This window comes from Trachurus trachurus (genome assembly GCF_905171665.1).
Source record: "Trachurus trachurus genome assembly, chromosome: 4".
NCBI classification, from domain to species: domain Eukaryota; kingdom Metazoa; phylum Chordata; class Actinopteri; order Carangiformes; family Carangidae; genus Trachurus; species Trachurus trachurus.
In genome coordinates this window covers 18,913,704-19,057,882 of record NC_139898.1, presented here as the reverse complement: position 1 = coordinate 19,057,882, position 144,179 = coordinate 18,913,704, and the positions used below count along the sequence as shown (strand labels likewise).

The 144,179-nt window shown below is 41.2% G+C and overlaps 1 protein-coding gene across 3 annotated transcripts; it reads right to left on the bottom strand.

Moving 5' to 3' along the window:
• Positions 1–45,377: 45,377 nt before the first annotated feature.
• Positions 45,378–141,351, bottom strand: adgrl2a (adhesion G protein-coupled receptor L2a). 3 transcript variants are annotated; one of them, XM_083970747.1, is made up of 23 exons: positions 140,574–141,351; positions 117,642–117,827; positions 99,390–99,603; positions 87,855–87,964; positions 80,369–81,169; positions 69,174–69,470; positions 68,274–68,377; positions 67,365–67,550; positions 66,625–66,663; positions 64,595–64,778; positions 63,742–63,864; positions 63,214–63,419; positions 62,388–62,561; positions 61,945–62,154; positions 60,936–61,156; positions 60,270–60,336; positions 56,112–56,203; positions 53,582–53,750; positions 53,228–53,356; positions 52,349–52,445; positions 50,560–50,688; positions 49,749–49,766; positions 45,378–47,796 (listed from the first exon to the last, which is right to left on the bottom strand). In XM_083970747.1, exons 2-23 carry the CDS (start codon positions 117,715–117,717, stop codon positions 46,949–46,951), a joined length of 4,494 nt encoding a protein of 1,497 aa, XP_083826873.1. In that variant the 5' UTR covers positions 117,718–117,827; positions 140,574–141,351; the 3' UTR covers positions 45,378–46,948. The 3 variants fall into 3 exon arrangements, with proteins under 3 accessions (XP_083826873.1, XP_083826871.1, XP_083826872.1); XM_083970745.1 differs by lacking the exons at positions 49,749–49,766; positions 50,560–50,688; XM_083970746.1 differs by lacking the exons at positions 49,749–49,766; positions 50,560–50,688; positions 66,625–66,663.
• Positions 141,352–144,179: the final 2,828 nt, after the last annotated feature.

Genomic DNA, 144,179 nt, shown 5'->3' with positions numbered 1-144,179 from the left:
ACGGCTGAGAAGCTTTTAAACTGGTGAGCAAGAGACTCATCAACGGACTCAAGGAGCTGATTGTCAGGAGACACTAAACACTAAATTACCATAATCAACACTTGACTGATCATTAACAATTGACTCATTTCTTAATTTGCTTACTGGGTGATAGAAGAAGGACTCAAATAATATCCCTTATGTCCAATGACTGTAGCACAATGTAAAGATGCAAATAAAAACAAAGACATCTCATAAAATCCTCTCAAAGAAAATGACTTGCTTAAAATTTTGTTTTGTCTTTTAGAATATAGAATGTATGTAGATCTTTCTTAAATAATATTTGACAATGAATTGTTATTTAAGAGACAGCACATGAAGAAAACTGATTAAGTAGAATGAATCTCATTCAGTTACAGCATTTTTTACTTCTTCAAAAATTAGTCAGATTGGACTTGGAGGTTGGTTTGCTTCCTGGATGTTCAGTTCAATCAAAGCTGCAGCGAAACTTTCAAAGATGTGCAGAGTGGCAGACAGAGAGAAAATAGGCAGACAGCCATGGTGCTTTCAGCCATGGCTTTATTTATCCTGGAGTGCTGCTCTCTTTTTATTCTTTTCTTCCTCATTTCTCATTCCTCTTGCCCTACTGGCATTGGGCTCATCCCCCAGACTTATTAGAATGGCTTTGACCTCATTATTCTGCATAGACCCAGCTGCTTTCTCCTTTTTAATATCAGCAAAAGCTACAAAGAATGAGTGTGTGCGTGCGTGTGTGTGCATGTGTGTGTGGGAGGTGGGTATTGGTCATCAAAATGTGTCCGAGTCCCACAAGCTGTGAGTCAGATAGAAATGAGAAAAAAGGGAAGATGGGGAGGTGCACTGGCCATCAGGGAGGTGTGGGCAGACCTGGGGAGACAGGAAGATGCAGGTGTTTGGCTGGTTTCTGTGGAGCAGGTGTGTATAGCACATGAATGTGTGTGTGTGCGTGCGTGCGTGCGTGCCTCTGCATGCGCTTACACTCTGGTGTAAGGGTAATGCTAGCCAGCAAAATATTGAAATAAGTACTGACACCACTTGGATTGAGAAGAATAATTTTGACAGGGGACTGCAAGTGATTACTGCATTAGAGTCCCCCCCTTCAAAAACACAACACCTGCACACCTCCGGGTTTTGGAGACACATTACACACAGAGAAAATAGATGTGGACGCTCATGCTCTCTCTCTTCGTCTCTCGCTTCCTCTCATCACGCGCACAAATGCACAAAGACACATCCTAGAAACACACACGCATTTCTGTGCAGGTGGTCTAGAGGATGAAGAAGGGAAAAAAGGCAAATTGCTAATAGATCAAAAGGATCCTCATTGTAACTTGTGCTTTTTGTTGCCCTCTTTGGAGCGTATAAATTAGAGCTCATTTGTCCCATTGTGGAAATGAAAAATGTATCTTGAATGTAAATGAACAAAACCATTAAGGCATCTAGGAACACAGAATGCACGGAAAAAAAATGTGTAAACACAAACAGACGTGTAGACACAGGTGGGAAATGGTGGAGGAATTTTGTTTTACTATTTACATTATCTGTTTGGTTGTAATTCGTTTTCACTGCTCTGCACCGGTTAATTTAATTATTTATTACCATCATTTCATAGGAGCAGGATAATAATTAATATTATAATGGAGGATCCATGCTAATACCACAGTTAAAGCCAGTATAATTTGCTGTGAGTCGCTGCATAGGTGCAAAATATGTAATGTGCAAATATAGATAGTAAATCACTAATATTTTTGTCACATTTTGTGGGGCAAAATCTGTTGCCTTGAGCTTAAGTTCTCAGACATTTATCCACAGTAAAATACAGGTAGATAATAAAAGCCGACAAATTCACAACAGCCATTATCGCTCACTGACAGCAAGAAAAATAACTGATAAATGTGCTGTTAAATATAGTTAGCTGCCCTGAGGAAATACGGTTTAATATTCCTCAATAAAGATAGAAGCTGCCCAGGTCTGTCCCCCTGCTAAGCAAAACAGTGAACACCTTTCCCTGACAGCGGCGAGCTGCTGTGAACATTAATAACAGCCCTAAGACTACGGTGCAACTTCAAACAGGATCAAGAGTCAATAACTCTTGAGGTCAAAATTAAAATCAAAAATTCACAGCCACAAGTTAAGAGATTCCAAAATAGGGGAATAATACCAGATGAATAATTTATCGGTTTCAAATGAGAACACACTGATTCAAGGATGAACATGCAATCCTGTCAGCGTTTGCCCTATAAATAGGCACTTTCCCTTGCTGTAGCAGCTGAGCCCATTCAAACATCACGGATATAAGGCAGTCCCAGGAGAGAGAGAGACGTGTCACTGGATCACAACAGTAGAAATAGACAGCGGTTACCATGTAGCCTTCGCCGCCGTACCCAGCAGTAAACATCTGTGCCATTACGGGTGTGAGCTCCAGAGGATGAGGCCTGGAAAGAATCCGAACAGGCAATTAGACTACCTCAGGCCAGCTGCTCTCCATCCCTGCAGCAGCGGGGCCTTCTTCTCTTGGAGCTAATTACATAACAAAGACAGTCTTTAATCAGGCCTTGCCTGTCCCCTCCCCTACACCCACCCCCCAGCAGCTTCCTTCTTCCTCCTCCTCTGTCTCCCTGTTTCATCCTCTTGCAGATTGCAGTTACATACAATCTGTGAGAAAAGGGAACACGGAAGGAAAAAAGAAAGGCCTATGGTGGCTCTTCCTCATGTTTATCCACTCTGACTGGGTAGCTGTTGACAGTTTGCCTTTTGACCTTTCATGTTCATGAAGATATGAATTAAAAGAAAAGGAAACATAAAATCAATTGTTTTAGCCGATACAGGCAGAACAGAGATCTGAACATGTGACGGCTGCTTCTATGTGCTTTCATGAGAAAAGATGCACTTATTTTCCACTCTTGTTATTCCTGCTTTCAAATATTTAATGCCTGACAAGTATTATTATTAGTATTGTTGTTATTATTATTATTTTGTTAATCTTTACCTTTCCACTGTTGTGATCATGGTGGTGCTGTATCACAGCATCTCTCACAACCAAGAAAACACAATTAATTTGTTCTGTCACCTTGATGAGAACTGCTTACTTGCAAAAAAAGAGAATAAAAGAAAAAAGAGACATCCACTACATAAACGTAGGTTTTCCTTCCATTATTGTTGATTCTTCAGTGTTCTAATTGAGATCCAGTGACTGTTTTTTGACAGTTCAGCAAATAAACAGAATATACAGTATATGTTCAAAGAATATACAGTATATGTTCAAATGATATAGTTATATACTATTTAAAGCAGATATCAGCTTCACGGCCGTTTCGGCTAATGCTGCGTTCAAGGCAGGCTTTTGAAACCGTAAGTTACAGCTTCAAGTCACAACTACGACTTGGTAGCGTTCCAGGTAACCCGTAGCTCGTGTTTTTACCATCCTGTTGTCTGTGAAAGTTCCCTATAACAGCCACTCGTAACTTCCGACCCGTGAACTCGTACCAGATCGAACTGGTATGACTTCAGGAAGGAAAAACACAAAGTACGAGTTTCTTTGAACGCACCATGAGTTAGCAGCCCCCGCCCTTGTCAGGCATCAATTGGTCCTCGTGCTACGTCACCACATTCACGCGCATCCCTTGGCTGCACACACAGCCCTTCATGCCGTTCTCTCTCCTCATTGGATAACACTTGTATCCCACAAGGAAAATTTTCTCCTCGGGTTACAGCAGAGCAGAGTGACGGAGAGACTCGTGTTTAGGCTGAAATACTTCATGTAAGTGATTGCTGACGGAAAATAGGACTATTTAGGACTTATATTAACAAAAACATTCCACTGATATCTGCTTTAACTTTAAACATGTAATATATTTAGTTTGTTATTGGGTAACGTTAACTCTTTATGTTCATCTCTGTATTAAATCAATTTCATCAAATGTTCACTCTCCTGCAACTTCTTGGTTTTAATAAAATTATTATTGTTGTTATTATTGCTGTTGTTGTAAAGCATTTGGCAAGAAAACACAAGGGTTAAAGTGTATGTCCAATACGAGTGAGTGATTTGGTTTAGAAAACTCTTGTGTTTACATCTTCAGCTGCCTCTCAGAGTTTTTGTTTAGTCTTACAAAAAAAAGTAAAACTGTTGTCTCAAGAGAAAAGGTGGGTTTAATAATGATGTCTGGTGTCCACGCAACATTTCTCATCCATCCCACTTAATGGCAAAGGCTCTTTGTCTCCCCACACCTACAGATAAATGAGTGAAAATAGAGTTTTGTATTGGTGAAGTTTCTGAAGAAAAGATAAATAAAGCTAAAAAATTGACTTTTTCCACTTTTCTCCCTTTTGCTGATCGAATTCCCCAGAGAAATGTCAACAATCCAAGAAAACAATAAGCCCTCCATCCATCAATTCATGCATCCATTCACTGATTTTCCAGACCTTCATCCAGTTCAGGGCTTCAAACATAATAGAAACCTTTTTTCTGAGATTTTTGAAAAATAATTTTGGTAACAAGCTACAATAAAAAAAAAAAAATACAAGTCTTTTACAACATGGGGCAGATGAGATCTAATAACACACAATAACATTTAGCATTTTGTTTTAATTAAATTTACAATTAGAGGGGTTGTTAGGTTGTGGGATTTCTACTGGGCACCAACAGACTTTATTAGTGACTGAAAAATAATCAAAAAGTAATAAGTTACATTCATGAAATAATCACACAATCAACACCTACACTGCTTAGTGCATGTTTAACAGGGTAATAAGTGCCCTGCCTAACACTGATGTACTGTGGCCCTGAGAGCTCCGTGCACTGCAGCTCAAGAAAACACCCGCCACAAATTCAGAAACCATCTCCTTCAATGACACCACAAACAACAACAACAACAACAAACTTACTTTTGTACTTTTAAGCAGAATGTAGCGTAAATGTAGTGTCTCTGCAGTGCTGCTGCTCGAGGATCTAAATACCTTTTCCATCACTGTGTTAAATCTCAACGCTTTGTACCACACAGTACATGTCACTACTGTAGACTTTAAATGAGAGTAATACTGTCCCATATTCTGAATGGTGTCCTATAGGGGGGCATTCCAAACCAATGCACATACATAAATTGTGCACATACATTGTTTAGGATGGTGATCTCCACCAAATGGCATCACTGGGCTGTCTGAGGCCGAGGTTCTTCAACAGATTTTGTCTCGTTTCTCTCTCTTTTTGTCACAACAGGAGCTTTTATCCTCCTGTGCCATTGAGGCACAGCCATTCTAAGTTTGGGATGCAACATCCATCACAGTTAATGTTCTTACGGAAACTCTGGGTTATCCTAATGATCGCAAACTCAGACTAGCACAATTTACTTGTTTAATCAACTCATGTGCTTTTGTTTAATTAGCTGGATATGTGCAGAGAGAGGGAGAGGAGAGAGGGAGTTTTTGGAAGAGAGACTCCGAGAGCCAGGGAAAGAAAAAGTGAGAGAGGTGGCCATGCACGTACAAACACTCTTTGCCTGAGGACAGAGGGAATTAGAAAAGAGAATTACCAAGCCATTGTAGAATTTGCACTCAAAGCACAAAAATTAGAGACATTTCGCAAAAACTCCTGCAAAGACCAATTCAAGGTAAAACGAAATCTGCCCAGCAACAACCAAACTACACTGAACACAAGTGGTTGACATGATGACAACTATCGCACACTTACTTCAAAGTGAATTGTACTGGTGCGATACTGCACATCTGCAGTCGATCCAATAAGTAAATCCAGGACAAGTATCCCGATACCAATACTTTTTTCTTTTAAAAGCAGCTTATGTAGCGGAAGAGCACTGTATCATGATTTTTGAGGTGAATAAAGCGTCAATAGGCTAAATCTGAGTACATTTTCTAAATTATTCATTACTTTTTTTTTGCTGTACACTTAAAGCAGAAGTGAGTGATCCGGTCGTTTTCGCTAATGCTGCGTTCCAGGCAGGCTTTTGAAATCGTAAATTACAGCTTCAAGTCACAACTTACGACTTTGTAGCGTTCCAGGCAACCCACTCGTGTTTTTCCGACCTGTTTTACCGGTGAAAGTCACTATAACGGCCACTCGTAACTTCCGACCGGTGAACTCGTACCAGATCGAACTGGTACCACTTCACGGTCGGAAAAATATGAGTTTCCTTGAACGCACCATAACAGTCCTCGTCGCTACGTCACCACATTCACGGCGTTCCTTGGCTGCACACACAGCCCTGCATGCCGTTCTCTCTCCTCATTGGATAAAAACTGTAGGATACGATAAATGTTTTCTCTTCGGCTCAGAGCAGAGCAGAGGGACTGAGAGACCCGTGTTTCAGTCCAAACACTCTATGTAAGTGATTGCTGTCGGAAGATATAACTATTTAAGACTTATATTAACACAAATATATCACTTACTTCTGCTTTAACCACGCATGTTAAAACACAGTTGCGAACAGCTTTCTTACATATTGCAGTCTGCAGCATTTTCATTGACATTTGTGAAATAATGCTTCATGCTTCTGTTTCTCTCTTCCATGCCTCGGCTAGTGTGGTTCTGTCTGTTTCACGCGGGTCACAACACTGACAGCAGCAGCAGTAGCATGCAGATTTACGACAGCAGCACGTTGTTTACACACACAGTTCTTTTTTGTTTTGTTTTACAACAGATAAAGTGAAACTGAAACTAGCATTGATCATGTAGTGCTGGAATCTGGTTTCGATACCCACATGGTATCGATAGTATTTATATTTAGATCAATCCGCCCACTCCGAATAGATGGTTTATTTTGTTTTACCCAAATTATTTCACAACTTATTTTTAGAGTTAGTTGTTTTTCTTTTGATGTTACTTGCTGGGTTGCCATCTGAACAGGCCCTGTCCTTTTACAAACTTATGTTTGTATAATTTCCATAAAGTTGGGCTTCATGTTGCAGTCAGAGGTTAATTGCATCTCAAATTTTTCATAAGTAATCCACCTTGACTTTCAACTTCTTATTTGCTTTGTTTGACAAATTAAGATCAGGGGATCCAGAGATCGTGCTCTCTTTTGAAGTCAGAGACAATTCTCTGAGAATGCTCCAAATTCACATTAGTCCACCATTCCTCACTATCATAATTACTCTGTCCTTTCAAAATCCAATACTTAACTCCCTGACCTTTGCTAATAAAACCAGTCTTCATTTAGAATGATTAAAACAAAAGGACAGAATCGAGACTACTGCACAACACCATAGATCTTTCGCCATAATTTAGACAAATACTACAAAGAATTCAAATGCGGAAAGTAACTTGAAGTTTAGCCCAACAACGATACGTTAAACCGCAAATTTTAAGTCTAACAATTAATTTAGAATGGAACATGTCCTAATGTGCCGATGAATCCAAAGTAAAAACGACATGTCTGTGGCTTTGCTTTTGAATCATAGGTGGTGAAGAGACTCTTGGAAAACTCAAATGTTCAAATTTCAGGTTCCTTTTTAGTCTGAAATATCAAGCATATTATCATCCTAAATGCCACATGATTATATGCAGTCATGACTTTCATTTTTCCAAACCTTTACAAAATAGCTCAGGTGTCATGAACGGTCTGATTGTGGTAAAATGACATGAATTCATATTGCAGAAAATTAAATCTTTGCGAGAGAAGAATGGAAGAAAAACAGAGGATCAAAGCCTTGAGGCCAAGTGCCTGAGGTCCTTTTACTCAAGTGGAAGATTGTGTTCTTTTCTCCAGGACACAAGTGCACACATGATCCACTCCTCATCCTACACTGCAGTTTCCCCAGCCGGCTGTCTGAATCTAACCTGCTATAGTGTCAAATGAGACCAATTACGTCTTCCACCAATCAATCGTTCCCAGCAACTGAACCAACATCAAACTCATTGATTGAGAACAAGGCTCCAGTCGACGTAAGGTGATCAACCCTTCACAACTGCTCTCAGCCACATTGATTTTTTTTTGGCACTGCACTCTGGACAGATAAATAGATATTGTTAGATAAAATACAGTAGCCAACACCTAGTCTTCACTGTAACTTCAGATGTTTTTGAACCAACTTCTCTCAAGTTACTGTGGAGAGAGTTGGGTTTGTCTCTAAAGCTTTGAGGAAAGAGCTTCAGAATCACTGACTGCACCAATTTTGGTCAGTTGTGGCTTGTGGTTTGTGGTTTGATTTCAGCCTGATCTGATGATCCTTTTAAAGATGAAAGTGACAATATGGCAACTGGAAGGGAAGCTGCAACTTAGAATATCAAGTTTTACTGTAAAAATAATATGTGAAATGACCTGTTTGTTTCTCTATGCTACTGTACAAGGCCAATATTAGCATTAAGCTGTTATCTCACCAGATGGCCTACCTTTTCTTCTCCTGACGTTAGCATGTTAACCAGCACATCCTAGACTAGGTCTATTCAGTTAGGCACTGTGACCTTCTGTGTTGTAAATGCAATGCCTATGTAGCAATAGCAAAGCTCAGAAATGGCTCCTTTAAAGTCCCACTCCCGCGACCCTTTTCGGTCATGTTAAAACCAGCTCATTAGCAATGCACATTAGCAATGCACCTCTGGGGGGTGGGCGGCGACTGCGCTGCTCTGCACCCGCCCAGCCACCTCCTCACACCACACCCCCCACCCCCCGCTTGCTGACAGCTGGACATTGTACAATTACAGATTCAGCGCGTTTAGCGTACCTGTAAAACTCGACACTGGGATTCGATCCCAGACTGGAGCATAGTCCTTGCTCACAGTGTAAGCTGCTCTACCAGGTGAGCTATACCTGTTATACCTTGACAGCTACACCGAGCTGTCAAGGCTTTCACCTCTGAGCCAGATGCAGAGCGGGGCGGGAGCTTGTAGCACTAGTGCCCTCCCCTGGAGCTGTGACACGTCAGCTCCAGTCTCCCTGAAACTGCCAGTTTGCGTCTGCCATTGGTTCACAGCAGTTTGAAGGCAGAAAAACTCAGAAATGCAATTTTGCACTTCTTTCCCTGCTACTATGTCCTCTAACATCAGAAAAATGCCACAGGAACATGTGAAAAGCTCAAAAAACATGATTTTCACGGGAGTGGGTCTTTAAGTACCATGAAGCTGTTGGTTAAGATTAACGACACAATGGCCAGAGTCAAAGACAGAACAGGAAATAAAAGGCGGCAGTTAAAGCAAATATCAAAAGGTAGAAAAAGTAGAGGAAAAAAAAGCTTTCAAAGTTTTTACTTAAAGCCAAGATGAGTCAAGAGGAGAGGGTGGGTGATCTGAAGGGATGTGAGAGACAGAGGTATATGAAAAATGTTCCCTCATTTCCTGAGCTTAATAAGTTTCAAAGATACATGAGCAGTGTTGTTTTGTCATCTTCACCAAGCCCCACTATGTGTTTTTGTTTTGTTGTTGAAGATTAATCCAATTTCTGATTGATAAGTAGATTACAGGTATACCGTAGGCACACTCGCTTCTCCCTAAGCTGCTTACTTAGTGGATTCAGCAAGTCATCAGTTACCATGATAACAGGTCTTGTAGCTGATAGTGAAAGGGTTAACACTGGAATTATTATGTGCACACAAACACAATAAGTGGGCGACAATGCAACACTATTAAATATTATGCATGTGTATTAGAATTTCATATACCCAATAACATTTCATTGCATTGTGTAATGGTGGTATGAATCATTTTTCCTGCTTCCTGGATGGCAGACGATTGTATTAAATATGTCTATTGTTACCTTCATACACTTTCCACCCTCTACTTTAACAAATGCCTCACTCCATTGCTCTTTCACTTCTTTCAAAGCTAATATAATAATGCACTCTGAGAATTGTCAGCCTTGTCATTCAAAACAATCGCAGTGACTTTCTGTTACCAGGGCTTTTTTCTCTTCTTCTTCTCCCCCCGCTTTGTTTCTGTACAGACTTAGGAAACAAATCTCTTGCCCTTGTTAGGGCTCAAGGACACACAATGCAGTGTGACCAGTATTATCAAATTGTTACAAAGACAAACCTTGAGAGCCTCTGGCTACAACAGCCTGGGAAAGTGTTTTGAATTTTTTATGAAGCGTACCTGATGCAGGGAGCTGGACTCTGTAATAGTGTCACAATCACAAATCGGTACAAAGTTTCTGAGTGTTTTTACTGAAGTACTGTGCATTAGAAGAGATAATAGTACTTCATTTGAGATGTCAATGGATCTGGATGGTTTTGGTATTTATGAAAAAAAAAATGCTGTATTTCTATTAGAATACATCAATTTTTATAAAAAACCAGAACCTCAATTTAATTTCATGCAATTTTTGGAAAACAGTCTGGGAAGCAACTGTTATATTCAGAGTTCAGTTTGACAATCAAATGAACCTATGAATTGTCATAACTGTGAAACTTTTCAAGTGCAGGCTTGTGCCACTCTGAGTTCGACAGTTCGAAAAATGTGTCACCCACTCTAAAGTGATATTTGTTGACTATCAAACAATGAACAGTTTGAAGTCTGTCTTGTGTGAAGAAACAAAACTCACTACAAAACTTTCAAAGCTTGTTTTAATAATCTAAAGTCATCATTGAGTGGAGGCACTTGATTTCACCCACCCAAGTTCAGTTTACTTGTCAAGACAAATACGAGTCTGTGAAAACAATTGTATGATAATTCTGATTTAGACAAATTTCATTTTCTATTTATCTGCAGTTTGGGAACTATAATAACCTTCTGTTTTTCAGTCATGCAAGGGAATAATAAAAAAAATAATCTCTGCCTCTGTTGCTTTGATTTTGACTCGTCTTTGCTCATGATTTCCCCATTCCCTTTAAAGGGATAGTTCAACATTTTGGCAAATTGGCCCATTGCCATAATCGCTATAGTCATAGCAGTAGGTTCGTTACCTTTATTTGTCGGTGTAAGCTATTTTTAGAACGGAGGAGCGGAGCGGCAGGCTGTTCAGAGCTACACTATGGAGGCTAATGGAATTTCTTGGTTTCCCTCATCAAACTCATCAAATACAAAATCCCAAAACTCCAAAACGCTTTCGTGGACAAGTTGTGAGCTGCACAACCACCACGCTATGAGATAATAATAGAACGTTACGAGACAGAGTTGTTTTAGAGGTAAATTCATGCAAAACCGCTGATGCGCGTTGCGTTCAGGGACAGTTTTTCAGCAAGCAGACTCTGTATTTACCCTGTATTTACCTCGAAAACGGCTCCGTTTCGTAACGTTCCATTATTATCTCATAGCGTGGTGATTGTGCAGGTCACAACTTGTCCACGAAAGCGTTTTGGAGTTTTGGGATTTTGTATTTGATGAGTTTGATGAGGGAAACCAAGAAATTCCATTAGCCTCCATAGTGTAGCTCTGAACAGCCTGCCGCTCCGCTCCTCCGTTCTAAAAATAGCTTACACCGACAAATAAAGGTAACGAACCTACTGCTATGACTATAGCGATTATGGCAATGGGCCAATTTGCCAAAATGTTGAACTATCCCTTTAAGGTGAGGAGTCACATGCTATACACAAATGTTAACTGCGTCTCCTGAAGCTGATAATGTGAAACTGCAGTTGAAAGATACTCGGGTGGAGTAAAACATAAGATGGAGACCATTCATGTTTAGTGGGAATTCTGTGACTTTTCTCTGGCACTAGCTGAGCTTGATGTAAACACTAAAGACAGACAACATTTCAAAGGTATGTGCGTACAGGATCCCTTGAAACTGAGATGGCTCATCCCAAGAGGTCTATCCGTCCAATATACATGTTCAACTATGGTACAGAAACTTTCATGATATTATTATGGGCCAATGTGTATTTTCAGAAAGCTGATACCCTGCTATTCCCCCACCTCTTGCATTTTTCTTATCTGTTGCAGCATTTGAAAAGCGAGAGGAGACACATGGGACCAAACTGCTGCAAACTGATCCTAGTTTAGTTGAAGATCACATGTTCCTTCAGAGGCGGAGAGTGAAACACTCAAACATCTCTTTCAGTACACAAGATGCCTGATATCACGTCATACAGATGTGAATAATAAAGTGAGCATCTGTAAGAGATATACCTCCAACCTACATTTCCATGCTGCAAACAGACGCTGCTCTGTTAGACCAAAACAAACCGACAGAACTTCCTGGCCTTTTTTTTTTTTTTTTTAAACCATGGACCGTTATCTGTTTTAAATACACTTCCAATTGAGCCTGGAAGCTCTAAAACCTGGCGGCTGGCTGAGTGAATATTCTGGTACAGATCATAGAAACGGCAGTCAAGCTTTCCTTTAAAACTTGTCCCTACTATCTCCATCAAGGTGGCCTGAAACACACAAGTCTCACGCATAGTAATCAGATAAAAAAGGTCTGTCAAAATTATCTTCAATAATGGGGACTGAAATGTGGAACTAACAAGTATCAGATTAATATGTGACATTAATCCTCTGCCTACAGTATAAGAGAAAATTAATTTGTGTTGAAATAAGTATAATCCTCTAAAATAGTACTAAGCTTACTTCGCTGATAGATTATGCCTTCTTACTTAACAAAGTCAAAAGGGCAAGAAGGAACAAAGTGTTTGACAGGATGCTATAATTATGTTGTCTGGGGGATATTTCTTATGATCAGTTATAATAGAGAGATCCTGACAATGTTAGAATTTATGTTTTCAATTATGTTGCTGGCCGCATTGTGTATTCTAATGTTTTTTTTTTTTTATGTAATTTGAATAATTCAACAGTGAGGATATCAAACAGATAATGAAAGGCTGTACCCTGTCTGCCCAAAAAACACTATGCCTCAACAAATGTCTAATGTCATATGTTAGTGTTCAAGTTATAAAGCTCTACCCTCATTGTGTTACGGCTCTTGTGTTCTTGTGGGAGCAAAAGGAGGAAGTAGCGTGATGTTGTTACAAATCCACAAAGTCCACAGAGACAGGTGGTTAGGGTGGTTGGATGGGCCAAGAAAAAGCCAAACTTTGACACAGAGGACCACTCTTTGCTTCAAGTTTCCTACCAGTAGTTAAACGTTGGTTACTTTGATACATACACATACATACACACACATTTTCAGTACAATAGATTGTGGACTGATCTGCTGCACGAAGCTTCCAGGGTGAAAATGCTCCTTCTTTTGATGACCATGGGAATGTGTGACGTATCCCCTAAATTTAAGGATTAAAGGGACAGTTCACCCAAAATTCAAATTTCACTCATTATCTACTCATCCTCATGTCGACTAAGGGCTGGGAGAAGTTTCAGAGTCCTCCGTGCCTTCTCTGAGTTACAGTGGGGCTCCGTGCAGCACTATATGTCCATATGACGGTTGCGAACGGAGCTCACTTTTCTTTGCCCAAAAAGACACACCAAAAATGGCGCAAGATTCCGGCAGAGCAACACTGGGAGCTTCCGCTACAAACAAGCTTAAAATATATACTTATAACAATTTCTCATGTTGGGGCTTCAATACAAGAGGGACATACAGACGAGCACTATGGAGGTACTTGGATGTTTTTTGGTCTTTTTGGACGAAGAAAAGTGAGCACCGTTCGCAACCGTCATTGAAATTTGAATTTTGGGTGAACTATCCCTTTAAGTTAAAGGGATCTTTTCAGTTATTTTATGTGGGGTTTATCTGTCAGTGTCTTATCTGGTGTAGAGTTGGATCAGTTCTCCCATATTGGAAAAGCAGTCAGGAGTGCAGTCACAGAAGATGAGCAAAGAACTACTGTGGGCGGGGCCAGCCACGAAACATACTGTAGTATTATGCTCACTGCTAAAAGCCAATATCATTTGAAGTTTCAAAAACAACTTTCACTGATCTATCTTGTTGTAAAAGAGCTTTTTCCCTTGGCATTTCTTTATCTCAGCTGTTGAACCTCTGAATTACGCACAGGTTCAATGCAGAATGTAACAGCTAATGTAGCCTCAAGCCATGGCTGAAGCAGGAATGTAAAGGAGTGGGCTACAGAGGACTGGTTAACTCACTTCTTGGACATCACCAGATTTTCTTCATGGTCATACATGTAGCCTTCAGACCCATCACTTGAGGCAATTCATTGTTTGCACAGTTCCTTCTTAAGGCACAAAGGGATTCATATGGCTTTGTCCAACTGCACTCTCCAGGAGTTGTTCAACTTTAATGTGTAGAAATCACTTCACCTTTAAGCAGTTCCTGAACTGACAGTTCCTCCATTTGAAATATAGAAACAAACCATGATTTAACATCCAACACTGTTTTCTCCTCTTTAGTATCTGGAAAGTCTTTCATAAAATAATTTCAAATAACTAAGAAGGACAAGCCATCTTTTTTTTTTTTTTTGCTTTTCTGGCATCTCTGTTCTGGACAGTTGATTAATTGGCTGGTGAGGGGCGGTGTATGTTGGAAAACAAGAACCAATTAAATCTGTAGCTCTGTCCCTGAGCAAATAGAGCGCAATGGAGTGAGATCTCCCAGACGTGGTGGGAACAACATGTTGTGCCATGCAGTCACTTTTAGCCAGACATACAAATTTATTCAATTTAATAAGTGTCTCAGGGGTAACAGTCACAATATTGAACTCTGGGTGGCCAACAAAACCGACTGGTTCAAATTTGGTAAACCTGATTAGAGGCTTTTCAGGGGATGTGTCAGTTAAAATGCTCCTAACAGAATAAATTGGAACAATCTGGTAATTATTCAGTCGGGGGCCAAAATGTGTTTGTGACGTGTGATGTTCATCGGACTTAGTGTCCAGCAGGGAGGGTCTTGTAATCAATTTTGTTCCCCATCAGATCTAAAAGGATGGGTTAGGATGGACTGAAGCTCTACATGTAAGTCATTCACTCTCCCTTAGTCTCAGGGAGTCTTGGACAACTCTCTGATGAAAGTGCTTAAATATAGTCTTGACACATATAAAAATAGCTTGCCTTCTTTCTGCGCCCAGAATATGATGAAAAATCGAGGGCCTGTACTTGGCCAAGTCGGTGGGCATCATCGATGTGAAAATGCACAGTGGCTGCTCAGAACAGTGTAATGCCCTCTTTTTTGTAGATAAGAAATTAAATATATCAAAGGCTGAAGAGATAAATGAATTTGGGTGATGGGGACAATTCATCTTCACTGCTTCACTGCACTTATTTACCAAATCTTAGCTTTTAGAAAGGGCTGCAATGCTGGCTTTAACAAAGAAGGACATGACAGTGTGGCTTTTGTGGCAGCTGCGGTCATCATTCATCTCAGCTGGATTTAAATACTCCAGAGAGACCCATACATCTGAAGCAATTCAGGGCCGGGGCTTATGGTGCCTAACAACATATGCTATTCACGTACAACGATGGTAGTGAACTCGTGTGCTGTAACTGCATTTCCATTCACACAACATTTAAACATTTGTGAGAAAGATGCTGGAAAAACATTAAATACAAATTACAGTGAGCAACATGAATGAACCATGGATTAACTTGTCACTGTGTATTTCATAACAGGGCTGGTCTTTTAATTCTCTCCACATTTGACTGTCTAATTTGCTATGACGTATGGGTAGAGTTTAATTCCACTCAATTAATAACATGACCAGAAACAGGCTCCGGAGCTGGCAATGGAAACTACTCTGGCATCCTGGTGTTGAAATACTTCCAGATGAAATAGAAAGAGGAAATGCAGACTGATGCAGGTTGTTTCAGTCATAAAAAACTATTGTTCATACGGCACACTGGATGGAGCAGCCTTCAAATGATAAAGGTTCGGTGATAACAAAAAAAAAAACCTTCTAGCACATTCAAAGTCTCAGTGACCAATGCTTAGGATGAAAACAATCATAAGAAGAAAATAAAAAGCATACTGTATTATTGTACACTGCATGCTATTGAATGTAGGACAAAATAACTGTTTTCAGGACTAAATGACATCTTGAAATTGTTATTGCCTTTTCTGAATTTGCTGAAAACTTGGTTTCATATCTCTATAACCCATTTTTCCTGACCAAATATGTACTTCTCAAAAGATAAAGTTTGTAATAACTGTACACAAAACTTGTTTTTAACACTCTGTTTCATCATAAATGTGTTGGTGTGGTACTGTTTGACTGCTGACTTTTAACCCCCTGTAATTTTTTATTCAAATATTGTAAAATCCTGACAGACGCACAAATGTATGTGATATCACCTTCTGCCAAATGAGCCCCACCAAGTACAAAGCAGTGAGAAACGCATAAAGAAAAGACCTGCTGTTCTAGCTCTGGCAGAGATGCTGACTGAGAGACGAGGTTTTCAAGGCCTTTAAATATTCATTTTCTTTATCGTTTCCAGCGTCTTTACAGCTAATGCCTCAGTTGTCATCACAGTGGGGTCAGCTCTCTGTATCAAAATGAGCTGGTCTGATGCGTAACCTTGATGACATGGGTGTGTGTCCAATGACTTGAAAGAACAACCACATGCAGGGCTGTGTTAGCCTTATCAAAGATCTATTGATCACTTTGTGTGAACATTTTTCAGCCAAGACTGGCAGCTTGCCAGCGCCTCTCCTGCTGACAACACAACTTTAGCCGCGCCACCTCTACATAAATGGATGAAAATCTGTCTTCTTTTTTCCCCCCCCTCTCTTACAGTTGACCAGGCTCCCTGCATTCTCAACCATAAATCCTGCCCGGCTTTTCTGCACCCATTTGTCCAGAGGCCTCCCCGGAGCAGCACTGGCAGGCGCCCCAGTCCTGGGGGTTTCGATCACCCCCGCCAGACAGATGGCCCTCGCGCTGTAATGGCAAAGTTCTTAGCAGAGCCTTAAGCTTTCATCAACAAGGCCTTGACTGATGAAGACACTCATCATTCCAGGTTAGGAGCCATTAGTCTACGATCATGTCGTTCATCTTATCCTGCAAATGCCTGCACATTTTAAAATGTTGTCTCGCCCTGTCATACGCAGACATGTCAGTGGTTTTTGGCAACTGCGAATAATCATGCAAGTGAGATCATCCACCCTGAGAGAATGTAGCCAAATCAGCTACCTATTCATTTTGTAAATGTTTAGCAGAGCTCTGTCCCCCCCCCCCCCCCCTAAAAAAAAGGCAGATGAAAATACTCAACTTTCCAGTTTAAACAGCCTTTGATCTGATTTCACTACATCTTTTTTTGTGTTCTTCAGACACAGAGACGATCAAAACTGAAACACAGCATTCACTCGTCTCTGCCTTTGATGATTAAAGCAAAGAATAGTTTATTTTCTACACACATTCAGATGCATTTGTTCCAATGTTTATTTGAAATTATCACAAGAAGATTTGTCAATTAGCTCTATATGGGCAGCATACACATCTATGACAAGGATTTAACACTAATTGCTATTTGTTGCAACCACTGGCTCCACACTTAATTATTTCCTGTTCAAGAAAATTCTCAGATTGGTCGACATTTGTCATCCAGACCACTTTAACACGCTGAAACTCTTTATGTATGTGTTTTTTTTCCTGCTCAATTGAGTCGACTCTTCTCCATGCAAAGCAGATTAAAGTGAAGATCAGCATTAATCTTGTTGCAGGCGGAATGAGGTTAACAATGTCAAAAGGTCACTTTAGTTGTTGGTTTCTGTGGGAGCAGTGAGGGATTTTTTTTTTTAATCACATTTTAATCAAAGTTCAGGTTGTGGTCGTGTCCAGCTCTAACTTGTTCATCTCCCCTGCACACAAACCTACATTATGATGCAGCTCAGTTTTTTATCTCTCAGACATGCTCGGGTTTTAGCATCCACCCTGAGACAACATCAAGGTGGGTTTGTAGCCAAAAATTACAGCGCAGAATAAACCACTTGCATAAAAAATGTATTCAAAGATTCAAATCAAAGGACTCACAATGCCATAACACGAGCTCTTTCAGGAAACAGAGACTGGAAAATCAGTGAGACTTTGGAGTTGTCACTCCTTGACTACAACATAATTAAGCAAGGATTACAAAGCAAGTCAAGAGTTGATCATCAGGGGGCTACGGGCTAATTTCAGTCATCGACTGATGACTATCTCTCAAGATAGAAAAAGAAAACAACATGCCTCTCTTGATCATTTTGAAAGTTTTGGCAGAAGTTGAAAGTCTCAGTGAAAACTGCGGACTCCTCTTAATCACTGTGTGGTTTGCTTAGGGATGCCAGTGTTTACAGAGAGGAGTCTGATGAAAAACCTTTGATTGCACGATGAGCATCCACATACTCACTCTGTCGATGTTTTGGCGCTTCATACGCTATAATTCTAACTTCATATCATCAAACGAATGTCCAAAAATACACTGGAAATCATGAGGGATGACTCTGTAGCTCAACTGATTAGCGGTTGACAAACCCAAGCGCTTAAACCAAACAGCACCTTTTGTGATATGAAAATCATACCAATCTTTGTTGGCAAGTTGTTTATCTTCCATTTCCTTTTGTGCCATAGAGGAGACACAAACAAATGGTGCCTTTTTTACAGAAGACATTTTTTTTTTTTTAAAGGTTATTATTACAGGACTACGCACTTGTACATCCAGGTGGCATTCATATTTCACAAAGTACATAAATTGCCTGTTCACAAAACTTTCAAGGCAGATATGGAAAAGATGAATGCACATAAAAGCACGAGAGGGTGGCCAGTGGCCACACATGTCTAAAAAAGTTGCTGCACCTCAGGGAATGTGAAAGGAAGAGCTGGCTGCACGGAAGTGCCACTGCAACTCTACCGTGCTGAATCAAGAAAGAAGAACAACAACAACAACAACAAAAACAGAACAACTTTGTCTTCATTGGTGGTTGAAGTCTAGTATGACCTGTACACAGCAACACACTTCGAGTACCAGACAATAAAGACAGAGGAAATAGTGTAATTAGTTTAATTGGTTGGATCTCCCAATGTGTTACAACTGTTTTGTTTTTCACTTGGCTTGACACACAATCTCACAGTCATGCATATACTTACAGTTTTATTTTCATTTTGATTTCATTTTAGTGTTTTTTTTATGCCTTTGTGTTTTGCTGCGTAAATGTGTTCTTTAAATTAAACTCTAATGGGTTTCATAGGTCCACCTCACTTCAGCAGCTTTTATTTTTATTTCTCTTTGTTCTCTTTATTGTGTACATTACATGGTACACACTGTATGTGAGAGTAAACTAATGGCATGCTCAGCTGAAATCACCATTAACAAAAGCTCAACAATAAGCCTCCTCTTGACAATACTCGTGGGGGAAAAGAGACCTTGGGGTTAAACCACCTCATATAATGATAATAAGTCTCGTCTTCCCATGTGAGCTGCTATAGCTGCACAGAAAACCGAGAAAGTACATGAAGTGTTCCTGTGTCAAGAGGAACATTTTTAAAAAGGAATAAAGATACTGTTGTACATTCCTATGAATGGGGTTGTGTAGAACCTTATTTACAGCATTGACAGTATACTTGTTTCTTTTTATCTGTGAGGATGTGTGGGTGAATTGAATTAATTATTCCTTTTTCAGCACTCATTAAGAGATTAATGATATAACTGGAGGCATCACTTGTTGCAGGTTACTGACATACAGTATAGTTTCCTACATACCTAATAAACTAGACTGACTGTTATGGCTCCATTCCCCCGAAACATTTAAACTTGCAATTGCAGTCAGGCACAAGCAGACATCGATGTGTGAGCTTTGCTTTTTTTCTTATGTCTTCTTCAGTGTTTTTTTTTTTTTTTTTGTCATTAGGGGGGAAAGGATAAAAAAGAATCAGACACGAATAAAAAAAAAAAGGAAGCTAATAGGAGTAGGAATACTGTATCAGCAGGTGGAGTTAGGGCAAGTGTTCGTAATGGTCAGTCCAGGTCCAGGCAAGTTTGTCCTCAGAGGAAACTGTCTCCAGAGGTTGTAGCATCTCAATGTGCAAATATTATATTTCTCAACTCCAATGACGCATGACATCCCTTTTTTGTTTCAGAAGACAGAATTCTGTGTGTGTGTAAAAAAAAAAAAAAAAGGATATTAAAAGATTGAAACGTTTAAAAAAAGATTCAAGTCAAAATGCAATATGATCTACGTAAAAGTTTCTTTTTGTGATTTTGGCTGCACAAAAGTCCCAATTACAGTGTCATATAATCTAGTTCATCAGTATGTTTGTGTGTTTCACTATTGTCAAAATGACTAAAATTTATCATTCTAAATATTACATCTATAAATAATTCATGTGACAAAGTAATCATGAAAATGTTTTAAATTGGGTGAAATAGGTTGTGAAATTATTTTTAATTTTCAATTTAGACAGTTGCAACTCTCAGTGGAGACACTTCAATAGCAAGTGTAGCAAGATATTTTTTAATGCATGAGTGGTCCTATTCTCCAAATGGAATATAAAGTGGTCAAATGCCTGAACACACCATTTGCTGTTAGCCAAAGCAGACACTCCTACCAATACCTGGACATTCACGGGTCACCTCCTGATTAGCTTCCATTGTCACTAATGATCCCTTCGTCTGAAATATCATTTCAAGACTTTGACAGACTGTGCACCAATTTTCAACACGTTATTAGGGGACTGTCGAAACAGAAGCGGACGACTTTCACGGTTCCCCAAAGCAAATGGTACTGCAAGTCATGTTAGACTGGCGAGGTCCAAATGACTGGGTGAGTGAAGGAAAGGGAGAGTCTTTATTTTTAAGCCGTTGGCTACAAACCGAGATTTTTTGAATTGATGCCTGAAAGGAGATTAGGACAAAATCTATCAAGGTCTCGTCATTTCACAGAACTTTTTACGAGGCTCTGTACTGTATGGTGAATGATGAGCAACTTTAACAGGAGGCTATAGTCGGACTGGACTGTGTGATGTCTGAGCATGACAAGCACCTGTCTGCATATGATGATCAGTTGGGGCTCTTTGACATAACAGATTACCAAATCTGACAACTGCAAATTCCAAAGTCCTGTCCTGGGCCATAACTCTGACGTGCCATCATTAACTGTACTTCAGAGCATTTAAATTTAAAGCTTTTTAGAAAAGGAGTTTTTTTTTAAGCTCCCTGTTTTTGGGAACATACATCTCACCATATGTTGGGGGCCTTTGTTGGGACCGCCCGAGGGCTAGTAGAGAAATGCGGCTCCAGCCAGAACTCTCCTTTGCAGTCAGGAAAAGAGGGGTCAGATCTGTTAATGACTGGCCCACTTCGCTGGACGAGGTGTGGAAGTGGCCTCAATGCCCCACTGCCGCCGCCACCAACACACACGCACACACACGCACACACACGCACACACACACACACACACACACCCTTGTCTTTATATATGCCGTCCATCTGGCTAAACCACTCAAAGACTTTCCAGCAGGAATGTGGCTTAAACTTCTGTGAGAAACAGAGTGGATCATTGTTCAGGGCTCCGCTTTGCAAACCTCAAAAGGAAATAATTTCTTCTCTATATAGTATGATAGAAAGCAGCAGAAGTTTTTGTTTGGTTAATGTCAAACGCACTATGACATGACTTGAAGCTCAAGGTAAAATATGTTATGAATGTGTGCATCAATTTTAATGCCTGCTTTAATTTAATTCACTGCATTAACTGTAGAATGTCATGACATTCACTCAATGTACTGCACTTGAATGCTGTTCTTGTACTTTACTTCTACTTGTACTTACATATTTCCATTAAATTCTCACAATGCTTTTCACTCCCCTACATTTGATTTACAGTTTCAAGTTATCTTAACTTTGTATAAACGTATTTAAGTGTCAGTATATATACTATATATACACACACACACACATACTATATACATATATATATACATGTCCAAGTAAAGTATTTAATTTTGTCAATACGGTACATGAAAACATTTTTGAATGAAATGGAATCAGCACATAAACTAACTAAGACAATTCAAATTGAATAGAAAAAACATAAAAGACGATAAAAGTCTCTCAAAATCTGTGATCCATGCAGAGTGAAAACTCCAAGCACACTGATGCTGCACAAACACTCCTGACTTTGACGAGGAGAACATAGCTTCCAGTTTGATATGAATTCTAATCCCCATCGTACGCTGTTCCTTTTTTCCAAGACAGATACACCAATATTCACACACATGGATGGATCCAACGCTAAACAAATGAGACCCAAAAACATGATGATTGTGTTGCCCCCACCCTTTCCATCACATTGAATTACATCTTTCATGCCTCCACTTCAGTTCCCAAATGTCTCCGTTCGAAGTTTCTGGCCATCAAAGTCATAGATCCATTGCTCTTCTCATGTATGATGGACAATGTTTACCATGGCCATGATAAACTATTTCCTCATAAACGATTTTGTCACGGCCTTCTGCTGGCTGTCATGTGGGATTCCGCCTGCAGACTAAAACAACCATAATTCACTGGGTGTATTTACCTCCTCAGAGGACAGAGGCTTGACAGATGATAAATGGCCACTGCTGACAATCATCAACACATACTGCTCTGTGTTTGCCTTGAGTATAAGTGGCGCCAGGACATGGAAATAAGACTTTGACATATCACACATGTGGAGAAAGACATGGAGAGAAGAGAAGAAAGAGAGAACAAGAAAAGAGAAGGAATGAGAGACAAAGAGCTGGGGAGTCATGCCTCTATTAGGGACTGGTTGAAAATCTCTGATATGTATATTGAGCATGTTTGTTTCTCTGTTGCTAGGGATGTTGACTGTGTAATATTTTCCCACTGTGAAAGGATTGATGCTATACATGCAAACCCAGCAGGAGGGACACGCAGCTGTAAATTGAAGATGTTTTTTCTTCTCCCCGTCGCTTCTGTGCCGTATAGTCTTACAGCACATGAGCATGCGACTCACAAAATAACACAGTTACAGTAGGGTGATGAATGTGCGTCTCCTTACAGCATATTTTTTTGGTTTAATGACGTTTCCATATGGCTTAATGACATGTAGAGAAGTCACCTGCTGCACAGGCTGTGCAAGCTTTTATGCTTCCTTCTCTGTGTGTGTGCTTGTTGACAATGTGTATTCCTCTCTCTCTCTGCATGTGTGTGTGTGCGAGACAAGGTGGGCTGATGGTTAGAAAGACTCTGTAACTGAAAGCTTGCGTCCATCAACATCCATAAAAGCTCCAGCACATACAAACAGATCTATACCACACAGATACTCCAGCAGAGGTTTGACTATGCAGTGCAGTGTGCTCACACTAGCAAAGTGACAAAGTATATAAAGCAGACAGCGCGCATTTGAGTGCTTTGTCACAGTTGCTGTATTTCATATCACAGTGCTTTCTTACTTCACACCTGTAACTGTAACTTCAGACACTTGAGGAAAAGTAAGCATGTTTCCGCCATTCTTAACTCACGATGACACAATACATTTAAGCAGAGTTCTACTTTTTCTAGCCCCCCTCATGTTTTGAATGTACCTCCACCCCTCCTCATGAAACAAGGATAATTTTTAATCATCACGCCTTTCATCCAGGTTAAGTATACCACTGAACACAATATTAATTAGCGAGAGGTCTTTGATCTTCTTCTAACAAGGAAGTGTGAAGTCTAGAGATTCTTGAATAAAGAGCCGAAAAACAACACTTTTTATGGATTGAGGTCTTTTCTCCAAATTTAGCCATCTCATTGCAGCTCCCCTCTGTGTTACACGTAAAGGTTGCATCTGTGGATGGTATTATTCTTGGTAACTTTGCTGAGGCCGCTCTCCTGCTTGTTGGGAGGGCCCAGTGTGGCCTTGGATGGCATTTAGCCTTTGCTTCAGAAAAAAAGGACAATTATATTTCTCATCTATAAGACTAAAGCTAGAGGAGTGCCTTTATACTCTATCCTCCATCTTCCTCTATGTGCCGCACATTATCTATTTGTCAGAGAATTAGGAGATTAGTCATGTCAGACCTTGTTCCTTTGTGGGCTATCTGCGAATTAGGCTCTGTGAAGGACATTGTGTTGCCAGCCAGCAGTGAAATCCTTCGTGTTTGCATATATTTCCCTAACACATAGTTTGCCTGCTAGTTGGGCACACCAGGAGACTACAGCTGTTCCCTACCCTCAACCCTGCCAACAATCATCACGATGGATCTGAAACTGAACACTCGGTTGCATTAGGCTTACGCAAGAAAATGTATTCCTTGTTTATTTAAGTCTAACAAATACAGAGCCCTTAGCATGGAATGATTTTAGCTCCCAAACTAAAGAAGGGAACACATTTCACCCACAAAATTGAACTTTTCCACCACATGAAACTCTATCCCTTTACACAGTTTCAATGGGGTTAAAGTCAACAGCATGACATGTGGAGGCACTTCTGCAGAAAGTTAGTGATGCATCTTATATCCAAATAGTATGAAAAGGGCTCTGAGGATTTAGATCACTGTCTAGATACAGTGTATTTGATTTGTTCAATTTCACCACTGTGAAATCCAAAGAACAAGCCGTTTTCAGAATGTCAATGTTGTGTGTCATAGTGCATAATGCTCACATATCCTGCTTCAGGACTCTAAGGTCTCTTCAGAATCCTGTGCACACGGTGAAACGGATGATTCCCAGAGATATCCTGGGGATATTGGATTTCCGCGGCAGATGAAACTATTTGTGACCAATATGTCGATTTTTTACAGTCTGTTTGCAAGGGGCAAGGGAAGGCAGGTTCTGACATCTCCCGGCCTAAGCAGACACATGTTCTGCTGACCAGCAAAAGCTTCACATCTAGATATGGAAAGGTTCCTCTGTGGCAGTTTATTAACATCCTGCCCAGGTGACAGGGTCAGCTGAAGACCTGGCTCACCAGTTGGAGCAGATTCAGCCACGGCGCTGCTGCCTGCCTTAGAGAACTCCTCTAAGGTGTTTTAGATAATATGCTAATTGTGATTATTATGACTGAGACACAATTTTAAAAGACTTACTAATGATCCAAAATGCACCCTACTATCTCAGGTCAGTGTTACATTTTCCAAAATTCAATTCAGTGAGGCAAGATATGAAAGATTTCATTAAGGTATTAGAATAATCATTTAAAAAATACAGACAAAAATAGCTGCCTCCAGATAAATCACCCATGCGATAACGTTTCCAGATCGATCAGTGCTGGCAGCAGTGCAGCACTCAGTGAGTGTATCTACTTTTCACGAGGCATTTCTGTTCAGACTGATGTATATAGGAGCAGGCAGGCAGATGCAGTCATTCTTGGCTCCTCCGTGGCACTCTCTGTTCCTCTGACTGACTTGAGAAAAAACAGGACTTATTGGCTGTGCAAATGAAATCAGTTGCTTCTGACACAAGTGTGCCTCCCAGAATTTGTTTATCGTGCCAGGTTCCATTAAATTCACTTGAAAATAAAAAAAAGGGATACTTGCGGTGATACCCTTTTAGTCACGTCACTTAAAATGGCTAAATGCTGAGAGGTGACACCTGCTACTACAGCCGTGACATGTTTGTGCTGATCCATTGTTGTGGTCCAGCTCTCTGTCAGTGTTAATTTTACACAACTCTCTTATTTACTCTAAATCTAGACAGATCATCATCACTTAAAATGAGTTCCTGTGCATGCCACTATTTAGCATAGTAACATAAACATGTTGTATTCAAATGAAGAGCGATAAGAGCACGAGAGGAAGCCATATTCCCCTTAGTGCCAGCAGGCAGGCATGTAGACAGATCTAGTCTTGCTGACTAAATTGTGCTTTTTTTCCTGAAAATTGGCAAGCTCTGGCTCACTAGAGGCACACTATGGTGTTGTCAATAACAATGACTGCCTGTAGCTTATTTATTTTCTTATCAGCTTTAATGAGTCTGTGTTGACAGTGACATCTGTTCTTAGCAATATCCAAATGCTACCAGTTAAGATCCATGTCCATGTTTGTGTTGTCTTCTGTCATATGGCTGGAGTGTATAATTGGGTATTTGTGTTTATTCAACAATTTGACTACCCAGTTTTGGGTATAGCCACATATAGAGCTGTATGGGAGTGTGTATTCAGGGACAACACAAAATATACAAAAAGTTATTTAAACTCCTAAAGCATGAAATTTCTACATGTGCATGTTTATCTATCAAACCCTTTTCGTTTCTACCATTTAAAAGACCATTTAAAAGCATGATATATCAGTGACTGTATAATTTTTCTGTATCATCAATCTTGAAGTGAGAACTAAAAACAAAAATATGTGACTTTTTGCTGAGCAGCAGCCACACAACCCCAAAGCCAACAGCTCATGGTACCATAACAGGGGCCTCTTTTATGTAAATGGTAATGGTAAATGGTCTGTATTTATATAGCGCTTTACTATACCTGCAATGATACCTAAAGAGCTTTACATCATATACATCGCATTCACACACACATTCACACACTGATGGCGGAAGCTGCCATGCAAGGCGCTATCCACAAACCATCAGGAGCAAGGTGGGTAAGGTGTCTTGCCCAAGGACGCTACGGCAGCAACTGGGACAGAGCGAGATTCGAACCACCAACCCTCTGATTATTGGACGACCCGCTCTACCGCCTGAGCCACTGCCGCCCCATCAGTCACTGCCGCCCCATCATTGTGGATACACTATTTTACACACTTATCACGTAAAAAAGTCACAACAAACAGGTTTTGCACAATGGTTTGCACAGATAAGTCTTAAAATGCGTGCAACACCTTCTCCTCACAATCCATGCCATCTATCAGCTGTTATTAAAACCAAACTCATCAATAACAATTGTTTACAATTCACAAAGCAACGTGAGCCTACAGTACGTGCTGCTCACACTAAGGGATTTGGCGTACATTTTTAGACGGGTAAATAGAGTATCTTCAGAGAATTTCTTGATTTAAGTCTATGGGGGAACAAAGTGCACATGCGCAAAGCCACATACACAACGTATGGGCAGAAGAGGCAGAGCAGCCCTCAGATTCAAGATTCAACTTTATTTGTCCCCAATGGGGCAATTCAGAGTGGGGAGCATAAAAACATACAAACACAAAACACTGACGTAAACTGCCTCTCCTCTGAAACACGACGAGACAAGACGAGAATCCCTTTTTGATTGACACCTATTTTGAAACGTACAAAGGCACCAGGATCTTCGAGTTCAGTCCCATTGCGTATTTTGCGAGTGAAGTTGAGATACGAAGCAGCTCATTTCCTGGTATTTACTTAGCGATACAGCCCTTTTATATCATACACTGTAAATAAAACACGATTATAGCATTTCCCTGTCTTGGTTTAACATAATTCTCACATTGCCTTGTTCAAGTTTAATATAGTTCATTAGTTTGTTCATACATTCATAATGTAGGACAGGTCGAGGGGTGGGGGCGTATAAATGGACACATTTTATGATGTAGGCCAAAAATGAGCAACAAACACAAAAATCAACATTTCATTACAAACCAGCCAACACGCTGTACAACTAATGTCAAATCAGTATTTGGCTCATATAGTTTGCTTGCAAATATCTAACCCCACAGCAGTTGTGTACAAATGTAGATACTTCGCTGGGACATGACATTCTACTGAGGATACTGAGCTGGCCTCTTACAGCTACCTGAATACTCACAGCTGGTGCTGTGTGCTGTGATTGTACCTGCATCTCCCCCTTACATGTCAGTGTCCCATGAAAAAGGATTTTGCTAAATGACACTAAAATTACCCAATGTCCTTCTACATACAACTGGGATATTTTTGTACGGTCATTATCTGTAAAACACCGAATGAAAAAAGATTATTCACTTCAGATTTTATACTTGACGAATGAGTGAAAGTCGAATAAAAAGACTGTGGCCTTTTGCCCTCCACTCTCTCGCTGAACAGTTAGCTGCTGGTTTTAGACAGCTGCATGACTGACTGCATCTCCACTGAGGAGCACATTTTTCCACTTTTCTAACCGGCTCAACTGCCGGGTATGCCAAGAGGCGTTTGCCTGTCTGGAGAAGCGACGCTGGACTTGTGGGCAAATGCGCATGTGTCTGTGTGTGTGTACGGGTCTGTGTAGTGTATGTGTACCATCCATGTCTACCTCTCTCACTTGCTGAAACATATCCGTCCAAATTTGACAGCACGGGGGCAGACAGCCATGTTGCTGAATTCTGATCATTTAAATGCTCACAGGCCTGTTTGAATAGCAGAGGTGTTAAAAAAAAAGAGGGGAAAAAAGAAAGGCACGTGGTGAAAAAGAGCAGCCCTTCACATGCCTCCACATCACATAAGGGACTGCCTGCCACTTTCCTGTGAAAAATAATGCTCACTTGTCAATCTTCCAAGAGCCAGTCAGATAGCAGCCAGTCCCATGGAGACCTATTGAGGTATATGCTTTGTTTCATCTGGGGCACGCCTCAGAGGAGATCAGGACTGTTGTATCTACGAATTGCCTCCAAAATATTGGGTTGGAAAAAAACGGGCACTTTGATACAACCCTTGAGCTGATGTGGTTGTTTCAGTGTAAGAAAGCAAAATGTCCATGTATTTGCCATAATGAGACAGTAATGTGACATTCACTTGAAACAGAACTATGCAAATTCTTTCCAATGATGGCAGCACCACACCCGAATGTGTTTTGCACAAAACAGTGTTTGAACTTCTGTTCAATACCACAATTGTCCCTGAACCTTTTTTAAAAATTAGATTTATCACTGCCCTAATTACTTAAGTTGCCGTCTGATGATAAATCGACCAGCACACCGTTATGTACACAAAGGTACTGCAATCCTCCAGAAAAAGCAATTCTCTGTAGTCCTTAGCACAAACCATAAAGGTGTCAAGTGATTTATCTATGCGGCAATGCAAATAAAGAAAAACAAACCCAGGGACAGGGCCTGCATATCTGTCCACACAAAACATTTCCATGTCGTTTTGAAATACACCTCCAATTACAGTCTCATGATACACAGCACCGGTGCCAGCAGAGGACCTCACTTGTGTAACTGTGGGGAAACATAATTTTGCCACAAGAAAGAATTGTGTTTTTTTCTTTTTTCTAAATAAAGCTAACAACAAATGACGATGCTCTAACAGGTCCAGAGCGGCCAACCGTGTCCTCAGCCTACAGCGATCGTGCTGAAAGAGATGCCGTCCTGAACATCCCACGGGTCGTCTTAAATGAGGAGGTTTATACCGTGGCCTATCTCGCACAGAGAGAGAAAGATTGAATGTTTTGCAAATTATTCACAGAGATTATAAATCACAGTGGTGTCAGTGTTTTCAGTGATGAGGGAGAGGATGCTTCCTCATTCCTTAATACAAATGACATGGAAAACAACTATATGCAACAATAAAACCCTTTGCTATATAAAAAAAGGATAGATAAGTGTAGAATAAGGAAAAGCCTGGTCTCATCATTAAGCACGGCTGCGTGTCCTTCAGTGTCGTCTCAAAGACTTCATGCCCATTTTATTCTTGTCATAGATGCCGGTTTCAGCCTTGCGTAGCCAATTGCCTGCTTTATTTATCTCAATCATGTCATCTTTATGTTTGACTTTTTGGATTTGAACTGCTATTGTTTTTCCTGCCTGTAAAGCTCCTTTACCTTGTGGCGATGTACGACCAGAAGTGACTGAAGGATATTTCAGCATTTTGATATTGGTCAGTCAACAAAATACATTACAGTATGTGACAGCTTCATATCCCTCAAACATCCAGGTGTCATAAAGTGACACGCTGTAATAATGATGGTATTTTAATAAACAGTATATTTCCACATACACTCAGAAAGACACGTTGGTTTGATACTTCCCCACAAGCTGCTGCAGATGAAAGAATGCCTTTTAAAACTGAACAACTGAATGCAGGGTTTAAAGAAATGAAACATGTGGTTCTCTGTAGGACTGTCACTCTTTTCCAATTAAGTTCCAACAAGAATACCTACTCTGTTCAAATGAATTTGCTGTCAAATCCTCTTTAATGTTGGATAATGTGCACTATATTAATCTGAGGTGCCTGCACAGCCCCCTTTTTAAATGTCAAACTAACAACAAACAGGTGACTTTAAATTTGTTGTTGTGCTAATATAAAATGCTTTAGTACCCTGTTCAGTACACATTCCCATGTCCTGCATTTTGCATTAAAACAGTAAGTTTACCATCAATTGTTTTACTCACCAAGAAGCAATGCCAGCAATGTTAACTCCTCTTTTGCTTGAATGAGTGCTACTTCTTTCCTTCGCTATCAAAAATGATTTCTTGCATTCTGAACAGCACTACTTACTGATTGCGTCAAGTTGGACAGGATGTTACAGTGTCTGTATCACCTCTGAAGGTGCAACATGGTATTACGAGATGTGACAGGTAATGGCAAGCCGGTTAGGATGCTAAGTTAGAGTGTCAAATTGTTATTTCTTTGTATTTTAGTTATTTCTTTAACATCTTTACTCTAACTAAAACACTTATATATAGGACCTTTAAAGTAACCCTGAAGCGGCTGTTGGAGTGTCATTTATATCCGCACGATTACGTGTTTCCAGTGAAGAAAAGCTAAAAAGGGTCTTCATGGATATTGATTGCTGATTGCGGTAGCCAGTAGCGTTGAATGTAAATGAAAGCTGGACACTAGCTCGTAGGTTAGATATAGAAGTTGTAACAGTGACTGGCAAGATTTATAGTTTGGGGGAGGATGGGTCATCAAACGAAGGGAAAGAACATTGATGTAAAGTTCTCATAACCTTTCACATGAAACAACAAAGCTGGGAAAATACATTTTTCATTACATGAGGCCTTTAAAGTGTTTTGTTTAGTTAGCCTTAGAGAAAACGGGTATGCACCACAAGGAATTTGCATTTTGAGGAAAATAATTGAACATAAGGTGGCAATAAAGTCACAATCATTCTCCTATTCATACATCTTCCCTACCTGCTTATTCTGGGTTCAGGGTGCATGTCCTTTGGAATCCACATTGAGCCCGGCGAGGGATAATACCTTCGACCAGCTGCCAGTCCATCGCAGATTCAACACCTGAGCCAGATAAACACAACCAAAGTCACATTTACAGGCCATTTACTAATTTCATCAGGACTTCATGTTGTTTTGGAGTTTGACTGGACACAGAGGAATCTCACTTTGAAGATGTGGAAACTCACTCACACACAGAAAGCATTCAGACTGTACAGTTTTTCAGGCTGCACTCTGTAACCCTGCCAATCATAACACATTTCATGTCTTGGTCCAAACCAAAGTGCTGAATCGGTTTGGACTATTATTTCATCAAATATTTCAGCAAGTATGCCGTGACCTTAGTCCTTACGTTTGAATCATTATGTGAAACCTCCAAGAACCAAAGTTACTACAGGCTTTTTCTCCCACTCACTGACAGCAGAAATAAAAAAGAAAAGGAAAAAAAAGGATGGAGGTGGGAGGACTACTGAATGACTGATGAGGGATGATATTCTTTAACAGTCACATCTTCCCAAGACAAGTGTCACCCTGTTTCTTTCCATTTACTGCACATTGTCATTATGCAAGGCAGCAGCTGAGCTAGTTAACTACACTAAGTCCGGGTGAGAACGTGTGGTGACTCAAGCTAATGAAGGTGAAACACAATGACACTCTATTTCCACATTAGCCTCCCCCCTTTCCCCTCTTCACTTTTCTCTGTGGGTTCCCGGTGACCTGATCCTCCTCGCTCATCTGTGCTCTGTGATGGCTCCAAACACAGCCTCACAACTGCTTTTATTAATATACTTATGAGGACACTGTCCCTTGCAACAGTGAAATGCAGAAAAAAAGCAACAATACTTCAACAGCAAAGTGACAACACAATCCAGAAATGAGTTACAGTAAATGTTTGCTTGTATGCTTTATTTTATTTTTTTAAATCATCAGCACTTAACCTCATGCTCTAAGCCTAACTGTAACTTAATGATCATTTCATTCTACAGGGATAGCTTCAATTTTGATTTATTTTTCTGCTTACCCAAACTAATAGTCTTATCTGGCTGTTTACTTAATGTTTACATTTTGAAGGTGTGCTCAGTGGTGTGATTCGCCTGGATGTCAGACTAATTATCAGCTCCAGTAATATTATCAACCTTTAAAAGGCTGCTATAAACAGAATACAAGAAATTTAATTATATATAAATAAATAAAAAAAAACCTCTTGCTGCTGCCATTAAGCCCTGCTTTTTCCTTTTCTGGTTTTGCTTCTGTACTTTGTGAGGAGAGTTTACACAATGTTTCTGGGACAAAAAGCTTGCTCGGGGCTGCCAGTATCAAGGTAGCTTTATAGCCACAGGTGTTTGATAAGAAAGACAGCGATTCAAAGATATCATGGAGGATCTGGAGGTTTTGGACACTGAGAGATCTAAGGCGAATGACCCAGAATAGATATCTGGGGCTGTTGAGACAGCTAGGTCCAAAGGGTTGTCTGGAGGTTGTCAACTCCTACAGATAAAATACATTTTTTATTTCATTTCATGTGCACAGTATTTATATGAAATTCATGCCCAGGTCAGTTAGTATTTAGAGTTTGAAACCGAGCTGCACTGTGATGATACAACTGCTGAATGTTTGCAAAAGCTGCACAATTTTGAGAAAAACAAAGAAAAATTGCAAAGCTACGTACCTCCTTCAGTCAGGTGCCAGCAAGCAGACAGACATGATCAGAGAGAGAGAGAGAGCTGAGAACTGTCCATTAACAACTCTGATGTTCTCACTGAGGTTTAGCTTCAACACTTTGAAGTTTCAGCACACTTCACTTTTGTTTGGACAGAAGGCCACAAACAACCTGAGTGACCTACTTGGTGTAGGACAGGTTTGTCACATCAGTGAGCAATCAACAGGAACACAGAATCACAGAAATGGACAGAAACAGGTAGAGGTAGAACAGTTCTACCTCTATGTTGACGTGCGGTGACCTCTAGGACAAGGGAGGCAGGCGATCAACAAACAGGATTTGCACCATGGTTTGCACAGATGAGTCTTAAAAAATGTGCAACACCTTCTCATCACAATCCATGCCATCTCCAACTCATCAATAACAGGATCGCGATATTGGACCACCGCCTATGACCACCGCTCACATTACACAACAAACCGTTAGCAATTCATCCACACTCAAACCGAAGCAACAGTAATGTTAACTGTACTCAACAAGCTATTATTTAAAGGTTTACAACAGATATGACAGACATGGGCTGTGTGTGTGTGTAAGAAAGAGAGGGAGAGAGAGAGAGAAAGTAGGTAAAACCTGCTAGCTGTTAGCTACCGTAGCTCAGGCGGCAGAGGTTGCGCTAGACTTTTTCGTCGCCGGTCATTTTGACTGACGGGGTCATACAAATTCCGTCATAATCTATTTTTACCGGTCACTTTTTAAAATGATAATAATGCCATATAGCATTCAATTTTAATTCATGTTTAATTCATATCAAGTCCAAACAAATTGAACAGAGAATGCTCTGGAGCAGAGTCGGCGTCAGAGCACATCTAACCGTGGGTCATCAGTGAATGCGGGGTCACTTTCTGCCACTCAACATCTAAATACAACGTTAGATGACATCAGTTTTCTGTCAGCAGTCAACATGCTAACCCATGTGTTATACCAAAACATCCAAAGGAGCACGTTTTCACATAGGCACCGCATAGTGGCGTTAGCTCTCTCTCTCTCTCTCTCGCTCTGTGCCTCTCATTTCTCTTTTACGCACGCACGCACGCAGCCATTGCGCATCACTGAAACAACTGAAGCTATAGACCACACAGCCAGATGCAGCACAAATTCAGACAGGACAAGACCCACGCAGCTTTAAGTGTTATAAACAATGCCACGGCGGGCAACATACATTAAAAGAAGGCTTAACGTTACCTTTAGAAGAGTTGTGCGCGGCCAGTGTGTGAAACGGAGATGTCCTACACACCGCTCTACCTGTACCGAGACACACCGCTGTGTAGCTACAGCTACAACTTAACAACAGCTGACTACTGTCGGTCCCTCGGACACTGCAGCTGAATCTCGCCCGTTAAATCATTATCGACCGTCATATTTGCACTGACACGACTCCCAGTCAACATTTAATCCACTTGAAGGAGTTTGAATACTGCGGGGAAGCTTTCTGTCTTCTTCTCTGTTGTTAGTGTTTCTGTGTGGCAGCGCTACAGCGCCACAGCTCCACACAGGCCTAGAGGATGTACTACAGCGTTTTCTACTGAGCGCACCAGCCAGCTGTGAGGTTGTTGTTGTTTTTTATCTAATTCTCACCGTAGTGACTTTGTGACATTGTATATGTTTTATATCGTTATCCACCGCTCCATTTATTGATTATCCGCCGGCTTCATTGTAAACAAATGCACATGGCCAGACAGCCATGGCTGTGAATTGCAATCTGTCAAAATGACGGATGGCCTCAAAATCTTTCCATCACCGTTTTTTGACGGAAAATATCCGGTTAACGCGACCCCTGCTCAGGCGTTGGTCTCCTGTCAGGTAAAAGCTGCCGTTTATTCCTCAAATGAAGCTCATGAAGTTGTTGAGCCTCTCCAGTAGAGTTATCCATCACTGCAGTTGAATTAGCCGCTAAACTGCTGGACGCTAAAACCAAGGGGCAGGGGCCGTCTGTTTGTTTACAATTCACGAAAGCAACGTGAACATACGTGCTGCTCACAATGAGGCAGCGTAGCCTCTGCCTCCCTTGGCGGACATGTAGAGGCTGTCCCATTCCTCCACACTTGGCTCAGTGCACTTGGTTACGCACACACTTTGGTGACGTTTTGCCGGCGGAACGTATATTTACATATAATGTGCAAGCATGGATTAAGTGGCCAAGCGTGTGGGGCGATATTTAAAAGCAATCGGGACACACTTGACAAGTGCAGCCTGTGCCATTGCGCACAGTAGCACAACTACGACACACACACACACACACACACACAGCACAGCAACAGTTTTAATAAACAGTGCTGCTGGATGACAGTCTCATCTACTCCAAAAGTGTCATAAATGTGTAAGCCCAACTCCGTGAGTAAATAAAACAAACAAGAAAAATGAAAAAATAAAAACATGAACAGAGCATGATGAATATAAAATATGACATTAAAAAGTCAGAATTATGAGATAGAAAGTTAATTTCATTTTATTGAGATTAATTCAATCGCATTTCCTAAACGGGCTTGTGGCTGCCGGTGACGGCGGACTTCACCGTGGTGCATTGTGGGATTTATACTTGGCCAAATACCGCTCGGATGCGGTCTTACCTTCAGTGTGGGTAAAGTGCAAATCAAGCGTGCTGCACTTTCGGTCGTTGGAGAAATGGGACACACTTGCGCACTGACACTACGCCCATGAACACGCACGCCAAGTGCCCAAGTAGTGTGATCGAATGTGCATATTGGGACAGGCCCGTAGGCTCTATGGGGGAACAAACTGCGCATGCGCCAGCCACATACACGCCATGGTACTGGCAGAAGAGGCAGAGCAGCTCTGTGCCTCACCTCTGAAATGCAAAGAGACGGCGAGTGGCTTCTACAGCCGCTGCCTGGCCGGAGGTAAAGTCGCGTTTATTATTAAACTATGAAAATCACCAAATGCTGACACATTTAAACCTGTGGTAAAAGTATCTGAAATAAAAAATAATAGGCCTAATTAAACCTTAGATTAACTAGCTAAATAATTTAATTATTCCTGATAGCCTGCACTAGCCTGCACTGCCTGATAGACTGCACGTCCGAACTCGTAGAGAGGGAAGTATAGGCTGGTAGCCTAGTCTATATGAGCATATTAAAAAAAAGAGAAGAAAAACACAAATTGCATGTCTTATAGTACTGTATGTGCGATTGACCAGAACATTTTTCCATAAGTGTCAAACTTATGTGAAATTAAAACAGAAATAGTTTTATCATAATCAATAACAACAACAACAGCGAGTGGGTGTTTAGACTGCAGCGATCACTAGATTCACAATTATGGAAACCAATCTCCTTTGTCTGAAATTAATGTTCATCATTCATTTACATTACACCTACATTATGGAAACTAAATCATGGACAAGAAAGACAGGAAGATGCGCAGAGAAGGTTACATGGCAAGTACACTGAAACACTGAATTAGGCCTGTAATGTGTAGTTTTTCCTTTAATCCGCTCTGCAGTTTAATTTTTCTAGGAATGAATTGTAGGAACACTCTGTCACCTGTTTGCACTGTTACAAGATTAATTTCCTAATCCCTACTAATACTTTCACATGCAAACATTTTAAGAGAGACAAGAGGCTAGCACACGGCATGGCTGTTCTAATATTAATTGACTGCTGTCAACTTTTTCTAAATGATGTAATGGATTCTCCAGATTGACTCCGAGCAGACTCATGAAATTAAGCATGGAGTATGTGACCCCAATTAGTCGCTATCGACATTACTTCGAGCGCTGCAATCCCGTGAGGCGGATTTAAAACGATCATTGTCAGTCGAGGCATCAAAGAACTTTGAGAATGACACTGTCTCAGTCTGTCAACTTTATCTTGAGAGATTTGGCTTACTTGTCAGAAAAAAGTCATTTTTGTATGCAGGGGAATGTGGTGTTACTATGAAAGGATAAGTCAGCAGTTTTATTTTTTCACTGGGTTGTGGCTTAATAACACTGAGTTGCTGCTGAGGGTGTTGATTAGATGCAAAGGTGAAAATCTAAGATGCTGGAAAAACTTACAAACCAATATATATTCATGAGGTTAATTACAGGATGTGTTAAAATGATACCTGTTCATTATCATTCTCATTGTCAAATAGCAACTAGCACTGAAAGGTGTCAGATTACAAATCAGTGCCAATTATATAGATATTATGAATCATTGCTTTTTCGTAGGTTTGCAGGTTTTTGATGTTGTGTTTTACAAGTACAGTAAATAGTTCTGAGGCTGATGTCACAGTGTTTTATTTTGTGCACTGTTTGTTACCTTTCATGTGAATCAGCCAACATCAGGTGTTGAAAGATAAAGTGAGTTGTGATGACAGCTGTTGGGTAAACGGGAATACACAACTGCCAACCTTTAAAAAAGTAGGAAGAGTCACCTTCAATTAATTACAGTATGTCAGACATCTAATCATTTATACAATATGCCTTGGAAAAAAAGCATATTTCTTAAATCCTGCTATCATAGTCACAGTTTGCAGGCTGGTAACGCCCCCCCCCCCCCCCCCCCCCCCCCCCCAACAAAATAAATAAATAAATAATTAAAATAAAATAAATGAATAAATAAATAAAATGTTTCTGAATTTTAAATATCACTGATATCACATTTAAGCTCAAACTAGAAGAAAGAGAGTCATTTGGGGGAGAAAAAAAATCAAAGTTAATGGCATAGCAATTTGGATATTTGTTGATTAAGTTAAAATCCACAGTGAATCAAATACTAACATGTCATTTCTTAGCTTCATTTTCTTTCAGCAGTCTCTGATTTCTCACAGATGTTAAATTAAGCCATTAATCAAATCGTGTTTTCATGGAAAGGTGTAAAATTTAAAGTAAATAAAACACACTGATTACTCACTGATTCACTATTGTGTTTCCCAATTGGTGTTGTTATATCACTTTCAGCCAACAAGTGGCTTGTAAACCAGCTCATGCCCAGAATCATGAACAAGTGCGTCGGTTCAATGCTGTATAATCAGCGCGCTTATTATTCAGAGTAGTCTATCCACTGTTGATTAATGCCTCTGAGCAAATATGTACAGAGGGTCTGGTTAATCTGCAGTGCCGCTTCAATCAAGTGGACCTTTGTTTTGTCCAGCCACCTAGTTTGTCCACCAGCCTTGCACTTTCACATGGTCATTACTGTATGTACTGATCACAGCAGACAGAGAAACTCTGCAGAGCAGAAATTTTGTTAATCTCTACTGTTTCTATACCTCCACCCACTCTCCTCTGCAACATCACCTTTTACCTCCTCCCTCACTCGTCCGTCTGTGTCCTTTCTTCCTCTGGGAGCATGCTGAGGCTGGCTGTAACTCCTCTGAGCATTTTATCATGCCGTGGCGACAGTGGGCACCCCTGTCAGCTGCCCTGACCCCAGTGGACCTCTGCCACTATCGACCAAGTGACCCAGTGTACTGTTAAGGAGAAACAACATTTCCAGCAGCCAAGGCAAGGTCCCCGAGCAGAGGGAGAGAAACCGGCACAGTGACTGACACTGGGTGACAAACACTTTGAACTCAGACAACAGGAAATTAATGCAAGCAGTGCTGCTCAAGGCACAACACATTGCATGTGGCACACTTAAATTGACACGTCTATCCAGATGACACATGTTGATACCTTGGCTGTAGCCACGGTTCCACTTGTTATTCTCTGCATCTGGTTGTCTTCCACTGCTGCTGGCACACTGGCCACATAAAGACAGACCCTGCAGATACAGTATCTGCACCCTGAATACAAATCAAAGTGGCTTACTGTGTCCATCCCACAACAAATCTCAACATGGCATCAGCAACTCCACAAACTTAATGCACAGGGATGATTGGCAGTTGTTCTGTGAAATGAACCCATTTAAAGCACAGTTTGCTCTTTCATACCAAGCCCCTGTTCACTGTGGCCAGTGACGGCATCTGGATTTTGGCCTCAGCGGCCTCTGAAATTAAGGCACATAACCTTGTGTGGCCACCCAATAAGGCCACCCTATGATCCCTCCAGATGATCTCATTTCACTGATCTGCCAGCCACAGCTGTAAGCTATAACATCAAAGTGAGTCGTAATGTGGTTCCTACCTCATATCACCTTCAAGCTGAAAAGTCCCCGATGTACCGAAGACAATAACAACCATTCAACATCTGTCGGGATCCCCCTGGCTCTGCTTTAATGCATTTGAACAGTTCATGTGCAAGGAGGAAATATTGTAAGTCCACACAAGACAGACAGCACAGAGAGCTTTTACCATAATGAACGCACTGCACTGTAGCCTTATGCAAGTCAAGCCACAGTCATTAAAATGCTATCCCAGGCAGGACATCCGCAGCCGTGGCCAGACATGTGCTGTACATAAAGGGTGAAACTAATCAATCAGGCGGCAGTGCCACCATAATCCATTAAACTCAATGTTATTGAAATACATTCAAATTAAAAGTCTATTTCCAGGGCTTCTGCTGGAACATATAATAGGCACCATTCATTGCGCTGAGTGTCAATACCACGATTATCACAAATAAGCTCAAAGCAATTTAGCCCTCTGTATTAACAGAGGGATGGCTTGCAAGGCGGAAGCATGGCTGACATTAAACTATCTGATCATTTAAATCTATTTTGATTGTTGGCGATATGAAACCCCAGCTCAGATATCATTAATTGCACATCCTCTCTTACTCAGTCAACATAATGCTTTTCTCCCTCCGTATCAGCAATGTGATCCATTGAATTTGAGATGTAATTTACATGATTGGCAAGACATCTTATTGTCATTTGTGAGACATCAGACATAAAAAGTTGGAAGGAAGCTTTAAAGGTCATGCCAGTAATTTCATCAGCTAAGAGATTGACTGTGGATAAATTTCAGGAGCGAGAAATGAAACAATGGGGCTGCACTTGTCATTCTCTCCTCTAGCACCTTTACCACTTACACAATTCTGTCTGTTAAATTATTATTTCCATGCAGTTTTAGCAAATGATATACAAACGATGCTGGTAATCATGTTGCGAGACCTTTGGATTCATTTCAGCAGCATCTGCTCGGACATACTGTATGATTCATTTACAGTCTTCTACTATTAACATTCAAAACCTATATGAAGCTGTGTTTTTGTTTTTCCGTCGCGGTTTCCTTCAATCTAATGCGTATTAACAGATACAGTAGCCAGCTGACAAAGCAGTGATGCGTGCTGGTAACTGTCGGCCGTGGGTAAAATAAACTGTTGCTATGAATCAGAAAAGTGCAATTGATTCCTTGAAATGCATTCTCATTTTAATAAAATGAAATCAGATTAGATCTCACAACACTTCACTCAGACTATATTGAAACTGACCTACCGGTTCAGTAGACATTAAATTATACAGCGTACTGTATATTCTTGTTATATTATATTCTGTCTTTTCCTCTTTCTCAGATGGGTTTTTATTTTCCTGTTTCATTGCTTTTGGTCTGGACTCGATGATTATTCATTAAAGAAATAAGACGAGGACTCAAATCACTGCATGAACAAAAGGAGTTTTTTGTACATTTCTAACACGTGTGAACAGTGCTTATTTTCAAAAAAGAATATGTGTTCATGTTTTAAATGAGAAGTGGAGCAAGCTCTGCATTTCAGTGTCTTAACCAGTTATTTGACTAAGACAAACTACTCTATAAATAGGACAATGACAACACAAAGGCAATGGAAGTGGTATGACAAAGATCACAGATAAGAAATGTTCTTCAAGATGTATGCTAGCTCACAGTTGCTTGGACCCTGTGGGACCACTTGGCCAGGATTAGCATGACAAGGTTCCTCTGCAAAGGCCCTTCTGAATCTTAATGAGACGCTACAGTCCGACTGAGACATTCATAATATATTTTATATCTTGTTTTCATAGTCTCCTTGCACCTTCGCCACCAGCAAGGAAACTCTGAGTCAATATTCAGTTGCAATGCACACCTACACTCAAGGTTACAACTGTTTTCCCTCTACTTATCAATTATAAACACAGTACAGGGCCTGCTTTATGGATCCCATTTATTTCCCACTGAGAGTGACTGTGGTTCCCAGGCAAGGTGTTTTGATGAAACACAGCCAAAGTCCAATCAATAGATATTGATGCCTTAATCATTTAAATAGAAAATGTTGTGCATATTTTTACATATAGATTGCATCAACAATCACAATTTACAAGCTGGCATATTCAATTAAAGCGTTCCTTCACTCACTTAATTATACTTGTATGCCGTTACTTGAGAGAAATAAAAATACTTGAAATAATTGATCATATTTTTTTCCTAAGGCATATGATGAGGTTTTTACATAGTTATCAATTCTCTTTCACTTGGCTAAATCAAAGATTAGTTGTTCTGTAGAGACCTGGGAGGGTCTGAAGTGTTTCACTGATGCTTTCAACTCAGAAAGTGATCTTCAAATCGAGACTTTTTCTTCTGTTTCTAAGGACAAACTGAAACTGTTTTTTCTGCCCTTGCGGCTCTTGGTGGTCAATAACTCTGCTGTACATCACTTCATGGTTGCTCTATTTCAACATAACCCCCATATGACTTTGAATCTCATTTGATTTTTGATGAAGACTTTTAAGCATTACCTGCTCGTTTGAAGGCCTTTGGCGCTTGTACTTTGTGCTGAAAGAACTGGCACAGGTTTAGCATTTTGGTCCTAGTTTTTTTTTTTTGAAAATTAAAAAAAAAAAGATGGTGTTTGAGCCGATGTTACAGGATAGTCCTAAAACTCTTATCTATACTACTGGCACAGTAGCACAGGGAATGGTAAATAAAAAGAAAAACTTGGGCAAAGATTCTGGTTGTGTGTTGAGATGGGTTTTATTCGGATACAGATATTTGCTCGCCTGTTCCAATTTGAGAGTTAATCTGTTGTTTCTGGTATCTCTGAACCTGCTTATTACAATAACAACAGTGCTTCGTGTGTACAAATGGAGGTAGTTACCCTTAAGAAGCAAAGTAGTAGGTGAGAGCCCATTAAGTTGTTACATTCTTTCTCTCCTCTCTTCTCACTGAATGATGAATGCAGATGTAGATGCAGCGTGAGTACAGCCGCATAATGGATTAGCTTGCATGAGTCTGGGCATACAGTAGGTAAAGTGTGAGTGGGAGTTATCTATATTGGCCTGCAGAAGCTTGTGCACGGCAGGAGATCCCGTAGTTATTGCTCGAGGCTTCCCTCCGGCGAGTGCCAATGAGTTTATCAGAGGAATGTTAGATTTACTGATGAGATGGGGTCTCTGGTGCAGCGAAGGTACAGAGCACAAGAAAAGAAAGCAGAGTCCCTGTTTACTGAGAAACAACACACCTTCAGAAGAGTGTCTTGTTCTTTCTATTACACATACTGTAGATACAATGGCTTTTTCTGGTGTGCAATGTGCTGTATGTACTGTATCAGTCAGAAACAATTAATATTCCTATACATCAGTGAATAAAGGAAGGGAGGGAGGGAGAAGATAAAAATGTTCATGTTACAGGACAATTTAAATGGTTTATTTCTGTGTTTGGAGAAAACAAAAAAGCTGCATTAATAGTGGAAAAATCTGTGACTTTTGTTTTGTGTGTTGCAGTAGCTTGAGGTTTTAATATTTAGAGAGTATTGAGATGAAAGGCCCAGCACTGAGGGCAAGACACAGCAGCTCTTTGAAAAATATAAAAGTCGAGGGATGAATGGATGACATCCCCATGTGATGTGTGCGGTTTTACAGAGGAATAGCAGTTTATTTTTCCCAGGCTTGAAACTGGAGCTGAAGCAATGTTCATGATTACTTTTAAATGTGTGAACAAATATCAACATACCTGTTTTTAAATGCCATTTAAATGCTTTGAATGCAATACACAGATATTCATTGCTGTACAATACCTCACTGCTGCTCATTGTCTGGGCTGGAAGTCTGGTTTCAACAGGCTGAGGAGTTCAGACAAAACTTAAACATAATGTTTTTCTTTTTTAAATTTCATCTTGACCTGTCAAATAAAAGCATTTAGCTAATCGTCTCCTCAAATCCTCCAGAGGTGAAAGCATCTGTAGAAAACCAACAGAGATTAGTTTAGACTTATTTGGTGTATTTATACTGTCACTTTAAATGTCTAACTGCACAACATGTGAGAGTCTATCCATTTATCTCAATAGCTATTCCAACCATCCTCATATTTTTTGTTAGGATAGTTCTTATTCTGATTACAAGGGCTTTTGCAGGTCTCACCTTCAAACTCAGTCATAAGAATTAGCTGTTCCTCCTTGAGGTAAATTGGAACTCTGTATACTGGCAGGGAATAGTTTATTTCATCTTTTTTTCTGAGCCAGTCGCTCTCATCCTTTTTTCATTTGAAATCCTGCATCTGGTAATTTCATAATTATGGGAGGGGATTATAACGAAGGCAGCTGGAGCTGCAGGTTAATTGGATTTTTCACCTCGACGGGACCGGATCTAAGTCGCCCATGGGCCACAAATCTGCATATTTGAAGTTGGGGACAGGACAAAAGAGGCTGGGGGAAGAAAAGAGTGAGCAGTTAAAGGGTCCCCTTTGACTTCAAGAGTTTGGGAAGTTACTTTTGCACTGCCAGTTACTGTTTGTGGCTTGAGAGGTTTTCCTTTGCTTGTACACAAACGCTTTCATCCACGTTGATGGCATCTATAATTGGCACTGTGTTTTCCGTTTACAGTACTTGCTGCCGCAGAAGCTATTGCAGCCGCTATTGATAACCTCAGAGAAATCCCAGAGGGTTTGAAATAGAACTTCTTAAACTGAACTTTCAACAAACACATGACTTGTAAGAACACGCTTCAGTTTCAAATAAAATACTGAATGATTTGGGTTAAAGGCTCATGAAACGTATAGAAAAAAATCTCACTTTGTTCACAAATGTGAGGATGTTGAACGGAAAAGTTGCAGAAGTGAAGATGATCTTTAATTAAATTAAGCATGAATATTATTTAATATAAGTTGATGATGCTTGTCACAGTTGATCCTAAACAGATGATCAGCAACTTAAATGTTTATCAAGTCTCTGTGGGACGAAATACCAAATGTTTTTAAGAAAAGCTTTATTGTTTTCTGTCTCCCAGAGAGGACGCAGAAACATTTGGGAGACCTTAAGTGCATTTGGGGATTTTGGAGAAAAAAAAGAAAAAAGATGTGAAATATTTCATCAACAGGAAAATCTCTTTCATGCAGTTGCATCATATTCTACTGAAAATCCTTGGACCCTGGAACTTACTTCTAACTTGACAATCACAAATATCCATGTTTGGTTACACATTAGTCTCATACCTCTGTTTTGTCAACAGCACATCCGTCTTTAGCAGTTTCAGCCCGATTCTGCTGACAGTATTCTCTACCTCTGTTTCCTGGGACCAACTCGCTCCTCTGTGGGAGTGTCCGAGCTCTCAGCCCCTCGGCTCCTGGCCTACTTCTGAATCAGTGTTTGACAAAGGGTGAGTCTCTCCATAAGCAAAAGATGGGGAATTATAAAGTCTCTTGCATGGTGAGAGGGCCACACGCAAAGCTAGAGGGTGCCAGGTCCACATTCCCTTTACAGACAAAATATCCAAGATCTGCCCTTAATAATGAAAATAAACCTGCTTACCTGCCGGGTTTATCTGTGTCTAAGGTCACTGTGTTAGGACAAACAAGCAGCATTAGAGAGACAGAGAGAGAGAATGACCACAGACTCTTGCCAGATCTATGCAGTAAGAATCATGCGTTGAGGAGATACAGTATATTTTCTATTTCAGATAAACAGAAAAAAAGTTGGCGAGAGGAGGCTACACGAGTAATTTAAGTGTTTACTGCAGTGAAAATGTTCAAGTTAAACACATCAATTTTATGCACAAAAATGCTTGTGTTTTTCCTGTGCGTGGGATAAATTATTTGTTAACACAGATCAGCTCTTTAAATTTCATTTTGTTAAGGTTTACAGAATATTTATAATAATATAGGTAATTTTTGTTTTTCATAAAAGGATTCTTTGCACAATGTGTATTCACATTCACTTGGGCTCTGGTATAAAACATGTATTACAATGCAGGATGGAAATCAATACCACTTTTTTCCCCCCTCCTCATTATTATGCATGTCATTATGTCTGCCATTTCAATAGTCAACAATCACCTCAACACTTGATTCCTAACTGACATTCAAGGGGTCTGTACAAGAGATCACAAAAAAGAATTGTAATTCTCCTATGACAATTTGTAGCCTCAGATAATTGCACAAAATGTCACATAATTGTTGAAAAAGTCAAAACAACACGCAGCCCACACAGCATTATGTGTACCGGCTCTGACATAAAGTGCATTTTTGCACCGAGTCATTTCCTTCAATGCCAAATGGTAAACAGTGCAATTTCCAGCTACCCTGCTGAGAGCTGTCACTCTGCCTCAACTGGATTTTATATTAAAATGCTTCATAAATTAGCGTTACCGGAGGCGTGAACCGCACAGGAGCTGACTGTGGGCTTCAGCAGCCATAGACCTTATTTAGAGCAAATACGTATCATACTTGGACATATTATATGTAATATATTTCTACAACCGCAACCAAGTGTAACATCGACCCCTTGTTAGGCCCATGGACAAGTTTCCACTCCCACACAGCATTAAAGCCAACATCTTACAAGATTTCTGTCGTGCTGGGCTCCTTAATGGTGCAAGGACTATAGTGCTCGTTCAATGATTTACTAAGTGGACAATGCTGTGAACCAGTGTCATTTTGAACCTTTATTAGTGTTACAACCACACAGAGGAACATTTACAATGCAGTTTTCCTACCTGAGTTTCTCATCTTTGAATCACATGGAAAGATTTGGCTTCTCTAACACATATGGTGAAATGAGCTTCTCTCTACTCTGCAGCGACTGAAGAAAAGCAGAACAAAAAAGCAAACAAATCCCCTAGAAAACAAATTCCACCAATTCGCCTTTCAAGGTGCTCGGGACTTTTTCTTATAACCTGAGTCAAAAGTGTATTTTGTCCATAGCAAAATAATTAAACCTGTTTTTTCTCAAATAGTACCAAAAACAGAAAACATTAAAAAGCAACTGTCATTTGACAAAAAATCTCACATTTATTTTATTTGTTAAACAAGTGTTGAACTTTACATCAGTCTTAAGTGATGAGCCCCTTGGTAACATGTTTACATAAAAAACATGAGCTACAGTACAGCATGTATACCAGTGCTGGAAAATATTCACACATTTCCCACTAATTTTTTGGAAAGATTTTAATATGTAAAATGTTCAAACGCACGCGGAAGAACTACATTTATGATAGAAACTTTATTGTCAAAAGTTGATTTCATTTCAATTGCGCTTGCCCATCACTTAAAAAGATCTATTTCATTCAGAATTACACAAAAAAACTGTGCAATGCATAAATCACTTTAACTGGGTTTTTGCATTCCCATTCTACTAAAGTAATGCCGAATGAACATATTGCGACGGGCGGCATCAAACTCATGGAACTCATTAAGCAAAAAACACTGTTCACAAGTGGAAAAAGTGATAATGCATCTTTGTAATTTGTTGAATCCTCCTTTCTTTTCATAAGCCATTACGTTCAAACATACTACCATGAATGAAGTGTTGGAACCATAAACACACTGTATAACATATGTGCAACTTCTACACAATAGTCTCTCAAACGTAAAATTTTGCAATTAAAAGGTTTCTTCATATTTACGGTTTCCCATGAATTTTTATTTTACACTAGCAATACAACAAAATATATATTTTAGCCATTTTCCTTGACAACAGTTCAATGTACAGTTGAGAAAATATAAGGCCAGGGGCTTGATTGCTAGTGGTTATACAATCCAAACTTCATGGTGATGGAGAGAACGACTCTGGGACCTTGGGTTCCTTCTCTGACAGTCTGATCAGGAACATTTTACAAACTTTGTCCATGTCCTGGTCCAGGGCTGTTGTTTTGTTTGCAATAACAGAAAAAACAACAAAAAAAAACAAAATAAAAAAACAGGCTTCGACGAGGATGTTTGGGAGTGTATGTACAACCTTTAGACCGGGGGAAAGATTGCTGATTCAATGTAGCCGGTAATTATTCTTCCTTTTTTTTTGTCTTTTTAATTTTTTTTTTTTTATTATTTTCGTACCTTAAATTTTTCAATTATTCAACAGCAGCAGCACATTTAAATACATAGTTGGCTTGTCTCTTAAAATTGAAATTTGACTCTGCATTTTATGTACAGTCTCATTAAAACTCTGCACTGCCATCGCTGTGCACCAGTCTGTTGGTCTGCAGGGAAGGTAGGAACAGTGGCATGTCTGGGGTAAGGGGAGATGGTGATGCAGATGGGGGAGGGGGAGGTCTGTAAATGGCTAGTGTGTGTGACGGGGCTTCCAGGCTCACTTCGAACGTAAAACAAACTCTTCCTCGCCCTTCCCTTCCCTTGTGTGTGTCCTCCAAGAGGAAAGGGCTGCAAGAAAGGGCAGGAAGAGTTTTAGGGGCGATTTAAATACATTTATAGGCTTGTCACTAACTGCATCTGTCCTTCCCGTACATCGCCCTCAGGGATGCAGCCCTCTTTAGTAATAGGAATAATGTAGCCATCACTGCCCCCTCGGCCTATCTGGTAATAGGCTTGGAGCTGTTGGCCGCCCCCTAAGTTAGGCATGCTCTTGTAGTAAACGTCCTCATTCTCGCTCCTCTTGGAAGGGGACAGGTCCTCCACCACATCGGGGCTGCTCTCTGGGAATGGCGAGTCTCTAAGATTAGGCATACTAGTGTACAAGGAGTCTCTGTTTGGGGACTGCAGACTATCGTCGGGGTTGGTGGGTGTCAGCTGGCTGACAAAGGTATCGACTCCCCCATCGGTCCTCACCTTCTTCGGGGGGGCGTACAGAAGTGAGTGAGTCCGCTGGGGTATGAGCGGCGCCTCCAGCTCCTGCTGATGGTGCAGCTCCAGGCCCACAGTGTCGCCCATGTGCACCAAAGACGAAGCATCAGCCACGATGGCGTCGTCTTCGCTGCTGCTGCCGCCTATCACCGTCACCTTGGGCGGAGCCCGCTCCACGTGGTGGTGATGGTGGTATTGCGGGGGCTGCTGGTGGTGGGGCGGGTGATGTAAACTGGAGTGCTGCTGCTGTTGCTGTTGGTGGCTTTTGTTACAGGCACGCAGGTTGTTGTGAACTAGCTCGGAGATGATCATTTTCTCGAAGGCAGCATCGTCCAGACTGAGGCCGCAGTCTACTACCTGCACACTGTCGCCAAAGTCCCCATTGCGGAGCGAGTAGCTATTATTAAAGTTACCATTTAGCGGTAGAGTATCCATTGCACTCGTATCCCTCACCGCACTGTTGAGTGAGTGCCCTGGAAAGAGAGGAACATGTGAGGGGATTTCACATTAGTCAACACCAATAACCATCAACGGAGCAAAGGTTTAATGCTGTTTAGGATGCAGTTTCACATAGAGGACTCAAGTCAGATTAAGCCATGCCATAAGTCCATTAGTTAGGCACAATCCTTAACATACAATATACAGGCATGCATTATTTGCAATGGGAAACCATTTTACTTTCTAACATATACATTTTTACTTTCCCTTTTAAGGATTGCTTAAAAATAAGCAAAACTGTGCTTTTTCGTCTGCCACAAAGGTGACAAAGCAATGAAAAAGATCCCAAACAACATTAAGAAAACAAACTGGAACAGTAATCACCATCACAACACACCGGGCAAAAGTAGATGTTCACATGTATGAAGCCACAAACGGGCAAGCTACAACACTCAGGTTTTCTAGCAACTAATAGGTTGAATGTGCGAAGGGGAAAGAAAAGGACAGAGATGGGAAAAGATTACATAGACAGAAAAGGGAAAGTAGTCATGTATCAACATGGGACAGCCATCGTTGTTCTCACTACAAGGGGAGCCCACAAGCAGCACTCCACCATCACCACACACAGCAGGTGAAAAGACTCACTTTAGACAACTCACATCATGTCTGTCTGCTCAGGCTATCTGGTCTAAGAGCAGCTGATGTACAAAAGAAAGTAAAATGATTTATTGTAACATGAAGAAGAATCACTCAAAAGAACAACAAAACACAAAGTAAAAGTCTTAAGTGCAACTTAGCAAGAGCAAGGGTTCAACAAATCAAACAAACAAGCATTAAACCGCTTTTACTTTTAGGAATTAAATGTCAACTGCTTTTTTTCTGTGCATATATATATCGTTTTTATTTTATTTTGCGCGGGTACACTTTCTGTCCGTTAGTTGGCAGCTTGTGTACCCAAAGCTGGCAAAGGTCAAAGCTTGCCCGCAGCCCAGCACTTGGCATCCGTCACAGTGACAGTTCCCAGCGAGACCCCGGTCACTAGCAGAACAGCTCAAGAATAACACAGCCGCTGCAGAGGTCGGACACGGTCATGTTAGGAATTTCTCAAAGCATGGAGGTCATGGAAAACAAGAGGCAAAAGGATAAATATTAGCTACGCTGTGATTGAGAGCGGAGATAAAGGAAAAATGTGCCTCGCTATGGCAGCCATGCCTCCGTGTAGAACAACAGATGTTAAAATTAAGAGGAAGACAAATGTGATATTTCACAGGAACATTTGTCCTTGTCCAAATGAAAACGGGAGGGGGTAGTGATTGTGATTGTAGCAAGGGGTGTTAAAAGTGCAGATTTTTTCAGAGCTTATTGGAAAATGGAGGACAAAGTTATTAAGAAAAGAAGAGAGTAAAGGAAAATTAAACAGCTGCTGCCATGACATCCATGTGTTTACGCCTGCTAGGAGGCAATTTAGCATCCAGACAGGTGTTGTGTGGAAAGGTGTGAGAGGGATCTGGCTGGACACTGAGACTGCCGAATGCCACAGGAGGACAGACAATTTAGGAAAAAGCAAAAGTAAGTAAAACTATAACAAAATAAAGGAAAAAAACAATAAATAAACAAAATGCTCCTTTCTTCCAGGAAAAGGAAAACAACATATTTTTGGTCTATAAAAATGACAAATTATTAAGCAAGAGAGAGAGAGAAGCAGAGTATTGGGCATTTGCGATGAAGCTGTCAGATCTTAAAGATGACTTCCAATCACTTCCAATTTCTTTTTCTTTCTTTCTTTTTTTTTGTTTTTGTTTATTGTCCAATGAGAGCAGAATTTTGGGAGCTAAATAATTTTGTGAACCACTTGCTCACTGAGTGTGTGTTAATGGCCTAAAGTAAACCAGTGATTGTGCCGGGGGGGGGGGGATTTGGTTGTTTTTAATAAGCATGCTGAAAAAAATTTACATTTGATAGGCAAAGTTAAGTTTTACTCCCATACTTGTCTCTCTGTAGGTCACTATAGAGGGAAGCACAGGGGAGAAGCACAAAACATGACAAAAGATGCCATTTCAGTTTCAAAATAGAACAGCACATATAATCACAGCACAGTCTTTACAGCGTGATATATGCTTAAATGCTATATACAACTGAGATATAGTCTTTATGGGTTTCAGCTATTAAGAAACAAATCTATACATAGACAGCTTAATGCAAAAATTGCATTAACTAGATATGCATTAAGCAACATAGAACATGTTTTTAAGAGGAAAGCTCCCTGTGAAAGTAATTAATCTACTGATAATTCAGGAGCATAAATCTTAATAATCATGCAGTCTATACAACGGCTTCAGGTCTGCACCACTGTTTACATTATCTCACTGCAGAATGTGCAGTATCTCTTCCCCATCTTAATCATTATGTCCCGTCCAGAGTTTGGAGAAGAGAAACATGAGAACGCAGCGGCCGGATCGAAACGAACCACAAAAATCTTGCGTCCTACATGAAAACATGTGCGTGTGTTTTTGCGCACAGGCGCACACACACGTAATGTGTATCGTCTATGTGCGGCGCGCACACAATAAATACTGTATCAAGTATTTGGGAGACAATGATTCAGATGGAAAGGCGATATTGCAGAACATCCTGCTTTTCATTTGGCCTGCCATATGTTCAGCTGAAGAGACAAAAGAGGGAGAGGAAGAAAGGAGGCAGAGAAAGACAAGAGAGAGAGAAATAAAGAGAGAGAGAGAGAGAGAGAGTGAGAAACAGAGAGAGCCTGAATGCATGGTGAAAGTATTAAGTAAGCACACCTGGCGAGTTAAACACTGGAGCCGTGGGGGTGTTACATACGACTGTCTCAGCCAGTAAGGTGTTATACGGGTTGTTAGTGCCTTGTGGTCGAAGAAGAGGATTTGTTAGTAGATAATTCCCAGTCATTCCTGGAGTGGCAAGAAAGAAGAGAAGCAGATAAGTTTGGCGTAAGCAGCCAACAGAGATTCAGAGTTTCATAAAGAAAAGAAAAGGACATCTTTTTTTACGGTGTGTGGTTTCATCCAGGGTATCTTGCAAAACATCTAAAACTGAGGGCGTTTATTTTAAAGTTAAAGAAACAAAACAAACCAATTCCTGCAAATGCCAGAAAACGGCTTTCTTACATTTAACAAGTGTACGTAGCAGTTTCCTTTTCTTTCGGGCTCATTTGTTACAGTATGTGTGTTGCTGGTCATTCAGAGCCCACTACTTTCATACATAACTTTTCAAGCCCCTGTGCTCATTATTACATCTCGTCATCTGTGCTTTTCAGAAGTCATATCAACTTATTATTATGGGCAAATATCATTTCTCAAAAATAGTACCAGGCTTTCCTGCGATTGTGCTAAGGTTTTTCTCATTGAACTAGGTCCAACTGTAAAATCTCCCCCATGACAAAGAGCAAAATCCTTCCAAGTTTTGAAATCAAAATCTTTATTTAGACTCATATTTGGCAATTTTCTCTCTAAAGCTCATCTTCGTTTCAGTCAGCCCCCCCCCTCCCCCAGTTTGTGGTGTGTTTTAAGGATTTCCACTGCCATTTATCAGCTGTGTTAAATGCCATCTGTCATATTGGGAAGTCTCCAGGGATGATTTTAATGACAGGGAAGTGCTTCCAGGAGATAGAGCCCTCCTTTAGTGCGCGGACTCTCCAGGGTAACTAGGCTATTACACCCCGGAGTGATCAATATCCAACCTTTACATTAACATCTCCAGGAAATGGTCCTGGAGGAAACAAAAGTCGTACTTCTAGATTGTTACTGATCTGAAACTGAGTCAAAATGTGCTTCAAAGCCCAAGGTGTTTTTTTTCCTTGTGCAAAGTAACAGCAAGAAAGAGAGGGAAGGCAAAGAGCAGCAGCGACAGGAGTCAGACGAGAGGAGCAGAGGGAGTCAAATTAAACTACTTCGGTGTAAAACCTCTATTCCCTTGCATGCTTGGAAAGCCATTTTAGAGGCTGCAGAAAGCCTACCAACACACCAGGCACTCTAGGTCAGCCAGAGTTTAACATCATCTTCTCATCATCATATTTGTGCTCAAGCTAAATAATAAATGACAGTTTTTTTCCCCCCCCTTCCTCCCTCATAAACCCCCCGTAAAGTAACAGAGGTCACCTTATGTGCCAGGCAACAAATGGCCTCTTTTTGCGTGTTAAGATTTCCCTGATATAAAACTTTATTTTTCCCCCTGTTTTTATTTTTGTCTGTGTTTCCCCTGAGCCCGGGTATGAACTCTGGACAGCCAGCACTTAAATAAAAAAACGTTCTTCAAGCCTTGCCCCACTTTAAGAGTGACGTTACCGGCCAGAATGACAGCGCACAGGGTATTTGAGGATGGATTTTTGTAATCCTTCACTGGCAGGAACAGGGGAGACTAAACTAAAGGCCTAGATCTTTTTTTTTAACTGCACTGCTCTGTCTTTTCAAGCTGAAGGCATTTATTATGATTACCAGAGAAGGATCCTGCACGGTGGTGTGAGATCATTGGAACTTGAAGGAGATATTTTTAGCTGGATGATGAAATGTGTGCATAGGTGTGCATGTGGAGAGAAATGAGGTGTGAACTGACCTTGGTTAAGGGTGGAGGTGCTGTTGATGTCACCTGAGATAAAGGAGGACTCAGATTGCTTTCTTACGGTGTCATTCCACATTCTCCTGATACGACTCTGTCAGGTCAACAAGGGACAGTCATTAGGACTTTAAGCAGGCCCGCTCACCTTTAAGATCAACTTTCATTTATTTTCTGTCTTCATACCACTGACTATATCACTCCTCACAGGCCTGCCATTATGCAGTGAGGCAAGAGCAGCACTTACACTACCTTCTTCTGTACATGTCTTTCAAAACTTACTTCATTAAACTTTTGATCGACTTGAGCTCCAGTCGTGAGTATCTTGAATACAACTGGAGGTTGTTGTTTTTTTTGTTTTTTTTAATCTGATGGTTGACGTGCCTCTTTAAGCACAGAACATCTGCTGGTGTTGTCTAATAAGGCCTATTAACCTTTAATAATAACAGGAACAAAGCAAATATGTTTCCTTGCAATTTTGGCTTTCCCCGCAGGAAAATGTGCTTGCACACACAGCTCTTTAAACAGTGCAGTGCTAATTTCCATGCACATGACGTTAGTGAGAAAAAAGATAAAAAAGCAAGTGCTATAGGGGCAGAACAGAAGAAAGGTACTCATGCAGTACAACAGATGCTGCTTGTAAATTGTAGCATTAGTTTCGTGTCTCTTGATCTACCTCTGAAGCTAAAACACATGATGCACAACTTATTTTTTATGCAAAACCTACATACTCATGATTAAAGTACACTCTCATGAACAACTATCACAATCACAACAATATAAATGAGCTGTATTATAGTGTGTGTGTGTGTGTGAGTGTGTGCGTACAGCGTGTTCTTCAGTCGCTGAGTCTCTGACTGTGTGAAGCTGCTGGTCTACCTGTGTACCAGAGGAGTAGCGAGCGCTGGTTCGTGTGGTGGAGGTCTTTGCAGAACCGTGGGAGCTCTCAGTTGGCAGCCCTCCGCAGCAGTACGTGTGGCGGAAGCACTTGCTGTACTCTTTGCGGACCTGCGTGAGCAAATACCCGCGTGTTTACATACAATGTTGACTTTACATATGACTTAACCAAGATCTTGAAGCAAGCCGTGTTTGTTCTTTATATCAGCGTGCGGTGCTCGGTGAATCCTGCATGCCGATGTGAAGGTTCAGCCTTGGCTGCTTGAATCCAGAAGCCTTTAACCTTGAAACAGAAACCGCCTCGTTTTTGAGCACTGTGGCTAACAAGAAACTTACTTTTTTCTGGAGGAGGCAATGGAAGATGAATATAAACATCCCTTGGAAAGTGTTGAATATGGTGAAGAGGTATGCCATGACAATAGAGGCCTCGTTGATAAAGAAGAGACCGAAGGACCATGTCAGACCCAGCAGACACAGCAGGGCAAAGGCTCCCATGACCCAGGATCTAAAGAACGGCAAGAAACAAACACAAGCAGAAGACAAACCCAGCATGAGAGGCGTTCAGTAACAGAATAATGACACTAAACCTATGGCAAATCACACAAACAGATAAGAAGGAAGAAAAACCCTGATCTGGATTTCTGTAAATAACTTCATATGTTAGAAAATCACAATCAGAGAGCACAGCTTGATTCAAAATAATATCAGATAATACTATAACATACCAAATATTATCTAGTGAGTGTGTTAGAACTGGAGAACTAGGCATACGAGAAGGAAAAAGAGAGGTTCCCTGCTTTGTGTGTGAAGGTCCTGTGGAGCCTTCAGACACCAGCAGTGGTCACAGTTCAAAGACTGAAACACACAACAGCAACAACAGCAGCAACAACAACAACAACAACAACAACCACACCACTGGATTTCAAGATGATGGACGGGGTGAAAGTGAACAGTCACATGGAAACTGGATGAGGAGCTTTGAAGCTGCAGTTTGGGAGAGGATGAACCGGCCAGAGAAAGAAAAAGAAAGGAGGAAATAAAAAAGAAAGAAAGAATAAACAAGGAGAGAGAATAAACTACAAGCTGAAGAGGAGGCTTCTGGGCAACGTGTGCTTACTTGATAAACCGTTTATTATCTTCATAGCTAGAGAGCATGATAAGCAGGAAGAGAGAAACACAATTAGATCAGAGCGCAGAACAGCGTGGGTTAGTTTGAGTGAGATATCTTCAACTTTGATCCAAGGGAGATGACGGGGGGTAATGAAATTAAGGGTCTAACGAGAAAGTTGTATGTTTTTTCTAAAAAAAAATTCTATTAATGATTCAATTACAAGATTCTGTATAAAGCATTTGGTCAGTGCACATTGTCTGTGGTGCAATTTGCATGTTATGCTGTTGTGGGTGCGTGGGTGGTGTTGTGTGGATAAAATTATCTGAGGTGTATAGCGAAAGCTTACCCAGGCAAATCGGTATTATAGTAGCCGTCACAAACGCGATAATTACTGGTGTGGATGGCAGAACAGAGAGAGGAGGAGAATGATAGGAGAAGAGAAAGGAGAGGGTGCGCGTTAACTTTGCCTTCACATGCAACATGCAATGACACTGGTGCTAAACTGAGCTCAGACCAAACTTTGGCACGCAAAACACAGAGAAAGAGACCACAGGGAAACAGCTATTAATACACAATGTATTTCTGCAGCATAAACAAGCCTAAGAAGAAATCATTATGAACAACCGGGTGCAAATGGCACACCAGTGTGAGAGTGCCATGTTGGGTCAATGTGTTCTGTTGTGGTTTCCTTGATAAAGGAGTCGTCCGTCTCAAATAAACCAAGGAATCTAAATAAGCCCCTTTCTGACTGTTCCTTACTGATTGCAGTTTCACCACAGAGCTGTAATGTTGCACACATTCATTAAGGAAAAATGAAAAATAACAAACACTGGGTAAAAATAGCAGCAAGTCTGCCTCTACACCAAGTCGAGGAAGTCGAAATATAATGGTTGCAAAGTGAGATGGGGCTATGTCTCTGTGAGAAACAAAAACATATGACCCCAGAATGGAAGAGGTCCTGAAATTCAGCTAGCAGTAAACTCCAATAAATATTGTTTTCACATAAGTTCAAGAAGAAAAAAACCCCAAAACAAAACAATTAGTGCTTCGGAAAACTTTTCTTCCCGAAGCAAAACACATCATAAATGTTGAGGCAACTCAGAAAGCTAAACCAGAGGGGAGGGGGGGGGGTTGGTGGAGAGGGGTGGTGGTCGGGTGGTTGTGTAGGGAATTTTCTTTTCTGGGACTAGAAGCTGGGATCTATAAAAAAAAAAAAAGGTTTGACATGTTCCAGCGGCAAACACACATGGTAGCTGTTCCACTGTACCCCACCCTACCAGGGCCAACAGTGCATAGTTAAGTTGCAGCCTTTAGAGTGATGTGTGTCATAGAGCAGTGCAGTTCTGTGGCTAGTTGCTTGGAGCAAAACAACAAAGGACAAAAAGACGTCTGTGATGAGTGCATGTAGTCATCATGATGGCAAATCAGGCCAAAAAGTCTCATTCTAAATCTCTATTACATTTGAAATATCTCGAGTCAGAAATAATGAAACATTCTGTTTAATGTTCCATTTGTTCTGAAACCATTCAAAAACCAGCACCCCTCCCCCGAAAAAAAGAAATATATTTCAATGTTTTAATCATTCTCACGCTACAGAAACTTGGCTTGGAGGTGGGAGACGTAATGCATTTTCTTAATTTTACCTCATGAGTAAAAGAGCCCAAGTCTTCCTGGGGGTGGTGGCAGAATAGCTGCAGTGTTATATTGCTGATAAGCAAGAGAATGTGGGAGTTGAGCTTGTGATGCTTTACTTACTTTATATTCTCCAGTCGGCTCGAGTCTGGTTTCAGGGTGGTGGAGTGCTTCACCATTTTGTACATTGTGATGACCAGGAAGATGAGATTGAGCTGTCAAAACAGAGTAATGGCGGTGTTAATCCATGAAGATATACGAGTGAAAATATAGCAGACAGAAGAAAAAAAAAACTGTTAATTTGTCTATAAAATATATTAAAAGAGGAGAGCCTTCAAATCTCCGCATGTCCACAGACTAATCCAATAAACATCTATCGTTCCAGCCAGGCTCAGACTGGCTGACTGGCGCCAAATTTAGTGTCATTCTATATCAATAAGAGCATGGAAATGCATTAAAATCCATCACAGTTAAAAAAAAAAAAAAAAAAGGAAAGAAACAGCCACACAGCAGCAGTCTGGCAAAGGCAGAAGGGAATGAAAGTAGCAGGAGAAATAAGAGACCCTCTTGTTGTACAAAACAACTGCATATCATTTTATGCACATAGTGAAATATTATAAGGTATAGCCAGCTACAGAAGACTGGAGGGAACATGGTATATTTTGTTCAATTCTTGTGTGCGGACAGATGAAAAGAGAAAAGAAAGGGAGAGAGGGGGAGAGAGAGAGAGAGAGAGAGAGAGAGAGAGAGAGAGAGAGAGAGAGAGAGAGAGCGCTTGCTTTCTTGTTTTAATGTATTAAATCTTAAGGGAGCCAGTGGCACATATCAGGTTGAGACAAGGATACTATGTGCTGTGTTTCTGGGCGCATTTATTCGGTACCTTAAAAATCAATACCGTGATTTAGAGACACAAAGGCTGGATGGGCCAGCAAGGAGCCGCTCCAAATAATTTACTTCAAAAACATTTATTCTGGGGCAAACTAGTCCCTGACACAGCATGTACATGCACTCACAGCAGACGAAGCAGACTGTGTTTGCACCGCAAGCCAGGCATGTATAAATAATGTCAGGGAATATCTGAGAAAGAAAAATTGAAATGTGTGTCTCCAATAGTGCATATCAAAAGAATCAGACAAATATGAAAATACAGCCGACAAATATATGTAAGCTACTGTATCTGCGCGTGTGTGCGAGTACCTACAAAGAAACACATTTGCAATGACAAAAGCTTTAAAAAAAAAAAAAAAAAAAAAAAATATTTCCAGGTGAGCCTCGCAAACAGTGTGTTTCAGTGTTATCATACTGGTGAAAAGAAAAATCGAGACGCATTGCCAATATGAAGGCATGAAATAAATGAATGACCTTTGTGAGCTGGACTCAGACCATGGCCATTCACTCTTGAACAGAAATTATCCGTGTTCTGGTGCACACTGCTATCAAAAGACTGCCTGTGATCAATACATCACCCCTCCACATGCAATCAACTCATGGAGCCACTCACAATAACCCAGGCAGTAAAAGAGAGGGACAACTAGAGGGAAAAAAATAAAAGAAAGACAGAAATGAAAAGAAAAACCCAGAATCGTGAACCTTCTTTTATATCACAGACAGCACTGAAACTATGTTTTGTTTCGCAGCTATCAGCCATTATTTCTATCAGCCGGCTGCATGAGTCAGACAGCGGCGTGGAGGGGGGAGCGAGGCAGGGAGGGAGGGAGGGAAGGTGGGGAGGAGGGGGCAGGAGGGCGAGGACTTTTTGAAAAACCCTTTCACACAGCCTGGAGTGGTGACATGGATCCAATGAGACAGAGGAGAGGGACACAGTGCTTTAAAGTAACCTAGCAGCACGGCACATGTTCCTACCCCCACCGACATGCTTTCGCAGCCCTTCCCGGGGGGATCCCCATCGCAAGAGCCGAGCTGCCTTCCCTCTATCCTTCACTCTGTCTCTGAATCATCACTGCAAGCCATGCAGAAGCACCTCGCCACACTGGGACCGAGGAGAAAGCTTTTTCTGAGGTGGACTGTGTGTGTACACACTGAACTCCGAATGAACTGCTGGGGATAAAATATTAAAGGTGCAGATGGAGCTGTCCTGATGATAAGAACTGCTTGCGACATGTCATGATCCAAGAGGCCTTGTGTTGAAGCTATCTCAAGCATACTAATGCCCCCCCCCCCCAAACCACTCATTACTTCCATGTTCGCCTTTCATGGAGCTAATACCCCCTGCGCCCAGAGACAGAGCAACCTCCGCCTCAGAACAAGGATCTAAATGCCTTCCCCCAGCTTTAGTTTTCAGTCACTGTTTAGGACCTGCTTAAGCTAAGAGTAGAAAGAAAAAAAAGACACAAAAGGATGAGAAAAAAGCATGACCACCCTAGGTCACAACTAGTGTTACTTGACGCACACATGGCCGGGGTGCCAAGAATCCAGACATGAGCCAAAGCAGCAACGTTTTCTCTCCCTTTAAAAACATTTTTTTTCCCTTGCTTGTGTGCCTTTTCTCCTTCTCTCTCTCTCTCCCTCATTGACAAGGACAAAGCCAATTTGTAGAGAAACCAGGGTCACGGATGGTGTAGACAAACCTTGCTCCTGCCTGCTCCCCTGAGATGCTCCTATCCACAGTACTTTGTCTTTTTGAGTCAATTGTTGCACAGAATCAGAGGAGCAGTGCATAAAGTCCTGAGCCAGTGCTGCACAAAAAAACCTCATTCCTGTCACACATTAGCTCTGCTACAATACATTAGCTCCTCACAGGGTCATGATTCTATCTCTGCGGTCATCACCACCGGGATCCTGATCATCATTTCCACCGCAGACGCATTTTTCATGTAAATCGTTATGGAAGCAACACGCAATTGGAAAACAATGAGGGTCCAATTTAGGGAGAGGAAACAAACTCCTGTGTGCCTGACAAAGCATTTGCTGAGACAAGGCGATATGTGTGTTTGGTTTAATACAGTGTTAGCTTTTCCTAAATTATAAGCTCACACATTTAAAGCGGTTGCGGAGGAGAAGAAAAAAAAAATCTGTGAAAACAAAAAAAAAAACAACAAAAAAAAACAACAAAAGCATTTACTCAGACATTTCAGTTCAATGGGGAGACATCAGGTTTTCTGTGCACTTCCTCCTCCATTTTTAAATGCTACATGGAGTAGCACTGTCCCTCTTTGAGGGAACTGTGAAATGCAGTCCAGTGAGGAGATTCGTATTTTATTTATTTTGTTACCACACAGACAAAGGGCTGTATTATATCTTTACTTTGAAAGCTCCTAGCGTGGCTTCCAGTTGTGTGCAGAGACTCACTGGAATTTGACATGGGTGCCCCTCTCTCTCCAGTATATTTTCAGTGTCAGTTTGATGTTCAACAGAGGTCACTGCATCTGTAGATACAGTACTAGCCATTATGCTGGATAATGAACACGGTACTGAACAAATACCACCCATCCTCCCTGCACAGCAGCAAGACAAGTGTGCAGAGCTTCCCTTTCCCATGGTGGTGCACATGAGGGCAAAGCAATACATGGTGTGGTGGAGTGGATATATCTGAGCGATACCACCTGCTATTTCGTTTTCTTATTTTTTGCACATGGAGGTAAGACTCCCTAAGGTCTCATTCTTCTGAGCTTCTCTGATGGAGCAGGAGATAATAATGTCATGACCAGTAAATAATTGCATGCCTCAATAGGACATATGTCAATATGATATGGTATATGTCCTTCACCCCTGACGGTCCTTGACCAAACAGAGAGGTGCCTTTGCCTTTTCTTCTTCTTCCCAACACCGTCATCTGCTATTTACTGCAGGCAGGCCAACAAAAGGAGGCAGATGCAGGGGGGTAAGAAAAAAGGAGCTGTAAAATCTCACGGTGCCATCTTACTCTATGTATGTGCTGTAAAACTGAGCTCTGAGGCCATTTTTAATCTTTATTTTTCTCCCCACTATATCATAAATAGTAAACCTGAAGGCCATTTGGCAGCATCTGCAGTGTGAGACTTCACGGGAGTTGTGTAAATGCATTAAAAAAAAAAAGTATACTATCAAATCCTGATCCTTGTCAGCCGGTGAGAAGCAGAGAGAATTGAAGGATGCCGCTAAATCTGTCTTTGCTGCAAAATTAACCTGTCATCACAGAGGAAAAAAATCTCGCTGACTTTCCCCCCTTCAGTTCAACCATCTCACTTCCGTTATCTGCAGCATCTCGTTCACCCTCTCAGTCCCTTCCTCGCTCTGTCAGTCTCAGTATTCAAAGAAAAAAAAAATATAAAAGCAGCTTACCATGATGATAAAGGTGACAGGTCCTATAAAACTCCATATGAAATGATTATCCACACTTAGCCAGCACCTATGACAGAGAAACACACACTTCAGACTGGAGCAGCATACAAAACAATACCAGTGTTGTTTTCAAGGTCCTGTGGCTGAAATTATTCAAAAGAAATTTTTGAGTGACACTGAATGAGTAATTTCTACTAAATATTTAACAAATGCTCCTTTCATTGGCTGAACATTAATACAGATGTACAAAACAGAGAGTAGCCCCTCTTGATAGCTGGGTCTTAGCTGAGATATGGCCATTAATCTGAGTAAAAGGCTTTTTCTGCACAGTGCTCTTTAAGGGAGCATTTACAAACAAGAGGTCACTGGAGGGTCTTTGAGCAGAAAGGCATTAATGTAGCCGTGGCCCCTCCTGAAACCACAGTGTTGAGTCTGTCAGCCACTTTCAAATGACATAAAAAATTGAACAGCTGCCCATCCCTGGCAAAAGGAGCTCAAATGTTTTGGTGCCGTCTCCAGGGATGCACACAAGGTGCTGGCAGAAACGATGAGTAGATTACTTTCCAAAAGCTGCCACATACAGACACAGCAGGTAAGCTCACACGGTGCAGCATCCAGCAGGTCTGCTCTGCATTTCCAAGGATTTGTTCAGAAAGCTGCACTTACGCTTTGTCGGTCCCGTAGCTCCCGTAGTCGATGGCTGCCGAAACGCCGACCACGATGGCAGGGAAGAGGTAACCAGACACGTAGTAGTACTTTTTCCGTGAGTATTCGCTCTCAAAGACCTCCACGAGCATGAGGTACAGCTGTACCCCCTCAAGACACATCCAGGAGAAGGAAGCCAGGAAGAAGAAATGAAGAATCCCCGCAATGATGGCACATTCAATCTGAGTCAGAACAAAAGCCCCGTTGAGAAAATCAAATAAATATGCATCCGAGGTAAAACAGCAATATACAACATGATCATTTATTCAAAAAATTAATAAATAAATAAAACTGTGATTATATGGCGCTACAAAAATGATTTAAACATGACAAGCAGTGTCTCTATAGTATTTCTTTATTGAAAATTGTATATCATATATCCTGTCTTTTATTAAAACCTCCTGAAAAGACGCTGCTGCCTCACCCGTTCAGCGCAACACATACCAGTGAAACTGATGAAAAACGGTAATGAATATTCATTCACCACATGGGCTCTGACTATGCACAGCTTTAGTCCTCCATCAGCACGGCAGAAATTTAAATGCCATTTGTGTTTTAAGGTTAGAGTTAGTAGATTTAATCACATAGCGCAGCACTGGAAGCTCTGATCCCCACCTGTACACAGAATTTCTTTTTTTGTGCTTCTAGAAACTAAAGCGAGAACGAAGGTGAGAGAAGGAAAAATTGTGACGGTTGCAGGCTCAACCATGGTAACTGTGCCTTTAAGTGATAGAGGAAAAAAGACCTGTCAAGTGGAAGACATGGCCCCTTAGTAATCTATATTAATGGTGCTGTCCCACTCATGTTGTGTCAGGGACAAGCAGGGAAGGTTAGAAACAAACAATGCTTAAAAACTCATCAATTTCACTCTGAAAGGGTCTTTTGTCTCGTTTTTGGGGGATGAGAGCAGATAGAGTGAGAGGGGGATGAATCAAAACCAAATCAATAGGGTGCAATCGTTTCAGCTTACCCTAGGTTCCGTCATATCGATACCAATTAGGAATATTAACTCTGCGATGAAGAGATTAATGCACAGGTTCTTGTGGATGGTGTTGCGATCGCTCTGCAGACCCCGGAAGAAGCAGAAGGTGAAGATGCTGATGCTGAGGCAGACGAGGGACACCACGATGCCAACACGGGTGATGACAGTTAGAAGTAGCTCATGGACTCTGCCATTAACCTTTGAGGGGTAAAGGACAGAAAGCCAAATGAAAAACAATTAGACTGTGCAGGCGAAATATTTATCTATCTCTACAGCTATACCATATCTATATACTCAGCTACCTTCTTAGATGGGCTCGTTATTAGAGAACAAAACTCAGTAAGGACTGAAGCTGCTTGTGGAACTAAGTTTGAGTAAATGAGTTGAAAAGGAACCTTAAAGGTGAATAGAAAACAATAGAGGTGACATACGGAGATTTCACGGTGCGCCATGAGGATGGCAAAGTTGGTGAGATGACTGCAGGAGCAGGTGGTGTGTGTTTTATTAGAATCCAGGAGTTTGCAGCCTTGGGTGGACCAGTGGCCCATCATACTCCTCTCAGAGTAATTCCAGAAGGAGCAATTGGAGTTGAAGTAGTGCTCCATCTGCAGATAACAAGAGATATGGTTAAGTGTCCAAATAATTGACTGCCTGAAATTGAAGTACATGTAGAACACAGAGGCCATTTACCCCCTACTCATACAAAGTATTTTTTCCACACTGATATGGATGAGGATTTTTCACTTCACAGCTCTCATGAAGCAATTCATATGTTGTATCTCATTTGGCACATGCTTGCCAAATCAACCGAAGCATGGTCGTGTATATGAGGCCTTAATAACAGAGAAGCGTAATTGTTTGACGGCATGTATTGGAATTGCACAATTTCTCTGATAAAGAATGGAGTCACGCATGGCCCTCTGGGAACTCAAGTGACAACTTTAAAAGACGAAAGATAATTGGTGCTCCAGTAATTTCATCCTAGATTGTACAGCTAATCTAGGAGTTAATTCCCCCCACTATAAAAGAAAATGGGTATCATTTATATCCCAATGTTGATTAAAGAATTAGTTTTCATTAAGAATTCACTTAGGTTCTAAAGACTCCTTTAATTTGATGCTCAATGACTTAAATAAACTGCCGACTGACCTAGCCAGACATTTACAATTCAAATTGCAGATCTCTGTCTACTCTGGATGTTCCCTCCTGGAGTTTTTTAATATGACCTCTCCATTCATTCCAGCGGGGCAGACTCACATCAATGTGCTCCAGGGTAAAAATCACCGGGTCATTAATGAATACACGGCTGGACTCTTTGTTGAGCGAGGCAGCAATGATGTCAGAGTTGACGGCGACCGACACGTTGCGGCCGTAAGCCTCGTTGGCCATCTGGATGGTGGCGTTGTCCGTGCTGAGGAACTGGCCCAGGTTTTTGTAGAGGACGAAAACCAGCTTGGCAACTCCTGTTGAGTGACAGACATCAAGAGGATGAAGAAAAGAAGATCACGGAGAAAATTGAAAAATGGATGAAGACAGAACTGCAGAAATTAGGCACAAAAAGATGGCTATTATTTAAACACAAACAAAAGTGCAGGTATGAGCTTTTAAACGTGGCCTCTCTTCCTCCTTACAGACAGAACTTTCACTGTTTCAAAGAAACAGGAATGAGTCAAAAGCACACATTTCCCCACACAGTGAACACACGCTTCCTCTTCATTTCAGAGTAAGCACAGTTACCTTGACCAAGTTATTCTCTTTTCTTATATTACATTGAAGAGAGCTTACCATTCCGACTGTTGAGCTTGACAGTGTTGGCTGAGAGCTGGATTGAGATACCGCCCTTGCTGGATTGTGGGAATTTAAAATCCTGAACTTGGCCATCCGTGCTGAGTACATACACATCCAGGACTGCCAGGTGCAGAGAGGCAGCAGGGGGGTTTTGGAGAAGAAAGATGAGGAGAAAAGAGAATGAGATATCAGTCATTACGGGACTCAGATTCAAGGGCATGAAACACAAAATAGTGGAGCCCATTGACGCCGAAACTTTCTTATTCATATTTCTACAAAGACTGAAATGTTGCAGAGCCCAAAGGACATAACAACAACTCAAACAATGAGCTTCACAATAATTACGTCAATCACAAAGTGATCATTTTATTCAAGTGGGACTCTTCACCAATAAAACAGTGCTGGGAAAACAACAACCAAGGAGAAGCCTTCCTTATATGGTCTAACAGCTGAAGAAAATGAGGGGAGGAAGACGAGGCTGTGGATAAACAATGGACTTTTTCTGACTCCACAGCCGGCTAATGTTCACATTAATGTATAGAGTTACAAGGTCTAGACGCAAACATTTATAAACTAAGCGTGCGCAATCAGAGAATCCAGTCTATTTAATTGTCTGATATTCATCACTTTGTCAGTAAGCGACTCGTTAAACCTAATATGCGTTGTTTTTCTGTTCCCCCGAGGTTTAAACGCTTATTATGAAAACAAAGTCCTTTTTTTATGTGGCGGCCTTGTTTTCCTATCACAAGAGTTACTCTCTGGATGAATTGAAAGTAATCAAATTAACTGAGCTCGCATCAATTCAGAACGCCTGTCATTTGCTCACCACAACCTCCTCGGCTTTACTTACTTATATTGTCTGCAGGAACTTTGACAAAGGCAGGTTCCACGAGGTTGTCGGCAAGGACAAAAGCCCCTTCCTCCAAAGTATCCAGTAACATGGTGGCTGCGTGCGTTTGCTCTGTGCTATTCATGTCCTGCCAGGACTTCAAGGCCTCTGGTCGCAGAAGATTATCTACCGTGTCCACGATGGCCTGTGCCCATACAAGAAACAAACAGATACACACACAAAACAGAAACAAAGATACTTGAGTAACTTGGAAAAAATATTCAAAAAAGAATTGATTTGCAAGCATGAGCAGTGACATGCAGACACTGAAATGAAATGGATGACGCATCACATCTGTGGGGATTAAAATGAGTAGGAGAAAAACATAAAGATAGTAAAATTACTTTTTTTAATCATCATATATATGAAAAGAATAATTAAAGACAGAAATTTCCTGCATAAGAAAGAAACTGCATTGATCCTGAAGGAGAAATTGGAGACCCTGGGGTCACGGTGTATTGAACCTATGAGCTCGGTCCAGTAGCAGGATATTAAGAGATGGCCTGATGATCCAAATTCTCTAATTTCAAGTTCATCATGTAGGATGTAGAAACTTTCTTGTTCTTTGACTTTGTATCCGCAGTCAAATTGTAGTCAAGTGCCATCTTTACTGCACAGTCAGTGTAGTTTAGGTCGTTCTGCATGAAGCACCATAAGGCGCACAAGGAGGCCGCAAGCAGAACATAACATGTGATGTTCCATTTTTGTCACTGAACTGTATCCTCTGTGCAAACATTTTTTTCCCCGGCTTCACGCTTTCTGCAGACGTTTCTTCAGGATACAATCAAATCAATGCATCTAATCAGGTAATCAATGCCGGTGACGGCTGGCGGAAAGGGAGGGGGGGTGGCTAATGTGATGTTGCGTCAAGTATGGCAGATGTCAGATACTGCTGACTCGACGATCTGTGTCCCAGATTCTCTCATGCCATCATTAGTCAAATTAATGCTGTCATTTACATTGACAAAAAGCCTCTCTGACACAGTCACTACCTCTGACTTTAAATCTACATGTTGTGACATTAAGAACCAAAATGATGATATGACATTTTTTAGAGACTACATACATGGAATTTTTTCCCCCTTCTTCCCTTCTCTATTTTTACGAGCACACGGCCGTTGACTGGGTAATTAGCTCGATCCATTTTAATACCCTCCCGCAGGAGAGATGTGGATTGAGGGGGGTGACTTTGGTGGCAGGTGGAGGACACAGATCTCCCTAATGGTAGAGAGAAATATGTGGCCAAAATACTTTGATGTGTGAACCTTACTTGATAGCGTTCTATGAAAAAGGGGGAAAAAATGATTTGACCTGACTAACCTTATTAACCAGAGAGAGCTAAAGATTTGCACCTTTAATTTATGAAACAAATGACTGCCATGACCTAAAAGCTGTGTCCTTGTGAAACACGACACACAGTTTCTGCATTATATGGGATGAAAGGTCGGGTATTTGACTAAATCAGAGTACAGAGTTTGATGCAATATCCATGAGAATTTTATATGGAAGGGAAGCTTTCAAAAAAGAAAAAAAAAAGAAAAAGCAACAAAGCGGCAAATCCTTCACCAAATGAATAATGAGAGGAATGTAAAAACAGGATGTTTGAATTGTGATGTTATGCATCCAGACGTGCAATCTTGAGTAAACACTTACAAAAGGGAAAAACAGGATGAAAAACAAAATACACCATTGCTTCCAACATATAGAGAGCAAGAGAGATAATAACACAGAGACACATATACACATCCATGACAAGAAGCCACCTCAGTAATTGGAGATGACTTCACTTTGACTTGGAAAGCACTTTGGGTGCGATTGGTCTGTGTGTAAGGCAATTACTCAAAGAAGCAGGAAGCACAGGGAGGGGGTACATGACAGTGCAGAGGGGAACATGCTGCTGAACCTGGGCAGGAGCATATACAGTGACACAGGAACAGAGGAGGGGTGGGGGGCGGCAGCGACAAAAGTGGGCAGAAGCAATGCTCCAGTACCTTCATGTATGCCCTGCATGTCCTTTCTCGTTTTTGAAGCTATTTTTTTTTTTTTATCAGGAAAAGAAAAAGAACAGATAAAAAATAGAGACATAATTTGTACAGGTTCATGAGCTTGTGGAAAAGGATTTAGAGAACAAGGTCCTGACTGAGCGCTCGACATACAAACACACTATTCAAAGATAGTTTGAGCCAGTCCCCATCTCTCAGTGCACTGCCTTCATTCGCCGCTGACCTGCGTACCTCTAAAGCTGAAGAATAAAAAGCGCTGGTCACATCCATGGCAGTATTTTTCCTCTAAAATCCTGCTGACACATCGCAGAAGTACTGCGCTTGGCAGAGTCAAACTATGGCCATTATAACAAATGTACAAATACTACCATGAATACAGATGTCTGCTCCTTGTCACAGCCTAAAATCATGCCACTATTTTTTTGTTGTTGTTTGTTTTTGCTCTGTATGTCTGACAACTTTCCTGACTTTGAAAGAAAAAGGACAGACTCTACGTGACAAACAATGACAACTACAAACTGCATTGCTGCATTATTTTGAAAGGCAGAAATCGAGTTTTGCACTTGACATTTAAACGTATTAACTTCCCAGTTAAGCTCCTATAAGCCATGTAAACTTTGACTGCAGAATGGTTCAGCCAGGGAGAATTGGTGAGGGTTAGTATTTAATGTAATACAGCACGTTTTCTGTTTTCTGTCTGCATGTCTGGTTTGGGAGGATGAGGTTACCTTGTTGAAGCTCCGTCCTGCAGAATCCTTCTCGCTGGGTCTGAGCTCCTGCAGCTGAGCATCCAGGATGTCCACCAGCTGCTCCATAAGGCGCACAGAGGAGCTGACGTCCCCAGCAAAGATGGGGCCTTTGGTGTGCTTGGCTAACTCGTTGGCCAAGTTAGCTGCGTTTTCACCGCTGCGGATCTGCGGGGGGGAGAGGGAGTGAGTAATGTTCTCAAGAATGCAAGAAGACAGACTTGGATGGTTCTTTACAGCCCGGTTTCTGACATCAAATCACACTTGAATGAGTCCTTGAAATGCCAGTTATGAAAAAGTGTTTTCTTCATGCCGGAGAAGTTGCCATGGTAGCAGTTTCTTTTCTTTCTATTTTTTTATTCAATTTCAAATGAGTGGCAAGTTTAAAAAACAGGTAGTGAGCAGCCTGCGACATATGCAGTTAATGATACACATTGTACACAGGGTAGAGAAAACATTAACATTTCATGTGAAAGGCTTTTAACCTGAATCCAATAATTGAATCCAATAATTTCTACAATTACATTTATGCCACTACTATGTACAGTATCTATTGTACCTTTTCTGTGTTTTATGCTCTTTTTTCATGCAGTTTTTGAGCTTCGGCTTCCTCAACATATAATTTTGCAGCGCTTTTGACTGATGCACCTGCAGTTTCACTACAGATGCTAGCCTTTGCAGTTTTTACAGACTTATTTTATAGCTGACAAATACTGCTTTCAAGCTAATCTGAACCAGATTTACTGCCATTTTTGCAGCAGTGATGAAGTTACCGCATTGTCAAAGTCCTTTTACAAGGACGCGTTTCTATAATTTCATCTACCCCCTCTGTGTTTTTTAAGAAACACATTATGCTCAGAAGGAAAACAGAGAGGCAGAGCTCATACAAACCTTCTGGGCTACTTGGTTGACCCAGTGGGAGGTACAGTTGCTGAGATCAGGGCCCTTCGGGTGCCAGGCCCCAGTGGTAAGGACACATAAATAAGAGGCTGTGCCTGTCAGGGAAAACAAGAACAGAGTAGTCAAGTTTAATCAAGTCAAATCAAATTTATTTTCCTATGAAGTCCTTCATGGGGCAACAAAGGACAAGGCTGGAGTAAACTTTAAAAAAAAGGGAGTAAATACAACCAGGCAACAAATTTACGAACATAGAAATTTGAAATGTTATACAAATAGCCACAGTCTGCTTTAGTGTGCACAGAAATATCAGCGCTGGCAGATATTTTGTTTTTCTACAGTGTTAGCCTGCTAAGACTGTTTCAAAAGCCATCTGAGGACAAATTAAACCAAAATTATTGGATACAGTAATCTCCAGACACATAGTGTCACCAGTTTTGTTTTTGTGGAATAATTTTCTTGAAAAATCTTTCCAGGAAAAAAAAAAAAGAAAAAAACTTGTCATGTCTGTTTTTGCTACAAAGTGGTAACAATTTTTCCCCCCTGATCCTAATTAGGCCTTATTTTACACACAATCAAATGAGGGATGCGCATCTCCATGCAAGCTCCAAGAGGAACAGCTGAGCCCGCTCCCCTGCAACACAACCATTACAGATTTGCCTAATCATGTTTCGACCTGGAATGAGTTAAAAATCTAACAGCAGTACAAACTGACTTGATGCCGATTCCCAGCGCACCCACTCAAACGGGTGCTTGTTACAGATAAAAAAGATTGTGTGTATGCAAGAATATCAGACAGATCTAACAAACTCTGAAATGTTCTCCCGGGACGCTTCGGGTCATATTGAAAAACAGCGAGCGCACGGCCCTGAGGTGAGAGGGAGCCCTGTTTACCTCGCGTTCCCTTGGGGCAAGGTCGCTCCACGAGCATTCCCCTCTGGGTCTGAGGCCACATGATGTCTCTTTTCTCGGTGGCCTCGCAGAAGCGCTCAGGTAAAGGGAAGGACTCCAGGGGTGGAGGGGAAGTAGTCTGCGGAATCACAGGAGGCAGCTTGGGCGCTCCCCTGCTGCCCTCCTTGAGCCCTGTTGTGGTGGTAGTGTTGGCCACACCCCGGTGCACTGTGGTTGTTGTGGTGGTGGTTGTAGTTCTCAGAGGCTGAGGGGACGTGGTGACTTCTGACAGTGGCGGAGCTGTGAGGAGAGAGAGAGAGAGAGAGAGAGAGGGGGAGAGGGAGGAGTAGGGAGGCATTATATTTTGGGTGGAGCAGCGGTATTATGTGATGGTGAGCAGCCCAATGGGAAAAACATTATCGCTTCTATGATAGATGGAGTTTGATTCTCACTGGGACACATAATTATCAGTTTTTATGAAAACCTCAATGCAGCGCTGAGCATAAAAATAAAAACCAAATGGTAGTTTGACCTGCGGTGGCAGCTTAAGGTGGCTTCATTACTGTGGCACCCCTTGGGTATATAAAGTGGATTATATCAAGTATTTTAGTGGGAATAGTTTGGCAGGTATTCAAACCTTGACCTCCTGGTGGGCAGATGCCCTAATGTACCACAAAAACCTTAGTAGTGTGCCCTGTAAGTAACATTTCTAATTTTTTTCTCAACATGTTCAACACTGTAATGCTTATACATCCAAGTATCCTGTTGTGTAAATTGCTGCTAAGTGCTTTGTGCAACAAGCGTATTTGCCTTCCCGTTGACTATGGCTTATCCAAGGCACTCAGTCGGCAGCGAACAAGACAATAATTACAGTAACATCCTCTTGCCTGGCAATCATTCTTGCCTGGGAGATTTCGTGAAATGGCTGATTGAATTTCACTAAAGCAACACAGAACCTGTACGTGTAGCCATAGCGCCTGAACCTTCATTTTACACTTGTTTCTCCCTACAACTCATACTCTGATAAAGTAGGTGCGCAGTAACTCATGCAATGCCCCCGGCAAAAACAATGTTTCAGTCCCATGAAAGGAGAAAATAGTGCACTCCTTACATTTAACATGAGCCACTAAGGAAAAACTATGAAGACATTTTTCATGTGATACACCAGAGAAGTGTGAGCCGCACTATAATTACATATCATAAAAGTCGAACATGAGGGAGTTTCATAGATGAAATGTTGATAAACACTAACTATTTGATATAAATCTAGCACACTCACGAGTGCAAAAAGAAAGTAGAACAACCCCAGCCTCCACACAAAAAAAAGATTGTTGGTGGAATTTAAAAGGAAAAGCTATATCAGTCAAAGGAGCTCTGATTGGAATGCAATGCGCATACTGAATCTAATCACATTTGAGTACTTTGATTTCCTCCATTAGGCTGCCTGTAGAGCATGCAGAGAATGTGAAGAGGTGCTGTTACACTGCTGGAGCTGAGCACAGCCGTTGTCAGTATAGTACAACCTCTGGTGAAATCATCGAACAGACACGGCGGCGGAGAGTCAAAGAGAGGAGGGAGTCAGAGGCAGGACGAGGGGAATACAGAGAGAGAGAGGCCGAGGGGTGGAGGGCTGGGGGCGTCAGATGAACACAAAGAAAACGATGACAGGGAAATTTAGAGACAACAGGGCCCGAGTTGGAGAAGGAGAGGACCGTTTCTGTCTTTCAGTGGATTGGAGGAGAGGCAGGCAGCCGGGCCCCAGGCACCAACACCTTCATATCTATTGCCTCCATTGGATAATGGGTTTGGCTGATAGCCCCCCACCCCCAGCAGACACACACATAGTACACACCACTGCTACTATCACCATAGGCCCCACGGTGTGGATGAAAGGCTTCAGCACAGTTGAGCTGAAGGGAAATCGTCTTTGAGGCTGGCTGCTACCTGTGGCGAATTAGGCTCTATTGACCAGAGGAGATGACTCTGTGTGCTCCCTCCTGGTGGGGGCTGTAGGACAACATACACACAGATGCACGGCACGCACACACACACAAGCAGGTGACATGAAGGTGTACACAGCTGACTGGCTGTTTTGACACTGAGCTGAAGGCAGATTTGGCTGGCTGGCTTTACCCGAGCCTCCTTTCCTCTTGCCCCTCCTCCCCTACCTGTATCCTTTTACTCAACACAGTGAAATTCTCGGCTGCACGGCTCGTCACAGTGGTTGAAAGACAACCTGTGCTTAGTGTCCTTTCAGCACTAGCATTTAGCTGGCTGGGAGAAATGCCTGTCTCTATTCTGCACCAATACCCTTTTATTGCCATAAAACCTTGTTTTTTTCCTTTTTCTTTTTGTTTTTTACGACTTGTTGTGAAGACTCACAGAGGTGAAAGCAATAGTCACTCTAAACACTCAAAAACAAATATCTTTCTGGTCAAGTTTCACACTACAGCGTGCAATGTCTAAAGGAAATGAATGCGTGTCCACATTGCACAGTGTGCAAATTATCATCATTGTTTCTCTTAAAACAACTGGGTCAGGCTTGTTTGGCAAAGCTCCAGAAGTTCCCCAAGAAACCATGGGGCCCTTTCTGGATTTCTCATTTCCAAAGTATGAAAGATGATAAGGATAAGATCCCGGTCTCAATGGGTGGGGAGTTTAGAACCCAGACAGAAATAAAATGAAAATGAATCGCTGTTCGACAGCATGATTTAAGATAAAGGGCTCGCAGCTACAACCAATAAATCAAAGAGGCATCTGCTGTAATCCAAGCACATTCCTTCAGCATGTCAACTAACAACTGTATCTTGTCTACGCCCCTCACTCAAGAGTGCTTGCTTGTCATGGCTCGCTGGGATGTCAGACTGCACGCTCTAGTAACAACATGAACAATTAAACCTCTTTGAAGTGTTTTTAATGCCTTTCCCTTTTTTTGGCTACCTGCTAACAACAATAAAACAGTGGAAGTAATTAATGTTACACTGGGTTAATACAAGGCTAGAACTAATGGGTTTGGCTCTCCTGAAGCTTCGGAGAGGGATTGCCCTCTAGCAAACTGGATGGCTTTGAGGAAAGGGTGTGAGTTGGATTTGCTGACCCAATGTCTGTGCTGCCCGAGACAGAAAAGCTGTGCTGGCATCAGTAGAAGTTGCTGTATCGTTGTGCACCGTCATAAAATACAGCTGTACATTAAACAGCTTCATTAACAAGACACATTATGAAAAGGACATAAGTAGAAAGGCTAAAATAATCCTGTTGGGAGGCTTCATTTCATGTTTGTGATGCAAACTAATCCTCTTTCCTGTGTGAAAAAGGCTAATGTGAATGTAGGCTATATGCTTCCCAGAGAGATTCGTGCACAAACAATGCCACCTCTCTGACCACTGCTGCTCCTGTGTACATAGCGTGTCCGCCTATAATCCTGCCAGCAACACAATAATCTTATTACCTTTATGACATAGCTTGGTTTAATTTAATCCAATGAAAGCTGGGAGGAATTAACCCATAGGTATTAAAATGGACACTCCTCGCAGGCAGTCACTTCTTCACACAGATGTGTAAGTGGATAAGTTCATAAGACCAGGCTGTGAGCGATGGGCACTGATCCGCTGGTAGTGCTGCTGCAGCCTTTTCTGTAGCTTTTGTTATTCATAGCACGGACCAAATATTTCAGTTTCCCACTGTGGAAACACACTGAATACTTTCCCTGTGCAATAGTCCTTTGATTATGACAAAAGAAGCAAATCCCACATTTGGGCTATATAGTGAAACCAGGACAGGCTCCTTGATTATTATGTCTCTGCTGCACTCTGCCCAAGGGGAACCTTCAATTAGCTGTCATAGAGTGTGAGCGCGTGGAGTGATATTCTCCAAAGTACCGCCAATAGTCAGAACAGACTTATTCATAACCTGTTTGTGCGATTCAACGCCTACACATTGTTGCACTTGAATGTATCTCAGTGGTTCTGTTATTACCACTGGGGTTATAGGTCTGAGATTGATGACAGACAATGAGACAGGAATCCAGGAGAGGAGCACAGCTTTTCGAGTGTTGTCAGAGCATATGTATACATGCCAGCTCTCAGGAAATGAGCGCACACACACGTAGGCATGCACGCACGCACACACACACACACACGCCCTGATGAGACTTTACCGGGACTCAGTAGTCATGCCGGGGTGACAAATGAGAACCGACAGCGTGTGTGTCTTTTGTATTATGCTTAATGGCTTCACTTTCAGTAGGCACCGCATGGTTGTTCATCAGGTTAATGTTTCATACACATTATCAGGTGCTGTTTATCTTGCATGGGAGGGAAAAAGGGTAAGAGAACACACATTTAGCATTTGTTTCAGCTAATTTGCCACATAAAAAGTTAAAAGAATTATTAGATCTCGCCGGTCCCCTCGTCTGTCATGGAATAATCTCATGTGAAACGGGGCTGATTAGGAGATTTGTCTCTTTGTTAGCGTTTTTGTGGGAGACTTATTTTGTGCAAAAGGTAAAATAGAGAGAGAGAAGAATCGTGTCTTTTGTTCCCTGAAACGTGGCTCCTGGGTGGTAATCACCTCCTAATGGAAAAGCAATAGAAAAAGTTAACAAGTCAATGGAACCTCAAATAATTCAAAGTCTGTTTCTGCAGTCAGAAGAGCGCCGTGCTCAGTCTTTGCGAGGGGACCAAGAGAATCTGGTGGATGGAAAATAAATGAATAACTCATCAGCTTTCAAGTCGTTGGGCACAGATCATAGGTTAATTGAAATAAGGTGTTGAACTGTGAAAAAACAGCGTGTAAATTATTCCCTCTGCTAATGCTACAGCAGAAATATCTCTGTTTCCAACATGCATTTGGCTCAATACCCCTTGATACAGACTTGCTTTAAAGTTCATATGGAAATGGAGCTGTTCTTGAGTATGAAATAGTGTGATGATTTATAATATGTTTGTGATGCATTTTGATATCTACCAATAATAACAATAATACACAAAGGAAATTGGATTACACGTCTTTCACTCTGCGCTGCATTTGTAGCTGTGGAGGGGAACATGGCGTATGATTGCTTGTGTATCAGCAGTAAATATGAGGAAAGCTGAGAGAAAATTCGTATAATTTCCCATGAGTCATGTCCTTGTGAGGGTGGGGTACAGTATACGTCCATGTCTTAGGGAACAAAAGCTAATAGCTGGATTATGTTATTTACTGCTGTCTCCAATATTTCTCTTTCGCACAATATAAACACATTGATTCATATGGGCACAGGCAGGCGAGCAGGAGTGCACTCCCACACATACACACGCAAGCAAAGACATGCTTATAAACACATGTACACATTCATATACAACCTCACACACAAAATGACACCAAAGTATAGAGAACAGACATAGCAGCTGCCAGACTAAAGCCTCCTTTTTTTCCTCCTCCTTGCAGCTCTCTCGGTACTGTACGTGCCTCACATTTCAAGCATTAACTCTAAGTGTGCCAAGCGGACTGATATTTAATGCCGTGCACACAGGAGGGGTGTCTATTTCAGAGGACTTTGCACGCACTTGCACGCAGATACGCATCCATGAGGTGGCACATGCAGCTGTGTGACACGAAGAGTCATGCGAGCCCGCATACGCATAGATTAGAGAAACGCACATAGACACAATAATCAGGCCTGTGTGAAACAAATCTCCTCAAAGGCGGGTGTCAGGGAGTGATGGGGGACCATTGTGATGTCTGGGTAATAATTCTTTTAATATGCCTTGTTTCACAGTCAGACTGTAATCAAACAAGAGACTGGATCCCCTTGGCTATAGGGCTCAGTGCAACCATAATCACCCCCACCACCCTCCCCCTCTTCTCTTTTTTCGTGTCAAACAACTCTTTGTGACATTCTAAATCATAACCCCGGGTTTGCTGTTGCCCACATGCTTGTACGCTGTCAGCAGATCATTTGGCCACGCTGTGCACAGTAGTTCAACATCAGCGGGTAAGACGTTCCAGGGGGAAGTGGTAACTAGCAGCTTGGGATTATAAGAAAACATTATCCTGAGGTGTGTTTCTGTATGAAGGGGGTGAAGAGATGGTCTTCCCCCGACCGGCAACAACTGGGCCTCATGTCTTACGATGTTGGCCGAGCTGCAGACATCATGATCGGATTTCAGAGGAGACAGGTGACCCAACGACCTCATGCGCTGAATAGCCTTTATTGCCACCAGACACTGGGTGGTTAGGTATTATCCCACGATGTAATATCAGAGATACTGTGAACAAGAGTGTAAATCCCCATCGTGGGATTTCCCCCCTTTTTATCGCCCGAGTTAAATTCACCCCTATATCGTAACTAAGAATGAGACCAGTGGGTCATGGTGTCGACAGAATAATGTCGCACTGTGTCATAAAATGGTGGTTTAAAAAAGCTACATGGGAGGAATAAAGAATTGAGGCTGGCATATATGGAGATACTGTAGTCCAGCAGTAAAGGAAGAAGCCTTTTCTTGAAGATAGCGCCCTAGCATCTCAGATATCCTCACAGCTTACACAGAAGACAGCTGAAAACATCAGGACTTATGGAATTAGCCGGTCCCGGCTATACATACAGGCCTAGATTCATTTATTCATCTGGAGCTGTTGGCTGCAGATGGTCATATATTATATGGTGAGATGTGGTTAATGCTGAAAAAAGCCTCAAGAAGTTTACCTTAACACAGAAGAACATGGGAATGGACCAGAAAAAGTTGATTTTAATAGCAACTTTGAAGCCCCACTTTACAATAATCTTTCAAAAGTTGCTAAATGTCTACATTGTAATCATATGCATAAAATATAAACTTTGTTCCACCAGTGAATAAGTATTTCTGATCCCTGACCATCATTTGTGACAGCCATCTTTGTGCCCTTGTTGTGTGCGCACAGTTCCCTAAAGGCACAGTTAAGGATTTACTTAAATCCTGTCATTTAGTGTGCCCTGCCCTCATTGGGAATGATTTGAACAGTCTGACCTGGACTTTAGCCGGACCTCAGGAGAGAAGCCAAACAGACGCATACATGTGTGGACACGCATGCCCAGAAATGGAAATGTCCAGATGTGAGCTAAACTTAAGCAAGTTATGCTTTCTGCATCTGTGAGTACGCTTTGGGTCTGCTTAGGGTCCATGTGACGTAAGTTTCATCATTAGAGTGTATGTGAGGCTCCAAGGGCATTATCCCCAACATGTGCTCCTCCAAGCAGACTAGAAAGACGTATAATAACAGCAACTACACGTCCGTGTTGTCCGCAGCTGTCCGTGTGTATAAGTGAGTATAATGGAGGCCTAAGAAGAACAATGACAGTCCACAGGCAGAGGGAGGGAAAATGGACATAAAAAAATACAGATATTGACCGAAGAAAGACAGAAACAGCTAGACTGACTGCAATAGAGAGATAATGAAAGAGAGAGACAATAAGATGGAAGCACACAGAGAAAGAAACGACAAGAAACAGAATATGACAGGAGGACAGAAAAACAAAAACAAAAAGGGTGATTTTCCACATCAATACCCTCTCCTTTCACACCAACTGTGTCCACTTGGGCAGCTGACAGGGGGTTGGGGAGAGGGAGAGAGGGAGGGAGGAAGAAGAGGAGGGGGAACGGAGGGGAGGTTGTTGTTGTCAAGACAAACAAACAAATTGGCCACTTTTAATACATCCTGATCCCTGCTCCAGTGCTACGGTTGAAGGTGGAGGAGACTCACCACCTGAGGTGGCTATGGAGACTTGATGTTGATGTTGGAACTATCTCTCCCTCTGTGTCTCTGTTCTCTCTCTAAAGTTTCCATGCGCAAGTCAACCTCTATGTGGGCACGGCAGAAGACAGGGATGAATCATGGTGATGCTTATTTGAGAGTTGTATATTCATCAGACTATAAGAGGTAGGCTCTCTGGGGTGACTGCTAATGCGTATGACTCACGAGCATCTGTAACAGCTGAGCATTTTTGCATTGTAAAGCACTTTCCTAACACACAACTATAAGGCATTGTTTTGACCACATGCAGAGTGTTGTAAGCTAATTGGCGAGTTGCGCAAGTGAGCCGTACCTTATAATTTCATACAAATTGGGTCATTCTCTCCCTCACGATCCCTCCTTGCAAATGTATAATTTGAGAGTGCGGCAAAGATTGAAACTGTATGCAAATGTATTGACATTTCAACAATTAAAGAGGAGGTCTTGATTTGCGTGGGTGTTAAGTACAGCCCAGGGCCTTTATATGGAAGTGATTCAGAATCTAATTTTGCGACAAGGGATAAATAAAAGGTTTCCGAGGCTCACCTGTGTCCCATTGAGGCGGGGAATAAAGTCTGTTTGTGCATACTTCTGGTAAAAAATAGCTCTTGATATGCTTACTCAGTGGTTTGAGGCCACATTTTAGAGCTTGGCATGAATAAACGGTCCATAGAAATGGGTATGTAATGAGTTTTCTCTGGGAATACCTCATTTAAATCAATTTAATCATCTCACTTTCAATATGCGACAGAGGAATATGTCTTTCTATTAGCTCCTATATGCAAGAAGGAAAAAACCAGCACAGAGCCACGGTTAAATGAGTGGATTATTGCGCTGTTGGTCAAAGCCAAAAGAGGGACTTACTGACCCATTTAAAGTCCACTTGCAGTGGAGCCGCTTGTTGGATGTGACCCCATCTACACCCCCCATAATCCTACAAGAGATGATCTCGCCTCGACACGAGCAGCGTTATTGGACTTGACAAGATCCCAACTGTCTGCCACACAGGGTCTCAACATCACTTTGATGTGATTGCATTCCATGACGGAGCAAATCATGTGACAGACTTGTTTGTGCACTTGAAAAAAAATGTAGGAAGTGCAGTGCACACTGTCAAATGCATACAGCATCAGTCTCGCTCCCCGCAATTACACTGTTGACTCATGCTCTGTGCCTGCTTTGAAATTCCCTTCAAGACGAAAAATCTGTGGTGAAATTAAAAACCTGCAGATCCTTCTTTTTTCTTTTGAAGAAAAAAGTCAAACAATTAACACAGCTCTAGCATCTACATTAATAATTAGCCATGCTCTGTTGTATTAACAATGCTTTCTGCATGTTAATCTGCTAAGCTTTCACATGATGTGCTTGCAATAATTTGAGCAAAGCTGAAATGTTCTTTTCTTTTTCAGTTTTCCATCTTTTCTTTTTTTCCTCCCCTCCCCTTTTTTTGGCAGAGCGTTGCTTCAAACACATACCTTCAACTTTTAACACCACAAAAGCATTCTGATAGCTCGTTTCAGTGCCTAGTGAAGCAGACATGAAGAAATCACAGAGAGGGCGTCCAGTGACAGCCAGAAAAAAGTGCCATCATTTATGTGCCAACATCAGCCATGTGGGAGGACAAGTTTATTGACATCTTGATGATCATCCTGGACCATTCTCCCTTGCACTCATCGACTGCGACTCAACATACATTAGTCAGCAGCGGGGCCAGGCTCATGTCTCATTTGTCAAGCAGGAAGACCAGAGTCCTTTTTGACATTAAAATAAAGAAGTGTGAATACTGGAGCAAATACAGTATGTCGGGTAGCGCATGTTTCTAAACATATTGGGCAGGAAGGGAAGTGTCTTCCTTTTGGTTGCCTGGGAGGCCTGACTAGGTGAGTATGTCTCTCGTACACACATGCATGCGGGCATGGCAGGGGAGAAATAAGTGGAATGTAGTCCTATTTCAGGCCGGATCCTTTTAAAGACTCTGATTTCGCCATCGGTAATCAGTGTCCATTCAACAAACAAATAAATCAATTGAGCGTGCAGACTGTCTATACACAGCTTATTCCAGGAATCAATAACAGCCAAGCTGAAAATAAAGGCGGTTGTGGAGGCTGTTGTTTGACTGCTTAATAATCAGTTAACTGCATTTAAACACATAACGGCATGTAAAGACATGCTCAAATTCATTATTATTAGATAGTAGAGAAGGTGATATTATGAACACTTCTACACTGGTAAAAATTGGCTCATTTGAAAATCTTTGTAGGAGTGCATGAAATTATTTTCAGGACATGGCTACAATAAGGAGATATATTTTATCTGTAGCATATTCCTGGGCTGTTTTAAATGTATTTGTGACATGGAAATATTTAATTTTACAAATATTCAAACTTCAAACGGACTATTCAGAGTTGGAGAAATAAAAAAAGGAGTCTTTTTTTTTATCTTGCTACTCATGGTTGTTGCAGTATTTTACTCTCTGCATATTAATTCTGTTTTCAAACCTGGGCTTTGTTGCAGTGAGGCTTTCCATGGTCTGGCTAGATTGATGCTGTTCCACTGGCTGAACCCAATTTAGCTGCCTTAGCCCATGTCCTATCAACGCGAAAGTGGACGAGCAAACACATTAATAAATACTGAGCTCTCGGATAATCTGTGGAAAAGTTGCATGACCTCCGTGGCTCATCACTGACTGCGTTGAACATTACGTGGACACAGAACTCTGGGTGTGGAGGGGATTAGGATAATTACTGTTATTATAGTCTCAGTGTAAGGACTATCGCAAGCCTAGGCTAGCATCCCCTCAGCTCTTGACAGCTAAATTAAAAACATACACTGCTAGTATGACCCTGGATGATTGATCCTTCTCCCTTGTGTCTACCATGTCTGTCTCTCTAAGACGGAACCTTGAATCCTTACAACCCGCCTACCAAGTGTGATTTTTTTTTTTAATGGCTGATGGAGATTTGGAGTTTCAGCATCACTGGGGGAATGATCTAACCTTGCCCCAGGCAAGACTTTGCACCTGTCCAGGCACGTATGTTTCCAGAGGTGAGAGTATATTTCTCTCTCCCTGTCTTATACTCTCTGAAAAAAAATGCTAGCAGGGGTCCCTCGAGCTTTAGCACCAGGGACTCACTGAACACCCGGAAACCTCCCCAAATCCCAGAGATACTGATCCCTTATGATATAGTAACTGGCTTCAAGGTGTTGTTTACCACGGAGCCCCACTTGCTTCACCCCCCGAGATGCTTTCCTACACTCCAAAGCTTCCGTAACATATCTAGCACACATTAGATTCTAAATTAAAAATCAGTCGGCTGTGACACTTGATACATAGATGGGGAATATCAAAGTGCACTTGACAGCAACTGAAATCACAATTTCAGCAATGCAATTTAACATTATTGTCTGCAGGAGAAATGATGGGGTGGGGGTGGGGGCTGAACTCTTACCATGTGCTGGATCAGGTGGGCCGAACTCCAGATTGTACCTTAGGATGAAAAAATTATTCCACACATAGAGCTGGTTATCTCGCGGATTGTAATCCACAGCTGCAATGTACTGGTACTGGTTGGGAAAGTGGATATCAACGTATTCCCCACGGTTCTGTTTGGTATTGTAAATGTAATCGATCAGGCTCTTGCTGACCTCGCTTTCATTGTCTTCATAGGTGGAGCGGACCACGTACAGTACTCCACAGACCATGAAGGCATTGGAGGCGGAGCGCTTATCATAGGCTGTGTCCCAGGTAGCCTCAAAACGTAGCGTGTAGGGGTTCAACTGGCTGATTACAATCATGCCGTTGTTCTGCTCTGTGGCGTAGATCACCCACAGCCCGTTCTCGTCTACCGCCAGGTCAATGTCTGTTTTACCACCCCACTTGTAGGGCGACGTGTCGTGGTAGTTGGCGTTGTTGATGATGGCCTCGCCGCTTTTGATTCGAGTCCGCAGGTCAAACTTCACAATGTTGCGCGTACGCTCCTTGTTGAAAAACACGGCCCCGTCATAGACCACGAATCCGGTCCCGTCCACCCGGTGGGGCAGCTTGTAGGTGATGGTCTGCCGGGCGTTCTCGAAGTCATCCAGGGAGGAATACTCAATGAGAGTGTCTGTCCTGTAAGGAGTCCACGGCATGAAGTAGATTTTGTCGCCAGCTTGCAGTGGGTCTTTGCACCAGGCACCAGCTTGTTGTTCCGCTTCAAATAGAAAGGAAGGCTCACCGACAGCTTTCAGAGTCCCAGGACAAAGAAAAACTAGTAATGGGAGAAGAGTAGAATAAAAAAAAAACAGTCGGGGGTTAACATGTGAAAAATAGGACCATATGAATCTAGATGTAATATCAACAAAATCTCTAATGTCTTCGTTTTTGTTTTACAGGTTGTCCACGAGGAGTGGGGACAAACACACATTAAAGAGTGGCCAAAACACAACTAACAGCTATAGCCAATATTCACAAGCAGCATAAGGATTTTGGTTTTGTGCATAGAAAGAAAAAAAGAAATAGGAAAGTTATTAAGCATAATGTTTAAATATATATAGTCTGAAACAAAAAGAAGCTTGGCCTCAGACATTTACTGTTGGGAATAGAACACAAATGAGGGGAAATAGAACAGAAACAAAACTGAACAAAACAATTGGTCCTGTAAACAACAACTAAAGTCACATGGCAACGGACGGGAGAGGTTATGAGAGAGCAGGAGTCGGCAGAGTCTGCAAAGTGTTTGTATGTACTTAGATGTGTCTCGGTTACACCACCTTTTCTACGGTATACACCTGAGAGGCTTGTCATTACAGAGTGGTGCAAATGTCACAACCATTAAAATTTTTTAAAACTTTCATTAAGGGTCTCTTGAGGTGTGTTGGTTGTTGCTCTGAGGCATAGGAGGCATAGGGATCAAGAGAGAAAAGAGCAGCAAGTGGTCAGGTGAGAATAATGGGGAGAAGAGAGAGAGAGTAGGGGAAGGGGGCTTAGAGAGCAAAGGGGACAGTAGAAAGAAATAGCTTGAAAAAAGGGCCAAGAAACACCGTTACCATGGCATGCTATGGAAAAGGGTTTGGAAGCCAGGCAATATGAGATTCTGCTGAGTAGAAAAAGCACCCAGGGAGAATGAGGAGAGGAAGCCCCTGTGGACTGCAGCCAATACACCCCCATTTACATCTTTTGGCTGCTTGTGGCCTGTCTATTTTTTTTTATGGCCAGCTTTACTCCTCTTGTTGCCGTTAACTTTACAGCTGCGGGGTGGTGGGGTTCTATAGATAACGTCTGCGATGGGTTTGTTGGGGCCACCATGGGAAAATAGGTAGTTTACAACCAGATGCCACAAAACAAGGAGCTAGGGTTTGGATCGTGTCTGTTATTTACCTTTTTGCTCCACTTCTATTTTAAGCGTTGGAAGAGAGAATGAAAGGGGTGCAAGGGGAAAAAAAGAGATTAATATGAATAAACTGTCATCGCTACGATCACATATGCAGAAACATGTTATGAAACATGGACAAAGACAGGTACACCTATTCAGAGAAAGCAAGAAAGTTTAGAGAATGTCGACACACAGCCACCAACATCCCGTCTCTGGAACAAAATGGTCAGATTAGAACATGGAGAATGGTCTGATCACATTTGTGATCATGACCAATTGTCACAATTGGTTTACAGCACAGTGGTGGATGGATTTTTTCTTTGACAGACTGCCAACTGCCTGTGACTATGTAATATCATCGATGGCAACTTCAGTCAGGTTCAACGTCTGACATTCACAACGAAAGAGTATTTGATTTTTGTTTGATAAACAGGGAAGTAAGTCTGGGCTTCGCGTTGGAAATAACAGACAAGTCCAGAAAATGATATCCTTTCAGTTTGAAATATTTCAAGTTGGATTATAGATCAATAAACACAATTTCTGAGACTCAAGGCCATTGTGTTTCCAGAAGCGTGATGTACTGGTTTGTTTGACGAGCCAAACCAAGATGCTCAAACTTTAAATCTACCCACCACCATGTACCATGCAAAATCTGTGAAAATGACAGCTATCAATTTTCCTTGTTTTTCTTAATTTCTTGAAATAAAGTTACATTTACAATAATAGTTAATAACATTTAATGTAAATATCTTTACAAATAAACAAATAAATTAATTACTTAAATTTTTTTAAATTCCATAATGGACCAATGTTACACCTGATTCCTTAAAATAATTATCGGCTCAACACTAATCTAACACCCATATGCACATCTAACTGTGGCCTTATCAAGGAAGCAGGTAATCAGTGTAACTCACTGGAGCAAAACACACTAACATAGACTATGTGCAGTCACTTTTTAATAATGTATTTAATTCCACATTAGGTTATGCTGTGTTTTAATTAGTTTGAGTTATTTTTGCTCTTTTCAACACAATACTGCAATAATTTAGCCAACATGGGCACATTCAAACAAGGCACTCTGAAGGCAACTACACTAGGAATCATTACCAAGTCCATTAATCTGACATGTCAGTGGCAGTTTAACATAAAACAGATCACAAAACTTAAATAGTTTAGTAAAATAACAAAAAAAAAGAACACCAAGTGCATTAGCATTGCATTAAAATAGCAAATTATTTTTAACTGTAACAAAAAAGACTGAACATTTAAGAAAGTCTGCACAGCTAAAAGATATTGCCAAAAAAAGAAGAAAACAAATATATATACATATATATAAATTAGACACATCTCTTGGGTTAATCTGAAGCCTAGGTCCGACTGCTGACACTCTGTGACTTCAGAAACAGTGACGACTGAGATCAGAGATCTGAGTTCAGCTTGACAACTGCTCTGCTCGCTGCTCATTTAGCACATTGTCGACAATACCAGGGAACAAGGATGGGCCAGAGAAAAGTAAATGCAGCCATTCAATTCTACTATTATATGTGTACACAAAACACGGAGAGAAGTATCATTACAAAAATGTTCAGCCACTTTTTATGACATGATTCTGAGGCTATTCAACAGTAAATGAAGGTTATTGATTTTAATTGCTATGAAATGTCTTTGACATAAAATGTTATTTCTTCTAGTGTGGACTGAATTGTGACACATTGCTGTTTGACATAGCTTCATTTGAAATGTATTCTTTCAACAATACAGTAACTGGTTGAAACAGTCAAGATAGCAATCTCACATGTAAAGGCTACAAACAGCAGTTTTTTCTTTTTTCTTTTTTTTTGCCCTTGATCTGAGTTCCTATTGTTTTTGTTGTTGTTGTTGATGTTTTTTGTTGTGTCCTTCTTATATATTAGTCTCTGATGGCTTCACAGGCTCTTACTTTGAAATACTAAATGTAGGCCTATACATTTCAAGCCAGTATGCATTGTGGGATAATTTGAACATTTGAATCCAAAATTAGGTTTCCCTTGAATCCTGCAACCCTCCAGCTCCCAATTAGTGTTGGTTCATATCGGAATTTGAATCTGTTGTAATTGTCGAGTCTGACCTAGGCTTCAGTGGCAAAAAAGAGATTCAGAGGGATCCGTAAATAAACGCACGCCATTCTGCAGAGGAAATTCAAATGTCTTGCAGCTAACTAAGAGATCAAACATGGATAGGAAGCAAAGAAATTAACAGCAGTTGAGCTCTCAGAAGCTGCCTCAGCCCCATGAAACAGAGGACAGAGAGAAAGAGAGAGAGAGAGAGAGAGAGACAGAGAGAGAGAGAAAGAGAAAGAGAGAAAGATGGCGTGAAGGAAATCTGGAAAGAAAAGGAAGAACACATGACGGAAGACCTGATGGTGTTAGTGGAAATGTAAAAATTTGAATAGCAATCAGTGTGATCAGAAATAAGTCAGAGGATGAAGAGAGTGAGTCAGATAGCCACGGAGGTTTTCCTGCAGATTGCACAGGGAAGAGAGTCAGTCACTTTTAATATAGCAACATCAAAACAACAGACATGAGACACATCCCAACCCACACTAACCCCACAGACCCTAAACTTCTCCCACTAAATACACTTTCTAGCAAACTCCTGCTTTCTATGAACTATAACTAATCATATTATGAAGGATATTAATTATCACTGTTAGTAATCAGGTGCTCCGTCTTGAACTGAACGTCTGTCGTCAACTGCAGACTGAGTTAGTCGCTCCAGTGTTAAAATGAAGCATCATGTAAACCACACTGAATAAAAAAGGGATAAACTCGGATACAAAAACAAAAAACACCAAAGGGGACCAAAAACTCATGCTGTTACAGCTTAACTTCATCTTTTATAATCTGGCCACCGCTGTCACACAGAGCTGAGGGTTTACTGTGCATGAGCATGTGATGAAAAGTGAAAATATACGCATAAGCACTGTTTATGCTCACCAGCACAATTCTATAGTTTTATAAAGGCAGAGCAGGGATGGCAACTTTTTTTTTTTCGGTCACAATTTCAAAATATCTTGCACAGAACAGGCTTAATGAAGAAATGTCTTGGCTTTTATGTTGCCCAATTCAAGCTATTACTAGAGCCAATTCAGCGGGTGACTCAGTGCCAGGTGAAGGCAAAATTTATTTCCTTGGCTGGAACATGAAGATAATGTGGCTAATGAGGGCAGTTCATGACAAGAACCAAATAATGAAGCCAAAGGATGGGAATGCTGGAAATGTAGGCAACTTGTTGCAAAGACCACTTGCACAGAAGTGGAAAATCCAGAATTGCTTGTGAGATTATGCAAAGGCATAGACAATAGGGTGAATTAAGTGGCATACTGCATTCAGTCCTTGCCAAAAAAACATCTGTTTATCATATTATAGTCTTTAACAGTTTGCTGTATTTCACGGGGCAGATGAAATTTGAGGGGCAGTGGTCACTAGTCAAAATGAGGACACTGTCTGCACTGCAGTCCAGTCGTTGATCAGCTTAATGGGGATTTATACGTTTTCTTGCAAAACAACTTCTCAAGTCTTGTTTCCTGGCAAATCCAGTGGATGCTAAGCTCCTGATTCACTGCAGTGTTTTTAATCACAAATCGTGGTATTTGGCATATGATCTATTCCATCAGAAAACTAGAAAACTGCACTAAGGTCTTTGCTGTCCTGTCTGAAAACTGCAGTGGGGGTTTGCACTGGCATGGAAAAGCTGAGTTAATCTTCTCCCTATGCTCGTCTCTTTTCTACTACGTCAGTGTAACTCTACAAAATGATTTGAGGTATATGAATTCTTATTTCAGGGCAGAGGAGACAAAGGATTGGTGGGAGGAAAGCAACAAGACACAGAACTTGCCTATATATCACAATCTATCACAGTTTACAACAGGACTTGAGTGGGAAAGGCTGAACTGGGCTTGTGTGGACTGGATCAGACTGGGAGAACACTAAGCACTTACCAGGGCAGTTGCGATAGGATACATTCTGTGTTCTTGGTCCTATTCTGGTTGGGCATGGACCTTGAGAAGCAAAAAGATGGGGCTACAGACATGCATGTTTGAAACTGCTTAGAGTGAAGAGAGGACCTGTTTGGATTTGTTTTTACTGGTGTTAGACGGACTTGACCAGGGTTGGAAGTCCTTGGGCAGAAGTTTTATTTTTCACCACACTCTGCTTGGTGCAAGAGGGAGGCCATAGACAATCATAACAGTGGGTGGACATGAGTGCACCTTGAGGCTAATCCCACTATTAAGGTTTGAGGTAACACAGCAAGACATGAGATCAATACTTCACTTAACTATGAGGCAAGTAAGAATAAAGACAACAAAAAAAGCCAAAGGAAAAACAAGCAGTTGGGCATTTATGGTGAGCCTACATGATTTGGATTTGCTCGATAAAGGCGGCTCAAATACTCATTATTGCTTATTCCATTTTTAATTACAGGTCCTCAAAGCCTTGGATAGGTTAACCTTTAAGTTGTAATGAGTTTCGCCATCTAATGATGTTCACTAATGCATACAGACTCAGCGCTGAGGGTGAGAGCTTGGACGACAGGTACACTGGTAATGAGCAATGTAGAACTGATGTGTTAAATATAAAAAGTACAGTAGAAGAAAAGTGCATTATTCATGTTTGGGCTTAATTTCCAGTTTCAGCGCATTTAAAACTGAAACAAATCCTAAGGCATCATCAGTGTGCAAAACACTCATTTAAATCTACAAAAGCTGCCAAATACTATCCTCCCATCACTCCCACTCTAATTATTTCAATTCTACCTGATTAGTGATTCTGGCAATTCATCTAAATCTTTGTCATTAATCAGTTTGTAAAGGTTACACGGGGGAATTTCCTTCACAAATTGCAAATGAACATGGCAGCTTAAAGGACAAAGGAGAATTTTAATGCAAAGGGCAATCTAAAGATTGTTTGGGAGCTCAGTGGCGATGAATATTTTAGCATCCATGAAGGAGACAAAATGTTAACACTATCTCTTTAGATGAAATATTACCTTGTTGACATACGAGTGGAGCCATTCTGTTCTGTTACATAATGAAACATCTGTTAACATATTTCAACACCTGTTGTATGGATGTGTATTAAGCCATCAAGGTGAGCTGTGTTTTCTCCTGATAGACTTCTCCGTACAAGACTTGAGTAATGAAACACACGCTTGCCATCACGGAGAGTCAGCACGACTTCCTCTACCCTCCCTATAGTCTGCTACCACATAACCAGGCTCGTTGATCCGCTGGAAACACGGTGAGCACATCAATAATAAAGGCAGTACAGAAAAGGACCAAAGGGTTTCACAGGTCATATTTCATGAAAAGTTCATGGTGTGACACAGATGGAAGAAGAGACAGAGGAAAATGGTGCTGGAAGGTGTTGCAGACGAGGAGAGCAGACTGTCTGAACAAGGCACAGGGAAGAAATGGGACAGGATATGATATGTCACAAAGAGAGAGGGGGCAGAGACGAAGAGAGAAACTGAGGATGTGAGGGTGGGGGAGAGGGGACGAGGGGAAGTCTTCAATTCATGACAGAAGGGTCATACTTACTGTAGGGCACACACTCATACTGGACCTCCAGGTATTTGTAGGTTCCCGGGCAGGGGTCAGGGAAGACATCTGAACCTGTGATCACGATGCACTGGGTCCGATTGTTGCATCTGTCAGGGGTAAAACAGAAACACATTCAACAACATGATCAAACACTCTTGTGCCTGTATGCACAAGATGCAAGTAATGCAAGTATGTTCAAGCAAACCACACAAAGGTATTAAATGCATACATGTTAATACACTGTGGAGCACAGGCCCCTTCATAGTGCATAGAAAATGAATGTTCTTAACTCATGTTCAAGGTGTAAAATTTTAACATTCACCAAAAAAAGAAGCTAATAGCAAAAAATAAAGGTGAACTGCTGTTTCTCAGCAGAGGCGCCATTTAGGCTGCTTACAATAAAGTCAGGGCCAACTCGGTTGCTTTGAACCCAGCACTCACCTACTGTGTCCTCTTAGCTATGTGTACAGTATAAAAGAGGTGCTTTGTGTGCTGCACAAGTCTGAATGACTTTTTCAAGAGCTCAGATAATCTGTATGAATGTGTATAGGCCAATGGAGGAATCCAAAAATGCTCCACGTCATTTTGCATTATTACCTGTCTAGTCAACAACTGGCCCACAGTGTACTACATTCCTGAATAAATCCTTTCATTTAAAGACACTTTTGTGCTTTGACTAAGCCTACTCTTCAACATTTGTCCTTGCTAGTTGTGATTAAATCCAAACCAGCTCCTGCATGTGTGTGTGTGCGCGCGTCGCGTAATACATACAACTGTTTTCTTGCAGTAAATAATAAATTGCAATTAAATGCACATGTGCAGCACAAATCAATGCCAAAAAAACAAAAAACAAAAAAACAAACAAAACAAAACAGATAAAGCCCCTATTCACACTGGACAATTGCACAGGGACCACATGTGATTTCACCCCCGACCCCATTGGTGTGTGTGGTGGGGGCGCATTCGCACAGGATAAACAAAAGTGTGTGTGTGTTTCACTCAAATGTCCCGACTTATTGATCTGAGCTTGTTCCTTCTCTGAAAGGGTTTACATACTGAGTAGCTAGATGAGGCTCTTGAATTTGCACCCAAAATGCCATCAAAGGTCTCATTAATGATTACCACTGCCGCCTCCGTAATTTTAGACGCAAAATACCAACATGCTCATCAAAGCTAAGCTTGAAATTATATATTTAAAAAAAGAGAAATCCTGTGTTTTTGCAATCATGCAGTGCATATGTATTTATTTGCCATTTCATCAGCCCCCTTGCAGCAGTGTCAAAAGTTAATTCTGGTCCCTGCCTTTAACATCTGGAGAGCAGACAGTCTAATTGAGCCTGTGGTGCGCTCTGAGGCCCGGGGAATTGCAGGTGACCACCCTTTTGCTGTACTGAAATCATGATAATGACATCAATACCCCGAGCAAGCCGTACTCGCTACCAAGGGGACTTAAAATTCTATTGGCAATGTGAGGAGCCAGATCAATAACTCTGTTCTGCTGATTTAGCAGGGACCAGAGATGATATTTGTTTCTTCTTATCACAGACCTGTGTGCCCATTTACAGCAGATCATTGGAAAATGTATTACTGGTTGCATTGTGTTGTGCTTTGGGTTTTGCCTTTGCTTTGGGCTGCTGAGGTAATCACTGCTTTGTGTCCAAATGTTATTAATATAATATTAGGTAGTGCAATGGAACAGGAGGGAGTTGGTTTACTCTTGAGGTGCGCAGCGCTGAACAGACACAGAGGGCTGGAAATTCATGTTCCTTAGGTGTCAAACTGAATACAGCCACAATTTAGCAGCATACCATGAAGGCAAGCAGTATATTGTGGTTTTACGACATCAAAATTTAACCAGCAACTTAATCAAACGGCTCCTGTGTTCAAATGAGAAACTCATTAAATCACAATAACGGCAGGAAATATAATTAGCCTTTACATTTACATTTACATTTATATTCAGTACAGAACGGAGACCTCAGAGTAAGCTCCAAGCACTAAATCTGTCCAGTAAGACAAAGTGCAAGGAGTTCAGGTAAAGAAGTGCACAGTAAAAGTGAGTTAGGTGTGTTAGGGGAGGAGGTGCAGAGGTTTTAGAAGATAGAGAGGGACGCTCCTGCTCTGATGACATTTGGTAGTTTGTTCCACCATTGGGGGAACCACAAACAAGAACAGTCTGGACTGAGATTGCCTTGTGTACAGGGGATGCCAATGCCAGACGATTTTCCACGCATGGACACAGTGGCCGAGGAGGAGCATAAGCCTGTACAATGAGCCATTTTAAGGTTGATAGAAAACCAGACGTGCCACCACATTCTGGACCATCTGCAGGGGTTTCAATGCGCATGGAACCAGTACAGATGGTCCAGTGTGAGTCCACAATACACAATACCATGACAGCTTCCTCTTTCTTTTGTTCTATTTCTTCCTTCCAGCTTGGGCACCTATTAACACTTTTTTTTGTCTAATGCATTTGACAGAGAGTGTTATTTATTTAAACTTTGGCAGTATTGCTACAACGTATTATATCACATAATCATTTGTGTTATTATATTTGAATGTATCTGAAGAAAAAAAATGTGCAAACTATGTGTGAAAAAGATGATATCTTTTCAGAAACACTTTAAAAACACATTTATATACTTTTTATGTCAGTGAGATATTTTTGGCAATGTTCATTGCAGTAGGCATAATAACACATATTTGTGTCTACATTTCTGCCTGTGCATCTGTGTTTAGTGAGGGTCTCAAGGGGCATTTCACTTTATTAATGACCTTCACGTGTGATAACAGATGATAATATCAGCATATTGTATTTGTTTTATGGAAATGAATTACTGTTTTGGAATTAAAACATGCACCTCATGCTGGGCCCATAATGCGGCGCTTGTTTTTGTGGGTAATATTTCATGACTCTGCAGTACTTTCCATATATTATATGGTCACTTTGATGATTCTGTCCCGTTTGCTCATGCATAAGCATATGATGCAGGAGCAATATAAATTACAGTGCTTTATCTAACAGATTCCAATGAGACCTGGGAATGAATGCGTGGTTTATATCAGCAATATGAAACAGAATGATATCAAAAATAAAATTCATGACACTAATGAGACATAGACCTGCCATCGTTTCTCAGGCAAATCTATTAAACAACAGGACATAAGCACTGGGGAAAAAATACCTCATATTTCTTTTGAAACAATGTTGACATAAGTGTTGATAGCTCTTTCTGATATATTGCCCTAATTTTAGAGCTGTGGAACAGGGGCGCCCTCATCTATGGGATTGTGCGACTCTGATGCCGTCTCATCTGTGAAACCTCGGGCATCTCTTGAGACCAATTGAAAAAGCCCTAATGACTTCTTCTACGCATAGACCCTGCCCCTCCGATTGAGGGAGAGCATGTAATTGAAATTCTTCCCATAAAAAGTTCAGTATTTGGGCCTGCCAGGGCACAGGTCTCAAAGTGCACACTAATTAAATACATGTAAAATATGATATCTCTGACTATCTTTTGATAGTCTGAGGCTATATAGTAATTAATCATGTACATAATGAATATCAAGTCAAAGGAAGCTTTTCTCCAGAGTGAAACATTATATTTCTATAAATACCTAGACTGCTCGATAGGATTTTATTGAAGCAAAAGTGAAGAGATTACTAATTTATTTTATCATGTAATGCTAGAGAAAGAGTAATGAACCAGTTGGAGATGAAGCTCATCAAGAAGATTTAAATTGTGAAGTTACCTTATTCGCAAGTGGAGACATTATTGTTTAATGTTTCTGTTTCAACTCAAATCAACAAAAATATACAAATACAAATAAACAAGCTATATCTATCATTTTATATTTCTTTTCTCTATATACACAATATAATTTAGTTGCTTCAGTAAAAATGTTCTCAGACTGCCAAGAAGTCTCAATGTTAGTATTTATCTATTTTTTAAGCAAAATGCAGGACAGAGCTACTTTGTGTTTTGATTGCCTCCATTTACCCAAACCGGCCTGTTAATCACAGTGAAGTATTACAAATGTAATCCCACCACATGTCTGACCTTTTTGGGAGAGGCAGACATTAGTACAATTAGAGTGTCATAGAAAATGATACTTGGGTTTGATGTAAATCTCCTTTAAAAAGCACTCAGCTTTGCTCTGTCAGCAGCTGACACTCTGCTGACCGAGGAAAGGGGTGCGATACGATGCCAACAAGGTGTAACTGATAGCATTTCTGATACCATGTATCCACATGCAATTTAACCTTTTCTACTGCCATCATAAAACATGTCAGAAGAATAATTGGACATGAAGATAATGTGCCAAATTAATAATGTCTTGAATGCTACAAAATGTATTTCCACTGACAAATGTAGTAGGTCTAAAGGGTCTTAAGACTGCGAGAACCATTGTAATTCAGATCTGCTCTTGGCTCTTCGCTAATCCATTTCTCAGAAACGTGATGCTTGGTGATGCTCGGTACAGTAGATCAGTGTAAGCTCTGCCTAGATGTGCTACTCTAACATGTGTAAATGAAGCAGTTTATTTATATCTACTACATTAGCTTTCATATAATTGACAGATATACAGTATTTAGTAACATAAACACATCGGCAGTGTTGTTATTATAGTGTGCTCACCAGAAGCATTGACGAGTCTTTATTTGAAACTGTAAAATGCATGCCGATGCTGACCATTCTTTAAAAATCTCCTGTCAAAATGTTGATTAAAAAATACATGAGGCTATCTGTATTTATACATGTATATTATATAGATTTTATTAATGCCTCTAATGAAAATATATCTCCTGCTGTTGAAAATCCACTTATCATTCAGGGAAATTCTCAGCGCTCAGTCTACCGAGCCATATACTGCTCTCTGTAAACAGCTTCTAGTCCCCTGTTCACAAATAAAGTACAGAGTAATTTACAGCTTTAAATAATATTCTGTGTTTAATCATAAATACATTTGTCTTTACACTGCTTTAAAATTAAACCTGTGTGGAACGTCATGGAGGTCCTTCATAATCACTTAACTTTGCCACTGTGACATGTGCTGCTCATGTGACACGACCAGTTAAACTCAGGATAAGAGGTTCTTTGATTGTTAAATCCTAGATTGCTTTATCCCCACTTCCTAATTTTGTAACCCCCCCCCCCCCCCCCCCAAACACTCCAGAGTTCAAAAAGCCAGAGCAGCTACTTTGAATTTGCAATATAAAAAATAGCAGCAGCTGAAAAAAACACAAAACAATCGCTGTGTAACTGGAGGAGAAAGGCGACATGAGTGAGGGGAGCACATTACAGAAAAAGGCACAATCTACTTCCTGGTGCTCCCAGTTTGAATTTCAATCAAATTAGCATCTCTTAAACTCAAAGTGACCCGTCTAGCTCCATTTCATCTGAAATGCTGATGAGGTTCATGGCACAATTATCAAGGCAGACATCTCTCTCAAGAGGCAAGCCTGTTGATAGCAGACAGACCATTGAAAAATTAAATCATTTCCAGGGCCACAGAATGGCAGTAAAGGAAACAATCTGTTGCAAACAGAACGCAAAACAGAAACGCCTGCACACACACACACGTACATTACACTTATAATCACGCTCGATATCAGTATATTTGAACCATTTACTAAGGGGGTGGCCCAATAATGTTTCAGGAAATAGGTCGTTAGAAATTAACCATTAGCATCCTGCTTTCAACTTTCAGTCTGACCCAATATCCGTGTAGGACATCCCTTAAACTTGTAATTACTGTCATATGCTTGTGTTTATGCTATATTTACTGGAGCTGCCAATGGTGCTCAAAAGGGGGATTCCGGGCTTTTATAGTCAGGAGAAATGCTGTCTGACTCACATCCGTCCATCAACTATTGATTTTTAAACCAGTGAGGGTAATAGTCATGCCACTGAAGTCAATGGAGATACTACTGTGACTGCAGGTTGAAATGTGACCTTTATAACACAGCAGAATGCAGAGGTAGCACACCCAAGCATGAGGCCAAACTACAGTAACGACAAACAACAATGACAATGAGTGAGTATGGAGGAAAACAAGTGTTATGCACTTGTTACATCTGTAATTACTTACTTACTAGAAAACGTACTAGAGGACATCATTTAACATCATTGGTGGAAAAAGTGCATCTTACAAAAATTACTGATATTGAGTTAGTATTTATGAAAAATGTTTAGCCATGGTAAATATGATTATTTTGTATCTTATGGACACTCAAAACACAACATTATATGTAGATAAAATAACCAGATAAGATTGCTTGTGCTAATCCTGTCAATTAAACAGCTGCAAAACCAAGGTGCTTTCTCACAATGGTGCAACAATCAAGTGCAAATCTAGTATCACCATAAACAGCTATTGGTTATTGATTTACAAGATTGCCCACAACAGACTAATGCATTCAAGGTGAAAATAACACAGTATAATCTCTTGGCTGTTCACAGCAAATATCATCATATCGACCAACCAAAAACAATGTTATTACAGTAATAAAACTTTTTTTATGATGTTAAACCTATTTTAAAAAATCTATTCTTGCATATTTTAATGAGCAAAATAAAAAAGTTGTTTTCTCAGATCATTTGATTTTGCGAGTGTCCACAACAGTTTGCTTGATAAGGAGCACTGACAGCTTCATGCACTTTTTAATTTATCGCTATAGTCTTGAGTAGAGAACAGTTTCATGGCTCATGAACTTGTGTGAAACGCCCAAGCTGAATCTGGATCTCTATGAAATCTTAATCTGCTGTGCTTTAAATAAACACCAAGACTGTGTGTACGGAGAGGCAGAACAAGGCAGTGTGCTGTCAGGCGGCAACAATGGAGCTCCTCGGAGAGCCCTGCAAGCAGTCCTGTCACTGATATAAATAGTGTAAGCGGCATCATTTAGTCTCCAGAACCGCCTCTCCCTTATTGACAAGAACTTGGAAAATATGGTTGATTACATCCTAATGTCATTGGGTCACTTCAAAATTACAATTCAGCTGTCACCTCCCTAATTAACTTCAATACATTTGTAAAAACCACATTCAAGCTGTTCCAATATAAAATTGAACATTTTTAAGTACACAGTGGTGACTGGCAATAATCATGATAATTAATTAACGATTAATGATGCAAATCCACTCAGTCTACCTTGTAGCTGTCCTGTAATCCCACTGATGAATTTCACATCCTCTGTTAGAGAGCCATCTGCATTGATCATTCCTGTCAATGATACGCTCCTTAGAAAACCCATGACCCACACGCATGGCAGGACCCGTCCATGTTATGTTACAGCAATCAATGACTTTGTCATTGAATACTTGGAATGAAGCTCATTAGTCAAAGAAAAAATCAATAGGTGTAAGCCACTTATTCATATTGTATATCTGTATATGCTGTTTTTGAGGGAATTATTAGTCATGATGTGTCGCTGTCATTTTAACTACTCCTCAAGCTTCTGTGATAAGGACTCGTGGTCACATTTAAATCAATAACAACTAGGCACCAGATGGTTAGTGCATGTCCGAGAAAATGTGGTTGAAAATAATATTTAAAAATATTTAAATGACAGTGTTAATCTGGTATACATTATCTGTGTGGTGAGAATGACTTGTGGTTGCAATCATCATCATTATCATCAGTGCAGATGAGGAAATGTAATTATTAAAAACTAAAATCCTAAAAAGAAGAACATAAAAATATCACCCCGCTGAATATTATTATCAATGAATTAATTATTTCAAACTGTACTGCCATGCAGTTCCACATCTGCTGGGGAGGTGTCCACGTGAAAAATTCCTGTACAGATTATCACCCACTTGAGTCGACTAATTGCTTGCAGCTGAATGTTCTAATTGAGCCACAACAGTCCTTAGGCTATTTTCATAAAATCATTGTGCTCATGAATATAATATGCCAGCCAGATATAAAAACAACTTGGAGTGCCAACAGGATCTATCAAACTCAGTGAAGCCTCAATCCAATTCTCCACACTTCAGGACCACATCAATTTTGGATGTTTAAAAAGTGAACACAGTCTTCCACACAAGTGCTAATGTGATTTTTTTTCCCACACACTTAAATTAGTAGGCCGGGTTAATTATAGCAACAAATATATTTGGCTCTTCAATCCTTTATTGATGTCAACTCTACAGTAGGAAATACTAGTTTCTCCATACACTGTGTGTGAGTGTGTATGGCTGCCCCACATATGGAAACTTTCAGCAGAAGCCGCGGTGCAGACCAGAGTTTTGACTTGTGGAGATGGTGATGGACTCAGATCTTGCAGCGATGAAACAAACACCGCATTCCAAAAAGAAGGGAAAAAAATCACCACATTTCTGGGAAAAGGATGATTATTATTGGCAGCAGAACTATTGTTTCATTACATTTGCTTCCTATTTTAAGTCTATTCCTGTAAATAAATGGACAAAACAAAAAAAGGCACTAATGAGTCCCATATGCAATCACAGGCTTTTGTCAAGCTGTCCTATTTTCATGTCTGTTTAAAGGCTCTGATTGTGCGAACACACTTTTGATATATACTGTGTGTGTGTATATATATATGTGTGTGTGTGTGTGTGTGTGTGTATATATATATATATATATATATATATATATATATATATATATATATATATATATATATATATATATATATATATATATATATATAGGAATGTGTTATATATATAGGAATTGTACATCTTCAAATCTATGGTTCATACTAATCTTTGCACAGATAAAAGTTATTATTTGCACTTTCTTATTTTGGTATTTCATGTAAATTCTTGTGAGATTCTTTTTGTGCAATTGAATTGATCCCAGACCTCTTGTATCACAGGACTTCTTGTTAGAGCACACATATTTCTCTCTGCTCTCAGCACAATAGCTCAGCCATTACACTGAAATGCTTTAAAAACACATTTAATATAACATCTGAACTACGGCCTCTGGCGCGCTCAGGATATGCACATGAGGAATGAATGCGAGTCCTCCAAAGAGGCTGGTGGAGAGCTTTTGGACGGGACTGTTTGGGATTTGTTGTCGGGCGGCTCCTGCTGGGTCGGTATTTGTGCTTCAGTGGGCTGTTTTTGTACGAGCAAGGCTGAGGGCAGCGTAATACACAGGGTCACAAGCAGGGAGCAGGCAGGCTGCAGCCTTTCAAGACAGACAATGTGAGTCAGCTATCTGACTTCATCAAATAGGGCTTGACAATAAACCCCCTGAATACAAGGGCTCTACTGTTTTATTTCATTATTTTTTATTTCCCAAGGCGACTTTCCGGAGTTGCTGACGGTCTCATACCGTCCAATATCTCTCTCTGTGGCACTCATATGTCATTCCATCCTGCACACTTTGGCTCAGATGGCATACCTATGTGACAACTGGCCTGTATAAGGTCTCATGTATACAGTGTTACCAGTGGAACCCCGCCGAGGTGCGTGTGTGCGTGAGCAAGAACATGTACCTCCGTGGGTTTGTTTTCCACTCTAAATCATCCTTCTGTCCACATGAATGATAGCTGCAGAGACAGTGGCTTGTGGGGCATCTCCGTGGTCAGTGATCAATCAGTGGGAGTTTAAGAGGTATGGGGCATCTCTAAGTTGGTCCTGCTATGTGCTCTGTTCTTAATCTAACCAACTGGTTTTACCAAAGGGCCAGAGGGGCAATGGGCTGTTGTTAAGGAAATGGTAACAGATATATTCAAATCCTTTGACTGAGAAATGAATAAAATTGTCACACTATAAAACACATTGTTGCAAAAATATAGTGGCAATAAAATGTGATTGAAGTACTGACAGCGCAGTTACAATTCTCTCTGCTAATGTTATTTACTAATTATTACATATTATACTTATTATTATTTTTTACATGAATCAGTTTAATATTGTGCAATATTGTAATGTTTTATCCTATAAATTAATACATTTGAGAAACACTGTAGTTGCCAAGAAGAAGCTAATTTCAGTTTGCCGTTGGCTGGTTTAATCCATGACAATGCATCATATTTAGAAAAAATTATCATATATTTTTTATGTACAGTGTTTATATGAAAGAAACCAATTATCGCAGCTGTCAAGTAAATAGAGAAAAGTGAAAATGAACAATGCAAACAGTATTTGTCCCTGACTGTGAAGCAAATAAGTAGTGAACCAGAAATACTTGACTGAGGTATAAGTACGTCAAAACTGTACTTTCCTACTGCACTTGAGTAAATGTACTTAGTTGTTTTCCACAGCAGGGAAATATTTCACATGAAACACATCTTGCACTCAGATTTGAAGGTAATTAATGAAGCTCCATCTGGAATCCAAATGTTTGATGTTTATTAAAAAAAAAAAAAAAAAACTCAACCCCACACGTTTTAATGTTCTGAATTTAAAAAAACACAATACTGACGGCATGTTGCTAAAGGTCTATTTACTGATCTACAGAGGCTTAAGAAGAAGACTATCCTTTCAACATCAGCTCAATACAGACTTGTTATATCAAATCAGGGCCAGAATCTGAGGGCATGTTCGTGAGCTTTACAAACAGCCGTCAGCTTTTAGAGACCAAGGATAAGAAAAAGGTGTCAGAGTTACAAAGATTCATGACCTAGATTTAAGACTTATTAATATATTAAAAAATAATAATGAATATTCTCTGAACACACCTTTATTTTGTTTATTTCTTTTAGTCTTTTGCCACACACACACACACACACACACACACACACACTGGATTTTGCTGAGAGCACAGAGCTCAGCTTCACTAATAAGGCCAAACAAAGCTAACATTAAGAGACTAATGTGAGCACACTTAATCTAGATTGCACATTTGCAAGGCAATGTATTTAACAGAGTAAATTACAATAGACAGACAGAATTACCTGCTAGAAGCCAGATTAGATCTACAGTTAGTTAGTGGTGTTAAATGAGGAGAGTCTGAAAACAGCCTTTTCTTCATGAGAAAGCTGAATTTCACATTAATCATAACATTATTAGTGCACCGTCTAACTCTGACTCTTTTATTTTTATTCTATTTTAATCTATTTAGTTATTTTTAAATCTGCTCTTTTCTGTTTCGTGGGCCTGGTTCATCTCCCAAGTTATGATGGAGTTTCTAATTCTCTTTCGTTCAGGTTCAGCTGTCTCAGTATTGGTGCTAACGTTAATGTCTCGTGGGTTATTGATGCTGACAGGCTACTGTTGCCTTTTTCTTTTTTTTCTACTGTACACTTACATTCAGTTTTGCTATTTCTGATAAAGTAAATCAATCTCACGGCAGCCCTGTTACTCTCCTTGGAGGAAGATTTTGCTCCAAAGGAAAGGAATGCAGGAGATTATTTTAAACATGGGGAAATGGATGGCAACAGGGGCACCAGACAAAATGAAATGGTTGACTGTGGTCCAGATGTGGTTGCTCGGGGCAACTATGTGCCCGTTATTGCTGGGCCCAGTCAATTATTTTCTAAGGATGCTGTAACTCTGGCGGATACCTCATTTCTTTTTGGTACTGCACAGAGATGTCAGTGGTTTTTACCTTTGTGACATGATCTTGTAGGCATCTGGAAGATAGCAGTTGACGTTCTCCATCTGGAAAGGGTCGGCGTCGCAGATCTTGTCGTCTGTTCGGCCATAGTTGGCACTTTCAATCATTATGACATCACTTCCTGGACAACGCAGATCGATGGGGTAACCCTCACAAGACAGCTCCCTCCGCACTAAGCCGAACGGCAGGGCAGCTCGACTAAACCCTGAGGGAGAGGAGAGGGGGAGAGAGAAAAAGAGCTCTATCAGTGCAAATCGAAGAGAGAGATGTATAGTTTCGCTGACACACAGGAAGATGGAATAAAAAGCAGAAGACACAGGATGTAACAGCTGGATGTAGACAAAAACAGCTGTTTCAAGCATGTTCATTCTTTTTCTCTTAATGACGTGGCTATAACTGTTAAACAAAATGAATCACACCAGTATGTGGGCAGTGAATCTGAGCCTGAGATACATCAGTGTATTGAGTTCAGATCTCAACTGCACCAGTGAGCTAATGATGTTAGTATGTCATCCTCCATGCCTGAACTGGTTCTGGAAAAAAAATCCATAATTGTCATTAAAGTCTAGTTTGTCGGGGTAAAATGTCTGTAGCATTGTAACCCCTTATGACCGTCTATGTGCACGAGGTACACTGATACAACACTAATAACCAAATGTGACAGCTGATGTGATGGAAAAAAATGCAACTCCCTCAGGAATTGATTTTGTGATGTTTTTTTGTTTTTTTAAACAGTCCATCGCTACAGTTTTTTTCATTGCCACAGTGCTGTCCCGCATTTCAATTCAATATGGGAACACACTGTCATCACAGAGTCTATCACACTAGAGACTTGTGGTTTATTTGCAATGCTCATTTTTCTATCCAAAATGGAAAAAAAAGTACAAGCATCTGTACAACATGAGCGCAATTTAATCCACTTTGCAGTGCTGACAATCGAACTGAGGCTATTGGGAGGCTGAAAAAAGGAAAAGTTTGTGTGTGTGTATGTGTGTGTGTGTCTGCGAGAGACTGTGAGGGGGTAGGAAAAATAGAAAAGAAATCAATACTGTGGCTTTGTGCTGTGCAAACGTGAACCACGCCAAAAGCCATTCTTAAAATACAAGTCATCTACATACATGAACTGATATTTTTGGTCAGAGCAGCTTTTTGCAACTATGTCGAGTACTAAAAGAGAGTGGCATGAAGCTTTAAAAGATCGCCAGCTGTCCCTCTGCGGACTTTGACTAAACTCCTGGCAGCACTGAATAATAACTACAGTTTCCCTGCAGCTATTGGCGACCCAGTCACCTCATTGAGCCATTAAATAACAGTGTTGTTATTGTTATTATGTTGTTAGTGTTTCCAAGCGTCTATTCTCCTAATGAGGTTTAGTCTACAGTCACAGGAGAGAGAATAAAAAATGTCATTACAACTTCTCATGAAACTTCTCACTTGTCTGGCGACTGGACAAGCTGGACTGATCCATTTGTGCAGTTGTTTATCATTACAAAGCACTTTCTTTCTTTTCATGAGTCATGCTGAGACGCTCTGTTATTGTGTGGCACTCACTACAGCTCTGCTAATTTGGCCTGCAATGGCTGAGTTCATTTTACCCTATTGGATGCTTCATCAGTTAACTACCAATATAATTATCTTTGTCTGATTGAATGCTATGCTACAGTGGTAGGGAATTAGCATTCTGTGGTGTTCCCAACACCAGGAAATGCTACTGTGGTATTTCACAAAGGCAGATAAATGTCAGTTTGTATTGCCTGATCTTGTGTTTGTGCACCAATCAGGTGAAACTCCTATTTCTAAAAGGTGCTCAGTGAAGAGCTCAGAGTCAACAAAGGATATAACTGTATGGAGGAGGGCAGCTGCCCTGGCCTATCTACTCTCTATAAGACTTTATTTGTTTAGGACCGAGCTATCATAAGGGAGGGATCTTTTTATTCCTCTACTTGCTCCTTTTGACAGCAAACTTTCTCATGTGACCAATAGTCATGAAAAAGTAAAGGCTTTCAAATATGATAGGTTTCAGCCATATTTCATTTTTGCAGCTCTTTTCTCTCTGGAGTCAAAAAGAAACGCTTAAAGTGATAAACAATTTATCAGAGATGTTGGCTTGAGAGAAAAAGCCCAAGTGGGGAAAAAAAAAGAAAACATGACGTGTTAGGAACAGAACTTGACAGCCAATCTTAAGTTCATGTCAATGCACTCCAGCATAGCTCCATCAAAAATCTGCTACACCACGTGTAGAAACCATAAGAACCTATGTAAAACATCAGTCAATGCCACATTATAATTTCTATACTCAGCCCTTGACTTGAAAATGGCAGCTGCATAATGGAGACACGTCTGTTCTCCCCAGTTGTCTCATGGAAAGAAAAAAACATTTAAGAACGACCACACATGGTGCAAATGAGATATTCAAAAGCTTTTTAAAATATACAAGCTGTAGAATCGAAAAAGCTATGGCATCTATACAGCAGCATAAAGAGAAGAAAACGACATGAATGATATTATGTCACACCAATCAAGAACTGTTGTATGCCATGCAGTCTATATATCCATATACTTAATACAAATCATTCTGTTAAATTGAGAATGCAACGAACCCTGGTTTGTCATACTATAGGGGTCATCTAGGCTTCACATGGATCAATTGGTCAGCAGTTACATATGGCTGGGCGGGATGCATTAGACTGCGATGGCCTACTTTGTGGCTGGAAGTGATCTAGTTCTTTGGCCATGTGGAAGACTTCAGAGTTTGATCTCCAAATCCGCAGCCAAACCCACTGATGCTCTGTGTCCCAGGAACACTGGTAAAACACTTAAACCGCTCTGTAGAGCCTTTACAATCTCAGCTTCTGGTTTTATGATTTAGAACTGATGCAGTCGTTCTGCTTAAGTAGGAAAACAGAGGCTGGAGCAATGAGGAGATGAATGTGTGCTCCATAATACCGTTATGACTCCTACTGAAATACACTAGCAACTTTTCAACCATGACGATGACAGGCCCCTGCAATAATGGTACATTTTTTTGTTCAAAAGTCAGGAAATCAAACGAAATTGCTGTCCTCTAAGCGCATTTATTCGCCAGCTGGGTTTGTGCATCATGAACCAAAAGCATGGTTGTAAACAACCTCCGAAAGCCTTTCTCTATTGATTGGGCCCGAGGCGGAACTACTTTCTCACCCTGGTGCGGGATGGTATTTTTGGTACATGGGGAGATGAGTGACACGTACAAATCAATAGGGGGGACACCCAGTAGTCCAGGAAAACAAATTTCAATGCAATGCATGAGATGTGTGGTCTCTATTTCAAGGTCTATGGTAAAGTCATTGGTTTTCTGATGTGTTTCATAATGTAGAATTTAGTGATAGTGGCTCAGAGGAGAATTAACTTTCACAGACAATATCTGTTTTTGAAACAGCAGATTTCACACTCTGATGTGTGTGACCCCGCAACACTCGCAGCAACAACTTCAACTGCAATTTCGATATATGGAAATATCCAGTGGTTGAAACGTGCTAAAAACACACATACACATGCACTTAGATCAAAATCTCCATCTTATAAGTTCTTTTAAACTGTATAATGGAGGGTTTACTTCAAACAAATCCTCTTTCTCTATATTCATACACATAATATGAAGACACCAAAACACCATCGATCATGCTCTGCCACGACAATGCACTGCAATTACAAGAGAATAATACGATCACAGTGAATCCAACATAAACAAAATCCAATGCCTACTGTCCCACTTAACTAAATAATTTCATTATTCAAATGAGCCAGAAAGGTAATCATTATTTTGCTCAAGGGGTCATTAGCATAATTATTCAGAGAATGCATGATATGAAAATTATTTATTTTCCATAGTAAACCATGCTAAGAATATCAATGGCAATATAGAATGAATCTTAAGATATTTACTTCTCTTTTCTCCCTTTATTTTGAGCTTTTTCTTCTAAAATTACACCTTGAATTAACTCAGCAGTTCATTGGAGCAGCAGAAAGGACCTGTTGCTACGGTATATTGTGTTTTGACGGCCTTTGTACTTAGAGCTTTCTATGATCAGGAAGAGGCTGCTGAGCTACCAAAATGGCGCCACACATAGCACTAACCATTGGTGCATAGGTGCAAAAACAGAGCTGCATGACTGCAGCTGAGTGGGATTTTTCTCTTTTTTTTCAGGTTGTCACACAGACACTGTTCACATTCAAAGGGGAAATTCAGCCCTGTCCTCTTCACAGGTAGCACGCAGTTCAGACACCTCCTCAAAGTATAAGATGTTATTCTTCTAGCTTTGATGTACTTTCACTGTGTGATAGTTGCATCCAAACCCTGGAAAGAGAGATGCCTATCAAACACCAAAAGGGAGGCGGTTTACATTCTCCGCACTAATTAAACGGCACAACAGTGAAGGATCAAGGAATAGTCAGCTAGAATTCCCACCTCACAGTTGTAAGCCGCTGCCAAACCAGTCAGTTTTCAGTTTACATCCACTATCCTGACACATAAAATATACTGTATGTAGCATATAGGAAGGAGACCAGGAAAAGCTGCATTTACATGCAGAAAATAATAGTAATACCCATAAGTAATGGTTTAGTAGTCATGACAGTTAGATGATGCTTCAAATATGGTTGTTGCTGCAAAAAGCCTCACACACACACACACACATCTTCAACCTGGCAGCACAGAGGATCTATACAGTACAACCACAACAAGATTTGTGACACCAATGAAGTATCTGACCAAATGTGACAAATGGACACAATCTCCCCTAATGGTCAATGGTGCTTTTGCAAACACTATGTCACAGCAAAATTAACCTTCGACCTTTTTAATGTAAAAATCATCACTTCATCAACCTAACCTAGATAGATATCTGTCTATATGTGTAAATGTTGTCATAATTAGTGTTTGACTCCTTGAGTTATATAGCCAAAACCCCTGTTTTGCGAGGTCAAAGTGATCTTGACCTTTAATATTTGACAACAAAACTGTTATCACTTCATCCTTGCATCCAAGTGGACATTTTGTCCAGAAATTTCCTTTAAGTGTCTCTGAGATATCAAGTTTAGGAGAATGTGCCGGACAGACGGACAAGCTGAAAACATGATGCCTCCGGCCACAGCTGTCGGCATCAAAATCTCATGTGGAAAGCTCAATCCTGTGACCATGGCAACATGGTGCAGCAGAGACATTACTGGTCAGATCCTTATCATGGCCTTGTTGACACTCTACCTCATCAGCCATTCTGGTCACCCACCCATCCGCCCCCACCACTAGCAAAGCATTTCAATTCCTCTTTATCAGCTATGTGGCAAGCATCGAACTGAGCGGTGATCAGTGTCATTGTACAAAGGCAAAGCGTACCTTTGGGGCTCCCCCTCTTTCTTTCTACAGACTGAAATCAGATTGTGAGCCTCGGAAACACGGTATACTTTACAACCAATGAGCGTAAAGTAAAACTTGAGTAGTTTTGTGTTTTGCCTACTGAATAAAATATACAGTCACTCAACCTTTTGACATGTGCCTATCGTACATGTTGCTATCACACACTAGTAATTGATTTTGATTGGTGCACAGGACCTCTATTTCCATGGGTTATAGCACTTTATTACACCTATGAGGACACTCTATTTAAAGCTTCCCAGGCTGGCATTTACTACCATGTGTAACCTTTGTGATGACATCAGGCCCTTACAGAATCAGCAGCTGAAGAACTGTGAGAAATGTAAAGGGGACTCATTATGTACCGTCTCCTTGGTGCTGTAATGTTTTAATTCAATTTTTTTTTTTTTTTCCACTGATGAGCCAAATCAATTGGAAAGTGACCATCTGGTAGGATATGATTGCCACTGAAGCAGAGGTAATAAACAAGATGTCTTCCTATTTCACAGAAACGAGGAGTCATTAGGATCTTCAGCCATGTAGGGACAGTCTACCATGCAGTCCCATGAAGCCACACTATACCATGATCAATCAAAGGGACATAGATATGAAGGACATGTACACAGTTAAAATGCAGCCTCTGTACGAGTCATACATTAAGGGCAACAAAGCAGAGTCTGTCTCAATTAAACAAAATCATTACACTATTGCTCAGCACTGATTGTGTAGCATAACTTCGAGAGAAACTATTCTGCTTTTCATCAGGGCTATCTCGCATTCAGTAACTGGTTTTCATATTAAAATGACCCATGAGTTACACATGCTTCCAGAGTTAGTCCAGGGGAGAAGCAGAGGCTGATCAAAAGGCCTATTCAGCCACTCACTCTGCCATCATTGTGGCCAGAGCACAAAAGAGGTCTCCAGATTATTTTGATGTGAAACCAGATAATTTTTCTGTCGAGAGCCAATGAGAAGTGTGACGGGGACGCTCCTGACGCTTGTCATCTACCGTTAACGCAGCCCTTTGATTTTCCTCGCTGTTCTGATGGGAGCTAAACAGCTGCTTGTAAATGAGCTAGCATCTCGGCTCGGCGCTGCCATTATTCTGCACTCCTGAGCCGACAAGGTCGCTTGCTGGGGGGATTTCGGGGTGAAAGAAAAGTGTGGCCTATAGCATTAGCTCGGAGACACAGGAAACACAGCTTGAGTCCTCCAGGTTCTCCCACCCCACCCCTTTGCCACCCCACCTACTCTCTCCCCACGGTACAAGCAAAGGAAGTCTGTGAAGGAAAAGAAACCTTTAAGTCAAGACTCTTCCCACAGTGCTGATTCTATAATCCAGAGATATCCTTTACAACAGCATGTATTCTTAAGAAGTCAGGTCCACACAGGGGAGAAAAAAGAAAATATTGCATATATCCTGCAAACAGCAGGGTATGAGGTAGACTGCTGACTCTGTGTGGCCATTGTAAAAAAGAATTACACCACTGGTTTGACAGATTTTAACGTTCCTCTGAATTTCTTAACATTAACTTTAACTCAAGACTGTTTCTATTTTTTTCCACTTTGTGTGTTGAAAGCTGATGTCATTTTTGGGCATGGCTAACAGCAAACGACAGTCACTTATGCAGAGGTTTTTTCTGCTCTGTAATTCAGCCCATAACATCTGTACATTATTAAATGCCCTGACAACTGACAAACTATGACTTATGTGGCAGAGAATACATAGACACAACATCTTAGCTCATATTTATATCACAGTTCATCAGTGAGTCATTCTTTAGGAGAAACACATTGATTTTTCTTCTGTCTTTATTTCATCCATCGGCAAGACTCTCATAAAGCCATAAAGGAGAAAAAAAATGGGATTCACACATACCCATAGTGGTCTTTCTTAAAAAATATATTTTAAAAAGTAAAACACATTTGAAGCCATTTTTAAAAGAAAAAGAAATCTTCTAAAAAAAAAACACAAGAAGAAGCAAATCCCATATCACTTCATGCAGTGTCAAAATATGTGGAATACTGGTTAATGTTGAGTCTTTGAAATGTACTTGTGCGGAGAGACGAAGACAGGAACAGAGAAAGATATTGGGAGAGGAAGAGGCAGAGGCAAAGAGCAGCAGGGGAACGAGCATTCCAACCTCATTTGTATTCTCCACCATCCAATTCACTCTAGTTCATTTACATCTCTGCTACTTCCATAGCAACAGCAGGGGGGCTATCAGGAGCATCTTTGATATAGGTACATGACTCTGAAAAAGATCTTGTCATTTCTCTCTGAATAGATACCATGGAAAAAAAAAAGACTGCAATTTTTTCTCCCTTTGCTTTTGGTGTTAAAGTGGGCTTCTTTAAACAGAAATTCACCCAGTAAGAGACTTTTTTCTTTTACAATTATTCTCTTCCTCATCTCTAACCATCACTTGTAGACGCATAAGCCAGCACAGGGAGTGCTAAGAAATTTGATCCTGTAGCTTAGCACTTGATGATTTTACTGTGTTCAGACAAAACATGGACACTTGGAGAGACCAGTAGCCAAGTAAGGTTTATGTTTCTTTTTTTTCTCTTTTATTCTCTCTAATCCGGAAGAATTTGAATGGATACGAGGCATCAAGTGCTGACGGCAGAAAAAATCAAAATGCAGTGCGCCGGCAGGAAAACAGAGCCTCATCAGATTCCATGTACTCTTGTATGTAAATCAACCTTTAGGCCTAATTAAGCTCTATGGGGCTCATCAAGGTCATAAATCCCCTTTTTTCATAATGCATTATTGACTTCACATCATCTGCACATGTCGGCTGACTGCACTCGCACAAGCACACAATGTCATCTCACTGTCTAATATCGGATAGCCCTGGGGCCAGGCGGTGTGCGTGTGTCAGTGTGTATGTGTGTGCAAAAGAGAAGAGGGAGTGCTTTTTAGGTCACACAAAAAAGCAAGGACATCTTGCGGTAATGAAATGACTGCGATGACCATCAAAGAATAAATTTTGTCTCATGGTTCTTAACAGATGGTCATGGATAAATTCAAGTCTTATAATACATTTAAGATATAGACTTTTTGACCATTTTATCGAGACAACATTGAGATAAATTCAGTGCACTTTTGGAAAATCCAGGAAGTAAATGTCCCTTAAACCATGACTAAATTCAGAAATGAATGATGAGGCAAGTGCTGTGCAAATTGCAATTTAACTTGACATCCTAAATTGTGCAAATTTAAAGTGAACTCACTCCACTTAAAATGTAGTTTGTTTGATTAGGAATGAGCTGATCCCATGGGTCATCCCCAAAGAGAAGTGATATAGGGCATCCCTGAGTGATGGTGCCTTTCAGCGACAGCAAGCTCTTTGGACCTTATTACTAAGCCCTTATCAGCTACAATATTTCCGATGATACATAATGCTTCAGACTTTATATGAGATAAGGAGGTGGATCCTATTTTTTATTTTATTTTTTTTGCAAAAGGCTTCTAGACTGAATTTGCTATGTGTCTGGTGTGTATCATTTCCACAGTTTCCATTACAAATGATGGAGAAAAAAACATGGATACATTGGGTAGCCCAGACTTGCTTCTCTGCTCCAATGAAGCGTTTGATGCTCTGCGATTCAATAAGGAAGCATTTCCCAATGGGTCACCAGTGGCAGTACACACAAATGAGAAGAGTCCATCTGCTTGGTTTGCATTCCCAAAGTGCACTTCTTCAAGCAGACCACAGCAGTAGTTCCTCTCCCCGAGACTCTGCTCTCATGTGCATGCATTTGTGCCACATTATTCAGCCAGCGCTTCAAACTGACCCCCACCCGGCATTTAAATTCCCTGACCAACCTGGTAGTCATGCCCTGATGACACGACTGCTGCTCCAACTGAATTCTTATTCAAACTAGACCACAGTCCTGTCGCCCTCTAGGTTAGGTGGACTGTTATGTGACATAATGCTATTTTACTCAGTTGCACAGGCCTCTGTCTCCCGCCTCTGGATTCACTCAGGGTTACGCAAACATTCTGCACCTACTGGGTACTTATCTGACAAATAGGGAAATAATAGTATTTATTTATTTGGATGAGGTTTATTTTTTCTTCTTTTTTTTAAAGCAAAGGATTGGTAGTATTAGATTTCCTCTGGTTCAAGGATTCCATCTCACAACACTTGAAGAGAAAGCTGGCCAAGCTGAAATTGAATTTTACTCTTGTTTCAATTTATCAAGGATTTATTGGCTGCTATTCATTATAATCCAGAGGCTGAATATTATCTTGATGACCTTCCATCTCATATGTATTTTTTCCCTCTAGTGAGCTGATTGTTATAACATCCAAAAGAGCCTCCCCTCCCCAACATTTTTATTAGAAACTTTCAGATTTGGATTAACCTCATTTGAATCAAGTCCACAGACAAAGCCTGCTTCCTAACATTCTCACTCCTCCATCTGTTTCCAGCCCTCACTCTGTCACAGCAGGGGCACTTTGAAGTTCTCATTTAAGGATTTATCAGATGTCTCTCATGCTTATCTGCCTTAATTATTGTGTGTTGACTATTTAAAAATAATTTGGGGACATGTGTAGGGGGGGCATGTGTGTGATGGAAATTAGGGTACAAGAGCAACTGTTAAGGCAACGGTCCGGCTGAACTGAATCAGTATTTTGAAAGAAGCACACTTATTCTAAGAGGGGTGGATTCAACGTGACTCGCTTCATTTGATATTGATTTGTTACATTTCCACAGGGGAAATCCGTCTTTGATGACTATTTTCTTGGCCCATCATTTACTTGAGTGGGGCTTTAAGAGCTGAGGCCCAAACCCTTGACAAACAGACGCACTCCGGGTCATTATGACTCACAGGGTCAAAAGCTAAGTCACATGGGGTCAAGTTGTGGTGCTCTAGCAGGAAACAAATGGCCCGAGCTGACGTGTTCTGTTTGACTTTGAGTGAACTACACACGTCCCGACTCTATATGATAACCTATAAAAATGGGTCAATGGGCTAAAACAACTTTGTTATTGGCTGGCCACATATTTTAGCGACCGGTCATTAGTCGTCAAGCAGGTTTCAGACAAGCTTAACTATAAAGAAAACTTTGAACAAAAGCGGGAAATACTGGATGTGCCAGCGAAACTCTGAGTTAACAAGCTTCATAAATGGCCACTCAGAGTTCCTTCAAAGGGCTCTGGTTCTAAATCCTTTATATTTATGGGCGTAGTTTCACCACCCCTCGTTTACAGGAGCCTCTTCAGGATTTATAGCTACTCTAAATCAGGACTGAAAGCAAGAGGACAAAGAGAAAGAGATTCCACTAAGGGCAAGCAGGAATATTTTGCATCTGACTTGAGCGTGAACTGAGAAGTGTGTGAAATCATAAGCCTTTGGATATATTATGTTCTCATAACAGAATATGTCATTACATGTTCTGCAATCGGTTTTCATTGCATGGCATCCAAACCTTAACCACACGTCCTTGTGCTTCAGTGAACGTGCCTTTCAACACTGTCCTCACAATGAAAATGTGATTACATACCTCTTGAACACCTGGAGATTGTTGTTGTTTACATTACTTATTTCAGCTGACATGGAATGGAAAGCTCACAGGCAGGGAGTCAGTGGTATCATAAATGGCAGTTCTCCTGAGACCACTTCACTGCATTCATTTCTATGTTGCTCTTACTGCTCAAATCAGAAGGTGCAGAGGGACTTAATTGCTCACGCTGAAAAATACATGTAATTCACTCTACGAAGCAAAACTGCACAGCATGCACCGTGCCAGTTCATTCACGAGTCCTGCTCACAGAAAGAAAAAAGCTCAGTCCCATGTATGTTAAATATTGCAATGCTGCACTCCATGTGACCTAAACGCTGCAGTCTAATCACCTTAAAATTACACAGAATTACAGTAGCAAACAGGAAACCAAGCTACATTTGTCCTTTGACCCGCTGAGCTGATTCATTTGTCTGGCGCAAGGTGTACATGCTGGTTCCTGTTTGAAATACCATCTACACTGGATAATCAAAAACATTCTCCTCATCCGCCCTTCCAGACAGCACTTCATCAGCAGTCCTTGCGTGAGGTCTGGCTGCAGTCCTTGATGTCCACTACACAGGCTCTAGCAACATAAAAATATTAAAGACCTAAAGCCTGCGCTATTTCTGTTAACACAAGGGTGGCTGTGGGTGATTTTTAAACACATACAGGTGCCTTTTTTTGCTGTATAAATATGGTATATATATATATAATATATACACATATATACATACACACACACACACACACACACCAGAACCCGTAAAATCAAACCCTGAAGCCATGCCGCGGCAAAGCAACTTTTTTCTTTACGACACCACAACAAACAAATATAAAACAAAGAAGCAAACAAAAACACAACTCTTATAATGGAGGCATATCTCTGACAAATTGAATCCTGCTTATACAAAGATGCCCACATACTGCTAGTCACATCTGCCACAGCCAGATCAGAGACAACCAACAAAAGCACACAACAATAAATGCTCCATGAATAATAGGTCTTTGGTTATAGGCTACTGCACTAGAGATTGATAAGTCACATTTGTTTTCCCGTGTTTGGGATTCAGAGAGGAGACTCTATGGGTTATCAGAACATGTTTTGTAGATTGTTTGGGATATACTTGTTAGGGACCCACACGATATGGCCAGACCAAGAACAAAGTGAGACAAAGCATGACGGTAAAATACAAGTCAGATAGGGACATGTGGGTAGATGACTAATCTAGGGTGCCTGAGATCCCACCCAGCCGGAGCCTCATGGGACCCGTGTGAATGCCCATTATCCACAAAGATCAGCACCAAGAATGATGGGAGAAGGTAGGTTTCACACTAAGTCTGAGGCTCTGTCACGCTGAACCACTCTCCTAGACAAGTCTGAAACCCAATTAAGGGCCATGTTAGAGGTTGAACCACATGTCGAGAAACACAGTCTTGCTGTTTTGTGCATGCAGTCCAGAAGACTCACGACTTAATTTGACAAACAGCTACATGTTGGCAAAAAGAGAAAAAAAGAAAACACTTTGCTCAGGTTTTATAGGAAAAACTGAGTTTGGAAAACCTTTAAAGAAGTAAGATGTTCAGGGATAAATCACTAAATAAAATACAATTTACAGTCTCCCTCTTACAGAGTTAAACAAAGGCATCGTGTCGCCTGCCTGAACTGCCGCATCGGTGTCATGGCCGAGATCTCAGCGTGAGTTATGAATGGCGACAGCAAACAACAAACTAATGATGCTTCCCAAGGTTATCTCGGCATAAATAACCATTAAGAAGAATGCTGATGCAGCAGCCCAAACCCACAGACACCAGCACAGGCCACTGGCATGGCATTAAAAACCTTTAGCAAGGGCAGCGAGTTAACAACTATGAGTTTCATACATTTTGGGGTTAGTGGAACATCTATTTACTGCCTCAGTATAGCCAGGTGAAGGAAGGGTTTGTGTTTGGGTGGGAGCGGAGATGAGTGGCAAGATGTCAGTGCCCCGCCATGCTCCTGCATGACAAACACCAACCTGGAGCCAACTGTGACAAAGCCCTAATCCAGAAAATCCCTCCTTCCTTTGCTGAAAATCCTAATGAGGATTTGAAGTGCTCAGCGGGGAGGAGACCCAGGGGCTGTGGTTACACCTTGCCACTGCTTGCTCTCCTAGTCATTGTCTCCTTATCTCCTTATTGGCCAAGCCTGGCTGGCGATGAAAGAGACATGACAGCACGGTGGGCCTTCGTACACAGGCCCCACGCCTGCCTGGCTCCACGGGAAGCCAGATTCCGCAGTCTGCTGCAAACAACCACGATGACATCAAGCAGGAGATGGAAAGAAAAAACCAACAGAAGTTGTTTACTAAAGACACATGAGACAAAGGAAAAAAAATCACCCAATTGGCCTTAACTGGCGTGGTGCTGTTTCCAGTGTGCGGTAAATTGGAAGCAGTAAAATTAATAGGCAAATAACCATTTCATAAAATAATTACCTAAGAAATAATTGTTTTTTTTAAACAAATCAGCTATGGGCCAACCTTTTCAAAGTATGTTAAATACCAAATTAAGTGGTCAGGGAATGGGAGTGTGGCGACGCAATGGGGTACTATTCTTTTTCCATGGACACAAGTCTGGCACAAATTAGTACTTCAAAAGAACAGGCCTACTGCCCATGGTTCCACAAATGCTTACTTGACAGACAGTATTTTGAGTTTTCTTTTTTTAAGATAAAACGCACAAGCGACGCGAGTAAGAGAGAAAGCCCTGGTGGAGAGAATGAAAAGCAGATTATCAGTAAACACAGACACACTGTCTTTGCCTCTGAAGAATAGGCTTATGATATCTGGATTTACTTTACCTGATTGAATTTACCTGCCAGATACTAACCTGCTTTCCATAGCAACTATCAAGCTGTCCCTAATATAGCAAGGTAAGGCATCAGGGCAGGTCAGGAGAAGAAAGTAGTATGAATGACTGTTCATCTTTATGAAAGTCTATAAATATGCTTTGTTGGTTACGAGAGGGCCAACCAGAACAAATAGGTGGTGGAGGCACTGCACTAGGGGGTTTCTCCATTCTGTTCTTGCAAGTTCTGGCTCACATTAAGCTCTGGGCTTTTACTTGCAGTAATTACATTTCAGAACACCTTGATTGTCTATTTCATTCCATTCACTTTGAGATGAAGGCTTTAAGTCTCCTCTTTTTTCTTCTCACATTGTACAAAAAGAGGACTTTTAAAGGTGCCCTTCCCTGTTGCCCTTGAGAAATCTCAAGTGCTTCAAACATTTAAAGCTTTGAGCAGAAACAATAGTGTGGTTTCAGGGTGCACGGTGGGAACAGAAATTCTCTGTATAAGGCTTGTTCAAACAAGTTCTGCCACTGTAACACGGCTTTTATATCATGACAAACTCTTTATCTACCCTTCACCTCGCGGAAAGAAGCAGCACAGGCCCCTGTCTTCAGTAATGCAATAACATCATGCAATCTGGAGAGAACAACTGCATTTGAATCATTGTTCCATAAAATCACCTTGCAGTACTTTACACTTGTTTGCTTTTATTTACTTTAATTTGTAGATTGATATTTGGCATATTGTAAAAACCACAAATGCAACATGATTGGGAAGAAAAATAAATTGTTTCTAAAAAGCCTCAACTAAATAATAGAGGCTTCACTTATCAGCAGGGCATATTATTTAGTCATCGACTTCAAAACAGTTAAGACAAACACAATAAGGGCAGATGCATCAACATCTGATAAACAACAGAGAAAGGCAACACAGACATGTTCTACTGATGTATTCTTTGTACCATGTCTGCCTCGCCTACCTCTTGACACAGAATCCTTGCTCCGCTCCCTAATTCTGCCTCGCCATAATTCTAACAATCTTCGGGAAAAGCCTTTGAAGAGCACACATAGCTGAGCTAGGTGTGAATTGTTATTCTGTCGCTGATACAGACAAATCCTTTCAACCCCACCAGACTTGACTAAATTATTTTGGAAGACATGTGAACCAATTTAATCATGTGTTGCAGGGGGAAATCATCACTGTTTTTAAAATTTTGCAGAAAAAAAATATATATATATATATATACTGTATTACTTTATGAATTACACCTTCACCTCATTCCTGCTGGGTTGCTATGGTGACATCCACAGAGGACACCAGTATGACAAAAGGAAATAAACCGGCTGCTTCAAAGAAGATCACTCCAAATGCCAGAGGGCAAACTTGCATCAACGTAAAACAATATCAAAGCAGATCAAAGTAAAGGATACTGATTAAAGTGATAGGCAGAGATGTCTGCTTCTTCATGACCTACCTTAGCAACATTTACTCTCTACTTCAAAATGGTCATCTGGATTAGAAATGACTCAATGAATAAATGTTGCATTTGGAGCATTGATCAGAACCCAGCTCATTGCTTTGCTCATTGCACACTGAACCATTTCCAAAGTTGGTTTGTTGAAATGAAAACATATAAATCTCACTGAACACTAATAACAAAACAGGTTTGAGACTCAATTTAACTTGTGGTGCGTGAATCTAATACACATCTAGACATGATATCGACCTAAAAAGCTACTCTAGCAATCCATAATTTGGGGAAATTTATGAGAAAAAGAGATTTTTGAAAAAGTGATGGGGGTCAAAGCAGCAGAGACTACGAGAGATATGATTACTTTTATCCCCGAGTATGGATCAAGGTCCGGAGGCACTGAAATCTACCTCAACCAAAACACAACTTAATAAAGTCTTTCATTAGATACTTCTTTCACATGCACTCAGTTTGTAATCCATTTAATACAAATAGTCCCTATCCCGAACCCAGATAACCCCTGATGGCATCACCAGGGTTATTGTTCCAGACTTTGGAAACTGAAGTAGTACTTCCTGTAATTTTGATGTCTAATATTTTTGGGGTGACTAAATGGTAGAAACTGCATATGGCGACCCTTTAAGTCTTTCTTAATGTTGACATTCATAATGGTATCTATGCAATAATAAGGCCCTTGTGGGCTTACTGTATAAGCGGTGGTTTAAATGATCCAACATATTCAGACAATCACAGTGTATAAAACTGTCTCTATTATAACAAAATAATGATTATAGTTATCGAAGTTGTACCATGACTCAGAACAATACTCGACTAAGAGGATGAAGCTGTTCATAAGTAGAACGGAGAGAGAAAATGATATCACCATAGTGCTGGATTCTCATTTTATTTCCTGTGCTGACCGTAATAAAACACAGCAGAGACTAATTCCATATCATTAGGTTGAGAAGCTCTAGCCCTAGGGCTCCTTTGATATATATATAAAATTATTGTGCCATATATACACAACATAATTAAAATAATAAGGCAAATCAGTTTCAGAGACTAATGTCAGTGACTGGGCTGCTGGGGTTGTGGATGCATACAAGCAATTTCTCAAGGGTAAGATGTGGAGAAAATAAGGAAAATGGGGGATGAAAGGCCTGGAATGGCAGTGAGGCAGCTGAGCAAATGCAGATCACAGAATTGTATAGTTGCAGACGTGAGTTGTACTGATGGAGTCAAACGTGTAGGATGAATTTTATTGTATGGAAGGATGTCATAGAGTAAAACAATCCCCCAGAGCTACAGCATTAGTCCTTGGGTTGTGCACACATCTCCTCCTTCAACCACAAAAAAACAAGGACAAAAAACTAACTTTAAACTATTTACAGCATTCCACTAACCCATTTAATTCAATTATAAAAATGCATTAAAAAGATATTAGGGGTAGACGCAGTTTAATGAAGCATGTTTACTTGGGGATATTGTTTGTAATGAACTGTTTCTGGGCTGATCTCTGCAGCTGAGATGGGAAATGTGTGGTGGTGGAGAGGGGGTGCAACAAGAAGGAAAGGTGAATGACAAATGCGATCAATAAATGGCATGGCTCCTTTGTTGTGTTGACTCATTTGAGGCGGGTATGTCGAGAGTCAGTACCGTGCTACAGTCACTGCTTGCTGTCCTGTTTGCCTGGGGGAGGGTTTACACTGCTATTTGTCACCATCTATCAGCAAAGTGTCTGATACAATGTACCAAAGTCCATCCTATCCTAGCACATCCCCTTTGGTAGATGTGCCTTGATTAACCACTAGGAGTTGTGATGGTGTAGCGTCAAGATCCCACACTGGCTTCCCACCGTACAAATAGCCTGCTGAGTTCTGTGGAGTTTCTGGTGAAATCAACATGAGACAGAAACTATTTTCCTTCCCCCTAAATAGGTATGATTATATACACTCAGGTACTTCAAACAGTTTGAATGTGGTCTCAACAATATGTGAGTGCTGACATAGAGTATATGGAAAAGTCTGATTATAGACATCCACTTTTAAATGTTTTCTACCACTCTATGTGCTTCTTAAATCCACTGAAGACTATAGAGAACACACAGCTCAAATTTCACATGTCTTATTTCAAGGATCAAGTGCAAGACAGATGATACATGAGAGACACACATGACTACATATATCGTGCCAGTACAACTTGCGAGTGTGTAAATTAAGCAGCTTGAGAAATCATTACTTTCCAAACTTGAATCAATAATCCTGCATTATTGAGTTTTTAAAAAATCAATAACGCAGGTATAGTGAACAGTTGGCCAGAGCTTCAACAGTTGGCAGCAGTGAAACAAATCTGTAATGGCTCTTCTGATATATTGCACTGAGTAGATGCCAACTTTGGGTTCTTCTAAATCCAATCATCAAACAACCAAGTAATGTACCACTATTCTTTTGATTAAACACTAATGTGTACAGGATACAGTTTATGAGATATGGTTTGGATGCATAAATCTTGCAATTACGATACAGCTGAGACTGATTTAATGAAAGCTAAATACACTATGATTAAAACACATTCAAGCTTTATACTTTTCGAGGTGTGAAATCTGTGTGTGCCTGCCATGAGACAGAACATTTTAGCGAGGAATTTACAAATGGATCCAGCTCTGATGCCACTGGGAGCAACTGACGCTTTCAAGCAGAAAATCTCAGACAAATCACAATTTACCAACTAATGAAACCACTCAAGATTATCCCCCATCCGCCTGTGCCCACTGTCCTCAGAGCTGCATTACTTACACAAGCATTGCCTGCACTCAGAGGAGCAGCTCTGGCTTGAGACACAATTTCACTGCTCATGTTATATTCCTAAGTAAGACAACAGTAAAAAAAAAAAAAAAAAAAAAATACAATAGCTGGCACTGGCTGCAATTGAGCCAGAAACAATACTCATTCAAAAGATGCCATAAAAACACTGGCATGAGAACAAAACGAGCTTTGACATAAAACAAAGACGACTGCTTCATATGTACTTACCCTCTGTGGAGTGCACTTGGGCTAGCGTGATGAGAAACCAGCAGAAGGTGTGTAGTTTCCGCAGGGAGCATGCCATGGCACCTGGTGTTGATGGTTGGCGGCAGGTTTGTGTAGTGACTAAAAAGGCTCTGATTAAAGAAGTCCACGCCAACTGGTCTCAGAGATGCTCATCATTGATCTTCTCACCTGCAGAGAACATAAGAGAAAGACGCTCAGTTCAAGGCTGAAATGTATTCCTTGTGTGAACTCTGTCCCCATGTGATTTCACAGAGGAATTCACCCCGTCACACTTTTTCTTTTTTTGTATCACAAAACACTTGATGCTGCACATACATTCCACTGCAGATATGTGACAAACCTTAAGCTGTGAAATGCTACAAACCCACGCAAGCCACTAAAATAAGCCCAGAAGGTCAATAATCCTGAGAGGGGAAATCCCTTAATGGCAGCTGAATGCTAACCATTTCACTGGCTGGGAGGAGGGGGTTGGGGAGGGACCAGAGCTGTCATGAAACGCATAAGGCCTGCCCTGTCCAACTCCTCGTGACCCATAACAAGTGATGCTAACCTTGTAAATGCGTGTCAAATGATATTTTCTGCACCTATGGCAAGGAATATACTCATACCTCTCAGCGCATTTCAATGTTTACTCTTCCATCAGATTTTTATTGTCCCACAGTATTTTAAAAAGGATGGTGCTTGATAGCAGTAACACCACCATGTGTTGAGACTTTCCATTTCCACAATTCTCTAAGTGCAAGAAAGAAAAAAAGAAAAAAAACTCCCACCAGACTAAACTTTCAAATGCAGACATGGGAATGAGATCCTGCTGAATATCCAGACGAGCTGCCTCGGAGACAGACCAACTGTAAACTCTCGCAGCATCAACACTTTATACCCACAAGGCAGAAATGTTAAATGACTAGACAGTAACATTAAATGGTAAAATCATCCATGGTAATAGCGTGGTGAACATTAGCCAAAAAGGTTTCTATCTCGCTATATTGGTTTGCATTAGCTTGGTTATTGCCTTACTAATCAATGAAAAAACTCTTGTTTCATAGTAAGAGTGGATATACTCTCTGTCTGCTTTGGTCAAATGCTATTTTTAGATAGTCTACACGGCCAAGTAAACACCAAGCATATTATACGTTACACAATGTGACAAGGATTATGTAACTATGTCTGTAGCTGAGTCACATTTACTTGAATGCATTTTAAATTGGCTGCATTATGCTGTTCAACTGGCATTTCAAACTACTGGCATTTCACTTCTACAGAAGTTCAAAAGCAACAGTGCTTCTGTCTGACTCACATTTTGTGACTCTTCCCACCACTGGCCACAAAAACAAGCAAATAAACAAACATCTCTGAGCAAATGGTCACTTCTCTGTGTGACTGACCACAAACAGCCTTATCTCTCCAAAACTAAAAAAAAACCTCCACCACAGGCTCACCACCTCATCCATACCTGTCCCTCTAGTACTAGTCTGTTTGCATGTTTGTTTTTGCTCTCTTTCGCTACAAAAGCAAATGGCCTCCTCCCTGTCATGGATACAGTGCTGGAGCTGTGTAGGGTGAAACCTAATGCCTACCTGCGCGCCCAGGCATGCGTTTCACACTACTCACGGCTCCCTTTTGTCTGTGTGTTTACACTGCCGGGCTAAGCTCAGCCCTCTCACTCCCATGAACCATTAGCACATTCACCATGGGATAAGGCATCACTCCGGCAACAAGGCACATAGGACCCCATTAGAAACTGTTTTTTTTTCTCGTTCTCATATGGCACATTCAAAAACAACATTCTTTTTTTTTACTGTCTGCCACCTGCAATTGTTCGTGGAGATTCGAGGGGACTGAAGGTTATCCTTCATACTAGCAGCTAACAAGAGGACTCAACTGAAAAGACAGTGAGGCATTCTGTTTGTCATGTACAGTGAGAGCAGCTTCGACTGGCTCCTCCACTGGAGAATATACGCAGGCTGAGGAGCCTTGATCCATTTTGTCTGAGTTCTCACTCAGACAGTGTAATAATTCATCACCGAGAAAACATGCGGAGCGCACACATTAGCCAACAAAGTTATAATTAAGCCTGCCATAATCAGCTCATCTAGTATGACATTACACCTCACCTGAGACCTCTAATTCTAGAGCCATTTAAAAGAGGTTAACAGGAGCAGAGTACTGCAGCCACAGTGTATTTAGTTTCAATGGAATAATATGCAGTCATGAGATTTGACAAATGGAAGTTGATCACGGAGACCAAACACTGGATTCCAACAAACCCCCTAACCCTCGTTTCTTAGCTGATCAGCACACGTGGCACCAATTAAATTTATCAGGCAAGTGGCTACGTATTATCAGCCTCCACTCCAGGTCTATACAGTATAATGAGGCCGTAAGCTGATTGTCTCCACAATAAAGCTGTACAGCGAGCATATAGGCTTAAGGATCCTCATCCGTACACAAAGCTCTGCTCCTGTGTCCACTTACGAAAGACAATACTGAGATTACACACACGCACATTTGCATGTGTTGAGATCTAAGTGATGATAATCCTATTCAGCCATTACATTGTCCTGCACAAAGTAATTTACTGTGAAAACTTCGATTGAAGTAACAGTTTGCCTTAAAGGTACATTGTGTAGGAATTACTCCCATCTAGCGTTGCGGTTGTATATCGCAAGAAACTCGTACTCGTTTTTATTTTATTTCTTTTTTAAATCGTATTTTATCGTATTTTTCATGCTGCATTCATGTGAAATTGTGCAGACGGCAGACGACAGCCACTGCACGTAACGGCCATGTCGTATTGTTTACCTGACCCACGTTTTACCGGCTTTCTCTCGACTTCTGTGACTAAAATGACATCTGGTTTGTTACCGACGGCCGTCTGCCCGACTGCAAGTGAATGCAGCATCAGTGTAACGCTCCGTTCCTCCTCACTGCGTTACCGCGGTGACTTTTCACAGACGCCACCTCGAGCTGAGCCGACAGCTCCAGTGTCTCCGGTGAGTTTCCGTGGTTTTCTACGGCCACGCTGCCACTGAACGTAAAAACATGGCGACACGACATGGCAGCTACCACCGAGCTTACCCGCTCCATGTAGATATGAATGATATGAACGGCAAATTCAGAGCTTACCGGAACACTTCAGTTTGTTGATGGGGGTGATTACTGACTTACCACTCCTATAAATTCTGTAATATTCGCCTATCCAAGGCGTACCCAAAGTAAATTGAATGCTGTTCTTGAACTGTTTGGAGAATATGGATGGGCTTGGTCTCTTTTGAAAGGTATCACTCTGAAGTTTTTCCCCAAACTGAAATAATCACTATAAGTGCTACTATCATAGAGATATCTAAGTGGGAGCACACTGAATTAGAATGTTTTTATTCTCGCCTGAATTTTTTTGTTGCAATCAGATGCCTGAAGATGAGTGTGGCTGAGAATTTTAGCTGGAAAACACAATGGGACTACAGCATGAAGCCTTACCTGGCCCCAGTTCAAATTTGATAACAATCCTGCTAAAAATGAGTATTTTACACATGTTTTTCTAAGTGTATATCTAGGCGTTTTCCTAAAGTTGCCATTGAGAAACAATACATGCGCCAAAGTGCAGCTTTTGCAAAGTTACGCATGAAAATGGCAGTGCTGCCTTTTCCCAGGGACCGTGAATGCAGCACATCGTTCGTTTCGTAATCTCATTGGCTATTCAATGCTACAGTTTCCATCGGGATCGGTTCCTATTGGCTGAAGCCATTCAGCGCTGTCGGAGGGGATGTTCCTCATCAGACACAGCCACTCATTCGCTATTGCAGGCGGCAGCCGGGGACAGGGAGCTTGTGATTGGTCGAGTGAGCTGTCAATCGAAAGGTCAGAGGGCAGCGCCATTTTGTAAAGTGAAATAAACATTGTTTTCATGTAAACGCCGGACTTATGAGGAGAAATAAACGGATTTACTGGATATACAATGCGTAATTTCATAAGATGCAGCAGCGGGATGAGGTTATCTACCGGTACAACCGTGTGTTTTGGACTAAATACTTTACTGGATTGGATTTACTGGACTTTTCTGAATGTAACGACACCAAGTTTGTGGGGAAACCCTGTGATCCTGAGCCTGCCCTGACACAAATCGTGAGTTATATCGGCTTTTTACGAACTTTGTTAGCATGTTTATAGTCTGATTCGAGTGTTGCTGTGATGATTATATTTAGGAATGGTCGGCATATCTTTAATCACAAGAGTTTTAGCTTTCCAACGATATGTGGCATGACTATTTCAAGTGACTGGTGACATCCTCTATGACACCTCCCTGATTAAAACCCCCCCGCGGGCCCGCCGGCGGGCCGTCGGAATGACAAGGGGTATGAAAAACATACTTTTGAACGAAATAATCGATTTTTGTGAATAGATAACAGGAGAAGTTACACAATGTCCCTTTAAATATTTACATGAAACCAAAGTTGCCTAATAACATTTTTTTTTCTTTTTTCTTTTAGTGTTTGATGGATAAATTAATGCCAAGAAGGAAGTAATCCGAAGAGAAGAGAGATAATATTATGAATAATGAAGTGATTTATTTGGTGTTAATTGTTTTTAAACATCAGACTTTACGGGGCAGATTCGCACAGGGTCGAAGTGTTGGTTGTAGCATTAAATTCGTTGCCCTGTCACTCAGAAAAGATGAGTTTTTATTCTCCCAGCATCCCCAGCCTTGTCACTCTTTTATCAAATATAGTCCCACTTTCCATCTGGTTCCCTCCGTGACCTCTGCGGCGCATGCACAGAATCAAAACACAGACACTCCGGGATATACGTGCCAAGTGCAATTTCAAAGACTGATGCCTATGCCTGCTCTGTTTATGACATTGACGTGGGTAAGATAGCCCGGTTAGGGTCTTTACATGATTGTTAAAATAACTGGTGTGTATCCTTACGCTGGTTATAAGTGCAGAGCATTATATTAATCCAAAGCTATTATAATTCCCAGCCTGAGATAACTGTGTTGAATCAATATGATTATTCTTGCTTCCCTGTCATCATTGCTCAGTGTATAAAAGGAGGCAGCACGCTCAACAGACTTCCTCTGTCAGAATGTGAAGACAAAGACAAGATGCCTTTAAACAGTTTTTCCTCCGAGGCAGTTGAGACCCCCTGCCATGAAAAAAATGCAGAATACTGATCCCTAGTACATGGGTATGGGTGTTCTGTAAATCGATGATAACAGTCCTATACTTTAATATATTTTGTATCATGCTGTGAGTGTTTAACATGCTGAGACACCAAAGGCGCAGACTGGAGAGAGATCGCCTGAATACCATTCCTCTCATTAAACGCGCTCAGGTCTCCCCTCTCAGCTGGGGGTCTCTTCCCCCACCTCCCCATCCCCACCCCACCCCTCTTGCAACGGAAACCGCCGGTGATCATACCTTGACTGTTTTCTAAAACAGCCCTCGACTTGGGTGTGCTCTCGGGACAGGCTCCGGCGTCTGCAACAACGCATTGTTGTGTTGTAGGTTCGGCGATTTAAAACAGGAGGACAGACAAGGTGATGAAGATCATCATCACGACAACGTGGCTGTTTTAATGCATGAGACACCACAATCATGGCGATGTTCTGTGATTGTTAAGCACAGATTGCTAAAATGTCAACAGGCATCACACTGTTTTGGCTAAATATGAAGTCATTGCAGGCAGATGTTTAAGTACTCTGAGAAATGGAGAAGCCACAGGGGTATGGGCCCAAAGGCTTGAAACATATGTGTACTTGATATATTTGCAACACAACAGAATGCTTTATAATTGACAACCCGGTGACAAAATTGTGAAATGCAGAAACTCAGTTGGTCTTTTTAGGAGGAAAAATAAAAGGCTTAGCAGCTTGGAGGAAAGGGGTTATTAAAAGGGAGGGGAGGAGGGTTGATTGAAAAGGACAGTTTGAAATTTGAATGCAGCGGGGGTCTGAAAACAAGAGGCAGATGTGAAAGAATGCCGGGCTCCTCAGACAAAGCTCCTGGTTGTCCCTCTCTGGCTGTTAGAGGGCCACAGGAGAATAGAAGAAGAGTTGGGCCATTCTATTAAACGAGGTCTGGGAGAATGAGGGGGGTGGGTGGGGATGGACCCAGAATAAAGAACCTGGGTGAGGGGAGGGGGGCTCCAGTTACAATAAAAGACTGACAGCTTGCAAGTCTTGCTTGACCCTTGAATTAGCCCCTGAGCTTTCAACAAACCTCAAGAAAGAGTTGGGATGTTAATTGTCACAGAACATCACAGGGATGCAAAGGAAGGGAAATATGGGCCCGGAGATTCACTGAAATGTAAATCCGAACCAACAGACCACCACATGTTGAATGAGGGGGAACACATTTGGTTTCTGTTGGGTTTTTCCCAACAGCATCCTCATACATGAATTCATACATACTATACAACTCCTCTTATCTATGTTTCTTTTGCCCACTTTGAGGGGGAAAACTGAAATACCTGGGGACACAGAGCTCAGTTATAGAACATTCAGACTCAGCTGTGGAGGAAATATATTCCCAAAAGAGATGGCGTTACGGCTTTGACACTGCTGTAGATGTACAATTTGCAAGCGTAAATCTGAAAATTCGCACTCCAGAGGGGAGAGATTGGGCCGGCGATCGGATGAGTCTGGAGCCCCACTGAGTCAAATATGGGGCGGAGGGGGGAGGGGGGCTGACCCCTCTGTTGAGGGAATGATTGAGAGCAGCGTCGGGCCAGGGAAGCTGAGTGACACCCAACCAAACACTCTTTGACTGCAAGTGCCCCCCCAAACACAGGCCTCCCAACCCTGACAGGAGCTCAGCCAGTGAAATACCAGGACGTGCTGCTCAACAGGACAGCGTGGCTTCTTCTTTTTTGGGTGGGTGGGTTGAGGGGGTGGGGTGTGGTAGAAGGCGGGGGTGATGTGGTGGAAGAATAGAGAACTGGATGGATGAGGAGAAAACAAAGCAAATCATGGGTGGGTTGTGTTGGGAGGACAGGAAGCTCTTCTGTTGAGCTGTTATATAACATTTTACGAGAAAGTCATTAGCATAAAATATCATTTCAGAACTCTCTTGCGACCAGAGATGTCTGATTAGGACGGCTATTTTTTCCACATCCCTTGTAGTTACACAGTATTCCAGGCACACAGATATTCATCATTTGTGGTATTATCTGAGCCATTTCATCATTTGAGAGTGCATCAAAACAATTGTTTTTGGATCTGCGACTCTTAATGTTTACATGAAACGAATCGTTACTTAGCTCTTACGCAAGCCATGCTTCTACAGAAAAATGCCGGTGCATGCAAAAGCCAGAGCGTGTGACATAAGTGTGGTGCTTGTCATGCTCATTGCTCTTAGTGTTTGCACCATTCATCATTTTTATGAGCCACTCAATTAATCGATTAGAGTACTCCCCACTGGTCAGGACATATGGCTACTAAATTAAGCAATCACGAGCCGAACCCTGGAACACTCTACCTCATCAATACATTTATGGAGACAAAAATGGAAGCACTGTCAAAAAACAAATTCAAGAGATGGAGAAAGGATCTACTGCAGGTGCAGATTTACATGTTTATCACTGAATATTCCTCAATTCAAAAATATCAATATTTGTGTAGCTTATGTTTTTTATTGGGTCTTGCATGTTATTTTTCAACTGTACCCCTAGGCGCTGAGTGCTACACTGCCCTCTGCCTGATTGTATATTTAATCCATAGCCTCATAATCACTTTAGCAATGCAACAAAAATCCCATTAGAGCTGATAGATACCTACACCTGTCTGTCCACATGGATTATAACCAGATGATTTACCATGGTAACAAAGTTTTAATGCGGGTTCCATACATTTTTAGTTGTAATTTTGATGTTTTACTGGGAAGTGAAGTGGATTATCTCGAATGAAATTTCAAAATGTCATTTCCACTTGCTGATAGCACAAAACTATTCCTTTCAGGTCTGTTGAGATAAGAATGATTCAGCCAGAGCCGTTAAACGGTGTCTTTGCCAAATGTTCCTCCGCTTACGAATTAATAGGCTGACATTAATACAGCAAGATAAATAGGAAGGTCAGGAATGGGAGCCCTGCCATTATATGGGTATCTCATGGTGATAGTACCTGCCAATCAAGTCCAATAAGTCCTTGACACGGCACGGTTCACCTTGGAATACACAGAGCGCATGCAATATGTAGTGTATACTCCCCTGTCCAGAAACCTGCTCCAATTAGCATGTGTACATAAATACTTTCTGTTCTGAGAGTACATTAGGACACCATAAAGGAAACATTTGTTGTGTGATCCAGTTTTCCATGGCTAAATTAGTCAAAACAAATCAGGGATTATACATAGTGAGCTCGGCAGTTGGCCCAGACACTCTCCCAAACTCATCTTCTCAATTTCAGCACGAGTACATCATTGTTGCATTCATGCAAAAAATAATACAATGCAGCGAGGCTCAGCAAAGTCAAGCGGCTGGGACAGAAACGCGAACAGCTGCACATTCACAGCAACACACAGCTACAGGGGTGTCAAGTGAAAAAAAAAAAAAAGTGCCTCAGAGTCATTGGTGTTGTCCTGCTTTAAACCCAACAATGGTGAACAAATAAATGACCAGCGGAGGTCAGAGATTTGTTCATTGGGGTCACATTCGCTGAAAAGCTGTTACTGAGTTCTGCCGCTTGTGTAACTTTATTTATTTTTTGTGTTGCCCCACTCATCAAAAACAACGTGTTTGTTTGCAGGAGAAAAAAAGGGGGGGACAGAGCCCTTTTGGATGCACAGGGCCTGGTTTTAGTCTATGATAACAATGTGCTGTATTTACTCGGATATGCACCAGTAAGCAGCTTCTGTGACCCTCCCTCCCTCCCTCTCCCCGATTTAAAAAATGAGCAGCTGAATGGTTAAAAACCCCATCCCTTCTATTAAGAACCTCCCCATCAATAATGCACTGTGATCGTGAGGCGTTATTAAACAGGATGATTAATTTTTAAGGTAGTGGGCAGCAACACAAAACACGGCGAAGGTAACGGAGAAGATGACTTGTGTGAGACATTTAAAATGGAAGGAGGGCGGGCAGGAAAATAAGCCATTTATCCATGTCCTTGCTCATCTAAGAAACAAAAGGGAAAGTGAGCAATTATCCTTGGGACCAAAAAATTGGGAGGGCTGTTTTATATCTACCTTTGAATGAAAGATGTGTAAATCCTTCAATTACCTCCAATGTACCCATCCTGATATTGAGTCGTAGCCCGTTTTGCACTACCCACACCTCAATTGTGTAAAAGCTCCAAAATCCTTTTCTTTCTTTCTTTGTTTGCTTTGCTTGTTGAGCTACATCTCCTCCTTTGTGACTGGTATATTTACCAGTGGCTTAATAATAGCTTTTACCTGGATTAACCTCATCATTGGACTCAAGCATCTGCAATATATTTCTCTCTCCTTCTCTCTCTCTCTCTCTCTCTGTCTCTCTGTGTGCGCACACTCTGCTGAGGAAAAGACACTTCTTCCTTAAATTACTTTAAGATCCTAAAAATGCAGTTACTCTGGAAGCAGTGATTGCGTTTCCAGAGAGCGGTGGATATTTTGATTTTTGAAGGGTGCTAATTCTTTCACATGAGAGGCATGGTGCATGATGTGGCCCGACCTTGGCTCAGTGTCTAATTGAGGCTTTTAACCTTTCTGTGGCTCAGAGGAAGGACAAACGCCAACCACAAAAAAAATAAGAAACGGGGCATAATCTCACTGAAATAGAAAACAGTGAAAAAGGATCTTACCCTCACAGAAGAAGCAATATTATACAAATGATTTCAGCAGTGGAGTGGATCTACTGTAGCACATTCCTATCCCAGTGCTGCCGTGTCTATTTTCAATCTTAAGGAGGGCATGAATGCCTTTTGTCAGACAGGGGAAGCGGCGTGTGTCAACCTAAAACAAGGTATAGCACTGTGTCTCTCGTCAGGAAGCTCAGACAAAGGAAGTGGGTGCCGTCTTCCCTCCATGCAATCACTTGTCAGCCCTAAATCTTCACTCAGCACCGGCCTGACAGGTAATGGTGCTTGTTAAACCTGATGAAGGTATATTGGCCTTTTTTTTCAAAGACACATGTCAAGACAGTGTCTAAAAGGCATTTAGCTGCTGCTCAGAAGCGAATGCTTTACACGTCGGGCTCAGGTTCACAATAACATGAAACATATTCTCCAAAAAAAAAAGGAGAGTATTACAATAAAGACACACAAGCACCATATTATATAAAACAATATATATATATTTGTGTCTAATAGTAATGCACAGCAACATAACAAAAATCGCACATTAAATTGCTTTGAATTTTCAGCCCGCATCATTAGAATTGTGCAGTTTCGGTGTCACTAATCCCTGCCCTCTCCCCACCTTCAGCTGTGAAAGAGAGAGGACAGTTTTGGGGCCGAGCCTTCTCCACAGTGTTCATTAACATAACATCAGCACTGTGTGGGGGATTGTGATGCAAACAAGCACAGATTGGCTCATTCCAGCCCCCTATTTTAATAACTAAGGTGCTATAGGCTCTCGCCCCTGCCTGCTCACTGTACAATGGAGCAGCCACTCACTTAGAGACTGAGAGAGAAACAGACAGAAAGAGAGAGAGGGGGGGGGAGAGAGAGTAGATATTTAAATATGAGACAAGTTTCAGCCCCAGTGTGGATGAGAGAGATGTCATCAAACACTTGGCTTACACTCAGTAGTTTGCATCCCACTGGTAAAAGATGACAAAACAGGGACAATTATAAAAATATATTGTTCAGCATATTTGGTTAAAAAGCACTACAGTATGTCACACGGGCAAAAAGAGATCTCTTTTCAAGAATATTCCCCAGTTTCCAGCTGACCATGATTCAGGCTTGACATGATTAAAAAAAATTATGTAAATGAATCCGTGGCTTATGTTATCGTCCCCTGCCACCCACAGTAGGACAGCAGATACAGCAATCGCCGCTTCTGCACCTTGTGTATGTTTAATATGTGTTTGCTCTTTGTGATAACAAAAGGAGGAGGGGGGGACAAAATAGGGCTTTCTTTTTTTTCCTTCTTCTTTTTTTCTCTCTCTCTGAATAACTGGACCAAAGTCAGGGAATCTAAAGACACAAGGAGAGCGAGCGGGCAGATACAGGAGGCTGTCAAGCGGACTGCGATAAAACATTTACCGGAATTATCACCCTGTCATAGGGCTCTCCTGTTTTGAATACCAAAGGGTTTCAAATTCCAAAACAAACTCTGAAAGGTTGACCAATTTCGTGCACTGCCAAACGATAGTGGATGGCGGTACGGGTCGCACCTTTGAACTGCGGCGCCGCAGGTAGAACGGAGCAGAGATCTTAATCTCTGTATCTCCGGATAGGTAATCCACTGAAGTAAATGGTAAATGGGAAATGGACTGCATATACCACTCAATGTGCTTTACACTACAGGTCACATTCACATCCTATTGGGTCTTACCGAAGGACACTTCTGTGGTTGCTTGAGGGGGCCGGAAATCGAACTGGCGACCTCCTGATTAGTGGAGAACATTGCTCTACTTACTGAGTCACACCCTGGCCCTGGTGTAATTGTTACAGTTGTAAATTAGACAAAATAATGACCGTCTATGAATATGAAGTGAGCGTGATAACAAAGTCCCATGGCAGGAGAGATGGTAATTCTTTGACAAGGACTCTTGCTGGGGAGGAAAATTTTCCTCTGAACGACAGCAGGCGTCTCTGTGAGGTGTTTCTTAACGCCATGCGCCATTCACAGCAACATAATGCGCTCAGTTGCACAGATGAAAGATAATGTGTTATTTGTCTAAAATAGCTGGTAGATTATGTCATAGAGGGGAGTTTTACCTTTGCCTGAACGCAATCAACAACTGCTGTCTCAGTGTATAATTACTTTGCTACAAAGTAAAGGAGACACGAGGATGACACGGGCTGAACTGTGCATTTTACATAATTAATATGGTCTTTTTATTTCAGTGTGAACATGTAGAAGTAACTTTCTTCAGCTTACATACAATGATCTAACGTCTTCCTCTGCAGCAGAGTGAAAACACACCACCTAATTAAGTGTGATAATGATTAAAAAAACAACAACAAAAAAACATTATGACGCTCTACTGTTAACCAAGCCAGGTGTTCACAAATTGAACATATCTCAAGGGAGGACATCTGCATCATGACGGAACTAAAAATGTCACAAACATCAACTCAAAAGTCAAGTCTCGATTCACCTCGTTAAGTGTGACTTAGCAGAAAAGAAAAGGGAACTGAGTGAACGACATAACAAAACGGATTAATATCAGTGATCAAGAGAAATTATGAACTTGCTAATAAACACGGAGCCCTGTCATGTGAGTACTTCCATCTCTGCCATCCTTTCATGTCCTGTACACCAAAACATCTACAGCGTCAATTAGGACTATTGTTTGGGGCTATTTCCTCATGCTCCAGTTGAATGAATCAAGTTATGAAAGCTTCATTACACTTTTCTGTCTTGGCGCAAAATGTTTAACTTCTGTTAAAGTTTAAATACCAAGTATGCAGCCGAGAGCGTCTTGTGGCAGTGACTTCAGAATATTTTATTCTGTCCTCCAGTAATGTCTGTACCCCCCACCCCCTCCCTCCCCTTTACTACACTGCTTCAAGTATACACAGTAAGCCACAAGCCTTTTAAGGTGAGAGAGTAAAAGATTTATTTGTTTTTTTTTTGGCCCTTGCAGTAAAAGTGAGTAGGTGTTGCAAATGTCTGCAAACATTCACCATCTCTCGCTCACTTTTCGGCTTCACTGTCCCGTAGCTACATTTCAGCGATGCCATTTACAAGAGCAAAAGTTCCTAGGGTTCATCACAGGCAGAACTTTTAAAGCTATGCTAAATATCTAAACAAAATATACTGCCCCACCTCCGTACTCAGTGAGATGTTATCGGACAAAGCTCAGCAAACTTTTCCATCCTTTAGGCAGGTCTCGGCCTCTTGGAGCTGCAGCTCCTCGCCTACCCCTGGGCCTGCTGGACCTATTTCTGATGGTAATGGCTGCAGGAGCCGCATCCTGTCAGCTCACTCCAGACTCACTGGTAATCAGCTCAGGCTGATGAATGACAGAAATGCTACTGGCTCCACTTTTTGCAACGACAAAAAAAAAAAAAATTCACCCGTTTCTGCCCCCCCCCCCTCTCTCCCATTTCACTGTCCTCTTTACACTGCCTTTTCCCCCCATTTCCATCAACTACCACAGAATAGCACTCATCACACTGGTTCAGCTGCTGGTGCTGAAGCTAAAAATGAAACACGCGTTGCCTGGCACAGATGCAGTACTTGAGAATTTGTGCAGCTTGCTCAGAGCCGTTTTGTCTGGTCATTATTTAACCTTGCTTTGACTTTATTATTGGTGAAACATAATGACAAAAACATGTGATCGCTTTGACACTCCCCTTTATTGTAGGGATTGAGATTTAAAAAAAAAATGTTTTCATTTTCTTGCCGATGTTGGCTTTTATGCAATTATCATTAATTAGCCAGTGAATAATCGTGTCACCTATGTCCAGAAAGTCATTTCAGACTTTACTGACTGATTTTATGTGGTCAGTCAGCCACATAAAACAGTCTGTAAAATAAAAAGGATTTTTCAGACATTAAAACCAAATTACAATTGTACTTCTTCACTATGAAAATTGCGTTAGCCGTGTAGTTGATTAGTTCTATTTTAACGGCGCTGATTGCGCAACTGCAATTATTTTTAAGGGTAGTTTGACAATCAGAGAGGGAAAAGAACAAACCTTTTCTCTCTTTTTGCTTTCCAAAGAAAACCACATGTCACTTAATTTGATGATTACATTTTTTCCAGATAGACTGAAGGCTCAAAATTCTCCTTTATCGACTGAAAAAAAGTTGCACTACTTAAACTAAATAAACCATTAAAAACCCATTAGATGAAAAGAACTCATCACTCTAAAGCTATATACAAATGTTTTCCTTTAAGCTGATGGTTTAGTGACACGTAGTCTTCACAGGACAGCGACCCAGGAATAATATTGAATGTCTTATAGCGACGATTAAAAATAAAATCCGTCTTGATATTAGCTCTGAACCAGCTGTCGATGCTGCATATGTTATCCATATATGTGCTTTCCTGATTTAAGCAAATCTATAAAGTAGCCTGCTCTGCATGACTGTCGGTTTGTAGCTAATTCTATTCCTTCTTGCTCCTCCACATCTCACTTGCAGTGATAACATACCAGGTGTGAAGTATAGAGGCTGCAGTTGTCACACTCGTCTTAATTACTAAAACCAGTGCTGGGAGCTGAGGAGCTGAATTGGACAAACAGGTCAGTCTAATGGTTAAAGCAGTCAGGGTAACGTGTGATTTATAGCAGAATTCACACCAGCAGAGACGCCTCACACCTCATTTAGAAGGAGGCATGATGAATGATTGGGGCAGCTTGTATATGTCTTTTTCCTGTGCAAGCTGCCAGAGAGATCAAATCGTACAGAGACACACACCGAGGTGTCAATATTAAGCATTCCAGTTTTCACTATAAATACATGAATAATCTACACACACACACACACACACACACACACACACACACACATATTCTGGGGCTCAATTTATCTGCAGTATTTAAGATGTTCATTACCTAACCCCCGAGTCTCCCCCCTCCCCAGCAGTGGAGGAGGAGTTGGATCCAACAGGCAGCAGTGAATGCCAGGCCTGGCACAGCTGTACAAGCAAAGCTGTAAAGAGAAGTCACCGGCCACTGTCGCTCAATCTTCCCCTACGTTAATCCCACACTATCTGCATTCACGTCAGACCCACTCCTCATGTCCCTGCATTGCTTTTCACACTCCTACATTCAATTTGGCAGGAAAGCAGGAAAGTGGACATGTTGCATCACTTCTCCTGGCTGAAAATCCTCTCGGCATTGTTCCCCTCCAATAATCTTTTTCTGAGACAGCATGATGGCTGTGTTATGATGTACAATTGATCCAACAGTCATTTTCTGCAATATATTTCTTGCTTCTTGTTTTCTCTTTCAGGTATTCAGTCAACCAAATAAAGTGTGTGCACAAATGGAGGTTTGGTTATGTTACTCCAATACTAGATGCTTGCTCTGTGACTTTTAACAGCAGCATAGCAAATATGAGTACATATGAGATTTAAAAGCCTTTAATGCTCCTGAATCTCTTCTTAGCTGATCAGATCATCTTCTGAATGGCCTCAATACACAAGCAGGGCGTAAGTGTGTGTGTGTGTGTGTGTGTGTGTGTGTGTGTGTGTGTGTGTGTGTGTGTGTGTGTGTGTGTGTGTGTGTGTGTGTGTGTGTGTGAGAGAGAGAGAGAGAGAGAGAGAGAGAGAGAGCGTGTGCACAAGAGTCAGCTCCATTTATCTGTATTCATCATTCACAATATTATGGGGAGACAACATGCTGTCATATCATACCCCACAATGTTACTGTAGCTGGACAAATGCGCTGAAGAATGGAGACTCAAGTGGTGGTCAGGTTTTACTAAGCCAGCACTCTTCAACCCTACTATGTTTTACAGATGGGAATTTTATACCCAAGCCAAATCCTGGCCCTGAGGGCAGAAATTTTATTTCAACAACTCTTTTTGGGAGTGACATTTTGTCCTCTGTTTTCAAATGTTTTCCCAAGAAGCTTCTCTCCAGTTGACCCAAACCAGAGACCATTGCCTCTGGCTTGTCACGGAGAGAAAAGAGTGATGCGGCTCTATGGGCAACAGAGAGGGAGGCTCTGTACTGAGACAGCAGCAGGTGCAGCTGTGACAGTTGCCGTGTTGTTGCTAGCCCCACACTGTAGTCAAGATGAGGTTCACAGATGTAGCCACTCAGTGCAGTGGTTTATTGGCTGCCTGAAACAATGCATCTCTGTCAAGAACAACTCCTCCTAAGGCCATTTCAGTCTAAGAGTGCTCTGTATGAAACAAGGCGTAGAAAAACCTCATTCTGACACATAAGGTCAATTCTACTCCACAGCAACACAATCAAAGCGCCCTCTGCTCAGGCAAAAAAACAAAACAAATTCTAACCTGAAGCAATCACACCAAAATATTAAGGTTTAAATAGTATTTTCACACCACAAGGTTTGTCTGTTGAAAGCGTAATAATAATATTAATAAAGATAACAATAAAATATAACTAATCCATTCAAATTGTTTGTTTATCTGTAATTTTCCTATAATTTCAATGCAATATAATTCAATAAATAGCACAAAATTTGAACCACGCATTGCTACAAGCATTCTCACTTTGTCAAAACACATTTCTGATTAATTATTACCGAGCCTCCCTCTAACGCGCATGCTTCTTAAGTCAACCAAGCACCACCCAAGGCTGCACTTTACCCCCAGGTGGATCTCGCAAGACATGCATTCCAATCAAGCGACACTTTCAATAAATTGCGCCAACAGGAAATTAATGGCACCCATTTTGCCATGACTTTTTTTTCTTGTCTCGGAGAGAAAGCAAACCTGGTTTCTTTCTTGAATTCAGATGCTCGAAGTAGTCCGCAAAGTCCAATCCAAGGTAGATTTGGGTTTTTTGTGTTGTTGAATCTCACGAGTGGTGGAGATCTGAGATAATATGACTGTTGTTTTCCTGTAAAGCACCCAGTCTCTGCTTGTTCAATTACTGGAAGGAGCCTCAACGAGGGCGGTTAAATCATTTGCAGAGACATTATCTACGCAGAGAGAAAGAAAGAGAAAGAGAGAGGGGGGAGAGAGGGAGAAAGGGAGAAAGGGAGAAAGGGATAGGGAGAGAGAAAGAGAGAGAGAGGGAGGGAGGGGGAGGGAGAGGGAGAGAGAGCGAGAGAGAGAGAGAGAGAGAGAGAGAGAGAGAGAGAGAGCAGACATAGGGGCCAAACTTTAGTCTGCAGAGGAAACAGAAACATTTTTTGTGGACCACACATGGAGGGCACTGCGAGGATAAAAGCAGCAGGATTCATGATTCACTGCAGAAAATTAATAGACTAATAGAGTTCTCTCTGTTTCAATGCCAAAAACCACATCATAAGCTAAAATTGTTTTCATTACAGGTGATGAGAGATATCTGTAGATTTTAAAAAATGCACCGAGAATTCGAGTGAGCCACTGCTGCAAACTTCATTCTTCCTCACATATGTCGCCTCCAAACAAAACCAACTCACAAGTGCTCATCTGTCAGCGTGAGCAATCATTAAGAGATAATTTGATTGTTTTTTCAACCTCGGCTGTGTTTGATGTCTCTGGCATGGTGGCAATTGAACAGACAATTATTTTGTTGATTAGCTTAGTTTTCAGCAACTTACCATGCCTGTGATATTCCTCTGAAACTCCCAGACCAGACGCTCAACTCCATCTGACTTGGCAACTACATTACAGGAACAAGGCTTCCACACTCTCCCAACTAAATACTGTACAATAAAATATCATTTATCAAGCCCCTCAGTCTTGCAAATAAGCCAACCCAGATAACCAAATAAGCTTATATGAGGAAATATGTGCTGATGCACATATACATTACATCAGATATGATCCGCTCATGAGAAGGATTTCGACTGATAATTTGCCAGCACCCAGTGTTTTAGAGTGCACTTGCATATCTCTTTTTTTTTTACACACTTTCAGACGTACTGTTTTATTCTAATATATATAGCTTCAGCGGATTGTTGCTATGCTACTGTTTTTAATTCATCAGTTAAAAGTTCCTAAAGGATACGTTACTCTACACAAAAGGCATTCGTATGATTTAATAGATACATCTGAATTACAGCAGCGATAATAACAATACAAAAGTCGAAAAAAAGTTAAAAAAAAAAAAAAAAAAAAACACCTGCCATCTGAACAATATAAAAATGTTGCTTACCAGTTTTGCAGTTTGCTGGGATAAAGCCCGCCTGAATATACTGAAGAACGCCCACAGCCCAACGGGAAATTACATTTTTGTAAAAAATTTGAAAAAAGGCAAAAAAAAATAAAAATAAAAACTTGCAATGAGTCACAATCGTCAAGGACAACAGCAGCCTATACGGAGGAAATATATTGCTCAGGCATGTTTACCCAACACCATTCCTAAATAACAGCCCTGTCTTGTTGGAAAAGGGGCTTTTAAGTGTGGATGTGCTTCGCTCTCCTATAATCCAGCCGAGACATTACTCCTTCCCCTGGCAGACGTCCGCAGATCCCCCCTCTCTCCCAGCCAGGCCTTGCTCTCGGCTGCTATGGCAGAGCCGCAATAACTGCTGTTTGCTTAGAGCCTTGCCTCCCAGGTTCTCCTCTGTCACACAGAAATTGAATATTTTCCCAAATAGTGTTGCAGCTGTGCACAGATAAGGACAAGTCCTGTTCACACAGCACAAAGAATAAGACAGGGTTAGTGTGTGTGTGTGTGTGTGTGTGTGTGTGTGTGGGTGTGTGTGTGTGTGTGTGTGGGTGTGGGTGTGGGTGTGGGTGTGGGTGTGGGTGGGTGGGTGAATGTGTGTGTGTGTGTATGGGTGTGGGTGTGTGCTGTCTATATTGTTAGTCTTTAATTTAAAAAAAAAAGAATAAATGTAACTAATTGAATGAAAGCAAATGAAATAACTATCTTGTTTAAAATGTAATTATGAAAACAATTAAGCTCTTTTGTATCATTACAAATATATTTGCAATGTTCTAATTATCCTCAAATTATCCAATAGAAAGTAACTGCTGCTCATACAACTGCTTTAATTTTAATCTGTGAAATAATAATCTGAACAAATGACATTTAAAATCCCACAACGCTGATAAATGTGTGTAAAGTTGTTTTTTCATCTTTCTTTCTTTCTTTCTTTCTGCCCGGCGTATTTATTAGCAGACATTTCCTGCACTTGTCTTGGGAGTGACCTGAACACACACCGCTAATAGCACACAGCTTATCTTATCCGAAACCCAGGTAGTGTTTTCAACATGATGTTAAATACGGAGGCTACGATCAGAAAGCAGGCCAATATGTTGCACACGTTATTTTATGACCAGAGGACGGGACTTTTCACGACCCACTTCTGCACTTTGCACTTCCTTTTTTCTTCTGAAACACCCTTCAGTGCACGGAGTGAGTGAAGCAATGAACAAGAGATGCCAGATAAGCTCATGGAGGCTGCCACTTAACCGGAGCACAGAGAGCTATACGAGAGCCATCGGCTAATATCCATGTTGCTCCTTGTCACCAGAGTTTGAATTGACCCTCACTTTCGACAGCTCGCGTCCTTGCTGTGTAATGTTCTGCTAGGAAATTATTTAGGCAAGCAGAAAGTTTCACCTGCCATTTCAGGGGTATACCGAATCCCCTGCTGCACCAGAGGCCTTTGGCAAGTGGAAACAAATGTTTCACAAAATGGCAGGGAGGGGAACACACTGGCGCACAGCGTTTTACTGATTGCCAATCGTAAAATAAAATCAGTCATGAAAGGGGAGGTATTCAGGCCCACCAAAGGCCTGCACATTGCATCAAATTTGCCATAGCTTTCTTTTACAGCCTTGTTTATTCGCTTTAATGGCGAGCAGTTATCCGCACAGTATGGCTCCATGTAGGTGGTTAGCAGCAGAAAAGATTGCATCTGAAAACACAAACCCACAATTTATGTGCCAAACAAGCAACGGGATGTAAATCTGAATGCTTTAACTCCCTGCAATCCTCCACTTCTGACACGTTCGAAACCTCACCACAGCTAACATCATCACCATTTGTAAGGCATGCAACTTGCAATTGCCCCTCGTTCTTTATACACTGTTAGCGATCAAAGACTATGAGCTAGTGAATTAGAAAAAAAAAATACAGAACATCAGCTCGAATTTGATGCTCACTGCAGACCAAAGCTCAACGTCCCTACAGTATAACGCTGGGCACAAGCAATCCATCCCGCCACAATGCATCCTTTAATTTAGTCATATGGACGCGCCAGTCGCAGCTCACACAAAGACAACAGGCTGATACCCACGCTTGTGAGACAGTACAGCGAAAAATACAAAGTGAGCAAATGCTGCCACTGGTCAGCGTGCGTGAGCTCTAATTGAATTAAATCCATAACAAATTACCTAAATGAAGCCAGAGTGGAAGTTTCTGGCCTGTTGTCGTAATTTTAAAATCTGCAGAGGCTATGAAAGCTGCATTATGATCTGTTCAATGCACCAGTCAAACATCCATACATGGTGCAAAACCTCAGCTGCTGTTCTGAAGGGGGGTGGTGGAGGAGGAGGAGGAGGATGGGGGCAAAATAAAAAATAAAGAAAAACATCCCAGCAGAAAATGAAGCAACAGTCCGTAATGTCAAAAAATTGGAATGCGTTCACACCCACTCACTAATTCACACTCAGTGGCTTAAGAGTCTCGTGTGCTGCAAGAGGGTGATTTAAAAGAGTTGAGAATCGAGTGATATGTCACACTGTGCATCCCCCGCTTACACACACATAAAAAAAACAAAAAAAAGAAAACACATAGAAGTGTGCTGGGCAGTATTGATCCGAAAGTCGACATGAACGCAGAAGCAAAGAGATCTGCAATCTGGTGCTCTAGCAGATCAAGAGCAGCTGCAGTTCTTTGAAACCGGACGCACTTCCACTGAAACAAGGCTATAGACTGAAAAAGGTACTCTCTCTCTCTCTGGCTGGGCTCAAAGATAAAATGCACATAATGGCATGCTCGAGCTAAAGATATCAAGCAACCAGACATTTGAGAAGACAGTTTCCTTCTTAAATCCGCACTCACAAGTAGTTTGCATTACCTCCATCGAGTGTAGATACACCTGTTTCCAAGGCGCTGACAAATGGTGGAATAACTGTTTTGCTTTTGTTTTAATGAAGAACCCAAGCAGAAAAACTTGTGTGAGATTTTATAATTGTTTCTTATATTCCACTTTGTACCAGATGTTTTTTTCTCATCCCCACCCCCTCCTCAGTGTTACAATATTTGCTCTTTGTGAATCACTGTACAATTTTTCTGTTGTGTGAAAGCTGCCATTCTCCCCCATCACCACGTAAACAAATTCGAGCGAGATTATGTTATACACAAGATGTCACACAGACCTACTTACGAGAATGAGGGGAAGATACACAAGTCTTTTCAGTTTTATCAGCTCACACACTTATTCTCCAGCCTTTTCAGGCTCAACCTAAAAACCTGTAGCAGAAAATACGACTCCTTCCATTGTGCAAAGGCTCTGACCACTTTGATATGCTAATATGTTCCTTCCAAACAGCTGGAATTTGCACTTGCATTAATTCAAAGATTTTTTTGTTTAGCATGCACAAACACGTGAAAATAGAGTTCCCCAATAAAAAAGGGACTGAAGGAGCTGTGTAACCCCTGAAGCCTGATAAAAAAGTGTGTATTAGCTTATTTCATACACATTCCTGAAGACTCAAGACTTATTCACGACTGAGTTGCCTTTGTATTTAACTGAATGTCACTGTGGTGAGGGCGATGAAGCCACTTCATCATCTCAAGGATGAAGTCTCAGAAAAAGTGGTGCAGCATTACCTATTCAACTTTGGTTACTATATCTGTTCATTTAAATGCATATTTAATTATAAAACCTACACAAATGTCACATTTTACAGGATTTATCTTCCTCCACAGGATGATGAATGTGTTCTACAGAGACATTAAAAGACCAAGAGAGACACACTCATGGACCCTGATCCAAGCAGGAATTCATAGCTCTCTCTCTTTTGAGATCAGACGCACCATCCAAAAAAAAAAAAGCACAAAAAAAGCACCACAACAACAACAACAAATCCAGCGGTGCACGTGAAGGATGGAGCTAAATTTATCCCCCAAAGCACTGATCGATCACTGAGGACTGCTTGCTGTGCATCACCGGCTGACCGGCTGTGTTGCTTCTCGGGGCCAAGAGAGGCACACACCGCGTGTGCGTTTCTGCTCTCCTTTACTCTTTAACACATGGTTGACAAGACGCGTTCAGAATCGGTAGGCCTAAATAATACATGTGCAGAAAAAGGATCTAATTTTACTGCCACTCTGCGCCAACTGCGTATGAGTTAAGTCCAAGCAGTCATATCCACCTCCAGTTCACCTTGCATATGTTTTCTTTTCTTTCTTTCTTTTCTTTTTTTTTTGAATGATTATTCCTCCCCTTGGTTCATTTCCTTACGATTGTGTCCCATTGCATCATGGGCTATGTCTCTGTGGCCAAAACTAATTATTACACTGGTAGGCGAGGCTTTACTATTTTCTTTTTGCTTCTTCTTTCTTTTCTTTTCTTTCTTTGGACAAATAGCCCTAGTCCCAATTATAATGGATTAGTCTGTGAATGCTCTCAAGAATTACACCGACATCGCCTCTCAGGTCACAGCTTCCAGCATAAATCCCTATTGAAAACCAACAACACCATCAGTAGATTTAAAAAAAAAAAAACCTACCTCCACCAAACTCCAACCTCAACTTTAAAGCAACAAATTCCACTTAAATGCAGCTTTCCCCCCTCTTACATGTTCTGGTTCACGCAAACGCGCCCTCTCCAGTGTATTTCTTTAAATAGTTTCCATTCAGCCAAACTAGCCCAACAAACCAATCCACACATCTGGTTATGTTTCCATTAACCACTTTTCAATTAACCCGTCGGACTATTTAAATCACTATAAAAACGGAGGTGTTGCGTTTAATGACTTACTCAAATCATGTCTCGCTTGTAAAAAAAAAAAAAAAAATGTTTTAACCTTTTTTGCTTATAAAAAGTAGCAATGATATACTGTAAGACTTTAGTGGTGGTCATTATTTTTTTAATAAGTTCCAAAAACAACTGAAGTGACCAGGCAAAACCAGAAAAAGTTACTCTGGCTACTCCTCATCAACTGGTAGAGAGCAGCTAGGAGGTCGGATTTTTTTTTTTTAAGTGGTGGTGCAGAAAAGGAAGAAAAGTAGACTTACCTTTCTTGAAAAGCAGTGAAGCCAAACAAGGCTTAAATGTTGTCAGTGCAGAGGAGACGTGAGTAGTTTAAAAAATAAATAATGATAATAAAAAATGTCAGTCTGATGGGAACTCCCCTGCAGCGAAGAGAGTGGGTCTGCAGGTCTGAGGCATGCTCCCCTTATCTGGGACAGAGGCTGGCTGGTTGTATCAGGCGGCAGGTCCCCCTCTCAGCCCGTACATTCCCCTGCACCGGACGCCGCACACTTCCATGGCAAAGCAAGGTGCTGCTGCTGCTGGTGGTGGTGGAGCTGCTGCTGCTGCTGCTGTTGTGCTGTGCGCTCAAGTCCAAACTCATCAACAGCTCACATGCAGCCTTCTCTGTAAGCAGCTCAGTTCAGAGTCGGGCTCTCTGCTCGTCTTGTTTCGCCTTCACTCCCGCAAGCAGAAAACAAACAAGGAGGACAACCAGAGGAGTTCAATAAAAAGATCAGTTTTTTTTCTTTCTTTTTTCAAAAAAAAAAAAAAAAAAGATAGAGTGGTAGATAAAGAGTGTGGGGCTTTAGTGTCTTGTCTGGTGACGGGGGGTGGGGGGGGAGAAGATCACAGCGCTTCCTCCCGGCTTACTTTGGCTGCCGACGCCGCTCTCTGTCTCTCTCCTGTGGGCTTTCTTTCTGAATGGAGGCTGCGAAGAAGTGGGCAAGTTTCAGCGGCTCGCCTCTGGAAAAGATCCCGCTCACAGTGTTGAGACACTTGGTGGAAGCAGCGCGGAGCGGGGGCTTCCAGTAAACAGCGCCAGTGCAGAGGAGAGCAGGCTGCCGTCTGCAGGAGCAGTCTGAGCGAGAGGACTCCTGCAAAACCAGACATGGACTCCGCAATCCGCGAGGACTCGGAGTCTAGACCCGTGTGCACGACACTAATCACATTAACTTACTATCATGCCCGGCAGGACTCAGCTCAGTTTTTTTTAAATATATATTTATAAAAACACTCAGATGATTCAACTACATCATACTAAAAAGAAGGAGGTTATCAATTCACACCCCTCCTCCGCTCCTTCTCTGTTCAGAGATGCAACTGCTTGGCTTCCTTTTGGGCATGAGAGGCCCCAGACAGCCCTAGACTATTCAACCAATGACAGAGGACTCATTTTACTGTAATACTACCAAGCATCAAAAGGAACATGGAAGTACAGGCACAGCCCCCCCTCCCCTCCTTCTCCACACTCACTCACTCACTCACTCACTCCAACTGGCCCCACAGGATAACAGGCTGGCCCGAGCAGCAGTGGTCAAGCCTCTGCTGCTGGTCCTGCTGGTGGAGCCAAGCAAGAATCTACTCTCCATTCAGAGTATGGTGTGTGTGTGTGTGTGTGTGTGTGTGTGTGTGTGTGTGTGTGTGTGTGTGTGTGTGTGTGTGTGTGTGTGTGTGTGTGTGTGTGTGTATTTTCTTTTACATGATTCATGACACCATACCGATGCAGTGAGGTTTTTGTTGTTGTTGTTTTTTGGTCAGGCTGCTGTGGTTTTTGACCTTTGCACTTTGAAACTGTACTGTAGGCCGCTGCTGCAATGTTGAGAATCCACATTTGTGTTTATTTAGAAAAAAATGCAGGTGATTATTATTTTATACAGACTTTCCAAAGGGACACTGGTTTTGAAATAAAGCCGAGCTCTTCATATATGACTTTCCTTTTCATTAAAACCTCATAAAGGAGTTAAATATATATTTCTCCATCTGGGAAAATCTGATTTTCAGTGCAGCAGATATTTTTTATTTGTTCAGAGCCTCTATCTCTAAATAGGAAAGCCTATAAATAAACAAAACACATGTAGGTCACAACTGTTTTAAGTTGATCTCCGCGTTTGGTGAAGTCTTGGAACATGTTATGATCTGGTTGAGGAATTCTGTCCAGAAACATTATCAGACAGGACGTGGGTCCACACCTGGCTTCAATAAAAACTGTCTCTCACCCACTAAGGGGAAATGTGAAGTTGAGTCATGGTTGCCAGGTGAAGGTGAACACAGGAGAGAGGCACACTTATGTTTTCATAAGCATAATTTTACATAATAATACTGCCCCTCTCTCTCTCTTTTTTTTTTTTGAAAGGGACAAAAAAAGAGAAAACAGATGTAATAAGAGGTCACCCAGTGGCAGGTATCCATATCTGCAGAAATGTTTATTTATAAGCCAAGACTAAAAACACATGTGGTGTCTCTATATATGGCCTCAGCGATGAACAGCTTAAACTGCCATTTTGCATGAATTCATTTGAATCTGCTTCCTCAGATTGTCAACAGAGGGCATTAGACACGTATCGCTTTTCTTCCCTATGAACATAATTCACTCAACTGTCAAATTCACAACAAGATCAAATGAAACCAGGTGAAGACAGATTTCAGTCTGACTCACACAGTAATTAAGGCTCTTTTTTTTTTTTTTTGCTAATTGTAGATCACCTTGTGCTTGTGACCCCAGCTCGTGCAGTCACTCCTTTGACAAGTCACAGCGGTTGCACATAAATTGTTTATGTGCAAGTGTTTATGATGAGCTCTGATATAGTCGTATCTCGCAAAGGCGGCACAATATTGCACATAATCACTCACCAAATGGTGCATGATAAACGGTGGCTCTTATATGCAGCCCCTCAAACACATTCAGAAGGTGAAAAACAAGGGCAGAAATGATCACAGTCACATTTTAAAAACACCAAGTACGTATTCTCACAGAAGTGAAAATATGAAATGTGTGTTTCTGAAGGGTGGTGAAGATGTAACTGTGGCCATTTTCTCTTTTCATATCAGTCTGAAACTGTGCAGCAGATGCTTCAGACAAACCTCAGCCATCCATGGAGAGAGTAAACGTCTCCCCATTTCCCATGTGGCTCCCGAGCCTGCCTCTTAACCTTCGATTGTTCGCTTAACAATGCTTATTGGTTCCTTCCCAAAATATTTGCACATGATTGACATCTCAGGCACACATGACCAGTCACAAGACCACCACTGACCCTCTGACAAATCAGCGTCCCCTTGCCGTTGTCGGACAACGATGTGGTCAGATTGTATGCTCCACAGCACACAGTCGAACTTCCATCAATCAGTCGTTTGTTTTTGACCTTCTTTGTTTTCTCATGTGGTTCAGCCTCACTGAACACGACCCAGACTCACTCAACAGAGTTCACTTGCCTCATGTACTTGAGTCCATACCTGTAATTGAGTCATTGTTTAAGCTCACACTGTTGTTTGATGCGAAGGGCGGCTAAAGAGGATCCCTTTTAGGACACACGTTCTTCTTGTCACTTGCCTTCCAGCCATTACAGAGCAAGTAAGTTCAAAGTCAGGCTCTGTGTACGTGAACTGAGAGCCGCCGGTGTTTCTTCCTCTGCTTGGTTTGCATGAAATCCGGCAGCTTGATCTTTTTCCCAAAGCAAGGGGAAACTCCTCCACATCACAACTGCAGCGACTTTCTTTCTTTTTTCTTTTTTTTTCAGTATTCTCTCATCAATTTTGTCAAGCTGGCTTTAGTGGCCTCCTTGGATATCAAACTCTCGGAGCAGACTCATAATCAAAGAAGGCCCCTCTACACAGTGGAGACTTGGTTAATATTTATGTAGCCATGGGTAACC

Excerpts from the sequence above, each read along its gene's own strand:
- adgrl2a (XM_083970747.1), bottom strand. The coding sequence starts at position 117,717 with ATGGCATGCTCCCTGCGGAAACTACACACCTTCTGCTGGTTTCTCATC. Across the intron at positions 69,471-80,368 it reads CCCACCTGATCCAGCACATG|CTCCGCCACTGTCAGAAGTC; the intron begins GTAAGAGTTCAG and ends CTCTCCTCACAG. Across the intron at positions 64,779-66,624 it reads CATGCAGGGCATACATGAAG|GCCATCGTGGACACGGTAGA; the intron begins GTACTGGAGCAT and ends GTATGGGCACAG.